Source organism: Phodopus roborovskii, unplaced genomic scaffold (assembly GCF_943737965.1).
Source record: "Phodopus roborovskii unplaced genomic scaffold, PHOROB, whole genome shotgun sequence".
Taxonomy (NCBI): domain Eukaryota; kingdom Metazoa; phylum Chordata; class Mammalia; order Rodentia; family Cricetidae; genus Phodopus; species Phodopus roborovskii.
This window is the reverse complement of record NW_026126433.1, coordinates 44045575-44189753: the sequence shown is the minus strand read 5'-3', so window position 1 is coordinate 44189753 and position 144179 is coordinate 44045575. Positions and strand designations below refer to the sequence as shown.

Here is a 144179-nt window from a genome sequence, read left to right as displayed (position 1 = left end):
CTATTACGTGGGCTTTGGTATACTTTAAAAATCTTAATTTTAATGACTTCTGTTGCCACACCCTGACACAGTGCACTTTCTATGAGTGGATTTGGAAGAGACAACTTCCTAAAACCTGAAAAGGACAGAAATCAAGGAACAAATGCCATTTAAGCCTCTTTCTGACTGTCTGTTTTTTCCTTGTTTGTTTGTTTGTTTATGGTTTGTTTTGTTTTGTTTTTTGGGTTTTTCGAGACAGGGTTTCTCTGTATTGCTTTGGAGTCTGCCCTAGAACTAGCTCTGTAGACTAGGCTAGCCTCAAACTCACAGAGATCCGCTGGCCTCTGCATCACCAACACCCAGCTTAAGCCTCCTTCTGAAGACAGAATAAAAAATGAAAGCATGCCATCTCTCTAGAAGGGAAGAAAAATTAACCAAAACAGTAAAATGCATCATTACTTTTTCAGAAATATTTAATTCTCTTTTTGAAAAAACATATAATAGGATATTTTCTGAGATCCTCTCACTAGACAGTTTTGAATGCTAGTCAGGTTGAAATGAACCTATTAGATATATTGTATAAGATCAGTGTTACCCCTGCTTCTCAGGCTTTTTTAAATATAGCACTCAGGTATTTTTATTTTCTAATGGACAGAAGAATTCAGGACACTACTGTTGGAAATTTTATGACCAATATAAAATATCATGATCCACAAGTATCATGAGCTGTTAATAAGCCAGTCAAATTGGAAAATCTATGGTAGGCACATTCATCGCTGATTGGAGGGTCACTTTCTGGGAAAGATGGACCCCTACACGTCTATAGCATGAAGAAGCCTGCATTTCTCTGTGATTCTCAGGATCACAGATGTTCTGTAGAGAAGAAGAAAGAGGAAGAAGAGAGAGAGAGAACATGAAGCTGAGTCAGTAGGAAAGTGGGGAGGATAGGGGAGGAGTTGAGGAAAAGGAGAACAAAGCCAAAGTATATTTATGAAAAAATTGAAATACAAACATTAAATATATATTAAAACACAAAGTTAAGAAGGAAAAGTGGTGATGGGAGATGGGGAGGAACTGGATAGGAGAGAACGTGAAATGGGTGTCTTTAAAATGCATTACATATATGTATGTATGAAATTATCAAACAATAAAATAAAATAGACCTGTAAGTGCCTTGGAAACAGGGAGCCAAGAGTGCACTGACTTCTCTCTTTACACTTTCCATGGTTCACAGAGTTAGTTTTTCACAAAGGGGATGCATGGACAATGTTTTCCGGTTGACTGTTTCAAATACAGGGTGTAGACAGTGGCTTTACAACTTGCTTAGACCTCTGCTCACCTAGTCACCTTTGTTTCCCATCTCATTCTCTTTCACATTAGGGGAAGCCTCTACTCCATCTTTTAAAACATGTTTTATCACAATGTTGCTCAAGAGCATTGAGCCCCATGTACCTTTGTTTTCTGTTTTAATAGTTTACTGGTCTCCATCTCAACATTTATCTAACGTTCCCTTCAAATCTTCCTGTCTGCATCTTTCTCCAAAACTCCAGTCTGAACTGCAACCTCCTAACCAGCCTAGGTTCTAGAAATTAACACATTTAAATTTCTTTCTGTTTGCATAAAACAAACAAACAAACACCTGAACATTATTTATTTATTTTGCTGTTTATTTCTTCAAATATGTGTTCTCATCCACTCCCATATTATTAGCTTCAGGGGCTATATTTCATCTCTAACATATTTTTTTTCAATTTGTTCTTATCCAAGACTACTTTAATTAACTATTTCACACATTATTGAAATGACTAGTTAATCATTAACACAAGTAACCAGCTCAATCTTGACATTTTCAAATGGATGAAACGCTAAACCTGTAGGACTCTGGAATCAAATCAGCAAAGCTTTGATCTTCTGTGTGACCCTCTTCACAGCCCCTTTCACTTCCTTATTGCGAAGGGTATAAATGATGGGGTTGAAGAAAGGAGTGAGAAAAGTGTACACCAAGGCAATAAGCTTGCCTCTTCCCTCAGCTCGAATCTCTGGCGGTCCTACATAGACAATGAAGGCAGAGCCAAAGAACAGTGTCACTACAGTTATATGGGAGGAACAGGTGGAAAAGGCTTTGGCACGGCTAGCAGCTGAAGGCAACTTCAGCACAGCTTTTACAATACCTCCATAGAGTCCCAAGATGAAGACAAGATTGCATGTATTGATCATACCAATCACTGCAATATAAACCTGAGCATGCCAGCTTGTGTTCACGCATGACAACTGCATCACCGGTGCAAGGTCACAAAAGTAATGGGTCACCTCTTTCAAGCAGTAGGGCAAAGTGGCTGTGAGACCGGCAGGTACTAGGGCAGCCGAAAAGCCAGCCACCCATGTACCCCCACCTAGCTGCAGTTGTAACTGTCTGCTCATGAGTACATGATAATGGAGTGGGCGACAGATGGCCAGGTAGCGGTCCAGAGCCATGACACCTAACAGGTAGCACTCAGTCATGCCCAAGGAATGGAAGACATATAACTGGACAAAGCATGCAGCTGACGGGATGGATGAAGGTCCATGTAGCAGGGTATGTAGCAAGGTAGGCACTGTGGTGCTGACATACCAGAGTTCCAGGAAGGAGAGGACGCTGATAAAGAAGTACATGGGAGTGGACAGCCCTGAATCTGCTTGAACAAGGACAATGATAAATAAGTTCCCCGCAAGTGTGAGGAGATAGATGCACAGGGTTCCAAAGATTGCAAGATGTCGGAGGACACCAGTGGGAGTGAAACCAGCAAGGATGAAAGTCTGGGTCCAGGTGTGGTTAGTGTGATCCATGATTCCTGGGAATGAGAGGTAAAGGCACCAAATGAGCAGCATTAGGCTTTTCCTCTTGAGCTCAAAGACTAGAAGACACAAGCTAAGAAATAATTTATAATCTATCCAATCCATTCCCTCTATTCTATAAAAGGGGAATCAAAACTAGAAGTCTAAAGTTATTTACATAATATCTGTCATGGACAGGAATGGCATAGAATTCTGGTTCCTTAATTTACAAACCAACGTTTGTGGACTATGGCAGCAGAGCTTCCTCCTTTTTGCTAAACAAACAAATGAAAAAAAATAATAAAAAACAAAACAAGAGATAGCAGAATTACCTTTCTCATTCTCTTATCATTCCAGGTGAAATGTTCCCATGATACTTTGAAATAATGGCCCTTCCTATATTTGGCTCTCCAATAACCAGGGTGCAGTAGGAAAAGGAGACGTACTGTTTTAAACAGCTAGTCTCACTGAGGGAGTCTCCTGGAACTCATCAAAATTCTCATCAAAGGTTGAAAGAGGAAAAGTGGATAAAAACCAAAGCTGTCTTGGGAGCATTTTTCAAAGCTGAGATCTTTGGGACAAGATGAATAAACAATGAGCTGGCAGGATTTTATTTATTTTTTCTGGAAGGATCCTAACAGGAGACAAACTTCAGGGTTCTGCAGGGGATAGGGAGAAGGGAAACAGTATAAAGCCAGGCCCTGGGAGGTGTGGCAAGAGATGCTGATGTAGCACACATAGCACCTTCTTTCCGGAATTGCATTTCTAAATTTGTTTTATCATCAATGTAAAGCAAACTTTGGTCCAGACCACTGCATCCTCTTTGTTTCAACTTCTTCAAGTGAAATCGGATGTTCATGAAGTTTCTTTTAAGTCATTAGTCTGTGCTTATCCAGTCGCTGATTGAGGTGTGTTGGGTTAGCATGGAGACAGAGAGTCTATATTAACATCCCTAGAGTCACTCCCATACTCCAAAGGAAATTATAAAGGAAAGGTCAAAGCTTGCTCCCTACTTCTCTTCTTCAGCCACTCTTACCTCTTCGGTGCCACCGCCAACCATTACCTCACTTCCTTGGTTACACTAGAACTAATCTCATCGCAAGACACTTCTTTACTTATAGTCCATTCTCCTGCAAGTGCAGATCTCCCACAAACTCCTTAATGAATGTTCCCTGGGGCTGCTATGACTACATTTCTGTATGGATCCCCATGGACCAACAAGTTAGGCTCCAGAAGTGAGTCATATGAGGCAAATTTCTCAAACAACTTAGCCCTGCAGCCTTCACACTGGAGTTCTGAAACCAATTCCCAAGGATATTGCCTGTTTTGCAATGACCATATAACATATCATTAAAGAAACAATCCAACTCTCATATCCTCATTTTTGCTTGGAGAATAACAACTTGGAGAACCAGGGAATTAATTTAAAACCCTATTGATCAGGAAATGTGTCTTATTTTCCACTGTTTGCCTTACAGCCTAACAACCAAATCCACAAAGGAACCATTCCTTTTATGCTGAAACACCTCCACCTTCATCCTTCCACCATCACCTGACACTACAGTGGCCATTTGTTCATTGTTCCAACCACTGCTTACCAACTATTTGAAATATTATTACATGTCTTATTTTGCTTTTAAAATTATTGGTTTATGTGAATTGTGAATGTGTGTACTTATGTTTATGTGCACAGGCATGCAGGTGTCTACAAAGGCCAGAAGAGGGCATCAGATCCTCTGGAGTTGGAGTTACAGGCAGTTGTGAGATGCCAGAGATGGTTGCAGTGATTTAAACTCAGGTCCTCTGTAAGAGCAGTAAGCACTCTTTGCTGCTGAGTGATTTCTCTAGCTCTCCTAAAATACTATTCTAAATCCCCATCAGCAGGATTGCTACCAGTATTCATCTAGTCCACCATTTTACCCTGGACACCTTAATGAGACAAACTTAGTTTTTCATAAAATATTTCTACTCTTATTTTCTTCAAAACTGCTTATATCAGTTTCTGAGCTTTGATCTCAGCTGAGTACTATCTCCAAGTATGCACTTGGTTAGATTCAGAGTCCAGATAAATAACAAGATAATTGTACTTACCCATTCAGTATGAAACATTTGACTTATTCATTGAGATAAAGATACTTTTTAAAAATTTTCAGAGTAAGAGACATGTGCAAAGTAGTTGTTAAATTCACCTTAAGAGAAGGGAATAATGTATTATATTAAGAAACAGATAGCTCATAAAGGGATTAGTTTTGTGGAACCACAAGAGTTTTAATGAGGGTATTCCCTGCCTCCCAAATAAGAACAGTCTAGACAGGAAGCCATTGAAGAGAACTCTTAAAATTGTGATGGGAATGTTCTCCATAGTTGATGGCTTCTGGTGAGGGTAGGGATAGAGAAGGACTCAGTTTTCTTAAAAGGCTGGTCAGCGGGAGCTTGACCATGCTCCATTGAGTATATGAGCAACACAAAATAGTGCTAGAATGTTTTTCTTTTTTCTTCTTTGTTCTTGGAGGATGTCTTAAGGGTGGAGGTATGACTCTGGAGAACTGGAGATTGAGTGTGATTAGGGTGTATTTTGTGAAACTCCCAAATAATTAATTTTAAAAAATACAGAAAAAGAAACAGATCATTAAGTGGGTGTAAAATACTAAATCTCTGAGACTGGAAAAGCTTCTTATGGAAAGCATAGCGTTGGAGATCAAAGCATAAATACACTTCACCTCTGAGTGCTAATAGAACTCAATGATGGGCATCTTCTTTATCCTACTTCCTCTGAAATAACCAACTATTCACTGGGATAGATACATGCAGCAGTCCTTCAATGCAATGCTGTATCTTCTACAATCCCACACAAGGGATCATGGTTTATCCGAACCCTGAAATTAATAATGGGGCTACTCAAAGTAGTGAAGTTGATACTCTGAATTTCTCCTTACCTTCACATAGTATTTGTCCTTTTGCATTCCTCTTTTATCAGCCAATATCTGAGGAGAATTGCCATAGTATTTCTACATTTGATGTGATATCTCCATTTGCATGTCTGAAAGCATGGTAATAACTGAATGGATTATGCACTCAAATCCTGTGTCTCTCAGAGTATCATTAACCAGAAACAAATGTCTAAGCATAGAAGTAGAAGCTGCTATATAGCATCACATAGTAGAAGAATGTATGCCATCAAGTTGTAATCTAGAGCAAAGGATGGCTTTTAAAATTATCTATATGAAAATTTTAAGTGTGGCAAGATATAATATGTACAAAAATTCAATAGATCATAAGTAAATGTTCAGAAAATAGCACATGCCTATGAGGAATTAGAAGTGAATTAATGAATGCTCTCTAAGGTTAGAGACATTGAAAGTGAGTGAGAAGAAGAATCATTAAAACAAGAGATGATGGATGAGTTCAAGCAAACTGTTTTCTGGACATAGTAGGGCAGATAAACATATGAACTTACATCACTTTTGACAACATGCTTAAGACTTATTTAAGATCGACCTGAACTGAATCCCAGAATGGAGAGGAGAGGTGAGCATGAAGTCCTACTCTTAGCTGAGGTTACTGGCAACTGTTATCTCTGGAGTGGGGGAGAGTAATTTTCTTTAAGAGTATCCCCCGACATAGGTCCATCAAGCATCACAGGAAGGCCACATACCCAAACATATATGGACAGCACAAATAGAACTTGATGGGTTTAATTTTCTTTGAAAGAATAAAGATGAAATAAAGTTGGGTAGAGAAGTGGAGTAGATCAGGGAGGATGTAGGAGGGGGTGTGAATGAAATCAAAATGCATTGTAGGAAACTTGCAAGCAGCTAATTAAGATGAGGAAAACAACACAAGTTTATAAATGATTGTAAGCTTCTATTCATCTAAAATTTTGTCCTGCTGTATTTATAAATAATATATTATTTTAAAAGTGTACTCGAAAGTTTAAAATAAAGGCATCAGGTACAACTAAAATGTACTGGAAAACAGGGAAATGATGTCTCAGGGTCATAATTCATTCCACAAAACAACTGAGCAGGTTTGCATTCAGTGTCCAGGGTTCTCAATAATTGCACCTTTCCTTGCTGTTACTGTACTAGAGTTAGGACAAAATACAAGTATCCTGCATAAGGAATGCTGGGTTTACTGCAAGTGTACTGTGAGTGATGTGTTCACTTTTTGTACTGACCTCTTTGTACTGTCTGTTCGACTAGAGTCGTCCAGATCCCTTTATGAGAGGAGTGGCTAAGAGTTAGCATGGATATTTAGTTCCATACATTGCATTAGGCACTTATAAAATGTGATGCTGTTTGTAGTTTAAAAAAAAATGAAATATACAGTCACTTCCTGCCAGAGCCAGCCCAGGAGACTCCAATTCCCCAAGGTACTATCTGGCCACTCAAAGGGTATGCAGAGGGAATGAAGGAATGACGATACAGTAACATTATACACAAAGCTTATACATGCTATTTGTATATTTTGAAAAACACAGTGTAAACATAGCCTTAGCTTCATGTTATAAAGGGAAAGACCTTAGACGGTTAAAAGAGATAAAACTATTGCACAATTAAAGTCAAAGGTAGTTTGGAGTTATGAATAGATTTGTAAGAGGCATTTTCTCTTGATGGAGTTTAAGGATAGTAATATAATGTCTGCCCACTTTTTTGATTTTTTAAAAAGTCTTTATTCACTTATTCATCCATCTTCAAATACAAATGAATAAAAATTCATGGTGCAGTATTCATTGCATTCCCAAGTTGTGATATGACTATTTCTAACTCCACAGCAGTTATGTAAGCATCCCTGTCCTACCATAGAGCATGAGCACTATAGGAATGGAAACCCACACAGTTAATAACTAAAGTGATGCAAGCTATTGCCAGGACAAACAACTCCCAGGAGTTCTTTAGTGCTGATGACACAGAAAGAAATTCCTTTGAAATCACAATCAGTAGTCTATGTGAAGTTAGAGGCATATGGAGAGGAAAAGTGGGGGTCTCAAACAAAAGGCAGATAATGGAGTATTGCAAAGTATGGTACCCAGCACTGAAAGGCCATAGGGTTAATGATCATATCAGAACCCTCTGCTTACATAAGGAGGACTGTGGACACAGCTCTGGAGATGCTTCATTGGAGTACCTCAATTATGCTACATAACACCCCCCACAAATTGAGATATGTGTACAGCTCAGCATTCTCAAATAAGTAAATCCTTCTTGTAGAAATGGATATGAGAAATGTTGGATAATAACATTTATGTTGTTTCTAAGATCCTTTTACTGCACCCATTTTACAGATTAAGAAAACTAAAGCTGATATTTTAAATGCATTTCCTAAGATCATAAAGCAACTTAATGTTAGAATTTACATTTAAACCCTTGCAGGAAACCTTCAATCTCTTTTTTTAACCACCACCATGAGGTAGCAAGGTAAATTTGTTTACTGTATATTCTTTATTCATTGGAGTTTTAGAATATTCTGTTACAGACATTTTAAGGTAATGAGGCTGATATATTTCCCCAATAAGTAGAAAAAAAGGGGGGACCGAATTTGAGCAATAAATTTCCTTTCTTCAGGATATTCAGAATGTGCTCTGCTGAGTCTGGACCTGATGATGCTTTTGAAAATGTTGCAATTCTAGAATCGAAACTTCCTCAGCTGGAAGGAATGTGAGCAACCTTCCCTGCCAGCCACTCAGAATTCACACAAGTTGAGCCTGAGGTGACCCTGCTAAGGTCAGCTAGACATCTGGATGACATCTGGTTGAATCCGGTTCTTGAAGGCAATTCCAGTCATCCTTCTAATTTTGTTGTGACAGTAGTGAAACAATAATCTTTAGTAGGATATAAAGACGTTTTTAAAGTTTTAGGATAGGCATGATTTTACAGCTGTTGTTAAGCCCCTAATAGACTGAAGTGCTTGCTGTACTGTGAGTTAAAGGCCTATCAGATATGTGCAGTGAATCTCAAGCCAAGCCGGGATACAGGTTCAATTCAACAATTCAACTCATGCACACACACAACCTATCCCCCACCACAGACAACACACACACACACACACACGCACAGACACACACACTACACACACACATACCTGTGTGTATACAGAAATATTAATCACCAATCCTAATGTGGGGAGTATGAAAAATATTCATTGCTTTGATTTTTGTCATGGGACATATGTAAGAATGAGAAAAATGACACACATTCACACCCTGCCTAGTCTCTGTCAAGGCTTTAGTTCTGTCATTCTAATTACCAGACCACCCCTAAGTAGGTATCTGGTGGCTCATAAACCTCTGAAAGTCTAAGGGAAAGAGTATTGTCAGACTTTTACAGAGGATGGGGCCTGACACAACAGATTTGTGTGATACTTCCCGTTCTATTGTGTACATGCACACCTACACCCGCAATGCTTTTCTGCTCCTCCTGAAAAGTATGGCTTCACATCCATTCTAAGAAAAAAATTATTCATGATACTGAAAGAGAGCTCATGCTCAACTCTACTGCCCTTGCCCGGTAAGAGACCTGGTGAGCAATTCTAGACTCCAGCCCTGAAAGTTACATTATCCTCAGCTGGCTCTGGTACTGTGAAACAAGATTACTGGACTGGACCAGCTGGGAGCTGTCTGTTCCACGTGAATCCCCACACGTTATCATTGTACTGTTTCTGTCACTCTTGTTTTCTACCTTTCAAACTCCCTGTTGGGATCATGTGTTGAAATAAAGAGGCTGCTGCTGGCTTTAGTTGACCTTACTTCACTGTTGTCAAGCCTGTTTACTTCATCCGCTATACTTTAGAGATTTGTGAATTCTGAGCCACCAGTTACCTAATCAAGGCTGGTCTGAAAATTAGAGTGACAGAACTAAACCCTTTACAGGGACTAAGCAGTGGGTGAGTGTGTTTCACTATTCTCACTCTTATATATGTCCCGGTTAAAAAAAAAATCAAAGTCATAAATTCAATTGAAATATTTTTTCTATGCAAGATTTTAATCTGCTGTGGTGTTTCTTCATTGGAAAGGATTGGGGGGAGAACTCTTTTCCCTCTACTGGCTCTACCTTTGACTGGTCTAGGATAGTGGGTCTGTACAGCATAGTGAGTGGTAATCTTATTGGCATTTATTTGGATTCTGCAAAATGGTTAACAAACCAGTTGATTTGCTGAGAATATAGGTAGCACCAAAAGAGATAATCAGGCTTCCCTCAATGAAGTGCGGATCTTAGCACTGACCCTTTTCACAGCCTCTTTCACTTCTTTGTTACGAAGAGAATAGAGGATGGGGTTGAGGAAAGGAGTGAGAAGGGCATACACTAAAGCAATAAGCTTATCAGTGCCCTCGGATCTGTTCCGAGGCGAGCCCACATACACAGTAAAAGCAGAAGCATAGAACAGTGCCACTACTGTCATATGGGAAGAACAAGTGGAAAAGGCTTTGGCACGGCTGGCAGCTGAAGGCAGCTTCAGGACAGCTGTCATAATACCCCCATAGAGTCCCAAGATGAGGACAAAATTGCATCCAGTAGCCACACCAATCACAGCCCCATGAACCTGAGCATGCCAGCTTGTGTCCATACATGCCAACCGCATTAGTGGTGCCAGGTCACAAAAGTAATGAGCTACCTCTTTTAAGCAGTAGGGTAAACTGGCAGTGAGACTGGCAGGCACCAGGGCAGCTGAAAAGCCAGCAACCCAAGTGGCACCTGCTAGCCACAGCTGTACCTGTCTACTCATGAGTGCATGGTAGTGAAGTGGGCGACAGATGGCCAGGTAGCGGTCCAGAGCCATGACACCTAACAGGTAGCACTCAGTCATGCCCAAGGAATGGAAGACATATAACTGGACAAAGCATGCAGCTGACGGGATGGATGAATGTCCATGTAGCAGGGTATGTAGCAAGGTAGGCACTGTGGTGCTGACATACCAGAGTTCCAGGAAGGAGAGGACGCTGATAAAGAAGTACATGGGAGTGGACAGCCCTGAATCTGCTTGAACAAGGACAATGATAAATAAGTTCCCTGCAAGTGTGAGGAGATAGATGCACAGGGTTCCAAAGATTGCAAGATGTCGGAGGACACCAGTGGGAGTGAAACCAGCAAGGATGAAAGTCTGGGTCCAGGTTTGGTTAGTGTGATCCATGATTCCAAACTGGAGGCAGGGGACAGGGTAGTTAAGGTACAAGATGAACTACTACAGGCTCCTCCATCTCTTCGTGAAATACTCCTAGAGCCAAGAATAGCAACTGTGAGCAAGTTACTGAGCTAGGATATTGTCTAATTAAATTCCCTATGTTCCCATAATGGAACTGCAGCCCTCCCCTCCCTTAAACCAAGGTGAAATGAATGGCTATATGCCATAACATCAATAGGTGCTGGACTGGAACTAGAAATGAAGACTCTCCACCCTGTTTAGTCTTTGTGTATGTTCTACTACTGAACTCTTGAGAGTCCAACAACTCAATTCGCCACTATCCTACTATCAATAACAGAGAAGAGGATGCTTTTCTACTGTAATCTCTTCTATGACCTCTATCTTTCCTGCAGACTCTGTGTATCCAGTTCACAATAATAAAATATCCAGAGGCATTGTGCTGTTGTAAAGGAAGACTTGCCATCTGAAGGTGGTTATTGTGACCTTTCTCAGGAAGTCTTCTCACACTTCAACGACTATTCTGGTAGGTAAGGATTAGGTGATCTAGGCATGGTAATGGTGCAGACACTCCAAGAATACTCCCTAAATATCACACCCATGGTATCTAATTGTTATTCATTCAACACTCCTACTGTACCTTCCAAAAGTGAGTCATCATGAAAGACAGGTAACATGAATTATCAAAGAAGAAAAGCATCTGTGAGAATCCCCGTGCAAGGAGGGAACTGCAGCAGCCAGAGACTGGCTGCATGCCCTTGCTCTGACACACCCCAGTTGTGCAATCTGAAATGGGGGATTTTTCACTTAACCAAATTCCCCTTCCCTAAAAGGAAGAATAGAAAGACATGGCAGTTGGTTTCCAAAACTCTTACAAGTTTTCATCTCCCAATGTTATTGGGAAATGATTATGAGTTTTGTGGGCATCAAGTCTAATTTTTCTATATTTCCTTGCCACACCCTATGAGGACTCATTTAGAAAGGTAAAAACTCTTGCATAATTCTCTTCTGATAATCACACACCCTCTTTAGAGCCTTCACCCATTACCTGACCTCCTGATGGTACTAGAACATGCAGCATCCTTCTCAGAGCAGTTTCCATCTCTGTCTACTTATATCCAATGCTCCTAGAAGTACCACTTTCCCAAAGGCTCCTTGTGGGATGTTCCCTGGAGCTGTGAGTGTGATGAGCTCTCAGTAAAAGTCCCTCTGGAGCAAGGGGTTGGACAGGGAGAAGTAAACCATACCAGTTCTGTTTCTCAGATAACTTCTTTTCATCCTGAACCTAGGACTGGCAGCTTCATCAATAAATTCATTCTCCAATAAGAGATAATAAGTACCAATGCTGTGGGAAATGGCTGCAAAGGAAGAGATGAATAGTTGTGTAAACTAATGTTACAGTGAATTTAAGTTTCAATCTAAATATCCTTTCTATCAGAATATTTGTTCATAATATTATTTCCTAAGGGGAAAAATGTGAATCGAAATTCAAAGTGGTATAATAGGCAGCTAAACCATTGTGACAAGAAGTACTCATTCATCAAATATTTATGGACTACTTTCTCTGTTCCATACACTTTGCTAGGATAAAGATGGTACAGTGAACAATATTTCTTTCCTCAAGAAGTTTAATTTGTAGTGTAAGACATATCTTTAAATAGAAAATTAGAAAAAACAAAAAACAAAGGATATGTAGACATGTGAGATCAACCCAACTCAAAATATGGTGTGTTCAATCTAGAGCTATAAAGTGATATTTCTCTCATTTTATTTTTACTTTGACAAAGACCTAGAAGTTTACAAACATATTTGATTTGGAAAGTGGCAATTGAACAGGTATTTTTCATGCATTTATGTATATGAGTATAAAATAGCATACTTCAAATGAAACATTAACAATACGTATGTAAATTCCATACTCATCTTCAGTAAATTTCTAGGAATTCATTGTGTGTGTATATACATATACACTCATATAGATGTATTTCCTCTTAGTCTTACTAAGTGTAAAAGACCTGAAGCATTCCCACAATAGGGGACTGATTAAATAATACAAACCAGGAGATACCAAGGAGCTTTTTGTCATAATCAGAATGCCCTTCCTGAAATGACATATAAAATTTTTTCAGGATGAGTAGAAATACTTAAATTAGTTTGCTTTTACTAAAGAAAACACTGGAGAGTTACAAAAAAAAAAAAAACACTATTAGATTTTTTTGTCTATGAGTATGGTGTATATCAAAACACAGAAAGGGAGAGACTAGGGTTAGGAGTGGGAGAAACACTCATTAATACTACCTTCTGTGGATTACTTTGACTATTAAAATAATGTAGGTATGTTACCTACTTTAAGATTGTTCTCACTTTAAAAGTTTACAGTAGCGTAATGACATTGCATACTGCTCTAGCAACCAATGATGAATGAATATTTCCCTTAGTTGTGGGGTGACTGTTAAACCTCCATACTAAGACGGAAAGTTCGTCATGCTCATCACAGAGTCTAGACCCAAGTGATGAATTTGAACCAAGAGATGGTCAGCACTTCTTTTGGTATCACCAAGGCATGTGCTTCTCCTGTGGTGTTTTGTTCTCTTCACAGCTACTTCACAACAACCAATAAAACAGGTTGAGATAACTGCGATTAGGAACACAACAAGTAAGGACAAAACAGTTCTGGTACCTATTTTACACAGATAAGAAGAATGACAAAGATGTCCAGGGTTTCACTGAACACCCTGGTCCTAAGGAAATGATGGACTTGAATTACTATTAGTTTGACAGCCCTTTATGTGAAAAAAAAGTGAAATATATGTGTACAAGTGGAATTTATATGTGAAAAATTTCAAGTAGTGTCTTTCTCATATGGATATATACTTTTCCATGTGCTTGCTTTACAGGTATAAAATGCTTTAGCACGAGAATTCTTTCAATTTATCTATTATCTGCATTTCATAAGAGAGAGAAAGGCAAGTGAAAAATTCAAAGAAATTAGGGGTAAAAACTACTAAAGATAATGATTGAACCATGGAAAATGATGTTAAAATTCCATCTCTAAATACTATCTGCCATGCATCTGGAGAGAAAAGGGATTTGTTACCACCTAACAACCCTCTTCGGTGCTCAGACTTCTGTCAGCCTCTTTGCATATTTCATTTCTTTTAATCTTTCAGGGAGTTTGAGTTCATTATTATGTTTTATGGGTAAAGAAACATATATCAGAAGGTTCATGCTTTTGCCCAGAATTTTATAACTAAAAGGAGGCAAAATCTGGATATGTGTGGACATATTTCCCTCCCTTTGGCTTATTCAGAATTTGCCCATCTGGTTGGGCCTGCGACAGATCCTTCTTTCTTCAAACCTGGTTAAGTTGGAAGTGATCTCAAAGGTAGAGTGCTTGCCTAGAACATTTATGGTCCTACATTCAGAACAGCGCTGGAACCACACAACCAAATTTTTTTAAAGTGGGAAGAATCTGAAAAGTCGTCTACATCCAGCACATATTTTGCAGAGATCGAATGAGGCCAAGAATGTTGCAATAGAGCAACAGATGTTGCCAGATTCATCCAAGGATGAATGTGTGTTTCTTTGTAGAAAGTTCACAACTCTTCCTTTCTTTCTTCCTATCTTTATTTATTTTTTATTTTACATGTTGATCCCAGTTCCCTTTCCTTCCCTCCCTCCTTTCCTCCCTCCCTCCCTCCCTCTTACCCTCTCTGCCCCCTCACATGCACCCTGATCACCCTCCCCTCCCATGCCCCCACCTCAATTCCACATGTAGGGCAATGCCATCCAGGTAGGGTCATATAAATCTGTCAAGTCATCTGAAGTAGGAACTAGGACTTTTCTCCTGTCTCTAGGTTAAGGCAGTATCCCTCCATGGGGGATGTCAGAACTTTTTCTTTATGTGCTTTAAATAACTGGCATGGTCTTTTAGAAAGGATGTGTAAAGGAAGGTAAAACTTGAGAATGGGCTAAAGAGGTGAGTCAGTGGGTACCAGCATCTCTACAACCCCTATGGTAGAAAGATAGAACCAACTTCTATAAGTTGTTCTTTGATTTCCACATGTGCTCAGAAATACATCCATAAGTAGTATGCACTTCCATAAATACACACACACACACATGCATGCATGTGCATACACACACCCCACAAATAAATAAGTAAATAAACAACAACAAAAAAAAAACAGTGGTCATCTACTGGCATGATACAGAAATTAAAAAAATATATAAAATGAATTTTATGAAAAGTATTCAAGACTCACAGAGTGGTCTGTCTCTGACAAGTTCTGCATGTCTGAGGAGCTGTGTATCTTTTAGAATTTTGTATCCCCTCCTTGGTCATCAGTTCTGTCATCAGAAAAGTGAGGCTGAAGCAAGTTATCTCAGAGGAGAAAATGGTCAAGAAACCAGGTGGGCATAAGAAAGGTCAGAGTTGTTAACCTCCAGCCCCTTCTTCCTATTTCTGTGTGTTTTCACCCTGTATTTATAATTGTATGTGTGTTTGTGCATACATGATTTGTTCATATGTCTATTTGAAAGAAGAGAAGTTAGTATTTTCTGGAGTACTTTGTTTCATCTTTATGTAAGACAGATGGGTCCATATCTTGCTAGGACTGTGCGGACTGGCAGAACCAATCTAAAGGAAAGTGAGGCACATGCCTGCCTGGGATATATAATGGCCCTGGATACATTTTTAACAGAATGCAATCCATTGTCACCATAGAAACAGTTAGCAGGACTAAGACCTCATGCATGTGGACTCTGACCTAGACAGTGCTGTTGACTGAAACCTCAGATAGTGGTGATGGCCAAAGGAGGAAGAAATTGATGGACTCTGGAATCCTCCAAATCCAGTATCTTTAAAGTACTATGCTTAACCCTTATATATGCTCTTCACTGTGGAATATTTCTCTCTAATCTTATAATAATGGGTTCTTCCCTGTATTCACCTGTATCCTGGTGAATATAGCCACTTTAGTGAATACTGTATAAATGATATTATTCCAGTCACTGCAGGCCTGATGTTTGTAAATACACAGATTCTGGTTAAATTCCTGATGACTAAAATGGACATTTATCAATAGCATTTCATCTAATCTTAGTTGAAAGTCCTTCTGGCACACTTGGTGTCTAGGTTAGGTAAGTAGCTGAAGCTCTGGGTGTCTATTTGGAAAATGGCAAATGAGCTTGTACATGTATCATGACCTGTCTTGCCATTAAAATAAATGTTTGGTGGACAACAAAAAGCTGCACCAATGTTCAGGGACTATAGAAATTCTAGACATGGAGAGAAGAGACCAGAGTGCACCAGCCTCTCTGCTCAAAGGGCAATACCATGCAATGATGCTGGAAATGTTAAGCAAGGTGTTTAAAGCAATGGTACAACATTCCCTCTATTCTCAGCAGATCTCAAGCAGTTGCCTTCACCATCCCTATCTTTAGCCTCACCAAGTGTTTTTCATCCATGTCCTGTTTTCAGTACAAGGAACTTTGACCCTAGTGCTGACTATGGATATGACACATCCATTGGAGCATATGTCTCACAGGGAAGCAGGAGAGGCAGACCTTAAACAGCTTCAGAAATTCTCCCACGAAACTTTTCTTCAGAGCAACTCAGGGGAACAGAGTGAAACACTAACAAGATTCCTAATGAGAAAACAAACGACTTGCTTAATTGAGCTGGAGAAGCCAGAAGCCAGAGCAAGGGGAATGGTTCCCAAGAGGAAGCCTATGCCCAATTAATAACCTAGGGCCTCAACTTCAGTAATTATCAGCATTTTCTCTTCAGAGATCACCAGTGCAGCAGTTACATAGTAGGCCCTTGTTGTTTCCTTTTGCTTCCTTCAATTAGTCCTAATTAGGATCATGGGAACACAGGCCAAGATGTCAAAGACACTATGTTTGGTTAAGTCTTTGTAGGAGTCCCTTCCCCTAGCCATGTCAGAGACTTTCTCTAAATCATACAATTATTTCTTATATCTATAGTAAATAATGCATTGGCTTAGACTGACATCCAGCCCTAGGTTTGAAACCAAAGATTGCCACCAACAAATTCTAGCATAATGTAAGCCACATACTTTTCCTGGCTTCAACTTTTTAATAGATGGATGTGATTTCACTCCATGCCTTTTAGAGTGTTTTGGACTATAATTCTAAACTACGATAAATGATATGGTGTACAACGTTAAGTATGATGAAAATAATCCCCTCCTAATATCAGGGTACTAGCAACAAAGAAATCAAATCAAGTTCAATAAGTTGACTCTTGGTTACACACACTGGGAAAGGGTGAAATGTGCCAGTGAATGCAAGTAAATCCAGCTATTTATGTGTTCTTTCTGCTCCTTTAGAGCACGTTATAAGCTGTCACTTCTATGAAAACAAAGCTTACTTCTTCCTATAACAAAAAAGGTCCCAATCATTGCCTATCTTTACAACCCTACTTGTCTGTACACATGCCTGTTTATTATGATTCTCAAGTGCTACTGAAAAGTAAAATTCATAAGTGAATAATAACGTAGAATATTCAGTCAAAACTCCTAGACATTATTTCCAACCCTATATTTCATCAATTTAAAATATTTTACACAGTTAATTTGTTTTGGCCTCATTTGCAAGCTGCAAGCAGCAGCTACATGGAAGACCAACAAGATTTTGTAAAAATAATTTGAGTGAACATACAAAAAGTTGCTGCAGGAATGAAGCCTAACTTTGCTGACATCTGTTATTTTTAGCACCATAAATGAATCTAATTCCAAATACAAGAGATGATTTCTAAATCTTAAAATATTATGTTAAGCCTACAATCCATGCTGTCAGAGAAGCTAGGAAGCAAGGAGGACCCTAAGAGAGACATACATGGTCCCCCTGAGAAGTGGAAAGGGACAAGATCTCCTGCGTAAATTGAGAGCAGGATGGGAGGGAGAGGGATTTAGGAGAAAGAGAAGAGGAGGAAAGGAGAACATGAGGGAGCAGGAACATTGAGTTGGAGGAAGAACAGAGGAGAGCAAAAAAAGAGACACCATAATACAGGGAGCTATTATAGGTTTAAAGAGAAATGTGGCACCTGGGAAATGTCCAGAGGTCTACAAGGATGCTCCTAACTAACAATCTAAGCAATAGTGGAGAGGCTACCTTAAATTCCCTTCCCTGATAATGAGATTGATGACTACCTTATATGCCATCCTAGAGCCTTCATTCAGTAGCTAGCATAAGCAGAAGCAGACACCACAGCCAAACTTCTGGAATCCAGTTGCAGAGAGGGAGGAGTGTTGAGCAAAGGGGTCAAGAACAGGCTGGGTAATTATTTGTAATAGCAAGAACCTGGAAGCAACATAGATGCCCCTCAGCTGAAGAATGGATAAAGAAGATGTGGCACATCTACACAATGGAATACTACTCTCCACAAAAAAAAAAAAAAAATGGAATCTTGAAATTCTCAGGCAAGTGGATGGAACTTGAAGAAACCATTCTAAATGAGGTAACCCAGGCACAAAAAAAGGAACATGGTATGTACTTGCTCATATATGGAGTTTAGACCTAGAGCAAAGAGCAAAGAATCACCAGCCTATAATTCACACTGCCAGAGGAACTAGGATACAAGGTGTATTCTAAGAGATTCATATAAGGTCTCTCACAGAAAAGGGAAGGGACAAATCCCCCTGAGCACATGGGAAGTGGGGGGGGGCAGTGAATGGAGAGAGAACTAGGAAAGGAAAGCATGTGCGACTAGGAAGATTGAGTCAGGATAGGAATAGAAGACAGGGGAGAGAGAGAGAGAGAGAGAGAGAGAGAGAGAGAGAGAGAGAGAGAGAGAGAGAGAGAGAGAACATAAAATAGGGACAGACCTACAAGAATGACACCAACTAACAATTTGAGCAACAGTGGAAAGGCTATCATAAATGCCCTTCCCTGATAATGAGAGCAACAACTAACTTATCCACCATCAAGGAGCCCTTAATCTAGTACCTGTTGGAAACAGAAGCAAACACCCATAACTAAACACTGAGTTGAACTAGAATCCAGATGCAGAGAGAGAGGACAAGACCAGGTTGCAGAAACACATAGAGACAGCTCACCTGAACAAGGAGGAGCTAATGAGCCCCCAGACTGATAGCTGGGAACCCAGCATGGGACTGACTCAGGCCCCCCTGAATATGGGTCTCAGCTAGAAGGACTGAGCAGTCTAAGGGACCTCAGACAGTGGAACTAGGATGTACTCTGGTTGCACAAAAGGATCTTGCGAACACATCCCCCATGGAGGGATACTCCCTTAACCTAGAGACAGGAGAGAAGTCCTAGTCCCTATTTCAAATGGCTTGACAGATTTATATGATCCCACCTGGATGGTATAGTACTACATGTGGAATGGGGGTGGGGGAATGGGAGGGGAGGGTGGTCAGGTGCATGTAAGGGGAAAGAGAGGGTAACAGAGGGAGGGAGGGAGGGAAAGGGAACTGGGATCTCCAGAAAAAAAAAAAAAAAAAAAAGAACAGGCTAGAGAAACCCAAAGAATCAGCTGACCTGAACAAGGGGGATCTCATGGACCCCAGGATGATATCTGGGAAACCAGCATAGAACTGACCTAGACCCCCTAAACGTGGGTCTCAGTTAGGAGGCCTGGGCAGTCTATGAGACTGTCAGGAACGGTCTTTGTGGGGCTGCAATTGGAGCCAGCCAATCAGCCCCAAGTCCATACTTGAGTATGGGAGTGTGGATATGGGAAAGACTAGCTACAGAGGATAAAGAAAGGACAGAGAGACAGAATAAAGGTCGGGACGGCAAATCAGTCAATACTGAAATCCTATGAGTTTACTTTTCAGCATTCTTATATACCTTATCCAAAAAGGGGAACATAGTATCATGTATATAGAACAAACAGACTTTTCTTCCTCACATATTCTAAGAGTTAAGTCACCACACCTTAGTTCCAACTTCTTGTTCCCTAGCCTTGAGGTCAGAAGAAGCCACACCTCAGGTTCAGGTATGATGTTATTTAGACTAAGACAACCAAACATCCTACTGTAGCCACACCTTTGACCTTTAGGTCTTATGACTTGCTGAGGACAGCTTTGAACTCTCTGCCCTTGTGCCAAGATGGAGTGCAGCATTCTTTATGGGTACCCACATGGGACCTCTGACAATGGAACCAGGATGTATCCCCAGTGCATGAACCGACTTTGGGAGGCCATTCCCCATGGAGGGATACTCTCTTAGCCTGGGGACATAAGGAAAGTCTAGGCCCTACCCCAAATGACTTAACAGGTTTTGATGATCTCTCATCCTCCCTAGGGAGTGGATGGGGGATGGGATGAGTGATTCTCTGGGTGACATGGGAAGATGGGAGGGAGAGGGAATTGGATCGATATGTGAAATAAGAAAAAAATATTAACTAAAAGAAGTATTGGGTTAGAGATGAGTTAATTAATGATGAAAAGCCTAGAGGTCTTCAGCTCTGTGTACTTGTAACAATCTTTAGAAGTCATTAAATTATGAAAGAGGCAAGATCTCTAATACATTAAAAAATACTCCTGACTTGTAACATTATCTAGACTCATATCAATTCAGAGATCCATTATCTCTGTAGTTTGGCCAGGGCCAACAGACTAGGATGTGCTGATGCCATGCCCTTCCTGGAAGGAAAACCATGCCAAAGTATGTGAATGTCATGTCATGCTGAGTTGTTAAGAAGGACCATGGCACAGGAAATGATTGTGTAAAGTTTGAGATGGAAAATGAACTCAATTACTGTTAAGGCCCTGTCTTCTTTACTGTGGCATTTCTCACACTACTAAAACACTTAATACATAGGCAATCACACAGGACTCGCCTCACACACAAAAAATAAAGCTCTTTTATATGTTTTACTGCAAAAGGAGTTACCTTTAAATTATATATATATATATATGTGTGTGTGTGTGTGTGTGTGTGTAAAATTTTTTCTTATTTTACATATCGATCCCAGTTCACTCTCCTTCCCTCCCATGCCCCTCAACCCCTCCTTCCACCCCACCCTCCCCCTACTCCACAGGGAGGGTGATACCTTCCAGGAGGGATCATCAAAATCTGTCAAGTCATTTGGAGTAGGGTCTAGGTCGTCCCTCCCGTCCCTAGGCTAAGGGAGTATCCCTCCATGGGGAATGTGCTTCCAAAATCCTTTCATGCACCAGAGATACATCCTGGTTCCACTGTCAGAGGTCCCATAGACTTCCCAGGCCTAACTGAGATCCACATTCAGGGGGTCTGAGTCAGTCCAATGCTGGTTTCCCAGCTATCAGTATGGGGTCCATGAGCTCCCCCTTGTTCAGGTCAGCTGCCTCTGTGGGTCTCTGTAGCCTGGTCTTGACCCCTTTTCTTATCACCCCTCCCTCTCTGCAACTGGATTCCAGGAGTTCGGATCAGTGTTTAGTTATGGGTTTCTGCTTCTGTTTCCTTTAAGTTCTATAATGTTATTTATCTTTATAGTTTGTAGGAATTTCAGGTTCATAGGAAATGGTGCCAGGGCCAGACAAATGATTCAGAGAATAAAAACATTTACTCACAGACCTGATCACCTGAGCTAAATATGCTGATTAATAAAGTAGTATGAGAGTTGTCCTCTGACTACCACATGAATACCAGAGCATGTGCACACACTCACATGAGAGAGAGATGATAGATAGATAATTTAAAATGAATGAATTGTGTTGAAATTAATGTTCCCATATATCCTTTACCCCTACATATGTACAATCTCCCTCACTGTCACCATTTCCCACCACAGTCAGACATTTGCTATACTCAATGAATGTGTGTTTAATAGTGATATGTCTTTGTCAGCTAAATACATAATTCACATTAGAGTTTTCTCTTCGTGCTGTACAATCTCTGGTTTGGGACAAATGTGTAATACACATGTCTACCATTGCTGTTTCATATGGAACACTTTTTAAATTTAAATTAGAAACAACCATATTTTATATATTAATCCCAGTTCCCTCTCCCTCCTGTTCTCCCATGCTCCCCACTAACCCCCATCCCATCCCTTTTCTGCTCCATAGAAAGGGTGAGACTTTCTATGGGAGAACATCAAAGTCTGTCCCATTATTTATCCCTAGTATACAAATGGACATTGGGAGCCCACTCCTCATAGAGGGAAACTCTCTCAGCCTAGACACATGGGAGACGGCCTAGGGCCTGCCCCAATGAGGTGACATATGGAACACTTTTATTGTCCTGAAAATGATCAATCCTTTATTTGTTCCTCTACTTCCTTCAAGTCCATGTAACCCTTGATGTTTTTGTATGCTACATGTTTACCTTTCTACAATTACAATTGGCCCTAGACCTGTAAAGGCAACCTCTCCTCATAGCCCAGCAAAAGGCTCAAGTCCACCAGCAAACACAATCCTTGATTTGCATAGAGAAACATCTGTGACTGGAGGAAGTACAGTTTCTTATTTGCATTAAAATACTGTGCTTTTATTGGTGCAAAGACAGTCATTCAGTTGCTTGACAATGTGTTCTGACCACTGCAAATTCCTTTCTCTCTGTATTAGCAGGAGGTCAGTTCCCTTTGGAATTGTGTGGGAAAGCCCATCCTGGTTTAATCCATGCTATTAAAGACTTCCCTTAAATGGCCTTTTCTTGTCCTTTGTTTTTCACTGGTAAAGTGAGCTGGGCTGGCAACACCAAGGAACTTAAGAATACAGTGATGAAGATAGAGTGGTGGAGGTGACAGCATTGACAGTGGTGGCTGTGGTGAAAGAGCAGCTGGAGAAATCCAGAGAGCCTCTGGACCTGAAGTACAGTCAGATAAAGACAACGAGGTCTCTGAAGAGCTGAAGAAGTGACATTGCTGACTCTGACAACTGGGTCATTCCAGACAGCTGTCATTCATTAAGTGCCAAGAATTTCAGCACCCTAGCCAAACAGCTGTGATGCTTGCCACTCTCAAGTCTTAGCATCATAAAGGCTTCTGTCTTTCACCTGCTGCTTCGAAAAGCTGTTGATTGCAAAACCTTCCAAGCACAAGACTGGCAGTTGGTGGTTAAAGCCCAGAACCAGAAGCCTCCAATCTGAAACCTCAGAACTACAAGTCTTTGACTTCTGGGAGTTTGGAGTTTGTAAGACCTTGAGCATATTACATTATGTCCTAAGCCTTGAGCACATTACTTCCATGAAAACCCCATCTCAACTGTGTATGATTCCTATCCAGTAGAGCAAAAGATTCTTGGTCAGCTAGTTTTAACTCCCTGGTATGGGTGCACCATGTATGTGAGTTTTGTGTCTAGTGGTTAGTGTACATCTGTTGCTACAAAGGTCATAGGGTTGGGACTTCTTTATCTAGTGAGATTCATAAGAAATGAATTAACTAAGCTTTTATTTTGTTTTTCTCATAGTAGCCATAGTGTTTAAGGGAAGTGAGGAGTGAGGTTTCACTAGCCTGGTGATTGAAAGCTATGAGCAACACTTGGAGGAGGCCTGGCTGTCTCAGCACTTCTCTCCCCAGGGAGACAGCACAGTGTGAGAGAGAGACACCCAGTGCTGCTTGATATGAAGTAACTTTCACAGTGTCAGCTCTGTTATCTTTACCTATATCCTGCTGTTCAAGGTCGCAGGATCTGGACATTACCGCAATAATTTCCAGCGAGGTGAATCCTGTCTACTTCCTAATATGTGATCAGATACCTGTATGAAATTCTAAAGAACAGAAAAATCAGTGTTGAAGGGTAGAGGGACAAGGTTTGGTGCCAGCTGTGTTGACAGCAATGAATCTTCTGTAGCTGGCTTGGGATACTTCACTCAGGAATATGACAGATGATAGACTAGATGGTATCTTTATTCCTCCACCACAGAGGAATGAGCTAAAACAAAAACATGAACTATTGCAGGTGAAATAAATTTTCTAAATATGACTTTTTGTGAGTTAGTATTTGAAGATGTACTTTAATTATTAACACTAGAGAATGTATGGGAATGTGGTGACTGTTGTGAATGACTGAGTAAGACATAACAACATGAGAAAAGGTAAGTGAAATGATGTTAAATGAAACTCACAATCCAAAAGAAAATTGTTCTTATAAAGCATGAGAACCCTAATATTCTCTTTTTGTGAATACAGTTATTTAAATACAGAGTATCTTAACATTTTTATATATTTATATCTCCTTTTAGCTCCCTTCTATGTCACATATTAGAGACAATTTTTGTCATGCTCCCTCTTGTTCATTCCATGTTAGAGGTGAACTATAAAGGGGCAAATGCTGAGGGAAGAGATGTTAAAATGAATCACATCTGTATTTAACACTTGGGATGCATCATCTCATCATAGAATCTGTAGAGAAATATTTCTTCTGTTAAGGGAAATGTAGATATTTTAATGTTGGCTTCAAAATTTCCTAAATGTTACATGAAGTCTTTAATTAAACTTATTTACTGTTACTCTTTTGTGGTGACATATTACTTCTTATTTGTTAAAGCTTGCCTGAGGATTCAGAAAGCAAAGTCATCCACAAGCTATAGAAGCCAGGTGGTGGTGGTGGTATACATCTTTAATCACACCACTTTGGAGGTAGAGGTAGATGGATAGCTGTTATTTCAAGGCCACACTGAGCTACAAGAAATATTTGCAGTCCTAAAAATAAACAGTTCAAACAAAGATGATCTCAGCACTTGGGATTAAATGCACTTAATCCCAGAACTCATAAGAGGTATCTAAGATAAGAATAGGGTCTCAGAGCTGACATTCATTCTCCAGCCACATTGAGGATAGGAAGACATCCAATCTCAGGATGCTCCAGCCACAATGAGGAGAACATAACAGTCTGGGATTGCAATCCAAGGAGTTAGGATCACATTTCAGTAGAGGAGAGAGCTAGTGGCCAGCTGCTTTGCTTTTCTGATCTTCAGCTTGAAGCTTGAATCCCAATATCAGCCTTTGGATCTTTTATTTATTGTATTATACTCTTTTATTCTAAAATTTTTAATGGTGTTTTAGCTTAATTTTCAGTAATTGAGACATGAATAAATTTCAAACTATAGTCATAAGTAGCCAATTTCATAGTTTTTTTTAAGAATTTATAATATTATTGTTTGCTATTATTGCTGTTGTTTGCCTACAACTTAGCTGAGGTCTGCCTCAAATTTATAGTCCTTTTGCCTCTGCTTCTGGAGGGCTGAATCTTAGGCATCCACCACCATGCTCATTTATATGTCTATGATTAACTTTGTGTTCATTACATATTACTGTTTAATGTCATAGGTGTAATGTTGGTATAAAACTAAATTTTGTTATAATTCAGCAATTATATAATTAGAATGGTTTCACTTTTCTTGAGTTGAATCTTTCTTTGTTAAGTAGTGAGCCTTCAGTTTATATGACAACTTCTCAGGTCTATAACTATAATAACAGAGAATGTTCATTTCTTTGAATTACTCCTTCAGCATACAATTTTTGAACAGTTTTTAAACCATTAAATGGTGTCTTATCGGGAATACAAAGGTATTTTTTTTTTCTAAGCGACATTAAAAACTCTCATTGTATGTTTTTGTTTTGGTTTGGTTTGTTTTTGTAGACAAGGTTTCACTATGTGGCATTGGTTGACCTACATAAACCAAGTTGACCTCAGACTCAGAGATTTCTATCTGCTCTTGCCTCCCAAGTGCTGGATCGTTTACATTTTTATTTTAAAATTATTAACTTTTCTACTTATGCACCTATATGGCCCATTATAAAATCAATACAGACATGTAACATGTAATAGTATAGCCTGGGACACAAGCACTTCTATGCTTTCAATAGTCAATTATTGTATGTATATGAACTATGTTATACACTGTTTTGTCCAATAGTCACTCTATTTTGCTAAATAAGAAACAGGGGTGAGATTTGCCCTCCATGTTTTGATGTCCCATATTAAATTTCTTACTGTTCTTTCTGTCCCGGCTTTTCCCCAACTCTAATGACCATTATTCCATTTCATTCTTCTATAAAGTTTATTTCTGTTAATAACTGAGACACATGATATTTGTCTTTCTGTAACTTCCGTGTTCCATTTAGCAAGTTTATCTCTATTTTATTCATGTTGCTTCAAATGACAGAAAGTTCATTGCTTTTAATAGCTAGAGGATATTTGGTATGTGTGTGAGGGGGGGGAAGTTGCATTCTAGTACAGGTACACAAATATCACAAAACACATGTGGAGATCACAACTTTGGGGAGTTGCTTCTTGCCTTTTAGCTTGTTTTAAGACAGTCTTTCTTATTATTCTGTTGCTGTTCTTTGTATTCCAGAATAGCTGGCCCACAAATTTCCAGGCAATTCTCCTATCTCCACCTTCTCTCTCACTCACCATATGGGGGCTGAGATTACAGAAGTACACTACTGCATCTGCTGTCTACCAGTTCCAGGGATATAAACTCAGGCTATAAAGCTTGTAGGCATGCACTTTTACCAACCAAGCTGACTCCCTGACCCATTAATATATATTTACCATGTGTTTTGTTTTCATTTTTGAGACAGTCTCATAATTGAGGATAGCCTTGAACTCCTTTTTTTTCCATTGTATAATTTTTTAATTTAATTTATTATTTTAAATGTCGATCCCAGTTTCCTCTCCCTCCCTTCCTCCCTCCCTCTGTCTCTGTCCCCTCACATGCACCCAGACCACCCTCCCCTCCCATCCCCCCACCATAATTCCGCATGTAGGGCAATGCCATCCAGGTGGAGTCATGTAGATCTGACAGGTCATTTGAAGTAGGGACTAGGACTTCTGTCCAGCCTTGAACTCTTGACCCTGTCTTCACCTATCCAGTGCTGGAGTTCTAGGTAAGTACTATGGTACCCAGCTATTCACTTTCTTAGTTAACTCATCCACCAACAAGCATTTACCTTTATTCTAGATTTAAGATGTTGTAAATGATAATGTAGTAAACATAAATGTGCAGTCATCTTTTGTGTACAGCTATTTCATATCCTTTGGTTATATATCCAATTACTGAAAGAAGTGGAATACACTGTCTGTGAATTTTGTGATTAAGGGATTTCTATATTATTTTTCAATGGTTATACTAAGTATTATAGTTCCCATTTCTCTGAAACCCAATCAAATTTTATTTCTTATTTGTTTAATGACAAATATTCTAATTGGAATGAAATGATATGTCACCATAGCTTCTATTTAACTACCTCTGATGATTAGAAAAACTGAACATGTATTTTAAGGGGTGTGTTTTTAGTTAATTTTTTCTTTATTTTTTATGTATTTCATGCAGGTGTACAATGAAATATCTTAGAAATCACTTCCTGATTTACTATAACGCTCCTATATCTCCAAACCTCTCATCTTTTTTTGTCTGTGTTTATGTGTATACAATAATCTACTAAATCCAATTCAATTACTACTGCCCATGTGTGAATGGGTGTGTGGGGTCATCCACTGGTGCTTGGGATTCCTACTTGTGGACATAACTTTTGGGAATAATAACTTTCCTTCCCTCAGCAATTACTATCTGCTAATAGTAAAGGGTAGGGCCTGAAGATATCTACCTCAATTTGTGCTGGAATTATGAACAACTTGATTTTGTATATGGGTATATGCAAAGCTATATGGAAATATATTGTTTTATAGTCCAACTAAGAAAAGAATTAGTCAGCTAATAAGATTACAAGTGAAGTTCTATGTTTACATAAGACCTAGTTTTCAAATTCAAAATCAACTATTTCCTACCTTAGAGGTAATGTTAGAAAAATTGTATATATATATATATATATATATATATATATATATATATATATATAAAACCCTTTCCTCTCCCCTTATTTAATGAAGCTACTTATGTACATATTTTATGAACATTTGCAATCATATTTTAGACCTGGCCAGAGGGTAGGTGTCACGACTTCAAGTTCCCAACATGTTCAGGCATAATAAATCTACTATCTGATAATGGAGACACATTCTACTCGCTTGATACTGAGACTTATTAACAGGGCAATGTATATACTTTCAGAAAAGAAAAAGTTTAAATAAAGAAAAGCCTGGGTATGGTGTATGAGATTTTCTGCATCCAGATTGGCATGTGAACATGTGTTGCCATTATGAATGATTATTTTGGCAGCCATATTATTACAATTTCATGACATGCAGTTTAGCCCTATGTAGAAGACACTATCTTGGAAAAACATTGTGGTCATCTGGCTCCCTTACACTATACTCCCTGAGCCTGGGTATAGGGTTTGTATTAGAGATGCATTAATTAGAGACTACTCCATACTGTTGTCCTCTTGGTTTTTTTTTTTATTAGTTATTGATTTAAATAATACTCTTCTCTGCTGTACAAAGTTGCTTCTTTGAAGAAGGATGAGAGCTATGATTATCTATAGGTATAAAGATGGGTATTAGAATGAAATTCAGTGAACAATTATACTGGTCTAGGAAAATGACAGTGGTTGTTCTTCATCCAGGGATCATGGTCCTATAATCCAGTAGCTGACTGGGATTTCAGTACTGTCCTACTGACAGGAACGTAATTCCAATTTGACAATTGTTGGTTATCTCCAAAATACAAGTGTCATCATTGCCATATCTTTCTGTGCTGGTTATTGTTATTCATAGCTGGGAAGGAGTCTTAATTACTCTTCTCCTGTGGCAGTTTGTATACCACCTTCAGATAAATTTAGTAGTAGTCCACAAACTCTTCAAATGTCTTATCTCTGGATAACTAGATTCCATCACAAAACCACAAATATGAACAACCAGGAGAATATGATTCTTTCTAAACACAGCAATCCTGTTGGAACAAATGAAGCATAAAGCAAAGACTTTAAAAAAAACAATTTTTAATATATTTGAGGATATGAAAAAAATCCTTCATAAATACTGAAAATACAAATACTTGAATGAAATAATGAAAACAATTCAAGACCTGAAAGTAGAATTTAACAAAGATGTAGAATTACTAAGAAAATCCTAATCAACTTCAATAAAACTGGAAATGAATCTGGAAGTCAAACAAAAACCTCAGATGTAAGTCTCATCAATGATTAAAAGATGTGGAAGAGAGTATTTCAGATCTTGAAGACAGATAAGAAAAAAATGAATATCTTATCTTAGTCAAATATATTTTTAAATACAAAATAAAACACAATTAAAAGATATACTTGGGCAAGTTATCTGAAGTCAGTGTATGATATGCCTAGAATCTATGTTTTGTCTCCAAATGGGCATGTGTCCTTTGAACCTATCCTAGTTACAGAGCAGGGAGGTGTGTCTGTGTGTCTGTGTGTGTGTGTGTGTGTGTGTGTGTGTGTGTGTGTGTGTGTGTATTTGTGTGTGTGTATTTGTGTGTGTGTGTGTGTGTGTGTGTACCAAGAAGCTAGAAAAGAGAACCTGAGCAGGGTGTGGAAATCCATGTGATAAGAAAGCAGAACTGGGAGCAAAACCTTGTAAAGAAGAGAGGAAACCGCAAAGAAGACTTCATGTTGGAGAATGATGAAACCAAAGTATGGACAACATATTTACAGATTGTGGTTAGTAATCTTTGTTAGGGTAGCTGGAAGATAGATGGTAAAGTTATTTGCAGATGTGCTGTCATTCCAGGGAAAATTAAAGAGCAAAGATCTTCTGTGAAAAGAACTAAAGAAGAAAGACTCCTGTATTCTTTGTGACTTTGAAAATAGTTATCCTGGTATAAAGGAGAATAATCTTTTTTCCTTTGCAAAATCTGTTCCGACAAGAAGATACACACTACCCCAGATGATGTCCCATCTTAACATGACTTCACCTACCAGCCCGGATTTTACGGAGGGTCAACATCAGACTACTCAGAGGTAAACTTCAGGTCTTGCTGAGAGTCATCCTTAGACTACTCCTGAGGCCACTGTGAGTCAATCTCAGGTGCTTTCCTTGAATACACAAAATACAAGATGGCTTCTCAGAGTTGTTTTGATTTGCATTTCCATGATGGCTAAAGATGTTGAGAAATTTGTTAAGTGTGTTTTAGCCATTTTAGATTCCTCTATTAAGAATTCTCTAGTTCTGTATCCCACTTTTTAATTGGATTATTTGACATTTTGATGACTAGCTTCTTTGTATATTTTGGAAATCAGCCCTCAGTTAGATACGGGATTGGTGAAGATCTTTTCCCATTCTGTGGACTCTTGTTTGTCTTGTTGACTGTGTCCTTTGCCTTACAGAAGCTTTTCAATTTCAAGAAGTTCTATTTATTAATAATTGATCTCAGTGTCTGTGCTATTGGTGTTATGTTTAGGAAACAGTCTCCTTTATCAATTTATTCAAGGGTACCTCCCAGTGTGGCTGGATTTATGTCGAGGTTTTTGATCCATTTCAACTTAAGTTTTGTGTACGGTAATAGATATAGATCTATCTGCAGTCTTCTACAAATCAGCATCCAGTTATGCCAGCACCATTTGTTGAAGATGCTTTCTTTTTTCCATTGTATAATTTTAGCTTCTATGTCAAAAATCAGGTGTTCATAAGTGTATGGGTTGATATCAGGGTTTTCATGTCCTTCATGCCTCTTTTCAAGGTCCATTATTCTTCTCCATGCCTGTTATTTTGCAAGTGAAGTGTTTCTAATCCAAATCATTCAGATTGCCAAAGCTCTTGGGGTAAATCCAGTGACTGCCAAAGTAAGACTTATTTTTTTTTTTTTTTTTTTTTTTTTTTTAAGACAGAACTGATATTGTGGAAATGGTTTTGTAATTCCAGTCTTTACAATGGCTTGACTGACTGGGCTCATGAAGTAGTAATTCACAAGAGCACCTGATTATAGACTATGTGGCCTTGGGTTCATCTGTCCACCCTCCCCCCGCCAATATTAATACAACCCCTTATCTATTTTGTAAGATTAGTATCAGCTGGAATTGCACCTAAATCTCTATTTCTTCTTTTACCTAAATGGTAGCATATTTGACATTGTTTAGATTTTCTTGATTCTAGCCAATGAAAGTTTTCCTTACATGTCTCAACAATGACTGGTTTTCCTGCGTATATTCTCTGAAAAAGAAACAGATTTAAAAGCTACCTAATGAACCTTCTGAGGAAGATGGTTTCCATGAAGGTCCCAAACAAGTTATGGTGTTGGAAGCTAGAGAACCATTTGTGTATGATATTACAGGAAATAAAAAGATGTTCCATGCCACAGTGGTCACTGAGACTGAATTCTTCAGAGTGAAGGTGTTTGAAGACAACTTACAGGAAATGTTCACCCCAAAGACATTCATTGCTTTCTCAGATTTTTTTGGTAGCTATGGTTCTCTAGTGATATACAAAGCCTCCATCATGTCTGAGGTAACAAATAACGAATATATGGAAATCTTACAGTCACTGAATAAAGAAGCCATCCCAAATTCTAAAATTTGTGAGCTTGGCTCAATAACTAGAGAAATGCCTATGAATGGAGAATTTAAAATATATGAAGTAAGCTATTAGACTATTTTGTACTTTTTCATCTGGAAACTCATGCTAAATCTTAACTTGGCAACAGTAACATTGTCAAGTTCCTGAACATAAGAAATATAGACTTTCTGTATAAGAGAACAGTGAGTACAGTGTCCAAATCTGGTGTGTGATATCACGTCTTTTTTTTTTTTTTTTTTTTTTTTTTCTTCAGGGTAACACCATGAAAATTCTTTAGAAAGAGATTTATCAATAACATTTGGCATTTTCCTGGCCATGAAGAACCAACCACCTAAGGCATCCCACTCCCAGACTGTTCAGTTTATACCTCACTTTCTTTTTAAATTTTATTTCTTTGATAGCTTCCTTTCCTGTCCTACAGATAATTCAACTGTGAATGAAGAATAAAAATCCTAGCCTAGATGCAGGTTAAGACAATGAAAATAAGAAACAGAATAGACAATTCTACTCTATCTATGTCCAATATGCTGAGATTCTGACCCCCATATCTTTAAATTGTTCTCACTTCTAGTCTTTACATTAAAATCTTATTGAGGAAGTGGCTTCTGCTTTAAGTAACAAAACAAAGAGAAGTTTACCTGACTGGAGAAATATAGTTTAATTTTTTAATATGTAAGTGAAGACAACAAAAGAAAAAGCTTTGAAGAATTCTAGACTCCTGGAATATCTCCAAGTGTCAAAACCCCACAAAATAGCATACCTAGTTGACTTGACCACATGTTTATAATATTATTTCATATTATTTTACGCATGTGTTTAGCAGTGGATTTTTAATCAATTTTATCAGTACTACAAGATCCCTAAGTACATTCAGGAGACCTGAGAAGAAAAGCTCTAGCTCATTGTGAGCCTAAGAATGAATATTGTTGTTCTCATTTAAATGGGCCACATTAAGTCAATGTGTACATTCATTCATTCTGCTCTATAGCTCTCAAAAATTAAAGCTTCATCATCTAACTCCTCGGCTCTTTTGGTTTGCATTCAAATATTTTATTACTTATATAGACACATTGCATTCATAGTCATTTAAAGAGACTGTAGATAAGCAGTACTGAGAGAGGGGGAGGAGATGAAAATACGTGCAACTAGGAAGATTGAGTCCAGGTAGAAATAGAAGACAGAAGAGAGATAAAGAGAGAGAGAGAGAGAGAGAGAGAGAGAGAGAGAGAGAGAATGTAAAAGATGGAGTCAATATTGGTTTGAAGATAAAATTGAACCCAAAGAAAGGTCTAGAGACCGACAAGACTGCCGCCAACTAACAATTTGAGCAACAGTGGAAAGGCTACCATAAATGCCCTTCCCAGATAGTGAGATCAACAACTAACTTATCCACCATCATGGAGCCCTCATCTAATACCTGTTGGAAACAGAAGCAAACACCCATACATAAACACTGAGTCAAACTAGAACCCAGATGCAGATGGAGAGGACAAGACCAGGCTGCACAAACACATAGAGACAGTTGATCTGAACAAGGAGGAGCTAATGGGCCACCAGACTGATAGCTGGGAAGCCAGCATGGGACTGACTCAGGCCCCCCTGAATATGGGTCTCAGCCAGAAGGACTGAGCAGTCTAAGGGACCTCAGACAGTGGAGCCAGGATGTATCCCTGGTGCACAAAAGGACCTTGAGAATACATCCATACCCCCCATGGAGGGATAACTGCCTTAACCTAGAGACAGGAGAGAAGCCCTAGTCCCTACTTCAGAGCTACATGACCCCACCTGGATGGCATTGCCCTACATATGGAATTGGGGTGGGGGGATGGGAGGGGAGGTTGGTCAGGGTGCATATGAGAGGGCATATGTTATGTAATTAAGGACCACACAGGTGAAATGAAAGTGGTGGTATCTGGACACCTGACCAGTGTCAACTGTAAGATTGGTGACACAGTTAGAATTATCTGCTTTGAACTGACCTCAAATGTGGATAAATGGTTTCTGAGAGCTGTGAGCTGCCGTTACATGGAGCTAAGTATGCTAGAGTAACAATATTCTTCCTAATAATAATTTCAGTTATTACTCTACCAAAACTTGGCTGCTGGTATTATGTAAAAAATATTCAAGAGGTGGCAAGAAAATTTAATTTTGACCCATTATTGAGGGTATTTTTTCTCATAATTTATAAATAAGTGTATTTTTGTTATTCATAGTAAAGAGAAGTAATTTGGATTATAAATGTATTTTTTATTCATAATAAAGAGAAGTAATTTGAAGAAACTTCCAAACTGCAATCTCCCAATATAAATAGTAAAATAGTTATATTTACTTGTAAAAGATGTTATTCAGTAGAAACTTGGATTAATTTATTTCAAATTCTGGCTCATTGGTTTTACAAATTGACCATAGACTCAAAGAGATTCAGTATCCTTACCTGCAACATGGAAATGATGTCTATTACAGAGGACCATGGGCAGAACTCACAGCACACCTAAGTTGTCAAGGGCACTGAGGACAAACTCAGGCCACAGAGGCACTAGAATTCACTCTTTGTCAAACTGACATACACATGCACATAGGCTATTTAGTACCATAAATATAAAATTGAAAGCATCCAAGGGCTCACTTCTCCAGTTACACAGAAATGTTATCAGACCTCTATTGTTCTAAGGATCCTCACAGTTCCCTGACTTTGTCCCACAGCAGGTACACTAGCCATGCCATGTGCTTGCTTCCCATTTTCCCCAGTGAGACTTTTCACACATCTTTATGTGCTGTAGCTTCTTTCTCCCATTACATCATGGTACCTACTACTCTTCTAGTAGATTGGTAAGAGTGAATATGTCATGGTCTCATGCAAGATAGGAGAGCTGAATCACAGGGAAGAAAATCCATTATAGAAGGCAGGCAAGACTGAGAAAAGGGTGTTGGCTCTAGAAACAAAATAGTGTGAGGAAGGGAGAAGCATGTGACCAGCTGCTCAACAACTGATCTGCCTTTATCACTTTCTATTCAAGGTCATCACTCTAAAAAGGAAGAGGAATGATGCAACCCTAATTCAATCATGGAAATTTCGAGAGAGTCCTCCTTTTAAAAACATGGATGCCACTGAAAATGTGGATAAGAACCAAGCACAAGAAAATATATATATATACATGTTAAAGTACAATACATATAGAAATCAGCTCTTAATTACAGGAAATAATACTTTTTTTTAAGAGATTCTTTATAGATTGCTACATCATCTACCTTCCATAGTTTGGATGCTTAAGTTTCATAATATGAAAAATAAACTGCTTATAAAGCAGTACTTCCAGTAATTTATTTCTTAGATACGCATGTTATTTTAAAACAAATATTTGGTGGTCTGCTGCAAACCAGAGTGGAGGAAGATTCATGTCAAACAATATTCAAATTTATGTTTTAAGTGTGATATTTACTGGAGGAACTGGCTGTGTCAGAAGAGAAATCAAAAGTTAGGTGTGACCCATTCTACATACAGGGATACTCTCTCAGCCTAGACACATGGGGTTGAGAGTCTCACACATTATGTGACAGACTTTAAAGACTCCCCATTGAAGGCCTCACCCTGCCTGGGGAGCAGAAAGGGGATGGGCTGGGGTTTGGTTGGGGATGACAGGAGAATAGGAGAGTGAGGGAACTGGGGTTGACATGTAAATCAACCTTGTTTCAAATTTAAATAAAAAAGGAAAAAAAAAAGTTAGGTATGAACTGAAATGTGGCCTAGAATGTACCTGAAGGGTACAGTTCCGTTTATTAATTTCTCTTTGTACATGCCAGTACATTACACAGTTTAGTCATTTGAAATAACTACTGTATAAAATGTAGATTTTTACCACTGTAATCTTCTATTTGCAGCTATAAGGAATGCCATCTCTAATGTTGGGTAAAATAAAATCAAAAGAAGTCTTTAGAGTACAAAGAGGAAGTCTTAAAATTAAGAAAAGCAATAACAACAACAACAATAAACTACTACTCAGAATCCACAGTGAAGGTTTTCTTAATATATTGCTTTTCCCATTGCTGTGAAAAAATTCCTGGAAAGCAATTAAAATTAAGTAACTGTGTTTTGCTTCACAATCCAAGTGTGAGATTCCTGGTCCTATTTTGTCCTGACCAGGAGGCAGAGAATGATGAAGGCCTCAACTAACACAAGACCCGAAGTCCCATTCAACTGGTCTGCAATCTAACAAGTTAAGACAACGAACATGCTCATTTATTCTGCATACTACTCTGACAATATTTATTCAATACATCGTACATGTTTCTACTTAGTCTTTAAAACAAAAACAAAACAAAAACAAAAAGAAGTTTTCCTCTCCCTGGAAATCTTATAACTTAAACAAAATATTCTTTCCTCTATGTGTCTGTGTTAAGTTCTACTAATCAGGTGGGACTCCATTTTTATTGTGTATGTCATTTGTATACATTTTTATTTTGTCTACACTGCAAACTTCAAAGGAATTGATCTATCTAATTCATCATCTGCTTTTGTGAGTTGAGTGGTGGCTCAAGCCCCTAATATAAAAGGAGATGGTCTTCCATTAAAAAAAAAAAATTAATGCAGTCTGGAACACAAGATTTCTTTACAGCAAATATAAGCCTTTAGCACACGATGACGGTCATGTATAATACGGTGTATAGGGAATCTTGAACATTAACATTATAGTCCTATAATTCCCAAGTGGACTGGATGCAAAGATAGGCAAAAGAAGAGTTGAGAAACAAGAAGAGATGTTTTAATAGTGTGATGTATCTGAAGAATTTGTAACAAACAAATGCTTCTTAGTGATTTTCAGTCCATGGTACAAAAGGAAACATGACTAACTTAGAAAATTGTCCTCCACTTGAGTTTTATTTTTATGGTGTCATGAAGGCTGAGATATGCAAGCATCTTTCTCCTCTTTTTGATGACACTGTGCTACATAAATATAATGCAACTTCTGGAAAATGAAAATGGTCTTTATCATCACAGACACAAAACCTGTACCTTGAATCATTAGGTCAGATAAATCGATTCACTTAGTTTTGAGCATAATCAAACTAAAATGTAATACAGGATATATAGCAATAGATATTTAAAATATTTTTATCATTTTTGAGAAATCAATGTATTGTATTTTGATTATATTCTCTCTCTTCACCCTCCCCAATTTCTTTTATCTAGTCCATTCTATACCCACCCTACTTTGTGTCTTCATAAATTTTTTTATTTAATTATTTTTTATTTTACATGTTGATCCCAGTTCCCTCTCCCTCCTTCCTTCCCTTCCTCTCTCTTACCCTCGCTGCCCCCTAACATACACCCTGACCAGCCTCCCCTCCCATCCAGGTGGGGTCATGTAAATCTGTCAAATCATTTGAAGTAGGGACTAGGACTTCTCTCCTGTCTCTAGGTTAAGGCAGTATCCCTCCATGGGGGATGTGTTCACAAGATCCTTTTGTGCACCAGGAATATATCCTGGTTCCACTGTCTGAGGTCCCGTGGACTGTCAATCCCATGCTGGATTCCAAGCTATCAGTCTGGGGGCCCATTAGCTCCTCCTTGTTCAGGTCAGCTGTCTCCATGGTCTTTCTGCAACCTGGTCTTGTCCTTTCCCTCTGCATCTGGACTCTAGTTCGATTCAGTGTTTAGTTATGGGTGTTTGCTTCTATTTCCAACAGGTACTAGATGAGGGCTCCATGATGGTGGATAAGTTAGTTGTTGAGCTCACTATCTGGGAAGGGCATTTAAGGTAGCCTTTCCACTGTTGCTCAAATTGTTAGTTGGCAGCAGACTTGTAGGTCTCTAGAACTTTCTTTAGGTTCAGTTTTCTCTTCAAACCAATAATGACTCCCTCTTTTACTCAATCTTCCTAGTCGTACGTGCTTTCCTATCCTCCTCTTCCCTTCCTCCTACTTCTCTCCATTCACCACCTCCCCCTACTTCCCATGTGCTCTGGGGGACTTGTCCCTTCCTCCTTCTGAAAGGGACTTTATGTGAATCCCTTAGAATACACCTTGTATCCTCGTTACTCTCGTGATGGGAATTATAGGCTGGCGATCCTTTGCTCTATGTCTAAACTCCATATATGAGCGAGTACATACCATGTTCCTCTTTTTGTGACTGGGTTACCTCATTCAGGATGGTTTCTTCAGGGCCATCCACTTGCCTGCGAATTTCAAGATACCATTATTTTTTTCTGCAGAGTAGTATTCCATTGTGTAGATGTGCCACATCTTCATTAACCACTCTTCAATTGAGGGGCATCTAGGTTGCTTCCAGGTTCTTGCTGTTAAAAATAATGCTGCTATGAACATAGTTGAGCACATGTCTTTGTTGCATGGATGTGGATCATTTGGGTATATGCCTAAGAGGGGGAATGCTGGGTCCTGTGGTAAACTAATTCCCATTTTCCTGAGGAACCATCACACTGATCTCCAAAATGGCTGTATGAGTTTGCACTCCCACCAGCAGTGGAGGAGTGTTCCCCTTTCTCCACATACTCTCTATAATTTTTTTAAAAAATCAATTCAATTAGTGTATCTATAGACTCTTCAGTGTTTGCCCATTGAGTGGGTCATGGACAACCTACTGGGGATTGCACCCTTAAAGAAAATAAACTCTTCCTATTATAACAGCCATCAACTAGCAATAATACCTCAACTAGAGATGGAATGGTTTGAGTGCCTCTCATTTATGTGATGGTATTTTGTCTGACTTAAATTTGCACAGGTCTATGCAAACTTTCACAGCCACTGTGCCCTGTTGTATCAGGGAAACTCTGTGTCACTATAATTATTCTCTGGCTCTTCCAAGCTTTCTACTAACTCTGGCAAAGATCTCTGAGTTTTGGGAGGAGGGCTTGAGATACAGATGTCCCATTAAGAGCTGATACTCCACAGCCTCTTACTCTCTTCACCTTGGCTACTCCTGTTTCTTTATTCTAATCATCACCTCCAGAAAAGAAAAAAAAGCTTCTTTGATGAAGTTTGAGAAATATACTAAACAATGTGTGAAACAAGAAATCATTAGGATTGAGTTTAATACTATATACCTTTGGAAGAGTGATATAAATAAAACCTCCACTTAGGTCTATGTACTCTCTATTCCTAGGTTTGTGGTCCTGATAATGATGTCAGGTGGGCCTTAAATCAAATAAAAAAGTATTTTATTACTTCCATGATGTCCATGACACTGTTTCATGAATGTCTCTTGTTGAGCAGGTCATTACTGTTGCTTGCAGAGTTCTCAGATATATAAGATTAATGATTAGCTTTCTCCCTCACTAGCATGCTTTCCCTCTTCTGGCTCTTTGAGTCCTTTGAAGTTGAGTTTTGTGCAAAGTGAGGGATAAGAGCATAGTTTCATTTTTTTATGTATAGTGATCTACACAGCACCATTTGTTGAAGATCCTATCTTTCCCTCAATGTATATTGTTGGCCTCTTTATCACAAATTAAGTATAATTGGTGTCTAAGCTTTTCTGTAGATTCTCAATTCTATTATTTTTCAATGTGTTGGTGTTTTGTGTGTACTGTGACATTTTATTCTCTGTAGATAAATACTACCTGGGAATCCACCAGTCATGCCAGCCAGAGAAGTAGATAGGCAGTATTCAGACATTCACTCTCCTTCCCCTCCTCTAACTCTAATCATCCAGTCTCAGACTGGCTCTGTAACAGACTACCTGGTGGAACCTCTCCTTCCTCTCTGTCCCACTTTCAGAACAGATTTTTCTCCTACAGTCTTCCTAACTCAACTCATCTGTCCTGGCTACTTTTATATCAACTTCACACTAGGTAGAGTCATTAGAAAGGAGTGAACTTCAATTGGGAAAATGTCTGCATAAGATCTAGCTGCAAGGCGTTTTCTCAATTAGTGGTCAAATAAAAAGCTGAATGGTCAACAGCTAGGCAGAAGAGGCATATGTGGGGCTGGAAGGCAAAGAAAATAGGTAGGAGGAGAAATCTAGGAATGATAAAGGAAAAAAGAAGAGAATAAGGAGAAAGAAGGACATGCCTTGAACTAGAAGCCAGGTAGCTGTCAGCCAGCTAGATGGAATAGGAAATAAAAGAAAAAGGAAAAAAAAAAAAAAAACCCCCCTGCAAAGGATATATTAAGAAAAACAGGCTAATTTAAGTTAAAAGAGCAAGCTAGAAATGAACCTAAGGTAGGCCACGCATACAAAACTAATAATAAATCTCAGTGATATGGTTTTCTGAAAGAAAACACCTGGTACAAAACCCCAAACTGAGGAAAAACTGGAAATGAAAAGCTTAGGAAATGGAACTGTAACCTCAGAAGCAAGCATCACCAATAGTATATAAAAAGTGGAAGAGAAAAATCTCTGGTCATTTAAGACACAGTAGAAAAAAAATAGATACCTTGGACATTAAAATGTTAAATTTAAAAGAGTCCTGATACAAAACATCCAGGAAATTATGGACACTATGAAAAGACCAAGTCTATGAATAATAGGAATAGAAAAAGTAGAAAAATACCCAGGTCAAAGGCACAGAGAATTTTTTTTAAGTAATAGAAGAAACTTTCCCCAACCTGAAGAATGAGGTATCTATCCTGGTACATGAAGCATACAGGACACCAAATATGCTGGAACAGAAAAGAAATTCCCTTTGACACATAGTTAAAATACTAAACCTACAGAATAAGCAAAACATATTAAAAATTGCAAGGTAAAAAGACTAATGGATAAAGACAGATCTATTAGACTAACAGTTGAGTTCTCAGTGGACACCCTAAAAGCCAGAAGAGCCTTGACAGATGTCCTACAGACTCTAACAGATAACAGATAACACCCCTAACTACTATTATATCCAGCAAACTTTAAATCATGATAGAAGGAGAAAACATGGCATTCCATGGTAAGATCAAGTTTAAACAATATCTATCTACAAACTGAGCCCTCCAGAAGAGGCTAACCATACCCAAGAAAATACAAAGAACTATTAATATAGACAATCAAGTAAAAAAGAGAGAGAGAAAGAGAAAACAAACAAAAAAACAAAACAGACAAAAACCCACACCATAGCACTCAAATAACAATATCAACAAGCATGACATTGATGACTCTTACCATAATTTGACTCAATTCCTCAATAGAAAAGACACAGAATGACAGAATAGATGATAAAATAGGATACACCCTTTTGCAGCACTCAAGAAACACAACTTAACATCAAACATAGACATTACCTCAGTGTAAAAGATGTTCCAAGCAAATGAAACTAAGAAGAAAGCTACTGTAGCCATTTTAATATCTAACAAAATAGACTTCAAATCAAAAGAGATAGAAAAGGAGACTACATACTCATCAAAGGAAAAATTCATCACTAAGAGGAAATTGCAATTCTTAACATCCAAACAAAAGAGCACCAAGTTTAAAAAATACATACTATTATAGTTTAAATCACATACTGACCCTCACAAGCTGATAGTGGGTGACTTACATACCCTACTGTCACCGATAGACAGTCAATCGAGACAAAATCTAAACAGAGAAATGCTGAAGCTCACGAATGTATGAACAAAATTGGCCTAATAGCTATTTACAGAATATTTCATCCAAACACAAGATAATATACCTTTTTGTCTGCATCCCATGGTAATTTTTTCTAAAACTGACCACATACTCAGGTAAAAGAAGATTGAAATAAACTCCCACATCCAATCAGACCATGACAAATTAAAGCTGGATATCAACATCAGAAGCAACAGACTTACAAACTCATGGAAACTGAGCAACTCTCTACTGAATAAAAATTGGTCAAGACAGAAATAAAAAAGAAATTAAACTTTCTAGATTTGAATGAAAATGTAAATACAAAATCCCACACTTATGGGAGTCAATGATGGTGGTTCTAAGAGTCAAGATCATAGTACTAAATGTATACATCAAAACAATAGGAAAGATCTCATACTCACAACTTCAGAGCATACTTGAATTCTCTAGAACAAATAGAATAAATAATGCCACAAAGTTGATAAATCCTTTAGCCCAATTCTCTACAACACTATAAGCAATGAAACAAATTAATAAAATTAGAGACAAAAGGAAGGATTTAAGGACACTGAGAAAACCCGAAAGTTCAAAAGGACATACTTTCAAAACCTGTACTCCACTAAATTTGAAAAAACATCTAAAAGAAAGGGATTATATATATATATATATACATACATATATATATATATGTATGTATATATATATATGTGTGTGTGTGTGTGTGTGTGTTATATGTGTGTGTGTGTGTGTGTTAAATAAAGATCAAAAAAGCAATTTAAATAGATCTATATCTTATGAAATAGAGGAAGTAATTGACATTCTCTCAACAGGTGGGGCAGAATTCTACTAGGCTTTCATAGAAAAGTTAATTCCAATACTCCTCAAATTATTCCACAAAATAGAAACAGAAGAAACATTGCCTAATATATTTTAAGAAGCCATGGTTGCTTTCATATCTAAATGACTTAAAGACCTAACAAAGAAATAGAATCACAGACTAGTTTCCCTAATGATTATAGCTATAAAAGTTCTCAATAAAATACTTGCAAACTGAATCCAAGCACACATAAAAATATCAACCATGACTAACTTATCTACTATCATAGAGACCTCGTCTAGTACCTGATGGAAACAGAAGCAGACACCCACAGCTAAACACTGAGCCGAACTGGACTCTAGATGCAGAGAGGGAGGACAAGACCAGGCTACAGAAACCCACAGAGACAGCTGACTTGAACAAGGGGAAACTAATGAACCCCCAGACTGATAGCTTGGAAACCAGTATCGGACCGACTGAGACCCCCTGAACATGGGTCTCAGCTAGAAGGCCTGGGCAGTCTAAGAGACCTCTGACAGTAGAGCCAGGATATATCCCTGGTACATGAAAGGACTTTGGGAGCACATCCCCCATGGAGGGATACTCCCCTAATCTAGGGGCAGGAGGGAGGGCCTTGTCCCTGCTCCAAATGACTTGATAGATTTTGTAGACCCCTTCCTGGATGGCATCACCCTCCCTGTGGAATGGGGGTGAGGGGGAATGGAATGGGAGGGTGGGGGGGGCATGGGAGGGAGGAAGGGAGAGGGGGAGGAGGGAGAGAGGGAACAAGGGAGAGAGGGTAACTGGGATCGACATGTAAAATAAGAAAAAAATAATAATAAAAATAAAAAAGAATAAGGCAGAAAAAATATCAACCATGATATGTGGAATGAAGTTTCTCTCTCACTCAATCCTGCAGTCTTTAAGTCCCAAACAAACACATAGAGGCTTATATTAATTATAAACTATTTTTCCTATGGCTCAGACTTCTTATTAGCTATCTCTCTTATAATTATTAACCCATTTGTATTAATCTGTATATCTCCACATGATCTTGGCTTGACTGTGATGTCTGAGTCTCTTGTTTTCTTGGCAGCTACATGGCATCCCCCGACTCCACCAACTACCTTTCTCTGTCCCTGTTTGAATTTCCCACATGGCTACATCCTGCCTGTCTATTGGCCAAAATCAATAAGAGAAACAAATTCACAGCACACAGAAGTACATCTCCCATCATTGATCAAGAAAGCTGCATGCCAGAGTTTCAGGGATGATTTAGCATACATAAATTTATAAATGTAATTCAGCATTCAAACATACTGAAAGAAAAAATACACATGATCATCTCGTCAGATTCAAAAAAGACCTTTGACAAAATCCAATACCCCTTCATTATAAAGGTCCTGGAGAGACTAAGAATACAAGGGATATAACTCATCATAATTAAGGTGATTTACAACAAGCCCATCATCAGTATCAACTTAAATGGAGTGAAATACAAAGCAATTCCCACTAAAATCAGGAAGAGGACATGCATGTCCACTCTCTCCATACAAGTTCCATACAGTACTTGAAGGCTTAGCTAGAGTAACAGACAACAGGGGGTACAAATTGGAAAGGAAGTAGTTAAAATATCTTTATTTGAAGATGATATGATAGTACACATAAGTGACCCTGAAAATTCCATGCTGGGTCTCCTCCAGCTGATAACTACATTCAGTAAAGTATCAGGATATAAAATCAACTTACAAAAATCAGTAGCCTTCCCATAGACAAATGGACTAAAAAAGAAATCAGGGAAACTAACTTTCACAGGTCTCAAATAATATAAAATGTATTGGGGTAACTCTAACCGAGCAAGTGAAAGACTTATATGACAAAAATATAAACATTGAAGAAAGAAAATGAAGGTAGCAGAAGATGGAATGATTTGTGACAGGTTGAATGTAATTGGCCCCCATAATCTCCTAAGAAGTGGCCCTATTTCAGGGTGTAGCTGTTTTGCAGTGGTCATGCCCTTGATGGAGGAAATGTGCTCAGGAACTGCCCAGTGTCTAAGTTGACTTCCTATTGACTGCAAGATGTAATATTCTCAGCTCCAGTACCACATCTGCCTGCATGCTACCACGCTGTTCACAGACTAACCCTCTGAACTGTCCATTGTATTTGTGATAGATTGAAAAGTTTCATTTCCATACTAAAAGAACTTCAATTCAAAATCATTATTTTTTTTAACAGGGATGGAACATAAAGTGCCAGTGTTACAAAAGCTACTAACTAACTGTTAAGAATAATTTGAAAAACTACAAATTAAAGGTTAGTCAACTTATAAATGATCAAATTCTTTAATGTGTCAGAACTATATTTGCAGTCATGCTAAGTATTAATAGAATCTATTCCTTACTTAGCCCTCTGGCATTTAAAATGTTTAAGCTTCTCACAATTGACAAAACTGCCTCATGCCTTGCTTGCTGCCAGGGCTCTGTTCTAACTATGTACACTTTTGGTTCAATCACCCTGCTTTGTCTGGTCAAGGCAAGATCGGTTTCCCCAAGGTACTCCTTTACAGAAAAATCTCAGACCTGGATCTGACAGTCAAAGGCCCATGCAGCCACTGCTTCAACAAAACTATGAAGACCACTGAAGCTTTAGGTAACATGTCTGGATAATGAATGTCATTCATTTTAATTGATACATAAATCATTTAGATTATATTTCCAGTCATAGTTTCTCCTTTTCAGATCTCTAAGGATATTGACTGACTGTAGCTTTAAGCATAACAAACATCTTCCAAAGGCTTCAGCTACTTTCTCCATTTTCTTCATAAGAAAAATCCAGATAAAGCCAAGTCTAAAAACAAATTGACTTGCTATGGAATAGGAAATAATATCACTGAACAGGTTTCAAAGTAACTTTTTACTGCTCCTTTGTTTAAAAAAAAATTGGTCAGTAATCAACCACCTATGTCTACTGATAAATAACTAGATTTTTTAAAAAGGTGTAAAGTTTAAAGTTTAAGCAATAAGGATTCAAAAAATACTTTTAACTATAAAAAGGTGTTTAAGATATATAAGCAGAAGTATATATAAGGTCTGAGGACACAAAAGGTTAATTTATGATTAAAGTGATTTAATATAGTGAAAAAATGTTTCAAATCTCTTATGCTATTGTTATATTGAGACTCCAAAAGTTCAGAGTTTTGACATTAATCAATAAAGATCTGATAAGCTATTAATCTAGCTCTGGTAAACACTGAATATTATTATCATAGTAATAAGTTGTTTTCTAAGTAAAGACTTTAAAAAAAATGTTTTTATTGTGCTAAAATCTACTGCCTAATCTGTATACACCCAATCTTCTGGATAAAGCAAAAAATATTAATGCTTTCAAACAAAATGATTTTTAGGTTTCCAAACTTTTACTATAACTCAAAGACATGAGTGCCTTTTCTACAACAAGGATTTCAATGCAGACTACAAACAATAGTAATGCTAACATATCCAACTTGCCTCTTAAAAAAGGTTCTTATAAGCTTTAGGAAATCAACTTGTATCCTCCACGTGTCACAGGTCAAAACTGACTCCAGAGAAGTACCACCAATCAACAGTCTATTTACCTACTTTTCTATTCCTCAGGATGGGCCCCTTCCCCTTTCCCTGGTTTGGGACACACCTCTCCCATGGACTGTGAATCTGGGGATTTCAAATGTACACTCAAGAGAAAAATTTTCACCCTTAAAATTCTTGGAGGTCCAGCCTCCAAAAACACAGGGCTCTAAAGAAACCAATGGAGTCAGCATACTAGGGGAATGAAGGAAAAACCACTCACACTCTTTTGGTGGTTTCCTTTGGACGTCTTCTTTCTTCTCCTTTTTGATTCTGATTCTATATTCTCTATTCTCTTCTCTTATCTCAAGCCCTGTGCTGCTGGAAACTCCCCTTAAGCCCCTGGAAGAAAATTTGGGATATGAAAGCTCAACATTGAAATTTGTGCCTACTTATATTTGAAAGATACAAAGAACCAAGCAAAGAGAAGCTCTGTTTTTATGTTGGTTTCCACTCCCACCACCCCTGGAAACTACATTAATAACAAAATTAAACTGTTCTGTTTCACAGCCGGGGAAATGGAAAGCTATGAGCACTGCTGGGTGGAGTCCTATTTCATCACAACTCTCCCCAGAGAGACAGCACGGGGTAATACATCTAGCACTGTTCAAACTAGGAACTTACTTTAACCAGTTTCCTTGTCTTCCCTGTTATTTTGTAAATACTGCATTTTCTCAGCATTTCATGAGATTCCAACACCCTGGTGTATACTTTTTGAGAGATTTATCTTCCTACAAAAAAATAGACAAGCCCTATTTCCAGCCCTGTTGAGGATCTACCATCTGGATATTTGAGAAATTTCCAGGGAGGTAAGTCCTGCACCTCTTATATAAGGAGTAGCTAGCTCTTTGAAACCCACAAGAACACAGAGAATCACTAGTAGTTCTTCCAGTGGAGGGTGCAGGGAGCAGGGATGGTTCCAGCTGCATTAGGGGCAGTGAAACCCTACAGCTGGTTTCTAATCCTTCATTCAAGAATATAGCAGACATCTACGTTCCTCCACCTCTGGGACTTGAGGCAAGAAATGATGCATTTTGAGTATTGCAGGTTGTAAAATAAACTTTCTAAGTGTTGGTATGAATAAATAAATAAGGAAGTTTTAGTTATCTTGGCTGGAAAGTTAGAAGAAACCTGGTGGCTGTGGTGTGTGACTGAGTAAAGGACAAGGCAGAGATAGGAAAAATTACCATGAAATAATATTGAGTGAAAACGCATCAGCACATGGAGCTGTATTATCTAGTAACATTCTAGTGATACACAGCATGAAAGCCAGCAGACATGTGCAGTCAAAACTTTCTAAGGTTCTCAAACACGTTTGTACAAATGCATCCTGTTTTAATGAGCATATTGAACATCTCCTTTTCTTCCCTTTGCACAGGGTATTAAAATAGTAATTAGTCACTGGGAGAAACTTTCTGTCATCATGAAAGCTATTATTTTTGCTTGGTTATATTTTACTTGTTTTTGGTTTGGGGATCATAAGATGTGGGGGGGGGATAAAGGATAGTTAAATAGAAACATACTTCTATTGTCAAATTTTAGAATATTTTAAAAAAAAATTGTGTCCTCTCATGTAGTACTACTCCATGTGTACTTGAACTTCATAATTTAAATGTCAGTTTGAGAGTTGTACCTGTATTAGACACAATATTTCTAAGTGTATCAGTTATGTTGCTCACACTTTCTAGATTTTTACAAATGTTTCCACCTTACTCATTCAATAACTGATACACTGATGTACTGATCACAAAATGGTGGGTTCTTCTTTTGATTTTTTTTCAAATTCACAGATATATGTGTTCTCACAGACATTGAATATATGTAATGAAAGTGTGCAATGTGTGTACTTGTTTGAAAATATATTCCACAAGTTTACAGAGCTTTGAAGAAACAAAACAATAACTGGTAGCATGCAAAATTGTTAGTAGATAAATCCATAATTAAAACTATTATATCCTTTTAAGATGGGAAGATATATCATATTTTGGCCTTTGATAAAAACTATTAAAGCTCCACTAATGTATATAAGCAGAATTGTCTTTAGTTTCCAATTAATTTTAGATTTTTTCCACTGTTAAGGAATGTTTTATTAACAACCCAGGGGTACATTTCTTAAATATCATTTCAGAGAAGTTGTCGTTGGACGGGTTATGTCCTTTGTGATGGGCTGGTAAGCAGCAGGTTTTTGTTCTGCTTCTGCTACCATCATTTCACAGTAGGATGTCTCTGTCTTACACCAACAATCTGTATGTCCTCTTTTGTCTATTTCTCAACCATGTTATGTACTTCCTCTTCCATGTTTTATTTAACGAAGTCTTTATTTTAAAGTAGAGGTGGTCCTAATCAAGTTTGCAGTCTGTTAGGGGCTTGAGACCTGCTCCAGCTCCTACCAGGGTCCTGAAAGTGAAATGCTTTTCAGAAGTAAAGCAGGGGGTAAAAGATTTCTATAGTAACTGAGGTCCGTGCTATTTATGTCATGTGTTCGTTAGTGTTCTGTTTTTACTCTAATAATCCTGTCCTACTTCCAACTTCCCTGTGCTGCTGCTTCTGGCTTTTTCTCTGAAAACTCTTCTCTTTCAGGAGCCTGGAAGTGACAAAGAAATTTCTTTCAATGGTCACAAGCACATTCCTGGAGGAAGTGATAAGGAGCTGAGTGGTTTACCATGGCAGCACAAGGGTCCAAGGCCATAGGAGCAAAACCATTCCCAGACAGGGAAGGGCACAGTACCCAATGACACCTTTAAGACACAGATCTATTGTTAGTAGACAAGCAAATGAAGAATTAACATGCTTTTTTTAGTAATCTTGGTAGACATCTGTGACTCTGACCTTGGGCAAGCTGTAAAGTTTTCTTTGTACAAAATCCCTTTAGTGTAGTTTGAACTTGCTCTGAGGTGAAAGTGAACTAATTGTGTGCAATAGTATGAGGAAGAGAACAAGGCAGGCTGTTAAGGGTTCACAGTCCTAGTGGGACAAATAGGTCCAGTTATGAAGCATGTTCCAGTATATATTTTATATATCAAAATTACATAGCTAAATGAAAAGTCATCTTGCAGACCAGCTGCAGAATATGTGCCCAGTAAACAATTAACATACCGGAGTGCTGTGGGAAGAATCCCCAAGCTGTAATGTGAGGGAAAGAGCTCTTCACACAAGACACCTGCACTGAAGACAGCTTAACACCTTCAGAAGGCAGTACACTTTGCTAAATAAGCTATCTTTATCAATGTGCATCTCTGGTGACACATTGCCCATAGCCTTGCTAAATGAGGTCTATATCTCCATGAGATATGCATCTCTGATGGGATGAACCCAGAAGTATGCACTGAACTCTCCCTTCATAATTCCGAGGTCTGTAGCAGCAATTTTCACTAAGGAAAACTGTATTTTTTTTTCTCATTTTTTAGTTCTTTGAGAGATTAACACAGTGTATTTTTCTCGTATTCAATCCCTTCCACAATTCCTTTCAGATACATACTCCTTCCCTACCCACCCAACTTTGTATCTCACTTTATTTTTTAAAAATATCAAGTACAGTTTGTGATCAACAAACCATCATGACCCATGCCTTTGGTAACTATCAAGTGTCAAAAACTCTTTAGATGATTATGGGACTTTGTGTCCACCAACTCTCACTTCATGCTGGGAATTCATCTGGCTTACACTTATGATGCTGCCACAACTCTCTGAGTTCACATATTCATATATAACTAGTTGGATTTGACAAACACTGTATCCCTGAAGTCATTCACCACCTCTGTTTTTTAAATTTTTTCTTCCCTGTATTCAAGGATTGCCACAAAGAACTGTAAGGTTGGGGGTTACTTTTATCTGCTGGTAGTATGCATAGCACCTTCCAGCAGTATAGAGATAGCCAGTGAGAATGTAATTTTAAGGTCAGTACCTTCAATGTCTCCATGTTCTATGACTCAAGTATGTGGTATCTCTATCAAGTTCTGGCAGGAAACCAAGAGCACTGGCAATAGATTATAGTTGGACATGAAGATTTAAGGTTAGAACATCCACCCAGGAAGATTTGTAAGAAAAACAACTGAGCCCAGCTGACCTTTGTTTTTCATGGTAGAGAATTATATATGAGATGGTAACCCTTCTATCTCACTAGCTAGGAAAACCAAAACCTAAGAACAATGAGAGACAGCCTTGCGTTTGCAGTCTTCCTCTCCTCCAGAGAGAGCATGTGTAGTAAGACTCGCAGTGCTGCATAACTTAGAAGTAAAGGAAAATGACTCTGATTCGTGTTTTGCTTCCTGTCTTTTAAACTACTTTTTGTTCTTGACAGTTCAGGGATTGTAACATCTCTGTCCTGACTCTGAGAGATTTATTCTTTTATCCTCTTACTCTAATGAAACTAGCCCCACTTCTTGCATTACTTTGGGAAGGAATTTCCAAGGTGATTCCTACCTCTGCTATGTAGACTTGAGAGCTCTGTGAAACCTACAACAGCACAGGGGAAATCAGTACGGGTTTCTCCCACGGAGAGTAGAGGGAGGATGGCTGGTGCCAGCTTCTCTCAAGGCAGTTAACCCACAACTGCCAGGTTCTGATGCTTCACTAGGGAAGATGGCAGCCATTTTTATTCCAACCCTACTATGATCTGAGGCAACAAAATTGCATTTTGGTTTGGGTAGACAATAAAATAACTCTTAAGTGTTAAGTATGAGTAAATGGGAAAAAATGAGCAGACTTTAGTTATCTTGGCTGGAGAGTGAGAAGGAACTTGCTAGGTGTCATGATTGACTGGGTAAAAGGATAGAAATGTGAAAGAATTACTGTGATATAGTATTTAGTTAAAATATGTTTGAACCTGTAACTGCACTCTCTAGTACTCTGGTATTACATGGCATGTGAAACAATTAAGATATATAGTATATAGGTATTCAGATTCACACAATTATTCAAGTACAGTTTTTTTTTAAATTAGCCACATCCACATGTTTAACAATTTATATCAGTGGTATTTTACTCACAGTGAGTTGATTTCTGGCATCTTGAAAGTTAGTTGTTTTGTTTTAGTTTATTTGGATTTGTTTTTATTTTCTGGTAGAAAAATGTAGGGGGCTGATGAAAGACTTAATCAGAAATATATCTCTATTGCCTTGTAGCATAACAAATAAAAGACCCAAAGGCAGATATTGGGGTCAAGCATCAAGCTGAAGCTCAAAAAATCTATTTTTAGTACTGGGCTTTTGTTTAACCTTTGGTGTTTCATAGAAGCATTGTTACTCCATTATATAATAATTTCATGTAAATTCTTGTTAGAATATATATATATTCTACTATACACACACACACACACATATATATATATATATATATATATATATATATATATATGGTAGATGATAGGTAGGTAGAGAGAAATAGACAGATATGATGGATAAAAAATATGTATAATATATATTTTAGAAAGCTTATTCAGCAGTAGGTTTCTATTTTAGTTTTTTTTTTTGAAATGTAATTAGTGTTAGTTACTTTTCTTTCTATTCTTTCCACTATCCTACCCTCCTACTCCAAACCCTATTTAACTCTGAGTCTTTCAAAATTTATGAAAGAAGATAGAGAAAGAAATATAAAAATGACTTTTCAAACAATGATGAAGAAATCGGCCACTTCAAAAAACTTGACAATAGGGATATATTTTGAAGCATATAATCTTAGGAATAAAGATAAACATAAATGGAAAAGTGCAGATCACTTGAGGACTTCTGATATATTTTATGATGAAGGGGTATTTTTAACAAGTGAAGAAACAATTAAATGATTTAGGGAGGATTTGAGCATGACTTGTAGGTAGAATATTTTGTATATGAATAAAAATCACTAAGTCAAGCCTGAAAGGCAAAATCAAGAAATTTTGACATAACTCTATCCAATAAATTGTCTGATGCTACTATGAAAATTATGTAGATTTTTGGGGAATTAACAGTAATATCAGCACAAAGGTCCCAAAGACCACAATCTAAGCCCAGGGAAGACAGGCTGGTAGTAGAGTCGTCTGAGGGAAAGCCTAGCAGACACAGCCAGAGACTCAGAATAGACCATGTTACATCAGTCATTGTTTATTCAGGTGCATTATAAGGGGATACAGTCTATTTGTGTATAGGCCACTTTAGAATAGGAAAAGTCAGAAACCCAAAGGCAGATATCCAGGAATGGGCTACAGTACCACAAAAAGAATGGGAAATGGACCCAGGATTTTAGCGCTCACAGCTCATACTCTAAACTCTACAGCAGTTACTGATTCCAAAATATTTCTTCTACCACAACTGCCACTGGCCTAAGTCACCTAACATAACTAATGGGGAAGAATCTCAGACTTGTTTATTAATACAGAAGTTCTATATCCACAAGTGGCACATTTCATCCCTCACAGGCTATTATGGATATTATCAAGTGGGGTCAATCATTCGCACAGGAATACCCTGTTAGGAGAATTGTCTGTGTATGTATGTATGTAATGCTGTGTTCATTTTCATCTTTTAGGATTGTCCATAATTTGAGGGATAATGAATAAATACAAGAAAATTGTTCTTATAAAAGGATTTGAGGGCATGGATGACTACTATTTTAGGACAATCAAGTCCTTACTAAGAAAAGAACTAAATCTGTCTAAAAAGATGCAAGATGATTATGACAGAATTCAGATTTCTGACCTGCTGGAGGACAGATTCCCAAAAGATGCTGGACTGGACAAGCTGATAGAAGTGTGTCAAAGCATTAAAGAACTTGAAGACCTTGCAAAAAAGCTTAAAACAGAGAAGGCAAAAGGTAAGAAGGGAGCACACTGGACACCCATCTCTGCTCTACCCTCCCCAAATTTCCTAGGTCCATACAATTATCAGAGTTGATACATCCCTTTCCCATTAGAAACTATAGGGGTTGAAGTATTTCAGGTGTTAAAAAGTTTATTTCAAGAAATCCTTTTTGACAAAGAAACTTAATGTATTTCATTGTAAACATCTTTTGCATCAGAAGTAAATAAAATAAAAAGCAGTTGTCGAGATAGATTAGGACATCCAACATGGTAGAAAAACTAAAAATGATAAATTAAAAGTTGAAAAAAAATTTAAAGAATGTAAATAGAGTAAATATTTTACTTAATGAACAGTCTTACCCATTCCTTAATATCTTAATATCTTTTCTGGCAACAAATGTAAACTAATATTTAAGTAGAAGTCTGTGTCCTAGAGACAAGATAAAGAAGAAATTTCTCTTTATAAGGTCAGTAGATTTAAAAAAAAATAGATATACCAATACAGAACTCTGACCCCAGCATTTAACATAAGGAATCTCTGACACTCCAGCATCTCATTCACAAGTTTGGAGCAGATTTCCTGTCATTGTTTTCCAAGACTTGAGTGTATTAGACACAAAAATTGACCAGTTAATGTAACAAATATTTTGGGGTTTTTAAGGGAATGCTAGGAGAATGGGTACAAGAAAAGTTTGGCTGACATACATGGGGTTCAAGACAAGAAGGGTTTTCTTATTTTATAGAGAAACAAGTAAAGAAAATATCAAGTAATGGGAAATGGCAACTAAGGTTGTGCCTTTAGTGGTGTGTCCCTACAGTAAATTAATGGAACAAACATGAATGGATGGCATGGGAAGGAAATGGCAGGAAAACTAGATGGTTCCTAGATCCTCTATTTTGGTTTATGTGTGCTCTTTGGTTTATGCATTTGTTGTAATAAAAATTATACCTATCCTAGTAAAACCAAAAAATCCACCAGAAAAAAAGAGTCAGGAAGCAAGCTCTGAGACACCTACATCAACTACAAGCAACACTTTAGCATCTGATGGAGGAGAGACATCCACAGCTCAGGTGAGCTTGAGGGGCAGCAGCAAGCTGTCCTCAGAGACAGCAGAAGTGCCTTCTCCCTACTCTATCCACCAAGTGCTCACTGCTCTTTAAGTTTATCTTCAAGCTTTATCAAAACACATGATAAGTGATCATGTGACATTAATATGTGTTCACTCATATGCAAGATGTTGTGTACTTGAAAATGAGGTAGAACAATGGTTGTTCCATGTTTATACAAGACCTAGTTTTCAAATTCAAATTCAGTTATGTTGTACCATAGAGGTAATGACAGAAGATTGTCTATATGACTTTTTTCCTCTCTATTTAATTAAACCTGTGTGTATATATTTTATGACCATATTATTTAAACCTGACCACAAAGTTGGTGTCATTTCTTCAAGTTCCCAATATAGTCAGGCATAATAAATCTACTACCTAATAATGAAGACACACTCTACTCACTTGATACTGAGGCTCATTAACAGGCCAATGGATATGCTTTCAGAAAAGAAAAAGTGTGGTTAAAGAAAAGACTGGAATGAAGAAGACCAAGAAGTCTGAGGGCCCAGATCACCCTCCCTGCCCTGGAGAAGGCATAGCCAAATGCCAACCCCCATCTTTCACTCCATCCAACACTTCTTTGACTAAGGTACAAGGTTTATGCCTCCCTTTTCTTTCTTCAATCCAAATATTAGAATCAGACCTTGAAGTTCTGACCATGTCCCTCACTAACATTTCATTAATCAGACACACACAGAGGTTGGATGTGATAGAGATAGGTTATCATCCAAAGACAGAATCAGACATAGAAATATAGGTGATATCATAACCTTTTGTTGCCCTGGGGACACTTAATGAACTTGGCACTTCTTCTGACAATGAAATTTTTCTGGCTTGTGTTGAGTGTTGATCCCAGGCAGGAAGAGAGAGAGAGAGAGGTAAAGAGCCCAGCATTTACATGTGTCAGTAGCAATGGGTTCTATTTTTCTTTTCTTGCACTATCCTATATGTCTTCCTTTGATATGACTAACATGTTGATACCTTTTCTTTAACACAAATCAGGGGTACTTCTTTCTTCAGAATTTTTGACATATTTTGTATTCATTCTAACATGAATGTCCAAACACATTCATGCTCTGATTGTTAATGTGGGTGTCTTGCTCGATCCTTAACATATCCTCCCAGAAGCCCTACCAACACTTGGTTAACAATGGACAGTGCTTACCTGAATAAAATATTCTCGTTTTATTGCCAGTTATAACACATAACCAATGGCTTTTCCCAGTATACTGTGTATTGTAAGATTATGGTTGCCCTACTTTTTCTATAGATACTTACAGACCCTAGATTTCCAGAAATGTAGAACTGACAGTCACTACAGCTAAGTAGTATAGAAGAGATCAGTGTAGTTAAGGCACTGATCAGTGTATTGTGAGCCTTAGGGGTCATAAAACAAAGTGATAATATATGTGAAATTTGAGTAATTGACCATTGTTTTATTGGATTTAAAGCCCACTCCATGAGATGGAACCAATACCAGATATGCTAAAGCAGCCGAGAACCTGAGACTAGCAAAAGGAAACATCAATTTTTCCAATAGAGATTATCAGCCATAGTCTAGAGCAGACTCCATGGCCAGGCATGGTTTTTTTGTTTTATTTGGGAATTGTTTTCCTGTTTCGATTGGTTTCATTTTCTATCTTTTCATTTTATTTTATTTTTTGAGAGCGAGAGAAAGAACACAAAAGAATGGGAAGGGTGGGGTATCTGAGAGGAGCTAGGGGAGGGGAACCATGATCAATATATTGTATTAAAAAGGTTCTAAATAAAAAATAATAGAAAATACCAATTCTGGGAGAAAAATACATAGTGAGTAAATTAAAGAATTTTTGGAATTTCAGGAAAAGTGTCCATTCACCAGAAACTCAGAATAATAGGAAGTAAGCTGCAATTTATTATTTCATATTTATTCTTTCCAGGTCAGACTACCTTCACTTTGGACTTTCAAACATTCATAACATAGAAAAATAGGATGATTTATGCCTCTTATTTTTTCTCAGTACTTCTCTAGGGAAACAAATGGTTTGTCACAGAAGGAAAACCACAGCATTATCAGTATTCATTTCTGGACTCCCACTTTCCTTTCTCTATCCCTTCTTCTCTACCCTCTCCTTTTGTTATCACTTGAGGAAATATATCCATCCAGTTAAGCAAAAACAGAAGCAATTTTTACTTACCCAAACATTACCATTCAGACAATTTAAAACTTTTTAAATTTTAAAATTTTGAAATTAGTATTTTTTATATTTTTGTAATTATGTGGAAAAATTTCTAGTCTTACATCTTATAGTTGTTATTACTTTATTACTTTTTTTTTAGTTTAACATACCTGGACTATATTTCCAAGTTTCTCAGTTAAAAGGCATATAATATTCAATGGCTACATCAGTATTTGTTCTTCTTTTTTAAATGGCTCATTATAGACTTTTTTTATCTATTACCACAAACTCAGTTTCACTTTTAATTTTTATACTTGAAATATGTGCATTAATGGTCATTTTGTGACCTTTATAATGGCCTACTAATTTATTTTATGCATATCCTATAACTTTCTTGTTCATCCAAATCTAGTCACTGCTATTTACTTACTTATATACCCATCACTACCACTAGCAATATTGCTTTCATATTTTAGGTTATACTAATTGGTTATACTGATGAAAACATTAAATTCAAGTGAACTCTAATCACTAATAGATGATGACTGTGTATGATATGATGCTTTGATTATTTCCACTCTGTTGTATCTGTGGTGACAACACTTTTTATCTGCAAATCTATGAAGTTCATTGCTTTGTGTAGTCTGTCTTACAGGTAGGCAATCTTTTCTTCATTGAAATGCTCAGTGAGTATTACCCAGTGAGCTCAGAACACTGTGCAGAGATTAGAAGTCTATCAATATATTTTTGCTTTTACAAGTCCCTGATGTTGAGAACAAATCTCTAAACATGTTTAGAGACATGATTCTACCAGTGCTTATTTAAAAGAGGTGGCTGTGGACCAGTTCATGTTGGCTTTGATTATTTAATTATATCAGATTTGTATCTCCTGAAGAGATATACTGTGATTTGTACCCTCATAATCACCCCACATAGTTCAGTAGTATGCTTTATATTTACTATCCTGTTTCAACAATATTTAATTTCCCCATTTGATATTCTTTTACAATAAGAGTAAAAGATAGGTCTGAATGAATGATAATTTCACTTAAGTAATTCATAAATTCTTCATAAATTTGCTCTCAGTAGCTTGTGCTGTGTTCATGCTGAACATCTTCCTCCATGTTAGGAGGAATATTCTGCTTTTTAGTAAGAGTGTTCAAGCTCCTGTGGCTCAAGCCCACAGCTTTAATTCATTAGAATTTTGGCCAGTGAAAGAATTCCCCTTCAGCATATCTATAGTTCTACTAATATATTAAAATGTAGCACAAATAATATAAACCCAGAGAAACTTGCTGGGGTTCAAATTGAAAACCAGGAAAGCAAAACAGCCAGCTTCTAGCTCTCACATATACCTAGGCTAGAGTAATCCTAGCTCTATGAATCCTCAGTGTGACTGGATACTGAATGCCCAAGACTGAATGCCTTGAGACTATCTTATATACCTCTCTAGTGCTAGGATTATAGGTGTGAGCTCTGTTTCTCTTTTAGACTGATTCACTATCACATGAACTCACAGACACCAATCTGCCTCTGTCTTCTGAGTCCTGGGGTTAAAGGTGTGTGCCACCACTGACCAGCTTCTATGGCTGTGGCTAGCTTTGTATTCTGATCTTCAGTGGCTTTATTAGGTCATAAATAATATATCACCACAATCCCCCTTTTTGTCTAATACATAAGAAAATTTATGTGCAATAAGTATATACAATATATGCAGGCAATTGATACATCATTAAAATTGTTAGGACCAATGTGGAGATTTATGTCATGTCTAGGTTAATTTGTACTTGCTGCTGAACTTGCATGTTTTTATCCCTTAATTTGTTCAACTCAGAACCAAAAGGCACAGATCCAAAAACAGAGCATTAGCAGAGGTGCTGTTCTCCAAACAGATCCCATGACAGTGATGGTGCTGAATGCAACAGACCCATTTGAGTATGAGTCATCAGAACATGAAATGAAGAACATGTTTCATGCTACAGTGGCTACTGTGGACCAGTATTTTCATGTGAAAGTTTTCAACGTCAACTTGAAAGGGAAGTTCACAAAAGAGAATGTCATCAGAATCTCCAATTACTTCAAGTTCAAGGGAATCCTGGATATAAATGAAGCTTCCTCTGTGGTGGAAGCTGGTCCTGACCAAAAGATTGAAGTCCCCAATAAGGTTATCCGAAAGGCAAATCAAACTCCCAAGATTTCTGATATTCACAAGGATGTAGCTGGAACATTGGTTTATGGGTTATTCGTGCTACATAAGGTAATGACTAAAAAGTTGTTTCTGTGTTTTTTCCACCAACACCTAGAATCAAATATGTTAACTTTCCAGTCAAAGCTTAATGACAATATGTTAACACAGGACCCTCCCTTGGCTAGGAATAGAAAGTGAAATCATCCCACATATTACAGATTAAGAGTGGGTGACCTTTTCCTACTTCTTAAGATATTGTTGAAAGAGTTCTCTGAAAATAACTTACCAAGAAACTTTATTTTGCTAGTTACAAATCAATGAGAAGAAATGGTGCAGAACACAGGGTCATGCCAAAAGTCTCAATTTCTTAAGCTATACTAAAACTATACGGCATTCATTGTTTTCTTTCTATACATTCTGTTTCTATAGATTGCCTGAACAATAGTTAATATTTATTGTGACATGGGTGGATGAAGACCTTACAAATTCAAAACCATTCAATAGAATTAACGTGTTCTTTCTGCAGTTGAACCAGTCACTGTTAACTCTTGTATCTTATTCTTGTATCTTATTTCTGAAGACCTTTGCAACTAAGAACTATTGCATGGAATGACCTTAGGAAGAGAAGTAAATATAGTTTTCATATTGACAAATGAAAATATATATAGATATCTCATTGATGTATTGATCCACAAATTTGGGGTATTAGTATTCAGTTTTTTTTTAAAAAAAAATGACAACCTTGGAAAATTCAACAAATGTTTCATAAACTTGGCAGCTTTAAGACTTCTTAGTCATCTTCTTCTAAAATCCCTTTTACTTTTAAATCCATATTTGTGAATAACTTATTGAATGAATGAACACCAGGAGAAACTGTCCATTCATCCCTTTAATAAGCATAAGATACAAGGATGGTTGCCTGAAGTTCTAATTCCTGAGAGCAATCAGGGTGATTTATGGAGAATCCAGACTGTTGAGGAACAGGAAGTGTGGTGGAAAACAGGAAGAACATTTATTGTCCTAACACTTCCAGGCATAAATCCTCTAGATAAAGAAAGTAAATCATTGCAGTAATAAAAGAAAATTCTTTGGAAGACTTCACCAAAAATACCTGTATGATTGTATCTGTAACAGGTTTCATATTTTCCTGTGATATTTTTGTCATGAAAACATATTTTTTGAATTTATAGCAACAATTGTGAATGTGGTAAGAAATGTTAACTTTACTTTTGCAGAAAAAGGTGAACCCAAAGAATACAATCTATGAAATAAAAGATGATACAGGAAATATAGAAGTTATAGGGAATGGAAAATGGTACAACATCAACTGTGAGGAAGGAGATAAGCTTCGACTCTTCTGCTTTCAACTGAAAACAATTGACAAGCAGCCAAAATTGGTGTGTGGTGATCACAGTTTCATTAAGGTAGGAAGCAGACAGGGAACAGATTTACCAAAGAGGAAATTGACTTTTTTCTTTATGATTCTAAACATGAACTTTTCACTATGTTACATAGATAGTTCTGTCTCTGGAGGGGAGAACTGAGATGATGTCCTTATACTCATTAATTTCTTTCTTTCTTTTCTTTTCTTCGTCTTTTTGTTTTTGTTTGTTTGTTTGTTGGTTTTGTTTTTTGTTTATCGATACAGGGTTTCTCTGTATTGCTTTGAAGCCTGTCCTGGAACTTGCTTTGTAGACCAGCCTGGCTTCAAACTCACAGAGATCTGCCTGCCTCTGCCTCCCTAGTGCTGGGATTAAAGGCATGAGACACCAACACCTGGCTCCTTATATTTATTTCTTTGGGGGAGATTTTTAAAAAATAGATATTGAAGAAATAATCCAAAGAATAGTGTATATATGCTAAATAACAAGATATACGAAGAAGTTAAAATGACATGGAAATACATTTGATCAGTAATCAAGAACAAGGGTTTTGAATAAGTCAAATGTGATTTGAATGCCAGCTTCAACAATTAGGAATTGGCTGATATTGGGGAAAGTTTAACTCCTAATCTGGACTTAAGGGAAGAAATACCTATATACTTATGAGTTATCACAGTGTTTAGCACATCATGAGAAATGAGTAAGTACTCCTTTCCTAATTGGGTAAAGACACTAGAAGAAGAGGTCTAGGAAATAGAAATGACATGAAAGTATACCAAAGTGTTGATTAACACTATTAATTCTACTACATATGGAAATATCCAACCTACTCAAATAAAGTCATGTTGTGTGTAAAGAGCCTTCTCTTCAAGAATCATATAGTTGGAAAGAGGTGGCTCAAAATAAGGCAGTACAATGAAGAAAATGAATCAGAGAAGATTAACAGCTTTTGAAAAGGTTCAAGTCATAAAAGGCCCTTGAGGACAATAGACAAGAATGGATGACTAAATAAATATAAACAGTGCTTTAGCTCAATTGCTGGAATTTTACAGTATCTCTTACTTTCTCTTTCAAGGTGACCAAGGCTGGGAACAAAAAGAAAATATCCACTGCCAGTTTGAACCAAAAAGATGAAGAAGGAAGTGGCTTCCCACAAGTACAATTGAGTGCTTTTAACAGTGGAGCTTTTAAAACAGAGACACCAAGCAATTGGAAATAATAGCTTTAGTAGTACATTCAAGAATTTAATACTTTTCACATCTGATTTGTGATTATGTATTTTCATTTAAAATTTCTTATTCTGTTTTTCTATGGAAGTAACACATGAATTTAATTTTTCTTGTGTAGACATGATAAAAATTTCCTTCAGACTAAGCAGCTGTCCACAGTGTGGGGAAATATTTTTACCAACTACATTTTTAATAGGAGCCTGATACCCAAAATATATAAAGAACTCAAAAGACTAGATAATCAAGAAAACAAATACCCTAATTAAAAAATTAAATAAAGATCTAAGCAGAGAATTCTCAAAAGCAGAAACTTAGATGGCTGAGAAACACTTAAAAGAAATGTTCAACATCCTGAGACATCAGGGAAATGCAAATCAAAACTATTTTAAGATTTCATCTTAAACCTGTCTGAACAGCTAAGATCAGTAAAGCAAGTAACAACTCACTGCCAGTGGAATTCCACCTTACACAGCCTATTTCAATCCTCCTTAAACACTTTCAATGAAACTCACAATTTTTGCTGTTTTTGTCTGAGAAGTCTTTTCCAGACTCAAAAACATAATATCACATCCTTGGCTCCCTTTAGAAAGTTTGTAGGTTAGTTCTTTTCCTTTTAGTCTATTATCTGGTTTTTACTCATTTTTTTAAGATGTGAAATGGAATATGAATATAGAATTTGTCCCTATTAAAATGATTTTTCTTGGGAAAATATGCTTGAATAAACTCCTCTCTCTACTTCCTTGCTTCTTATTTTTGTTCAAAAGCCACTTTCTAGATTCTTTAATGTATCTGACCAACAATTCCTCTGTATTTTAAATGCAAAACTACACTGAAAAAAAATGTCTTTACAAAGTGCAAAAATATTATAGTTTTCAATATTTCTACATATAAAAATCAGTATATAAAAAATCTGACACTCCCCTATCTTACACACAAATAGATAACAATCATTAAAAATCATTTTCCAGCATTATCAAGTACAATAAACTACAATATATCTAGCAATACCATCTTAAATTTTGGTCACTTTCACCTCTTCCTACTTCCTCAGTTCTCTCAGAACCACACCCATCTCATACCCAGTTTACATTACTTAAGGAGTAATTTCTGTCTAATTAGTTTGTCTTAGCTATTTTCATACACTAGAGCATATTCAGTCTACCAGAAGCCACACTCTAATCAAAATAGCTTTCTTTCTCTGTTAGGGATAATATTTTTTGTTATTCTCTTTTCTCCTTTCTGGGTTTTATCTGTCATGCATTCATATCAGCTTCTAGCACTATGAATTCTAACAAGTACTAGCTTACCATGTGAATCAGCTGCCTCTAATCAACATGGAGTGACTCAACCCTTGTTATTTCTCACACTATCTTTTATTTAGCCTTTTGCAATATCCTACACTTCAGTCTCTGGAGAGACTTAATAATCAGTTTTTCCACTCTTAACAAAACAAACTCTGATGCTTACACTTCTGAAGATTCCAATGCTGTTCCAGGAAGAAAAGAACTCTGAGGGTTTCTGTGGAGTACAGCTCCAGTGTCCACTGAGTAATCATGAGGACTGAGAAATACACTCAACTAACATGCTATCTTTTACTATAGTTCTGCATCATATTCTGTATTATAATTAACAGCTCAAAATAGCATCTCATTTCATCTACCTAAAACAACAAAATGTTATCTATTCAAATGCTTATATGGAGAATTACCTGGACTTTAATATTCTACTTCTCCAAAGGATGGTTGATCAGCTTGAGGTTACTTTTGCCTCATCATTGTAGCTGGATTTTCTTTCCTACCAGCCTGCTTTCATTTTGTTTTTTAAAGTTCAGTAGTCTTTTATGCTTATTCATTCTGTACTTCTCTCATTAAATTTCTTTAACACATCATGCTTGCTTCTATTTAGGCTTTTCACACACTGCACTTTTTTTTCTTCTTGGAAATATTATAACTTAAGCAAACTATTCTTTGCTCTGAGCATCCTGTAAATAAAGTTCTATTCACCAGAAGTACTCCATTTTTATTGTTTATGTCATTTGTATAATTTTTCATTACATCCATACTGTGAGTTTCAAAAGAAGTAACTGACCCAACTATTTTTTACCAACTTTAGTGATCTGAGTCCGTTCAATTCCCTAGTACAGAAGGAGATGATCTCTTTAAAAAGGGATGCAGTCTGGGATGATGGAATCCTGGCATAAGAGTGCAGTAGACAGTCTGTGATGGTCTTGGTACCCAACATTTCTTTATATTACACATAAACCTTTAGGAAACTGTGAGTATCTTGTACAATACTGAATAAATGGAATCTTGGATGTTAACATTGTAGCCCTATATTGAGAGTCTCCAGAGTGGACTGGATGCAAAGATAAGCAAAGAAAGAAACGAGAAACAATGATAGCCCTGATGCACTAACATTGTGATGTAGCTGAAGAATTTGTAACAAATTCTTAGAAATTTTCAGCCAGTGGAGCAAAGTGAGAAAACTCCCATTTGAATTTCATTTTTATGATGTCATGAAAGCTGATGCATGTATGCATCTTTCTCCTCTTCTTGATGACACTATGTTCCATTAAACATATATTTTAAAAATCCATGTATTATATTTCAATTCTATTCACCCCCTTCACCTTCCCAAATATCTTCTATACACTCCATTCCATACCTATTCCACTTTGTGTCCTCATACATTTCTAAAAACATCCAATCAGTATATCCATAGAGTTTTCAATGTTTGGCCATCAAATAGGGCATGGACAACCTCCTAGGCACTACACCATTAAAGAAAATTGATCTTCACTATTCTAGTTGCTATCAGTTACTAATAACTGCACAGCTTGGGCTGGAGTTGTGTGAGTACCTCCCATCTCCAGGATGGTATTTTGTTTGACCTGAACTTCCATAGTTGGTATTAATGGATCATGTGTTAGCTTTTTTGAGGAACCTACAAACTGATTCTATACATTTCATTGGCTTGTAATGTTGCCAGCAATGAGTATTGCCCCCTCCACATAAATACTAGCATTTACCAACTTTTTTTTTTTTTAATTTAGACCTCTGACTAAATCTCAAAGAAGTTTTAATCAGCATTTTCACAATGGCTGGGGATGTTGAACATTTTTAAAAATTTTAAAAACATTTAAAAAAATTTCTTAATTATTTGGATTTCATCATCCATTCTAACTGAGCTATTTGTTTTTGCTGATGTTACATTTTTCTGTGTTCTTTGTAGATTCTATACTCTTAAGGGTAGTGCCCATGCTTAGCAGTAGATGGGCAACACAAAACAAAGTCAATACTTTGTCTCATATTTTTAAGTCAGTATTTTTTTTTGCTTGTTTGTTTGTTTTGTTTCATAGGTCTTTTGTATGCATTATGGATTTTGGTTTTATATATATATATATATATATATATATATATATATAATTTTTTTCTTACATACTGATCCCAATTCCCTCCCCCTTCCTCCCATGCCCCCACTCCCCTCCCATCCCACCACCCCCACTCCACATGGAGGGTGATGCCTTCAGGAGGGATCATTAATCTGTCAGGTCATTTGGAGTAGGGTCTAGGCCCTCCCTCCTGTCTCTAGGCTAAGGGAGAACGTGCTTCCAAAGTCCTTTTGTGCACCAGGATACATCCTGGTTCCATTGTAAGAGGTTCCTTAGACTTTCTAGGCCTTCTAACTGAGACTCATGTTCAGGTGGTCTGAGTTGGTATAATGCTGGTTTCCCAGATATCAGTCCTCCTTGTTCAAGTCAGCTTGCTCTGTGGGTTTCTGTAGCCTGGTCTTAACCTCTTTTCTTATCACTCCTCCCTCTCTGCAACTGGATTCCAGGAATTTGGCTCAGTGTTTAGCTGTGGGTGTCTGCTTGTCAGCTATTAGATAAGGGCTGTATGATGGCATATAAGTTAGTTATCAATCTCATTATCAGGGAAGGGCTATTCCATGGTTTTTTGTTTTGTTTTGTTTTAATCTGTTGAGGTTTGTTATGTTGCCTGGTATGTGGTCAATTTTAGAGAAGGTTCCATGTGGAGCTGAGAAGAAAGTATATTCTTTTGTGTTTGAATAGACTGTTCTATACATGTCTGTTAAACCCAATTGGGACATAACTTCTGTTAGTTCTTTTGTTTCTTTGTTAAGTTTTTTTTTTTTTTTCTGGTGGTCCTGTCTAGTGGTGAGAGTAGGGTGTTAAAAACCTCCCACTATGAGTGTGTGAGGTTTTATGTGAGCTTTGAGTTTTAGTAGCATTTATTTTATGAATGTGGGTGTCTTTATATTTGGGGAATAGATGCTCAGAACTGAGACTTTGTACTGATGGATTTCTCCTGTGATGAATATGAAATGACCTTCTTCATCTCTTTTGACTGCTTTTGGTTTAAAGTCTAACTTGTTAGATATTAGGTTAGCTATGCCAGCTTATTTCTTGGGTCCATATGATTGGAAGATCTTTTGCCAACCCTTTACCCTTTTCCATTTTTTTAAAGTATAAAAATGAAGTATGATAGTAAAAAAAAATGGAAATTAACACATTGAAGTTGGACAAGGCAAGCCAATAGAAGGAAACAAGCCCATAGGAAAGCACAAGTATAGATTCACTCATTTGTGTATTCAGGAATTCTGTAGTAACACTAGACCAGAAGACATAATATATATCATAATATATATGCAGACCTGGCCAGGACCTGTATGGGTGCTGTAGAAAGAAAATCTAAACAGTAGAAAATTTCTAAAATATATTCATATATGAAAGTGATATAAATAAAATCTCTAAATAATGATGGAGGCAGAGTCCCAACCTGCTATCTCTTGTCACCAAACATGATTTCTGCTTGGTGAGAAGCAACAAACAAAACTTGAGATTGGTTTACATCTAATTGATTTGTTGGCTGAAGAGGATCTCATGAGAATCTCCAAACAAGGCAGTCTATTGTTAAGATAATACAATTTCTCTCCATAAACTGACAAGGCTCCATTGCTAAAGGCAACACCTACACACCTTACTGAACTGGAGAAATCACTCTGACACCTACATAGAGCCTTCACCCTACAATTGAGCATCTTTGGTAGAGGAAGATGGTGTGAGATAATGCTCTTATAAAGCCAAATGCAGAGGAAGGAAGATGAGAATGCCTTACTTAGAAAAGGTACCAAGCCGCATGGCTAAACATACATAAGAATTATGGGTTAATTGAAGTTGTAGGAGCTAGTTAGAAATAAGACTGGGCAATAGGTAAAACAGTTTATACTTAATATAAGCCTTTGTGTATTTATTTGGGACTGAACAGCTACAGGACTGGGCAGGATAGAAACTTCCATCTACAGAAGGTGCTCTGCACACTACCAAAAGGGAAATATAAATACCAAAACATACACAAAACCTATGGTCTACAGTGGTGTCCTGCCTGCAAGATAAGCTAATGCAATGATAGTGAAAAGCTTGAGGGAATAAGCAACCAATATCTGATTTGAATTAAGGCCCTCTCTACAAATTGGAACCCATAGCTGACACTGCTTAGGTGACCAAGAAACAGAATTTAGATAGTCCAGGGACCTAGAGTACAACCAAATAAAACTGGTAGTAAAATAAATTAAAATTATTAGGGGGAAAACTTCAATAAAAGGAAAAAGAAAATTCAAGGTATCATTATTTTCAGATGATATGATAGTCTATTTAAAAGACTCTGAAGAAATCTTCTACAGCTGATAAACACATTCAGAAAATAGAAGAATAAAAAAGTAACACATAAAAATCAGTAGATATCTTCATTATGGTGGTTTCTCAGAAAACTGGGAATCAATCTACCTCAAGACCCAGGAACTCCTCTCTTGGGCATATATAACCAAAGGATGCTCAATCATACCACAAGGACAATAGCTCAACTATGTTCGTAGTGGCATTATTCATAATAACTAAAGCTGGAAACAACTTAAATGTCCCTTAACTGAAAATGTATAAAGAAAATGTGGCACATCTACTCAAGTGTATTACTCAGAAAAAAAAAAATGGCATCATGAATATGAAATTTGCAGGCAAATGAATAGAATAGAAAAAAAAAATCATCCTGAGTAAGCTAAGTAACAAGGAGGACTTTCAGAGGCATATATGGATCTCCCAGGAAGAGGAAATAGATGAGACACCCTGGGTAAACTGCAGGTGGGAAGGAAAAGGGTAGGGGATGGGGGGGGAGTTGGATGGGAATACAAAGGATTAGATTGACAGAGTTGGGGACAGAACAGATGGGGAGAATAATGAAAGAGATATCTTGATAGAAGGGAGCCATTATAGGAGCAGCAAGAAACCTGGTGCTAGGGAAATACCCAGGGATCTAAAAGGATGACCCTAGCTAAGATTTCTAGTAATAGTAGCCTTCCTCTGTAATCAGACTGATTACCATAATTGTCATCACAGAGCCTTCATCCAGTACCCAAGGGAAGCAAATGCAGAGATCCATAGCCTGTGCTGAGCTCCAGGAGTCCAGTTGAAGAGAGGAAGGAGGGGATTATATGAGCAACAAGGAATCAAGATCATGATGGGGAGGCCCACAGAGACAGATGACCTAAGTTTGTGGGAACTCACAGACTCTGGACCAACAGGCAGGGAGTCAGCATAACACTGAACTAGGCCATCTGCATGTGAGTGACAGTTGTGTAGCTTGGTCTTTTGTGGGGCCCCTAGTAGTGGGGTACCTGTCCCTGATGTATGAGCTGGCTCTTTGGAAGCCATTTCCTATGGTGGTAATCCTTATTCAGTCTTGGTACCATAGGAGGGGTGAGGGGTACCATAGGAAGTGGGGTAGGGGGAAAGGGGACTTGATCCTGCCTCAACTTGAAAAGCCATGCTTTGTTGACTCCCATGGGGGGCTTTACACATTCTGAAGGGAGACAGAGGAGGAGAGGATGGGGTAGGGTAGAAGGAAGATGGGGAGAGGGAACAGGAGGAGAGGAAGGAGGGAAAATTGTGGTTGGTATGTAAAATAAATAAATACATCAGCAGATTTCCTATATAAAAATGGAAAACATATTAAGAATATCAATCATATGAAGGAAATAATCCTATTTAAAACAGTCTAAAAATTACAGTGAATAAAATAACCAAGGAAGGGAACTATTTTGCACAATGGAAGCTTTAAAACAATGAAATAACTTGAAGAAGATGTCAGGAAATGAAAGCCTTACAAACCTCATGGACTGTGAAATACAGAGAGATACAGGAGCTGCCAAACTCCAGCACTTGGAAAATGTACATTCATCTTTTCTACCCAGGCAAATCAATGGGACTCTGCCAGACGATGGCATTATCATTGATTATTAATTACCATTTCTATTAACACAATTCACGGCATTACCCTATTTTGAGAACTTTAAAGCTCTCAAACTAGCCTCCACTGGTTGGTGACATTTGTTCCATGGCTTTGTGTAACAATAGTACAGACACCATCCACTATCCTTAACATGAAAAATCAGCCAGATAAATATTGTTTTAGGCTCTGAAGCCTCATAGCTTTTTCGTAAGTTTTCAAGGCTTCAGTATCATCAATGTTATGTAGCTAGTTCATTTCAGTGTTATAGAGAAAGTGTGTTTTCCCATAATGGAAATCTAAGGGGTCATTATCTTAAGCTGAAAGAGGACAGCTTACCTATAACACAGGCAATGGTTAATGGCAAATTACTTTCTAATTAGCTGAATTTGGAGTTATGTGTTTCTTGTAAAATTATGCTCTGGAAAGCTAGGCCCTGGGAATCGTTAACAAATTAAGGATTGCTATGGAAAGTACTTAACCCAAAAGTGATTCATCATTCCTACTCAGGAAATGCAGAAACAAGTACAAGGAACAAAGGAGTCTGACAAGTTTACCTCGACTGCTTCCATCCTAAACAGGAAAGGGGAGTGAGATGGCTGAATGACACACTTTTTTTAATATATAAATTTTATTTAAATTAGAAACAATCTTATTTTACATATCAATCCCAGTTCCATCTCCCTCTCATCTTCCCATGCCCTTGAACAACCCCCCATCCCATCTGCCATCCATTCCCCAGGGAGGGTGAAGCCTTCCATGAGGGATCATCAAAATCTGTCAAGTCATTTGAGGTAGTTCCTAGGCCCTCTGCTGTGTATCTAAGCTAAGGAAGTATCCCATGGGAAATGGGCTCCCAAAATCCATGACGCAGTGTTATCTCTTAGTGATTTCACCTTCATTCAAATGAGTATAAGAATCCCAGTGAGACACATGTAAATCTATAGAATATGAAGGCTCAGAGTTGGTTATATTTTTAAGAAAAATAACTGAGTAAAGAAAAGCTCTGCTTTTGTTTTTGTGAGGGATCTTTTTTGTTCCTGGAAACTGCATTAATGACAGGAAATACACTGTTAGTGGAGAAGCTGGGGAAATCGAAAGCTATGAACATTGCTGGGTGGAGTCCTATTTCATCACAACTCTCCCCAGGGAGACAGCACAGGGTAAGACATTAAGCACTGTTTAAGTTAGGAAATTATTTTAACCAGTTTCCTTGCCTTCTCTGTTATTTTGTAAATACTACATTTTCTCAGAATTTAATGAGATTTCAACACCCTGGTGTGTACTTTTTGAAAGGTGTATTTACCTACAAAAAATAGACAAGCCCTATTTCCTGCCTTGCCGAGGATCTACAATCTGGACACTGCTAAAAAAAAATTTCAGGGGAGGTAAGTCCTGGCCTTATTATATAAGGAGTAGATAGCTCTGTGAAAGCCACAAGAACAGAGAGGATCAGTAGTGGTTCTTTCAGTGGAAGGTGGGGGAGCAGGGATGGTTTCAGCTGTATTAAGGGCAGTGAAACCCTGTAGCTGGTTTCTAATGATTCATGCATGAAGATGGAAGACATCATTATTCTTCTGTCTCTGGGGTTTGAGGCAAGAAAAGATGCATTTTGATCATTGCAGACTGTAAAATAAACTTTCTAAGTACGAATAAGTAGAGAAGGATAAGAAGGTTGTAGTTATCCTGGCTGGAGAGGTAGCCGAAACCTGGTGTCTGTGGCCTGTGACTGAGTAAAGGACAAGGCAGAGATAGGAAAAATTACCATGAAATAATACTGAATAAAATATACATCTGCACACGGAGCTGTATTATCTAGTAACATCCTAATAATATACAACATGAAAGGCAGCAGACATGTGTAGTAAAAATTTTCTAAGATTCACAAACACGGTTGTTCAAATGCATCCTGTTTTTTGGTTTTTGTTTTTCTGCATCCTGTTTTAATAAGCCTATTTAATACCTTCTTTTTCTCCCCTTCACACAGGATAGTAAAAATAAAATATTATTTAGTCTCTGGGAGAAATTTTCTGTCATCATGATAGATTTTTTTTCTTTTTCTTTTTTTTTTTTTTTTTTGCATTGGTTACATTTTACTAGTTTCTGGGCTTTTGTTATAAGCTGCATGGGATATAAAAGATAATTAAATAGAAATATATTTCTATTGTCTGTTTTGACAATGTTTTAAAGACTTTCTGTGTCCTACTCGCATTTGGACTACATAACTTAATAATCAAATTGAGAATTGTGCCTATTAGATCCATCTTGCTAAGTTTATCAGTTATGTTGCTTCAAACTTTCTAGATTTTTTTACAGATTTTTCACCTAATTCATTCAATAACTGACACACTGTTTTCCTCACAAAACTGTTGTTTCTCCTTTTGATTTTTTTTTTCAAATTCATGGATATATGTGCTCTCACAGACATTGAATGTATACGATGTATGCATGTGTGTAGATATTTTCACTTGTGTCAAAATATATTCCATGATTTTACAGAGATATGAAGGAACAAAATAATAACGAATAGCATATATAATTATTAGTAGATAAATCCATAGTTAAAACTATTCCCTCCTTCAATACTACTGAAGCTCCACTAATGCAGATAAACAGGAATGTCTTTAGTTTCTACTTAATTTTGGATTTTCTCCACTGTTAAAGAATGTGTGATTAACAACCTAGAGGTACATTTCTTGAATAATGTTTCACAGAATTTGGTTCATTTGGCTCTTTGGTCCTTCGTCGTGGGCTGGTAAGCAGCAGAGTTTTGTTCTACTTCTGCTACTGTCATTTCACTGAAGAATGTCTATCTTACACCAGCAATCTGTGTGTCCTCTTTCTCTGTTCTTCAACCATGTTGTGAACTTCCTCTTTCACATTTTTTTTTTAAAATCAGGTCTGTATGTTTTCTATAAAGTCCTTATGTGTGCCTAATAAAGTTTGCAGTTTTCATTAAGGGAGAACTGTATTTGCTTTCTTTCCCAGTTTTGATTTTTTAGTTCTTTGAGAGATTAGCACAGTGTAGTGTGCTCCTATTCACCTCCTCCCACAACTCCTTCCGGGTACACACACCCTTTCTTACCCATCCAACTTTGTTTTTAAAACTCATCAAGTACAATTTGTCCTCAACCAAACATGGCGCCTGACCCATCATTTAATAAGAATTATTCTCCCCCTCCCAGCAACTATCAAGTGCCAAAAATTCCTTAGCTGGTTATGGGACTTTGTGTTCATCCCCTCCCACTTCATGCTGGGATTTTGGCTGGCTTAAATTTATAATGCTGCCACAAGTGCTCTGAGTTCATGTTTGACAAACACTGTGTCCCTGTAGTTATTCACCACCTCTGGCTCTTAAATTATTTCTTCCTTACATTATTCAAGGATTGCCACAAAGAAAGGGTAAGATTGGAGATTACTTTTCTCTGCTGGTAACATGCATAGCACCTTCCAGCACTAAAGAGCTAGCCAGGGGGAATGTAGCTTCAAGGTCAGTACAAGCTGATGTCTCCATGATCTATGACTCATGTACATAGTGTCTCTTATCAAGTTCTGGCAGGAAACCAAAAACATTGGCAATAGCTTTTAGTGTGTGTGTGTGTGTGTGTGTGTGTGTGTGTGTGTTTTCAGGGGGTGTTAAGGGACCTCACCAATCTCCAAAGTAACCTATTCCTAACACTAGGAATTTTGTTTGTTAGCAACTGGTTTCTAGTAGGAACATCGTTACTCATTAAATGGAGTATAACTTCATTTAAACACTTTTTATATGAATATGCATTTATTTTATAAAGTATATGCAGTAGTAGTTTCCATATGACATTTTGAAAGATCTTTAGAATTAACTATTCTAATTACATATCCTCACCACTATTCTGCCCCCACACTCTCCAGCTGCACTCAACCATATTGTTCTACTCTCAATTTAAAGCATCATTTTTTTTCAAGAGGGCTAACTCATTTATATGCCACTTGTTACAGCAAGCTAGTCCATCTTTGTTATGAAAAATAGATATGAACATTACAAATGTGTTCGTGGTTTCTCCTGTTTACTCCTACTTTTGGAGATTCTAGTCTTTTAAATTCTATTTTCTTGTAGAATTAGAGGAATTGACAATTAGAGATAAATCATATGTTTTAATAGAATCCTAATGAAACACAAAGATACAAAGAATAAAATATCCCCATGATCTATGGAATCATTCCTATATTTAAGCATAATCCTGGCTCTATAATCAAAACTCAACAGGGCTCAACATTCAGGTTGAGAATTAGCACACTGACATCAGGATATGAGGACTCGTTCCCCCACCTCTCACACATACACCTGTAAAACGTATAAACATTTTCTTTTAAAATTTGGCAGTTAAAGCATCATTTTTAAATCATAGTTTTCCTTTATTGTTCCCCAAGGTCTCATGCCAATACAGTAAAAAATGCAGTTCAATGTTTTAAAGTCCCATGTTCTTCAAATACTTCAATACTTTAAAGAATTCCAAAGTCTCTTTAAAATCCTAAATATCCTAAATGTATGTGAGTGTGTGTGTGTGTGTGTGTGTGTGTGTGTATAATTTTTCTTATTTTACATATAGATCCCAGTTCCCTCTCCCTCCCTCCCATGCCCCCCGACCCCCCTTCCCATCCCCCCCATACACTCCACAGGGAGGGTGATGCCTTCCAGGAGGGATCATCAAAATCTGTCAAGTCATTTGGAGTAGGACTCCAGTAAAATAAAAAGTGAGGTACATACTTTCGTAATTCCAAACAGGAAAGACCTGGACATAGGAACAATAAGATCTAGGAAAAACCAAAATCCAGCAGTATAAGTCCAAATTTTGTAGTTCAATGAGTTAGGAGGCTCCCATACCACAAAAATCTCAAAATTACAATGTAACAAAGATTACCCACTTTTTTTTTTAACACAATACACAACAGCACACAGTAGGACAAGGTTATGTCAGAACTTTGGTCTGACTACAGTTCAGAACTTCCCATTTTTGAGGTTTCCATGTTGTCATTAAATAGGCCCACTAAGTATTATGTTTATCCATAAATAATGCAGAGACACCATGGATTCTTTAACTTGGCCACATAAGAAAGAAGAGCTTCACTATAGACTAGAGAGAAACAGCTAATGCCAAATTCCTTTCTATTAATTGAAGGCTAAAGGTGCAACATTTTGTTTGAACAATCTTCTGGCTTTGGAACTATTTAAAAATAAGTAAATGCTTTAACAAGTGCTTAAACCTGCATCAGAGATATTCCTCAACCCAGGAAACACATTGAGTTCTTTGCTGTAATAGACACTTACTGAATTCTCCTCCTGCCAAGGTCCACACTGAGTAGAAAAGGAGAAGTGTCTGGGTGGCTCACATTTTTTTTTTTTTTTTAAGGAATGTGATTCTTACCATTGGCAAATCTGTTGAACAGGAAGGCTTAAAGTTGGAACATCCTCATATGAAGACATGTTCCATTGTAGGGAAGTGTATACAAGATGGAAACCTTTCAATTTCACTATCTAGGAACAACACCAAAAGCTAAGAATAGTGGGAGGAGGCCTCAGATTTGCAGCCATCCTCTCCCCAGGGAGAGCACAGTGCAAGGCACTCAAAACTGCACAACTTGAAGTAAAGTGAAATGACCCTCACCAGTGTGGTGATCCTCCCCATCTTTTAAACTGCTTCCAGTTCTTGAAAGTTCAGGGATTGCAACATTACTGTCCAGACTCTGAGAGATTTATTCATTTATCATCTTATTCAAATGAAACTATCTCTGCTTCTTGCCTTGCAGATAAACTAGGATCTGGACACTGCTGAAGAATTTCCAAGAAAGTGAGTCTTGCCCCTGTTATGTAGAGTGAAGAGCTCTCTGAAACCCACAAGGGCACAGGGGAAGCCAGAACTGCTTATTTTGAAGAGAGTGGAGGGTTCAGGGCTGGTGTCAACTGCTCTCAGAGCAGTGAACCCACAGTAGCTAGGTTATGATGCTTCACTAGAGAATATGTCAGACATCTTTATTCCACCCTTACTGGGTGGGGCCTAGCTAACAAAAACACATTTTGGTTATGAAAAATAATAAAGTAACTTTCTAAGTGTAAGTATGATGAAATGGAAAAGAAGGCTTTAGTTCTCTTGATTGGAGAGTAAGAAGGAATTGTTGGCTGAGGTGATTGACTGGGTAAAGGTTAGGATAGTGACATTGAAGAATTACTGTGAAATAGTATTTAGTGAAAGCTTATCTGGAGGTGGAGCTGCACTCTAATATTCCAATATTGAGTAGCATGAGAAACAATGGACATGTATAGTTCAAAGTTCCACAGATTCCTACAGTTATTCCAGTCCATTTTTTGATTATCCATAAACATACTCATCATTATCTTTTCTATTGGCAGTATCTCAACCATAGTGAGTTATTTACTGTCATATTGAACATTATTTGTTTTCCTTAGTTTTAGTTTGTGTGGAATTGTTTTATTTTCTGGTGGAAATTTTTGGGGCTGATAGAGAGATAATTAGAAATATATCTCTATTGCCTACTTTTAGAATACATTAAAGGCTTCCCATGTACACTTTAGAGTATTTAATGTGTACTTGAACAGAATATTTTAGAAGTTGATTGCAGATGTGTATTTATATAAGGTTCTCTCTCTTGGTGTAACATTTATGTTTCTCAAACATTCTAAATTTTTTGCAGATGTTTATACCTTGTTAATTTACTATTTGAAAAACATACTGCTTTGTTTATCAAAATATTGTGTGTTTTCTCAAATTCATAGATGAGTATCCTTTCTCACACTTGAAGAGGATATGTGTACATATGTTCACATTTGGAACAAAACATATTCTATGTTGCTACTTATGTTTCTATGAAGAGACAAAAATACTAAGAAATATCATACAAAATATTATCTCTTTCTAAGTGTGTGTTCTAGTTGTTTATTATCATCTTGATCTAACATAAAAAAAAATATCTGGAAAGAAGTACCTGAGTTGAGAAGATGCTTCTTTCAAAAATGCCTGTAGAAAGGAGGGAATATTCTTGATTAATGATTGATGTGAGTGTGTAGCCCATTGGAGACTGTGCCACTCCTGAACAGGTATTCACAAATGCTGAACAAGCTGTGAGAATCAAGCAAGTAATCACTATTCCTCATGGCCCCTACTTCAATTCCAGCCTTGAGTTCCTGCTCTGGCTCCCTGCAATAAAGGGCTATGAAGTGACAAATCCTTTTCTTCCTAATTTGGTTCTAGTCATGGTGTTTCTTCACAGCAGTAGAACCTATAACTAAGACAGAAATAGGAACTGGGTTTGTGGGATGTTATTGTGACATACCTGACTATGTATTAGGAAGAATTATGAAAGAAAGTTGTAACTTTGGGATATAAAAGCTATTGAGTGTTTAGAGATCAGTAAAATATTGTGGAAACTTACAAGGTAATTTGGAAGGCAATGCTGATGATGAAGGCCTGGCTTGGAAATTTCAGAGGGAAAGTTGAGAGTCTGCCAAAGAATCTACTGAGGCCATTCAATATTTTGAGTTACAAATATGTGATTGTGGTCAGCTGGGACTCGAGATTGGTTGAGATCAAGAAGGGACCAGCATTATTGAGGTATAAACTGAGAAATGTCTTCTCACTGTCAGTACACAGAATTTGAAGTTGTGGTCCAGAAGGGGACAATGTTGTACCTTGGGTTGACAACCAAACTTTGTAATGTAAAAAACTTACCCAGTTGGTACTGGTTTTGGATGCATGAAGGGGTGTCACTGTGAAACTGGGTTTCGATGGGGATCCCAGTATTTTTTGAGATGTCCATTGGTGGACCACCAAGAATGGCAGCTGGTGTGGAGAGAGGTAGCCAAGAATAAGAGAACCATTATGTGTGCTTGGATAGAAGCAAGAGAGAAATGGAGCCTCAAAGGCCCCTTGGAGCACAGAATCTTTCTACACTGTTGAATTTTGACTTTGCTTTGATTGTAATGTAATTATGATGACCTGGTTGTTCCCCTATTGGATTTAACTTTTTTTTTTTTTTGGTAAGAGCTCACAGTTGAGATACTTTGAATTCTGAAGACTTTGAAGAGACTTTGGATATTTTAGAGAGGAGACTTTGAAATTTGGAAGATAATTTAGGTGTTTTTAAAGAGACTTAACATTTAATGTATTTAACTTTTTAGCAGTGAGGCTGAACACATATTGCTTCCCAGAATCTAGTGGGCATAGATTGATATTGATGCATGTATACTAAATTGTACAAATTGGAAATTCTACTGAAGTTGGGATGATTAGTTCAAATTAACAGCAATAACATTTCAATAGTAAAAAGAATATTCTCATATAAATGGAACCCATAAAAATTACACATAGTGTCTGTCATCCATATCTGGTTGTGCTTGAAATGTTTGTGTTTTCACAAGTACCAAACCAAATAAATTTTAAACCAAACAATTTTAATTTTCCCTGGACCTGGAATGCTACTCTGAAGAAGGGAGTTTTAGTGTTGAGAATCAGTTTTCATCTCCTTCTTGAATGTATACATGATCTATTAATCTATTTATTCATATCTTATGGCTCTCAGAGCATGTTTGTTTCTTAATACTCTTCATCTTTCTTTGTCATGTGTCCTTGTCTGGCTATTATATTCCTTCTTGGGTTTCTTTAGGCATGGACGATGTTCAATTTTTCTTAGAAAAGCAATTAGTAGCTCTAGACATTTAATATCCAATTAAACCGAGGCCCATTAAGTCATGATTTCCAAACTAAAATAACATATGTTGAATTAGAATATTGGACTCATTTCATTCTCTGAAGATCATCAAGGAAGTATATAAAGAATAAATGAGTTACCAAGCAGGACACACAGTCCACTGGGGAATTTTAGGAATTTCCAGAAAGCCAATTTTTGATTCTAATTTTCTAATTTTTGTTATTAGTTCTTTACAGATTTCTCTGAAGAGGGTTGAAAGACTATGCACACAATAATAAGTTTAATTCTACTCAAGTCTATCAGAGTAAAATCAGTAGGTTCTCAACTAGGGACTGAGTAGTCTGGTCACGGGTTCTCAGTCTTAACAGTGGTACCAGGTGTAGGTTTCAACTCATACAGACCTTATCAAATCACCAAATAGATGGTTAAACCCACAACATTTATGCCACTATTGCACCAGTGAACATGGATTGACAGACTGATTGTTGTTGTACCTCCAAGGTTCCACAACTGGAAAGGATAATGATTATTTTGTTCCTCCATTACTGTGCACAGTATCTTCCAGAACTAGAAAATCTAGCCAGTAGGGATAAGGTTTCCAGGTGAATATCAATTTGAATTCTCCATGTTCCATGACTCAAGAATGTGGTGTCTTCTGCAGTAGAGTCTTACTATAAATTTCTGGAATGTAATGAATAGCATTGTTAATAGATTATGTGTTGGGAGTCTATGAGAACTGAATGGCAAATTATATTAAGAGAGAAAATTCATTTCCAGCACTGGAAATGTCTAGTAGAAATATTGTTGCCCCACAAAAGAGTGACTTTGAGTAAATTCTTGATAGATATTGTGATTGAATGATAGAGGATAGATAGAGTGTGTGTATTGTGAGTGGGAGGGGTGTGGGTGTGTGGGAGTGTATGTGTGATCTTCTACAGCAATAGGTTTCCATCTTAGATTTTGTAAATTTAACTTGTGTTAGTTACTCCTCTTTCTGTTTGTATCACTACCCTACCTTCCCATTCCACACTCCATTTGACTCTTAAGTTTTCAAAATTTATGAAAAGCAGACAAAGAAAGAAATCTGAGAAATAGCTTTCCAAGCAATGAAAAAGAAATGAGCCATATCATAAACTTTGACAATAGGTGTTTACTTTGGAGCATATGATCTCAGGAATAAAAATAAACAAGAATAAACATGAGTGGAAGAGTGCAGATTATTCAAGGACTTCTTATACATTTTAGGAGGAAGGGATAATTTTAATAAATAGGAAACTATTTTTAAAAAAAAAGCTGTGGTGGATTTAAGCATGACTTGTTGTGGTGATATCTTGTTTATGATCTTACAAATAAAGTGTGCCTGAATATCAGAGTGTAGAGCTAGTCACACAGGATAGCCATAGAAGTCAGACAGTGGTAGCACACACTTTTAATGTCAGCACACAGGAGGCAGAGGAAAATTGATCTCTGTTAGTTCAAGGGCACCATGAACTACATGAAATTGATCCAGTCTAAAAGAGAAACAGAGCACACACAAATGTGTTCTTAGGACTTGGGATTACATGCCATTAATCTCAGCACCAAGGAGGTGGAGTCAAGAGTAATATGGCTTGGCTAAAAGAGGAATATAAGGCAGGAAGAAACAGGAGTTCAGTACAGTCAGTCTGAAGCAGTCTGAGGAAGCAACCTGAGGATCACCCTTTTGGTCTGAGTATTGATAGAGGTAAAAACTCTGCAGTGGCTGGCTGCTTAGTTTCTCTGATCCTACAGTTTTCACCCCCTAATAGCTGACTCAGAGGTTTTATTATTAAGAACAAGTAGAATTCATGCTACAACTTGTAGGTATAAAATTGTGCCTATGAACAAATAAAATCACTAAGTCAAGCCTAAAATGATAAAATCAAGAAACTACTGACATAATTCCATCCAATAAATTCTGAAATGTACATAGATGTTTGTGAAATGGACAGTGATATGAGCACAAAGGACCCAATGATCACAATCCAAGCCTAGGAGAAACCAGATGGTAATGAGCGGGGGAGTTTGAGTGGAAGACTAGTGAACAAGGGTCAATGGCTCAGCAGGGGTCATGTTACTTCAGTCATTGTTCATCCAGGTACACTGTAATAGGATTCACTCCATTTGCATATAGATCATTTTAGAATAGAACAATTGGAAACCCTCAGGTAGATAAGGGTTGGAAATAAGGATGGAAAAAGACTCAGAATTTTAACATTCACAGGCTAGACTTAAACACTGCAACAATGATTGATTTCAACACTTTTCTTCCACCACAACTGCTACCTAGCATGATCAATGAGGAAATATTTCCTAAAATTTTTTATTAAAACAGAAGTTCTGCATCCATTTTGTACTATGACACAGCTTGTATTTGACTCTGTTTTTCTCCCACATGTGATTATGGACAATATGGTCAAGTTGGGTCATTCATTCACACAAGAATATCCTTGTTTTGGAATTGTCTGTAAATGCATGTAATCCTATGTCCATGTTCATCTTTTAGGATTGTCCACAATTTGAGAGAAAATGAGTGAATACAAGAAAATTGTTCTCCTAAAAGGATTAGAGGTCATGGATGAATACCAGTTTAGGACAATCAAGTCCTTACTAAGAAAAGAACTAAATCTAACTAAAAAATTGCAAGAAGAATTTGACAGAATTCAGGTGGCTGACATGATGGAGGACAAATTCCCACAAGATGCTGGACTGAACAAACTGGCAAAAATGTGTGAAAGCATTAAAGAACTTGAAGGCCTTGCTAAAGAGCTTAAAACAGAGAAGGCAAAAGGTAACAAGGGAGCACTCTGCACACTCATTCCTTCTCCATGCCCCCCTGCCCAAATTTTCACTCTCCATGCAGTGAAGAGAGCTGATAGTTCTCTAACCCATTGTATGACTTAAAAGTTGAAGCATTTCAGATGTCAACAAGTTGGTTTTGAGAAATCCCTTCTTATAAAGCAACTTGATGTATTTCTGGGTAAACAACTTTTGCTTTGGAGGTAAATAAAATATCAGTTGTCAAAAAATAAAAATAAAAAACAGATTTGAATACCCAACATGGTAGAAAAAAAACTAAAAAATGATAAAGTAAAAAATTTAAAAAATCATTTAATTCATTTAAGTAGAGAGAACTAACAATTAACAATGTTACCCTTTTATTAATTCCTTTTCTGGTAAAAAATGTGATCTAATTTTTAAGTAGAAGTCTCCACTTTAGAGATGTGAAGAAGTTTGTCTTTACAAAGACCTTGGGTTTAAAATATATTGGACATAACATCATTACACAACTCTGACCTGAGAGTTTAGCACAAGGAGGCTCATTCAAGGAGACCCACAGATTAAGAATACTCTGAGTTACATAGAAATACATATCCCCAATATGGAAGTAAAAATCCAATGTTACTATTTTGTTACATCAAATATCAAGTCAAATCCTCTTTTTTTTTTTTTTTTTTTCTATGACTTAGAATTATCCTCTTTAGGGTCACCCTATTGTTATTATCACAAAAGCATAGCTTTTTAAAAAATCAGTCTGTGGGATAAGAGGGTTGGGACAGGGCTTTACTGACAAAAACAGAAGTTCCCAAGATGGAGAAGCTGAGTCCCCTACAAATGAGATTTGCAAAGGATCCCCTGAGGCAGTGCCTGTATCTGACTTGGTACTACTGGAGGACCTCTGGGCAGGTAGAGTTTCTGCAGCAGAAGGAAGGAAACACACAGACATGAGTACAGATGAAACAGTTCTTGAAAATGTGGCAAGGTATTTGGTCACATTATGTACTCAGAGACTACATTATTTAGCTGGAAAACAATTATTTCTAGGTTTTTTTGTGGTTTATCCTGAGCACACACATTTAAGCCAATAGATTTCTGCTTAAATATTGTAAGCAGTATTAAGTAAAGTCAACCCTAGGTCAAGAGGCAGAGCAAGTAACCAGTTGGCAAGAAGTGAACATGGTATTATTAAGGGAAATAAAAAAAATAGAGAGTAGTTGAAGTCAGGAGCATGGTGAGAGAGAAGCAGAGGAGGTAGAGGTGAGAGACACTGAGTTTGAGAGGTTTTGGTTTGAGGCAGTATAGGAAAAGTGGGTTTATGGGACACCTGGGCAATAGGAAGGTCAGCTCGGACCTTACTATGGCTCTGTGAACTAGCATGTTTTCACCCCAACATCTGGCTCCTGAGTCTTTATTGGTAAAGTTGAAAGATTAAGGTTTTATTAAAATCAACATGAAATCATTGACTTTCTGTATAAACACTAATGAAAATAAAATAAATTATTACTTTAATTTTTTAATAAAGAAAGAAAATGAATAATTCTGAATGAGCTTTAGCTATCTTAACCATTTCCCTGGATTTATTGTGTTTTCTTCATCTCTGTAGTTAAAAGTAAAAATAAAGGAAAAAATAAAACTTCAGTGAATAAAGAAAAGCAAGAAGAACCCGGGGATTCCCAATCTCTTTCTACTGATCATGAATCAAACATGACTAAACCCTCTTCACAGGTAAGATGGCTAATCTCCCACCAAAAAGTTTCTACTCAAGTTCTTCCCTTTTGTAATTCTTTAGGAAGATGTTGTACTGTATCTATCTGGTCCAAGGTCCTAGGGAGAAAAGGGTTCTAAGTCATCAAATTCACAGTGACCTGTCACTCACTTTTTCAGATTTCCCATGTGTTCTAATATGTGCAGTATAACTACACAATGCTGTAAATATACAATCCCTATGTGACTTTTTCAAAACAATTTACTGAAATAACAGTTGCTTTGAAATGTGGCTTTTGCAAAGAGAAAACCTAATATGATCTTTCTAATTCTACACCTGATACTTTTGGCCACTACAGGAATAAATAGGGTGAGATAGATGAAATTTTTCTACTCCTCTATGAGATAATCCTATATGTCCGAGTTAGGGTTTATATTGCTTTTGAAGAGATACCACGATTACACCATCTCTTATAAAAAAGACACATTTAATTGGAGCTTGCTTGCAGTTGGAGGTTTAGTTAATTATTATCATGGAGAAGTATGGCAGCATGCAGGCAGACATTGTGCTTGAGAGGTAGGTAACAGTTCTACATCCTGATCTCCAAGCAACAGGAAAAGAGGGACACACTGGGCCTGGTTTAAGCATCTGAAACCTCAGTGACATACTTCCTCCAAAAAAGTATACCTACTCCAACAAGGCCCCACCTACTAATGCTGACAATTCCTGGTCATCAAGCATCCTTAGTCAATTCTGTGCATCTATGGAGGCCATTACTATTCAAACATTCACACTATATAATCCAGCTTTTAAGAATGAGGTGTGCACAAATATAATTGGAGTCCGTAATAAAACATATTTTTCTTTAGTTTTTTGAGACAGGGTTTCTCTGTATTGCTTTGGAGCCTGTCCTGGAACTCTGTAGACCAGGCTGGCCTTGAAGTCACAGAGATCCACCTGCCTCTGCCTCCCAAGTGCTGGGATTAAAGGTGTTCACCACCAACACCTAGTTAAAACAAATATTCTTCTGGCCTTGAAAATATTGTGCTCTGCTTTGTACTACAGACATTACTAGGACTGGGGATAAAACTGTATAGAAAAACACAAGTTTGCATATACAGAGCTTGCAATTCAATTTCCCACACAGAAAAAAAATCAATAAAGAAAACAAACACGTTTTTTTTTTTTTTTTTTTTTTTTCAGAAAAAGAGAAAAACACCCACAAAAACTGCAGATGGCAAGAAAAAGAAGCTCTCCCAGGAGACAACTCAGCTTCCAGAACCTTCAGGAAGCAACATACAAAAAGATGAAGGGTGTCTCCAGACTCCTCAAAAGCCTCCACCAACACCATCCTCAAACAAGGTACCACTTTTCTATTCCCAATGCTTACCCCTTCCCAAAGTATATCTCTGGGCTCACCACAACCTTGGAAAAATATCGCAATGACTCCCTACTACAAAGATTTTCCTCATATTAGTAAATAGCTCATCAAATTATCTAATCAAGTATCACGACCTCTGTGGGATTAAAACATAAATATTTATGAAATGATTTCTAATGTTGACAACCAACTTTCTGTTTAGGGTTCAGAAGGAAGTACAGGGTAAAATGACAATGATAAACAGGAGAAGGTATCTATCCCCATTGCCTAGTTCCTTCTCAGCCCTTTTCTCTTTGCTGGTGACCCAATTTCAGAGGTTATTTTCACCATTTTGTGTTCTATTCAGCAGGGGATTTGACACATGCTATTTCCCTACTTGGAAATTTTTATCCCTGTCAACTCACTAACCAAATATTGTATAACTCTAATGGTCATTTTTTGCTGAGAATCACCTTCAGACCCCTCCAGGCATAGACTAAACACTTCCAACCATTCCTCATCAAAGGAAACAACATCCTGCTCCAATTTTGATGTCTTCTTAATATAATTACAATGACCATTACCTTAAAAGAACTCATCTACTCTCATTTTAATAACATACTCAATTATACATATATACCATGAATTAATCAGACGTGTATTTTGAGATCTATTGCGGTAAATAAGGATCAGGATAAACAAATAGGCCGAATAGATGTTTATTCAGGGAGAAATAACTTACAACCTAGACAGATGAACACCAGGAAATTCAACCCGATCCTCTCCTGTCCGAGTCACGCCAGAAAGAGAGAGCGCCTTCCTGGCCCCCTCCAACCTCCTTCCTCAGGTCACCTCCGCCCATCGCTCCACCCCCCAATGGGCGTGGTCAGTGCTACAGAAGGACTACCTCACTACAATTCCCCTTTTAGTCTAAAGAAAAGATTTAGGCTTAATACAAAACTATATACAAAACAGTGAATAACAAGTGTGCTCTAAGAAAAGGAAAATCGAGAACAAAATGACGTACATATCTAGTCCTAGGGTGAGGGCATAATGGAGTTTACAATAGAGTTGTCCTAAGCTGGAAAACGTAAGTCTAGTACCTAATATATCTAACTAGGAAGAGAGAATAATAGTTGTGATAGTTTAATCTTCAACCTCATCAAGACCTGAGAAGGAAAATAACAATACTAGAGTAGACAGGAAATGCAGATGGACAACTTCCAAAAGGTGCAGCAAGGACAGAAACAGCAAGCCACCTGAACAGTCATAGGACTGCATGTCCAAATCAGTGGTCAAGGTGGGGGCAATTCTATGCCCAACAGGCCATTAGCTGAGGCAAGATTGAACTCCAGCAGGAGCAACAACAGTGTCCAACAGAAGGACTACCTCACTACAGAGATCCTGACTGCAATTTACACAGATCTTATTTTACTACATGATACAACTGTGTTGAACACTCGATATGACCAACATTTAATCTTTTTAAATGGTAGATTCCTATTATTTAGCATGGGAACTCCTTAGGCACATCTAGTTAAATGTGTTTATAAATGATGACAGCAATATAATTCAAAATGTACACAAGCCTGGAAAATAGTCTACAGTTTTTAATAATTGTAACTTGAATGCCATCAGCTTCATAGTGAGTTTTTCATTTTAGAAGACTTTTACCTTGGATGATCAAAAGCATTCAAGAAAAAAATTGGCCAATTCAATTATACAAATGTATTTGCAAACTAACTTACCTTCACTTTTAAAGCAAAATTTAAAACTTTAAAATTTTATACTTCTAAGATTAAAAAAGTGTGATAAAGACCATAAAGAGATCTGTTGCCTGAAGTACAAAGATTTCTCACATATGTAAAAGTTTTGTTGAACTGGAGTTATGGTAACTTTAAAGAGCAAAACAAAGGTTTAATTGAGTTCAGATGGGCTTCAGGCATGCTAGATCAGACCTTTGCCAACTGATCTATGTCCCGTTCCAGGAAAATCCATCTATGTGGTCCATTTTTTATGGTACCTGTCACATAATTTCAGTCATATCACCTGAGAGTGTGGGGGTGGTGGATTCTGTGTGCACAATAATGGTTGAATATTTGATGGATTAGAAAGTCTACACCAAGAAAAAGTACAGAAATTGCCAATTTTACTATAAACTTTATTTCCTACAAAATAACACTAAGAGTTGAACCAAACCAAGTAATATTTGACCAGTTTTGTAAGATATTTTGAGCTAGTATTCCATCTCAGACCAATGAAAATTCAATACCTGGCTTTTAAGAGAAGTTGTAATATCAGTTAGGAAGGGTAGAAGGTAGAAGTTAGAAATACCTAAGTATGTTCTAAATGCTTCCTTAAGTCCAGGAGAAAGCTGGCAGGGTAAAGTAACTCTTTTCAGAAGATACAGTGAAAAGATATACTTGGCCTTATATTAAAAAAACATTAAGCAGTATTAAAAATATCTCAATCCTAATTTCCTTTAGCAACAGAAAAAAACAGACACCAAAAAACATAATACTATAAAGACAGAAGTTTCCATGAAAAAACAACAGCTTCAAGAATTGCCAGCAAATAATATCTCCTCAGCTGCCAATGAACTACAGACCTTTCAGGTAATTTCAGCAACAGTTTCTAAAAGCCTCAAAACTCCTCATGCACCTCCAGAAACAGGCTTCACTTCAAAGATGCTTCAGGGCTCTCCAGCACAACCTTGCCAGGATTTTCCAACATCTCCAACAAACTCTAGCATGCACCTTGACTCTCATGTGCCTCTAACACTGTTCAGTGATGTCCAGGCTTCTCATGTACCTACAGCAACACCATCCAGGAGTGCGTGGGTCTTTCACATGCCTTCAGAAACAGTGTCCAGCTCTCTCAGTGCTCCTCAGACGTCTCCAGTATCAGTGGCCAGCAGTGCCCAGAATCTTTGCCCACCTACAGCAGCAGCATTCAATAGCGTGAAGCCTCCTCACAGTACTCAAATAGTAGCACCCAGCAGTGTCCAAACCCCTAGAGTGCCTTCTGAAACATTGAAATGCAAAGCACAGCTCATAAAGACTTCTCCAGCAACAGCCTACAGCAATGTGCAGGTTCCCCATGCTCTTCCAGAACCAGTGTCCAGAAATGCCTGCACCACTCAGGTGCCTCAAAGAGCAACATCCAGCAGCATTCCGACTCTTAACTCCACTACAGTAAGAGCACCCAGGAATACCAAGGCCCCAGGTCCCTCGGGAATTGTATCTGTTTGTTCTCTGTCTTCTTTGGCATCTCCAGCAACAGCATCTAGTAGTCTCCAGGCTTCTCAGGTACTTCCACCAACAACATCGAAGAGTCTTGCAGCTACTCGGGTGCCTAAACCAATAGAGACAAGCAGTATCCAGACCACTCAAATGCATCCAGGCGCAGCAGCCAACTTCATCCAGCCTCTTCATCCTCTTCTACTCACAGAGTCTAGGAGTTTGTACACGACTCAAGTGCCTCCAGGAGTAGCAGCATCCAGTATTAAGCAGGCCCTTCCTTATCCCGAAGTAAAAGCATCTAGGAATGTCCAGGATCCTCAGAAGCCTTCAGCAACAACATCTGGAAGTTTGCTGGCTCCATGTGCATCTTTACCAGGAGCATCCAGCAGTCTTCTGGATCCACGGGTGTGTTCAGCAACAGCTTCCCTTGTGCCTCAAGCAACAAAAAGCAGCAGTCTATTTAGGGTAATGGCTTTCTGTTCTCATAGTATAATGACAGATTAGCCCTAAAATGGGAGGCTTCTTAGTTATTCTATATGCACACATAATCTTTTATGTAAATAATTACTCATTTTTATTGTGTAGGGTCGCTGATCCTTCCCTAAATTCAACTTTAAAATACTTTGTATGCTCCACTCCATTAAGACAATGTCTGACTCAGTGATCACCTGATTATGCCTATTCTGTAAGGAGTATTGTGAGACATTTTCTTATTTAACTTTACACCTTGCACTTTTTGTCAAGGAGTTGTTTTCATATTGTGAACTGCTGGTCCAGTTATATTGGAAATGTGCCTCCTGATCAAGAATCTGAGTTAACCCCATACTGAGTTAACCAACATACTGAAGTCTGTATGTTTCAAAGTCAGATTTCTGAGACTGGTACCAGTTATATATGCCTCCCTGAGCTGGCACCCAGGTTGGCCATGGCTGCCATCATGCTTTCTCTTTCAGTTCTACAACTGTTCTTTCATTTCAAAGTGCTCTCCTGATGCTCAGAAATGGAATAGGATGCTGAGGAGGCAGGTGATAAAATTAAAATGACTTCATGAACTTTATCTATTCTCAGATTCTCCTCCATGCCTGATATTATGCAAAAAGAATAGCTGCTAGCCTGAACCCTTTCTGATTAACAATATTTGAGGGGATCTTCCTGGGGATGCCTACCTAACCCTTTACCAAAAAGCTCTGATTTTTAGTCAAGGCTTTGTAATTGAAACATTCAAAATGATTCTAGATACAAGACTTGAATAAAGCAATGGAGGCTTTGGGTTCATTCCCCACAACTATGAGTATATATAATCCCTTTATCTGCTAGGTAAAATTAGTATTAAATGGAATCACTAGGCAATGATTTAGGTAAATATCCATTTCTTCCTTTAAATAATTCATATTATGACAATCATTGTTCAGATGTTCTGAAACTCTACACAGTGTATTTGTGCATTTTGATCTTCCTGAATTATGCATGTTTATCCTGTGTGTGTTTTATGCAGTCACCAAGGAAAGGGAACATACCAAAGGAGCCTTCTAAGGAAGAAGGGTATCAGTGTGGTCCCAAAGAAGTGACAGTGCTGAAAGTAACAGAACCATTTACTTATGATTTGATTAAGGACAAATGGATGTTCCATGCCACAGTGGCTACCGAGACTGAATTCTTCAGACTGAAAGTTTATGACAAAGCCCTAAAGAACATGTTCATTCCAAAAAAGATCATTGCAATATCAGATTATTTTGGACACAATGGATTTCTGGAGATATATAACACTTCCTCTGTGTCTGATGTGAATGTTAACCAAACAATGGTTATCTCAAATACACTGAAGCAAAGAGCCAATGCAACTCCTAAAATCAAGGATCTTTTCTCACAAACAAAAGGGACATATGTGAATGGAGAGTTTATGGTATTTAAGGTGAGCCATTGCATTATTTGTAAAATTTCTTTTGCAATCTAAGATTTTTAAGTTTTAACTTCTCACTGGAATTTGCTCAACTTACTTAACACAGGGGAAAAAATGCCCTTCTTTTTAGAAAGAGTTACCCAAGGTTTCCTCACTTTGGGGACTGGTATATTTTTTTATTCTTCTCTTCAAGATGCCATGAAAATTATTTATTTCTTATTGTATATATCAATCCCAGTTCCATCCCCCTCCGTCCCTCCCATTGCCTCCGACCCCTCCTCCCACCCAACCCCACCCCCACTGCACAAGGAGGAGGATGCCTTCCAGAAGGAGTAGGTATGAGGCCCTCCCTCCTGCTTCTAGGCTAAGGGAGTATCCCTCCATGGGGAATGTGCTCCCAAAGTCCTTTCATGCACCAGGGATATGTCCTGGTTTCACTGTCAGAGGTCCCTTAGACTGCTCAGGCCTTCTAACTGAGACCCATCCATGTTCAGGGGTTCTGAGTTGGTTCAATGCTGGATTCTCAGCCATCAATCTGGGGGGGGGGGTCCATTATCTCCTCCTTGTTTGGGTCAGCTGTCTCTGGATTTTTGTAGCCTGGTCTTGACCCCATTTTCTTACCACTCCTCCCTCTCTGCAACTGGATTCCAGGAGTTTGGCTCAGTGTTTAGGTGTGGGTGTCTGCTTCTATGATGGCATATAAGTTAGTTATCAATCTCATTATCAGGGAAAGGCATTTGAGGTAGCCTTTCCACTGTTGCTCAGACTGTTAGTTGGGGTCATCCTGGACATTTCTCTAGAATCAGTTTTCTCTTCAAACCTATAATGGCTCCCTCTATTATGGTATCTCTCTCTCTCTCTCTCTCTCTCTCTCTCTCTCTCTCTCTCTATTCATCAACAGACTTTAGCATTTTTACAGCTATGAAAATTTATCTATAGCCATCCAATTCCCAGACACTATTTATAGCACACTTTCCTTTCAGGGATTATTTCTTTGATACCTTCCTTACCTATATTCTTGGCAACTCAGCTGTGAATGAAGAGTCAACCATACCGTAGATATAGTTTAAGATTATGACAAAAACAACAACAAAACAAATAGACTATTTTGTCCTAGAATTAATCCATGCCCAACAAGCCAGTATTATTTCTTTACTGTGTTTTCATCATATTCTTTACTTTTTATCAAGATCTTTTGAAGAAGTGACTACCATTTTAAATAATGAGAGAAAGTGGTGATTAACAGATTGGTTTAATATCACACTTTATAATGAGGGACAATAAAATTGAGGATATTAAGGGAAATCTGGGTCTTTCTAGTATTTCTTTATGTACCAATGCACCAATACATTAGTATGCTTTTACAATGTATGATTTCATAATTCATTGTGTTTCTCATGCTATTTCTTTTTTATGTTTGATAGTTTGCTCATTTTTTGTCTTCTCTATTCACATGTCAGGATTTTTAATGATAATATTTTTTATTTAATTTAAAATTGAAATAAGCTTGTTTTAACTGTCAATCCCAGTTCCCTCACCCTCTCCTCATCCCCTGTCTCCCCCAACCCCAATCCCATCCCCTTTCTGCTCCCCAGGGAGGGTGAGGCCCTCCATGGGGGTTCTTCAAAGTCTGTCATATCATTTGGAGCAGGGCCTAAGCCTTTCCCGTGTGTCTAGGCTGAGAGAGTATCCCTCTATGTGGAATGGACTCCCAAAGTCCATTTCTATACTAGGGATAAATACTGATCCACTACCAGAGGCCCCATAGACTGCCCAGTTCTACTAACACCCACATTCAGGGAGTCTGGTTCAGTCCCAAGCTAGTTTCCCATCTATCAGACTGGGGTCCATGAGCTCTACCTTGTTCAGGTCAGCTGTCTCTGTGGGTTTCTCTAGCCTGGTCTTGATGCCTTTGCTTATCACTCCTCCCTCTCTGCAACTGGATTCTGGGAGTTTTACTCAGTGTTTAGCTGTTGGTGTCTGCTTCTGTTTTCACCAACTACTGGATGAAGGCTCTAATCATCAATCTCATTATCCTGGAAGGGCATTTAAGGTAACCTCTCCATTATTGCTTAGATTGTTAGTTGGGGTCATCCTTAGAGATCTCTGGACATTTCCCAGGTGCCAGATTTTTTTTTAAAACCTATAATGGCTCCCTCTATTATGGTATCTCTTTTCTTGATCTCCTCTATTCTTCCTCTGACTCAATCTTCCTGCTTCCTCATGTCCTCCTCTCCCCTCCTCTTTTCCCCTTCTCTTTCTCCTAACTCCCTCTCCCCTCTCCCCATGCTCTCAATTTGCTCTGGAGATCTTGTTGTTTTCCCCTTCTCAGGATGACCATGTATATCTCTCTTAGGATCCTTCTTGTTTCCTAGCTTTTCTGGTGGTGTGGATTGCAGGCTAGTGATCTTTAATCTATGTTTAAATCTGTATATGAGTGAGTACATACTATGTTTATTTTTTTGTGACTGGGTTACCTCATTCAGGATGGTTTCTTCTAGTTCCATCTATTTGCCTGTGAATTTCAAGAATCCATTGTTCTTTCCCCTGAGTAGCACTGCATTGTGTAGATATACCACATTTTCGACATCCACTCTTCAGTAAAGGGGCATTCAGGTGGCTTCCAGGATCTGGCTAATACAAATAATGCTGCTATGCACATAAGTTGAACAAGTGTCCTTATTGTATGAATGTGCATCTTTTGTGTATTTGCCTAGAGTAAAATTGCTGGATTTTGTGGTAGAATGACTCACATTTTCCTGAAGAACTGCCATACAGATTTCCAAAGTGGCTGTACAAGTATGTACTCCAACCAGCAAAGAAGTGTTTTCCTTTTTTTTTTTTTTTCAAACACATTCAAGCATTTATTCTTCAACACATGTTTCTGTTTGGCAGACAACTACATATCCATCTACCCTCAAAGAATGCTCAGGTTTTGTGGTAAACTAACATACAAACAATCTTTTAAGTGAAGAGGGTGGTAGGAGACATCTGCACATGAGCAAGGCCTGGGAGAAGCAGACATGAAGGCATTAGCATCATTCTTCAAATGCCAAGACTGATGTCTGGAGAAGAATTTGCTGATTTTTCTCTCTAGAATATGGTTCCAGTATTGTTATGGTGAAAGTCTATAATGAAAAGAGGTGAGATCAGAGGCAGGGAATCCTCTAAGGCCAGAGGCAATAGAGTCATAAGCTATGATGGGATTAGAGAACAGAGGCTAGACATGCATTTGCATTCGAAGAGTGAAAGAAAATGGAGTTGAGACATTTTAGACCAAGGTAACTTGTTTTGTTTTGTTTTTTTTTGTTTGTTTGTTTGTTTTTCCTCCTCCTTCTTTTTCCTCTTCCTCTTCCCTTTCTCCTTCCCTTTCCCCTTCTTTCCCTTCCCCTTCCCCTCCTTTCCCTTCCTCTTTCCCTTCTTTCCCTTCCCCTTCCTCTTCCACTTCTTCTTCTCTATAATGGACTAATTAGTATGTATTTGAGACACAATGAGTCACATATAGTTTCTCTTTATCCTTTTTAAATCCTTTAAACATGGAAAAGCTGTTCATTGAGGAATTGATAATGACTGTAATTTGTCAATCTATGTTCTCGACTAAGGTCTATCAATTGGTTGGTGTGTGTGTGTATGTGTGTGTGTGTGTGTGTGTGTGTGTGTGTGTGTGTGTGTGAGTGAGTGAGTGAGTGCGCACGCGTGCATGTGCGCGCGTGTTTATAAATTTTGCATTAATACTATGAGGTAATCAAGTTGGGTTGTTTATGTGGTAAACAAATGTTGGTTTGGCTCACAGTTCTGGAGGCTCAGGGACATTGTATGTGTAGAAGAACTTACATTGTCAAACAGGAAGTCAGAAGGGGAAAGGAGGAGGGGGAGGGGGAGAAGAAAAGGGAGGGAAGGAGTAGGAAGGGACCAGTAGGAAAAGGAAGGGAAAGAAAGGGAAAGGGAAAGAAGGGAACAATCCTAACACCCCACAAAAATGTCTGAGACAATACTTTGATGACCCAGTTTCTCGTATTAGGCCCCTTGCCTTCATGTTCCTGCTGATTGCAATGTAGCTACCTTATGGACAAAGCCCTCAATCACAGTGGACTCTTGGGGAACACTAAATCGATAGCTAAATTATAGCAGGAAATGAAAGGTCAGACCACAAAAGAAACTGGAAATACTGGCCATTGTCATTATGTTATTTTTTTTTTAATCACATATAGAAACACTTCTTTTCAGTAAGAATAAAATTTTGACATCTTAATCAAATATTGTATAGTCTGGGTTTCATTATCCCAGGAACATTTGATTAATGGGTAATGCAGTGTTTTCGATACTTAAATACTTAGAATTAAGGATCTATTCCATAATACAAGGCCATGTGAAGAGTGTTTTCCTTTCTTCATATTCTTTCCAATACAAACTGTCTTTGCTGTTTTTTTTTTTTTTTTTGTTTTTTTTTTTTTTTTTTTTTGGCCATTGTGATATGAGTAAGATGATAACTCAGAGATATTTTGATTTGCAATTCCCTGATAGCTAAGGATGTTGAACACATTCTTAAGTGTCTTTCAGCCATTTTAGATTCCTCTATTGAGAATTCTCTATTTAGTTCCATACCCCAATTTTTAATTGGATTATTTGGTGTTTTGGTAACTAGCTTCTTGAGTTCTTTGTATATTTTAGAAATCAGCCCTTTGTTAGATGTGGAGTTGGTGAAGACCTTTCCCCCTTCTATGGACTGCCATTTGGTCTTGTTGACTATGTCCTTTGCCTTACAGAAGCTTCTCAGTTTCAGGAGGTCTGGTTTATTAATTGTTGATCTCAGTGTGTCTGTACTACTGGGAATTGTTCAGAAATCAGTCTCCTGCACCAATTCATTCAAGGTTACCTCCCACTTTCTCTTCTAAGAGGTTCAGTGGCTGGATTCATGTTGAGATCTTTCACCCATTTGGACTTAAGTTTTGTGCACGGCCATAGACATGGGCCTATCTGCAGTCTTCTATACATCAGCATCCAGTTATGCCAGCACCATTTGTTGCTTTCTTTTTCCATTGTATAATTTTAGCTGCTTTGTTAAAAATCATGTATTTGTAGGTGTGTGTGTTAATATCAAGGTTTTCAATTCGATTCCATTGGTTTTCCTGTCTACTTTTGTGCCAATACCAAGCTGTTTTCAGGACTATAGCTTCTATAATAGAGCATGAAGTCAGGGATGGTGATGCCTCCAGAACTTCCTTTATTGTACAGGGTTGTTTTGGCTATCCTGGGTCTTTTGTTTTTCCATATAAAGCTGAGTGTTGCTCTTTCAAGGTTTGTGAAGAATTGTTCTGGGATTTTGACGGGGATTGCATTGAACCTGTAGATTGCTTTTGGCAAGATCACCATTTTCACTGTGTTGACTCTACCTATCCAAGACCATGGGAGATCTTTCAATTTTTTGGTATCTTCTTTTTTTTTTATTTAATTTTTTATTTAATTTATTATTTATTTCTTTCTTTAAACACTCAAAGTTCTTATTATATAGGTCTTTTTCTTGTTTTTCTAGAGTTACCCCAAATATTTTATGTTGCTTGTGGCTATTGTAAAGGCTGATGTTTCTTTGATTTCATTCTCAGCCCCTTTGTCATCTGTGTATAGTAGAGCTACTGAATGTTTTTTTGTTTTTGTTTTGTTTTGTTTTTTGTTTTGTTTTGTTTTTTTTTAAGTTAATCTTGTATCCTTCCACTTTGCTGAAGGTATTTATCAGCTATGAAAGTTCCCCGGTAGAGTTTTTCTGGTCACTTGTATAAACTATCATATCATCTGATAATAGTGAAAATTTGACTTCTTTTCTAATTTGTAGCCCTTTAATCTCCTTTTGTGTCTTATTGCTCTATCTAGAACTTCAAGTACAATATTGAGATATGAAGAGAGTGGGCAGCCTTTTCTTGATTCTGATTTTAGAGGAATCACATTGAGCTTCTCTCCATTTAGTTTGATGTTGGCTGTTGGTTTGCTGTATATTGCTTTTATTATGTTTAGGTATGTTCCTGTTATCCCTGATCTCTCCAAGACTTTTATCATGAAGGGGTGTTGGATTTTGTCAGAGGCTTTTTCAATATCTAGTGAGGTGATCATATGATTTTCCTTTTTCAGTTTGTTTATATGGTGGATTACATTGATAGATTTTCTTATGTTGATCTCCCTGCATCCCTGGGATGAAGTCTACTTGGTGAAGGTGGATAATTTCTCTGATGTGTTCTTGGATTCGATTTGCCAATATTTTATTATGTTTGCATCTACGTTCATGATGGATATTAGTCTGTAGTTTTCTTTCTTAGGTATGTCTTTGTGTGACTTTGTGTAGCCTCAAAAAAAAAAAAAAAAAAAAAAAAAAGAGTTTGGCAATGACCCTTCTGCTTCTATTGTGTGTAAAAATTTGAGGAGTATTGGTATTAGCTGTTCTTTGACTTTCTGGTAGAATTCTGCACTGAAGCCATCTGGCCCTGGGCTTTTTTTGGTTGGGAGACTTTTGATGACTACTTCTGTTTCACTAGGGGTTATAGGTCTATCTGAATTGCTTATCCCTTCTTGATTTAATTTTGGTAAGTGATATCTATCCAGGAAAAAATGTCCATTTCCACTACATTTTCGATTTTGTGGAATACAGGTTTTCAAAATATGACCTGAAGATTCTCTTGATTTCCCCAGTGTCTGATGTTAAGTCCCCTTTTCATTTCTGATTTTGTTAATTTGCAGGTTCTCCCTCTGCCTTTTTGTTAGTTTGGATAAAGGTTTGTCTATCTTGCTGATTTTCATGAAGAACTAACTCTTTATTACATTGTTTCTTTTATTGTTTTCCTAGTTTCTACTATATTGATTTCAGCCCTCAAATTGATTATTTCCTCCCTTCTACTCCTCTGGGGTGAGTTTGCTCCTTTATTTTCACATTTAATTTTTTTCTTTTAATTGAAATAAGATTGTTTTACATGCCAATACCAATTTTTTCACCCTAACATCTTCCCCTATTACCCCCCACCAAACCCTACCCAATTCCATTTCTGTTCCCAGGGAGGGTGAAGCCTTCCATGGGGATTCTTCAGAATCTGTCATATCATTTGGGGCAGGGCCTTGCCCCCCTCCCCCATGTGTCTAGGCTGAGAAAGTATCCTTCTATGGGGGTTGAACTCCCGAAGTCCATAATTATACTAGTGATAAATACTGAACCACTTACCAGAGGCCCCATAGACCATCCAATCCTCCTAACTAACACCACATTAAAGGGCTCTGGGTCAGCCTTATGCTGAGTTCTAAACTATCAGACAGAGGTGCATGAGCTCCCCCTTGTTCAGATCAGCTGATTCTGTGGGTTTCTTTAGCCTGGTCTTGACCCCTTTGCTCATCACTCCTCGCTCTCTGTAACTGTAACTCTCTCTGTAGCTGTGGATGTCTGCTTCTGCTTCCATCAGCTACTAGATGAAGGCTCTAGAATGTCATATAAGGTAATAATCAATATCATTATTGTGGAAGGGCATTAATGGTAACTTCTCCACAATTGCTTAGATTGTTAGTTGGGTTCATCCTTGTAGATCTCTGGGCATTTCCTAAGTGCCAGATTTCTCTATAAATCTACAATGGCTCCCTTTATTATGGTATCTCTTTTCTTCTTCTCTATTTTTCCTTGTTTCAATTTTCCTGTTCCCTCATACCCACCTCTCCCTTCCTCTTCTCCCCTTTTCTTTCTCCTAACTCCCTCTCCCCTCCCTCCATGCTCCCAATTTGCTCAGGAGATCGTGTACCTTTCCCCTTCTCCAGGGGAAAACATACAGATGTTCTTGTTGTATGACTGTGCATCTTTTGGGCATATGCCGAAGAGTAGAATTAGTGGGTTTTAAGATGGAGTAATTCCCATTTAACTGAGGAACTGCCATACTGATTTCCAAAGTGACTGTATGAGTTTGCACTCCCACCAGCAGTGGAGGGGTGTGCCCCTTTCTCCATATCCTCTCCAGCATAAACTGTCTTTGGTATTTTTTATTATAGCTATTTTCACAGGAGTAATATGGTATCTCAGAGTCGTTTTGATTTGCATTTCCCTGATGGCTAAGGATGTTGAACACTTCCTATTTGTCTTTCTGCCATTTTAGATTCCTCCATTGAGAATTCTATATTTAGTTCTGTAAACCACTTTTTTCACATTTTATTATTTTTTTTTATTATTTTACATATGGATCCCAGTTCCCTCTCCCTCCCATCCTCCCATGTCTCCTAACACCCCTTTCCCATCCTATTCCCCACCCACTCCACAGGGAGGGTGAAGACTTTCAGGACGGATCATCAAAACCTGTCAAGTCATTTGGAGTAGGGGCTAGGCCCTCCATCCTGTCTCTAGGTTAAGGGAGTATCCCTTCATGGGGAATGTGCTCCCAAAGTCCTTTCCTACACCCAGGACACATCCTGTTCCACTATCACAGGTCCCATAGACTGCCCAGGCCTTCTAATTGAGACCCATATTCAGTAGTCTGGGTCCATTCAACGCTGGTTTCCCATCTATCAGTCTGGGGTCCATGAGTTCTCCCTTGTTCAGGTCAACTGTCTCTGTGGGTTTCTCTAGCCTGGTCTTGACCCCTTTGTTTATCACTCCTCCATCTCTGCAACTAGATTCCAGGAGTTCAGCTCAATGTTTAGCTTTGGGTGACTGTTTCTGTTTCCATCAGCTACTAGATGAAGGCTCTAGGATGGCATATAAGTTAGTTATCAATCTCTTTATGAGGGAAGGACATTTAAGGTAGCCTCTCCACTGTTGCTCAGATTGTTAGTTGGGGTCATTCTTGTAGGTCCCTGGACATTTCTCTAGAGTCATTTTTCTCCTCAGAGTTATAATGGCTCCCTCTATTATGGTATCTCTTTTCTTGTTCTCATCTATTCATTCCCCGACTCAATCTTCCTGGTCCCACATGTTCTCTCCTTCCCTTCTCTTTCTCCTAACTCCTCTCCATTCACTGACCCCTCCCCACTCCCAATATCCTCAGGAGATCTTGTCCCTTTCTCCTTTTGTGGGGGACCTTGTATGAATCTCTTAGGTTTCTCCTTGTATCCTAGCTTCTATGGCAGTGTGAATTGTAGGCTGGTGATCTTTTGCTCTATCTAAAGTCCATATATGAGTGGGTACATACCATGTTCCTCTGTGCTGACTGGGTTACTTCACTCAGGATGGTTTCTTCAAGTTCTATCCATTTGCCTATGAATTTCAAGATTCACCTATTCTATATCTATTATTCTTAGATTTGGCCTTTCCACAATGTCCCATATTTCCTAGGTATTTTGTGGATTTAAGATTTTCTTTGGTGGATGAATATATTTCTCCTTGTGTGTGGTTAATGCCTGAGATTCTCTCTTCCATCTCTTGTATTCTGTTGCTTATGCTTGCATCTGTAGTTCCTGATACTTACCCAGCCTTTGCATCCCCTCAGACTGTGTTTGTTTGTTTGTTTATTTATTTATTTATGTTTTGTCTCTATTTCAGCTTTCAAACTTTGCATTGTTTGAATTGTTTTTTCCAATTTTTGGTTTGTTATTTCTTTAGGAGATTTTTCTCATTATCTTTTGAGGGTCTATATCAACTTCATTTAGTAGTTTTTAGGGTCATTCTCTTCTGCTTCATCTGTGTTGGCAAATTCAGTTCTTGATGGTGTGGAGTCCCTAGACTCTGGTGGTGTCATATTGATATTTCTGTTGTTGACTGACTGTGTTTTTATACTGTCCTCTACCCATCTCTTCTTCCAGCTCATACTGGTGGGGTCTCTCCCACTCCCGGTAGGTATGGGGCCAAGGTTCTCTTCTGGTGGGTGAAAGCAGGTGTAATACTTTGATGACTGTCATTTTCCAGTGGGTAGTGGTGGGACTAGGGTTCTGGAAGACTCTGGATGGGCTGTTCCACCTGAACATGTTACCCTGTGAGCAGTCCCCAGGCCTCAGGGGACTCCAAGCAGGGCCCTAGAAGGCAGATTGGAAACAGGACCAAGCTTATCTCCTCCCGTAGTTGAAGGTGGGACTAGGAATCTGGCAGACTCCAGATGAGCTGGTCTTCTGGGAGGGGCTCTCCCAAATGCAGTCCCCAGTCCTCAGGAGGCTCTGAGAAGGGCACCAGAAGCCAGAAATTAACTTCAATTGAGCATTCTTCAATCCTCTTTTCCTGTAATCCCCACACTTAAGAAGTGCTGGCAAGCAGGCAGATCCAAAGAGAGAGCAAAAGAAGGTATGGAGTTAGAGGGCGGGGGGGGGGGTTTGATATGATTGTCTAGGAGTAGGAAGGGGAGGGTAAACTATATTCAAAACATGTTCTTTGAAAATAACATTATTTTCAATAAAAATTAAAATAAATAAAAAGGACATAATAATATTTCTCAGACTCACAGTGAGGCCTTTCTTCTTAGGCCTAAGAAAACTGCAATTGTAATTAAATGGGTTTTGTTACTTATTTTTGTTTTTGTTTTGTTTTTATCTTTGATCTCTGAATTGGGAACCTAGGAAATCTATGCAATTCTGATATGTTACCACTAGTAATTAGTAAGATACTCATTTTCCTAAAGACACCCAGCAGATGACAATCTCAGGTAAGTTAAACATAACAGTGGCTTCCAAGGACAGCACTGATGGCTCAGTCATTAAAGGCTAGGCTCACAAAACCTCCAGGGCAATTTCCAAGAAAAGGTTTGCTCACCAGAACACCTTATACTCGTTTGTCCCTTTAATTCTGTTTTCCCCAGTTACTTCTTTATTTTGTCTGTGAGGGTTGGGAGGGAACACAAAGTATTGTGGAGTCAGAAGAGAAGCTCCACAGGTGAGTTCTGTCCTTCTACCATGAGTCCTGGTAATGGAGCCCAGGTAACTAGGCTTGCCAACAAATGCCCTTACCCATGGAGCCATCTCACTGGCCCTTGTGCCTATGATTCTAAATCTAAGAGCCACACTTACCTTGTCAGGGACAGGTTTATGCTGACACTCTATTTCTCATAGATGTGACAAGCTTTGACACATCTCCTAAAAGATGAAAGTTAACTTGTTTTTCAGAAAAATGAGAAGAATAACTTAATTTACTATGGCATTGAAGATGATACTGGGACAATGGAAGTGGTGGTCTATGGACGACTGACCAGTATCAAGTGTGAGCCAGGAAATAAACTGCAACTTGTCTGCTTTGAATTGTCCTCGAGTGAAGACACATGGCAGCTAAAGTCTGTTTTGCACAGTTACCTGAAGGTATGTGCTCTTGGAAATACCATTCTTCTTAAGAATCATACATACATATTTAATACTCTAGTAAAACGTGAATGTTGGCATTGCATAGAAATCCATCAAGTGCAGGTAAATTAAGCTTTGTGCATTTAATAAACTTAGTTCCATTATATTTTAAGTAAGGATTTTTAAATCATGATAAAGAAAATAAATTCAGAAATACTCAGAATGTTGTTACCTGTTTAGCAAAATTATAAAAGCCATCTCATTTATCAAAATAAAAAGATAATTTGGTAGAATCAGGTTAATTAAGATATTTATTTAAAATTCTGACTCTCTGGTTTTTGAAATTTATCAAAGGCTGGAACTCAACAAACTTGGGGTCTTTATCTGTAACATTCAAATACTCTCTGTTGCAGAAGATCATGACCAGAAATTGCAAGTTCCCAAGGATGACCTGAGCAAATCAGACCACAATATGCTAAAATCCAAAATCCCTGTAATAAATAACACCTGTGCGGTATTCATTCATTTTATAGTTTTTTTTAAAGGTCACTATTACAGTGTGAATAGAAGAAATACAAGGGATTACCTGGATATTCACGTAGAAATGCTCTTACAGTAAATCCTTCTCAAACCATCAGCCAAAGTTCCAAACCTTACCCATGGCAGCTGCACCAGCAAAGCCTTTCTCCCTCCTCTCAACCTGCAGTTCAATGACACTCTGCAATCCAATCTTTACCTCAGGTACCTCAGCCCTTTCCACTCCACTGTAGCTCTGAGCTCAAGCCTGTAGGAGTGACTAGTTAGTTTCATAGTCCCAGACAAGTGAAGAAAGCTGACTGCAAGGAGATAGGTCAGAGTGAGAAAGGGGGTTTGACTCATGCTGACTAGTCAGGAGGAATGTAGAGAGAAGTGTGTAACCACCTGTGTTTCAACTGATCTAACCTCAACGTTTTCTTCTTTAAGGTCATCAATGTCAGAAAGAAAGTCAATCAGCCGTGATTCAGCTATGAAAACCTCTCTAGAACCATACACCTGCAAATCTGCATGCCAAGGATACTGTTATGGACATATGATCCAAGCCTAGAACATAAATATACATCTGTTGAAATATTGTACCTATGAAAGCAAGCTAATTTTTTTTTCAGTTTTTTTAGATAGGCTTTCTCTGTTTAGTCCTTGTTGTCCTGAAACTCACTTTGTAGACCAGGCTGGCATAAAACTCAAAGATCCACTTGCCTCTGCCTGCCTCATGCTGGAATAAAATACCTGTGCTACCCCAGCTCAGCCTTTTCTTAATTTCTAAGAAATGATGTTTTCTATTACTCTTTACACATTTCTTTGTTAATCTAAACTTTGTGTTTTTATCTATAACGTTTATAATTGGTAATCTATAAGTTTTATATATAAACTTTAAATAAAACACATTTTCTGTAAAGCAGTGATTCCTTATAAATATCTTTCAACCATTTGATAGTTTCTGTAAATTAAAAGTTAGTGGCCTCCAGATAAATATGTGAAATACAGGATTTAAGTGTGATGTTTAAGGACAAATCACGTTTAAGAACAAATAGATTGTATCCTGCCCAGAAAAGACACAGCATTAATAGGACACAGGAAAAGACTGAACTCAGCTCTGACTGCAGTTTCCAAAACAGCTGTGCTGAGGACAGGACCAGACTTCAGACTCATTTTGCTAATTAATGTGAGTATGTTACACGGTTTAACTATTTGAGCAAAGAATCCCCAAAAGTTGGGTGGTAACAGTGGGGAATAAAATTTGCAACACTAAGGAATCTCAACTCCAATTCTAGTATGAAATATGTCACAGGAAAACTTAAGAGCAAATGAGAAAGCCCTACGACAAAGGAATTAAGAAATTAGTCAGAATTCTCAGAGATCTCAGAGAGATATTTCTAGAGTATTGTTAACTCTCTCACTGCTGTGAAAACACACCTGACCAAAGCAAGTGAAAGAAAAATGGGTTTAATTTTGCTCATGGTTTAATGGTAGAGCAGAGTGAGATGGAGAGTCACATTGTGATTACAGCAGGACACAGAAAGAGGTGAGTTCTAGAGCTGAGTGCTCTGTGTGTGTGTCTCTTTCTTTCTTTTGGTCTCTGTCTCTGTCTTTCCCTGAGTCTCTCTATGTCTCTTTGTCTTTGTTTCTCTTTTTCTCTCTCTTTTTATTCAGTTCAGGACCTGACATATTCAACAATACTACCCACATTTGAGAGCAGTGTTTCCAAATTCTAACCCCATCTAGAAAGCCCCTCAAGCACATGCTCAAGATATCCCCATGAGTTAGTCTAGATTTTGTCTGGTTCACAATCATTATTAACATCACATCAGGCAAAAACCTGGCATGGAGTTAAGGGCAAAGGAAAGATGGGACTAGAGGAAATAATGGCAGGAAGACACAAGAGATAAGGATGAGTGAAACTCCCGTCTCAGAAATCCATGTCTTCTTACCCATTCCAATGATCCTGAAAATTTGGGCTTCACTGGGTGTGTTTCCATCTTGGTCACATCCCATCATTAGAAGGGAATTCTGTGTTTTTGTTTTTCTTTTATTATTTGTTGTGTTTTAGCTTTGCTTTTTCAGCACATGAAGATGAAGCAGTATAGCCTGGGGAACAGCTTGGACACGAGACACCACCTTTCTTGTCCAATATCCACAAATGTGCTTTCCAGCCAGAGAGCATTATCTGTATCTCTTGTGCACATTCAACATTCTTCTAACAATATAACTGAAAACTATTAGCCACATATACACCCACATATGTCATGTTGCAAATATAAATATAGCAAACAATGAAAAGTATTAGCCCTTAGAACTTCCTTCATTCAACACTTATTTATATTAAATATGTCACAGAACCTTTTTAATACCAAGAAAGATGGTCAGATCTAGTCTAGACTAGTTCTAGTTTGTCTGCATATACAACAAGATGAACTGTGTCCTCAAAGGGAACGTTTATGATGAATGTACTATTTACCACTTCTTCCTTTGTATAATTGTATGTATATAATCAAAATAAAATACTGTGTAGAAAAGGATGTGTACAGGAAGGAAATGCCTACCTAATATAAACCTATCATTTGAAATGATGATTCACCTATGTCCTATCCCATCAGCACCCCAATTTCTCTTTTTCTTGAACTCCATGAAAGGGGCTCCAAACAACTGGGGCCCCTGAGCTCCTTTCCTCATGTGGCTCACTGTTGCTCTTTACACAATTTCCTGTCTGATCTGTACTGTCACTTTGCCATGGATAATGTTTCACTGCTTATTTTCATCTGTGTGAGCCTTTACCCCAAATTTTTGAATGGAAAGGCAAGATTTTGGAAACACCAGGCTTAAACTCTGACTACCACCATATCCTGTAAGAGAGATACAGGAAGAAACCTCATCAAATGCTCAAGATTAGGTCTTGGATTCCCAAGCTTATAGATCTGCCAGTATTGCATTTATTTTACTTATATAACATTTTATCTGGAATGTCCTGACACAACACAGAACAGACTCAGACAGACAGAAATTATGTGTTTTCAGTAATAGTCCAATACAGAGAATTATATCTTACATAGACATAACTTTTCAATTTTTATAATCCACAATTTTATAATGCTGTGCAACAAAGATGAGAGTAACATTGTCAAATATACCTACATAAAATAGACTGGAACTATCCTCTATCTATAACGTATGTCAATATTTCTGGAGAGGTATAAACAAACATCTACTAACCCGAAGCCAAAGATTGCATACAAATAAAGCCCAATTTGGTGAAATAATGGGACTTATCTTCATTCTGGTGCTTATAGTAATATTTATGAGGTGTTACAGGATTAGAAATGACTCAAAAACGGCTATATGACCAGTTCATCCAAAAGGAGTAACAGCTCACAATAGCTAGAAACCTAGAGGATCCTTGACATCCTGTAGACAGTATAATGCTTAGAAGAGTGTCCTTTTCACATAGTTAGTTAGTCTGAGTCTCTTCCAGGTATCTTAGCTGGTGTATATTTTTTCCCAGGCATATTAGCTTGTCTGAGAGTACCTCGCAACACTCCTTATAGTCTATATATTCCTGGGGATGGAGGACTCTATTATATCTGGTTTCAGGGACTTCCTAAAGGCTCTAAGTCTTTTACTTCTAGACCTTAATGATCTTCCTTACAGGATAAGAACTTCTATACCCATACTTAAATATCCTGCTACTCTGCATGTTTTTGTTAACACCCTGTGTCTTAACAAGCTTTCCTCTGAGAAAAGTGAAAGATTTAGATCTTGGAACAAACTGCAGTCTCCCTGTTTACATAAGGACTCAACTCCTCTCCTGCCTAAACTTGTGCCACTCACAGTATAGAGAAAACCAGAAGCATTGTTGTCGGTTTCTTTTTGACAAAAGAAATGTAGGATACCTGACACAGTGATGGACCTACTGCTAGAGTGGTGACCAACTGCTTTATGATTGGATTTGAGGCCTGCCACACAAGAGAAAATTCATACCTAGCATTACACACCTGGACAAAACCTTTCATCTAGAGAAAGTGGGCCACAGTGACAAACCTCTGTTGTGAGATATTTAATTGCACTATGTAAAGATATGTCACTCAGATTCATATAGTAAATAACTGAACAGCCAATAGCTAGGCAGGATTTTCAGGACACAGAGGATACTGGGAAGAGGAAAGGCAGAATTGCTTGGAGATGTGGAGAGAGAATGACATGTAAGAGATGAGGTAACAAGCTCTGAGCCACATGGCAGCAAAAAAATCAATAGAAATGGGTTCACTTAAATTATGAGTTAGCTAAAAAAGAAGCCTATGTTATTGGCAGAGTTTTAATATTTAATAACAAGTCTCTGTGTAGGGACTTTGGAGCTCGATGGCAAGATAGAGAAAGACTCACTGCAAACTGCAGAACTTATTGTCTGTTTTACCTTAAATAATCGAGTATCTACAATTTAGTGCTACTCACAGCCTTGGTCAGAGAATCTCCTTTTTGTTTTATATAATTTTACTCTGTTAAAGTCAAAACCTTCTTTTTAAATTGGACAAAAACCGGCCTTGGGGCACCACATAAATTAATTAAAATGGGTTAATTTAAATTGTAGGAGCTAGTTAGTAATAATCCTAAACTATGGGCTAAACATTTATAATTAATATTAAGTCTCAGAGTGATTATTTGGGAATGAGAAAGCTGCTACAGGAGTTGCTATTAATTCCAGAACCAAGGGGCTAAACTAACATCAACACCAGCCACTGCACCAATCAGGGAACTGTTTGGAATTTGAATCCAGAACTCTAACTAGAACTTGAGATATGGGACTAGTTGAAATCTGAACATTAACACCCAAAGTGTTCCCAAGGCTGAAATCTAAGCATTATTTTCTGGCCAAATCTGTCAAATTGGAACAACTATGATCAAAAAACTGAACATCTCTACCTAGCAGAAGAGGGTCAGATATCCACTGGAGATGTTTAGTTCCCAATGCAAAACCAGAAACATAAACAATAAAGACAATATATATCCTTCATAAGTAAGCCATCAACCCTGAAGGGGATTCCCAAACAGTGGTGTCTCCCTTCCAGATCCTACATTAGGCAGACACCACACCCAAATGACTGTTTTCATAGATTATTTATTAAGCTGGGTAGAAAAGTTAAAGGGGCTGCTTTCTGACTCAGGCAGGAAAAACAGCAGCAAATGACATTTCAGGTGTCATTTTAAGAGTGGAAAATGAGAAGTCTGTGTTAGAATGAGCTAGGAGGCAGTGGTAAAGGAGATGGGGGACTGGGAGGAGAAGGGGACAAGGGTAGGAGTAAGAGGTAAGAGATAAGGGGTATGTGTCTTTGAGGGACAAAGAACTGTCTCTGGATAGAGGGGACATATCGGCCCCATCATGTCTTAAGGTGTGGTCACCACTCCAAGTCCACTATTGGAACAAGACGCCACTGCAGAAATGTACAAACTCATAGAAGCTAAACAACTCTCTATTGAATGTAAACTTGGTTGAAAAGAAATCAAGAAGGAAATTAAATACCTTTTAGAATAGAATTAAAGTAAAAAAAAAAGCAACATAATCAAATCCATGAGAAACAGTGAATGCAGTTCATAGCACTAAGTATTTACATGAAAAAAAAGTAAGTAAAAAATAAAAACCTATAAAGGTATTATATTAGTAATTTGAATGCTCTAGGGGAAAAAAAGAAGAATAAGTAGTACTCAAAGGGAGTAGACAGAAAGAAGAAATCAAACTCATGGCTGACCTTTAGGAAATGGAAGCAATGGAAACATTACAGAGAATCAATTAAACAAACAGTTCTCCTTTGAGAAAAACCAACAAGATTGACAAACCTTTAGCAAAATTAACCTATGAAGACATGTAAGAAAAACAACTGAGCACAACAGACTTGTTTTTCATGGCAAGTACAGTGTATGCAATTAGTTGCTAGCTGGGGAAATCGAAAGCTAAGAACAATGGATGGAGACCTCACTTGAGCAACCTTCCTCTCCCACAAATAGCAGAGTGTAAGACATTCAGGTTTTCTCAGCTTGAAGTGAAGTGAAATCACTCTGACCACTGCCATTCTTCCCACCATTAAAAATATCCTTCACGTTCTTGACAGTCGAGGGATTGCAACATCCCTGTCGAATCTCTGAGTTTTATCTTCTTACTCAAAAGAAACTAGCCCTGCTTCTTGCCTTGCAGACGAACTAGGATCTGGATACTGCTGAAGAAATTTCCAAGATGTTTCCTGCCCCTGCTCAGTGGAACCCATTAGGAAACGGGAAATAAGAACTGCTTCCTTCAGTAGATTGGAGGGAGCAGGTCGGGTGCCATTTGCTTTCCTGGCAGTGAACCCATAGCAGCTAGGTTCCAGCACTTCCCTAGAGAAGATGACAGACATGGTTACTGAAATTTTACTGGACCCTGAGCCACAAAAACTGCATTTTGATCATGGCTGTTAATAAAATAACTTTCTAAGTGTAAGTATGAGGAAATGGAAAATGAGAGGAAGGCTTTAGTTCTCTTGGTTGGAGAGTAAGAAGGAACCTGTTGGCTGTGCTACTTGGCTGGGTAGAGGTTAGGATAGTGACATTGAAGAATTACTGTGAAATAATATTTAGTGAAAATTTATCAGGACATGGAGCTGCACTCTTGTATTCTGATACTGAGATGCATGATAAACAATGCACATGTAGAGTTGAAAATTCCATAGATTATTCAAGTTATTATTACACAGTTATTCAAGTACATCTTCTTTTGATCATCCACAAACATACTCATAATTATCTTTTTATCAGCAGAATCTCAATTACAGTGAGTTAATTTCTGTCACCTTGAAAGTTATTTTTTCTTTGGTTTTTGGTGTGTTTGAAATTGTTGTTTTAACTTTCAGGTGGAAAATGTTGGGGACTGATGAAGAGTTAATTAGAAATATATCTCTATTGCCTAACTTTTAGAATATTTAAAGGCTTTTCATTTACCCTCTAGAGTTCTTTTTTTAAATTTTTTTTCTTATTTTACATATCCATCCCAGTTCCTACTTCCTTCCTCCCTCACTCCTTCTCTCCCTCCCTCCCATGCCCCCCACTACCCTCCCATCCCACCCACCCCCACTCCATAAGGAAGAACTCTAGAGTTCTTAATGTGTATTTGAACAGAATATTTTAGAAATTGATACCAGATATGTATATATATAAGGTGTATCTCTCTTGGTGTGTCATTTACAGGTCTCAAATATTCCAAATTGTTTTCAGATATTTATGCCTTGTTAATTTGGTATTTGAGAAGTATATTGTGGTATCTATCAAACTATTATTTGTCTTCTCAAGTTCATACATGAGTTTGCACTTTCAGATTATACATGAAGACAATTTGTATGTGTCTGCACATTTGAAATAAAACACATTTTATGTTGTTACTTATTATGACCCTATCAAGATACATAAAATACTAAGAAACACCATACATAATTATTGATATATAAATTCAACAGTTAAAGTATTGTTTCTAGGTTATGTTCTGGATGTTTTTCATCAATTTGACACAAGATAAAATTATCTGGGAAGAGATGTCTGAGTTGAGAAGATGCTTCCTTCAAAATTGCCTGTAGGAAATTGTGTAGGGTATATTCTTTTTTTAAATTAAATTTTATTCAAGTTAAAAACAATCTTATTTTACACAACAGTCCCAGTTCCCTCTCCCTCCTGTCCTCTCATTCCCCCACTATATCCTCATCACATAGACCTTCTACTCCTTAGAGAGGGTGAGGCCTCCTATAGGGGGATCATCAATGTCTGTCACATCATTTGGGGCAGGACCTATGCCCTCCCCCATGTGTCTAGGCTAAGAGAGCATCCCTCCATAGGGAATGGGCTCCCAATGTCCATTCATGCACTAGGGATAAATATTGGTTCCTTTACTACAGGCCCCATACTCTGCCCAAGCCTCCTAACTGACACCCACGTTCAGAGGGCCTAGTTGGGTCTTATGCAGATTCCCCAGCTGTCAGTATGGAGTCCATGAGTTCATCTGTTTCTGTGGGTGTCCCCATCATCGTGGTCTTGATTAATGATTGGCGTGAGTGTGTAGCCCATTGGGGGCTGTGCCATTCCTGTGCAGGTGTTCCAGAATGCTGGGCAAGTCATGAAGATCAAGCGAGTAACCAGTGTTCCTTATGGCTTCTGTTTCAGTTCCTGCCTCCATATTCCTTGAGTTCCTGCCTCCTTGAGTTCCTGCTCTCACTTCTTTCAATAAGGGATGGTGATGCACAAGATGTTTTTAGTCATGGTGTTTTTATCATGACAATAGAACCTGTACCTAATACAGAAATTGGAACTGGCCTTGTGGGGTATTATTGTGACAAACCTGACTGTGTTTTAGGAAGGATTGTGAAAGAATTGTGTAACTTTGGGATATAAAAGCTATTGTATGTTTACAGGTTGGTGAACTACTGTGGGAATTTACAAGATAATGCAGAGGGTAGTGCAGATTGTACAGGTCTGGCTTAGAAATTTCAGAGGGAAGGTTGAGAGTCCCCCCAAAGAATCTATTGAGATGATTCAATATTTTGAATTACAAATCTGTGAATCTTGTCAGTGAGGACGGAAGAACTAGATGTGATTAAGAAGAGACCAGCATCATGGAGGTATAAACTGGAAAATCCCTTCTCACTGTCAACACACAGAAGGTGAGGCTGTGTTTCCAGAAAGGAACAAGCCTGTACCTTGTGCTGACAACCAAACTTTGTAATGGAAAAACTCACCCAGCTGTTACTGTTTTGGAGGCATGAAGGGAACATAGGGAATTGCTGAGTCTTGCCACTGTGAAAGGCCATGGAAGGCCATTGGTGAAGTATCAACCCAATTGCAATGGGAACCCCAGTATTTCTGAGATGTCAGTACAATGGGATGACCACCAAGGATATCAGCAGGTGTGAAGGGAGGTAGCCAAGCTTAGGAGAATCACTGTTGTGCTTAGATTGAGGAGCAGGAGAAATTGGGCTGCCATGGAAGGCCCTGTGAGCCCAGAGAATATTTTTACACTGCTGAATTTTGATTTTGCTATGATTTAAACATAATTATGGCCTGGTTTTCTCCTCTTGGAATAAGAAGGTAAGTAGATTAATTTTTATTTTGTAAGAGTTCACAGTTGAGATTGATGACTAACTTATCTACCATCATAGAGCCCTCATCTAGTAGCTGATGGAAACAGAAGCAGATACCCACAGCTAAACACTGAGACAAACTGGAATCCAGATTCAGAGAGGGAGAAGTGATAAGAAAATGGGGACAAGACCAGAGACAGCTGACCTGAACAAGGGGGAGTTACTGGACCCCCAGACTTAGATAGGTGGGAAACCAGCATTGGACCGACTCAGAGCCCCTGAGCATGGGTCTCAGTTAGAAGGCCTATGTAGTCTAAGGGACCTCTGACAGTGAAACTAGGATGTATCCTGGTGAACAAAAAGACTTTCGGAGCACATTCCCCATGGAGGGATACTCCCTTAACCTAGAGACAGGAGGGAGGGCCTAGTCCCTACTCCAAATGACTTGACAGATTTTGATGATTCCTCCTGGAAGGCATGACCCTCCCTGTGCAGGGGTATGGGATGGGAGGGGGTTGAGGGCATGAGAGGGAGAGAGGAAGGGAGTGAGGGTAGAAGAGGGAACTGGAATCAATATGTTAAAAAAAAAAGTTCACAGTTGACACACCTTGAATTTTTAAAGACTGCATTTTAGAGAGACTTGTGTGCTTTATAGAGACATTGGATATTTCAAGATGCATTGGGTATTTTAGAGAGTCTTTGAAATTTGGAAAAGACTTCAGGTGTTATGAAGACACTGAACATTTAAAGTGTTTAGCCTTTTAGAAGTGAAGTTGGACACACATTGATATCCAGAATCTTGTGGGCATGGATTGGCTTTAGTGCATGCATGCTATATTGTGTAATACTTGGAATTCTATTGAGATTGGGATGATTAGTCAAAACTCAAAAGCAATAACACGTCAATAACAAAATGAAATTTCTCACATAAAGGGACCCCAAAAAATTACACACAACATGTGTCATCACATATTGTGTTGTACTTGAAATAGTTGTGTTTGTACAAGTATCAGCCTAAATAAAAACTTTATACTTTTATTTCTTTGGGATCTGGGTATCAGTATTGCATAAAAACTGGAATGCTGCTCTAAGGAAGGGAGTTTTACTGTTGAGAATCAGTTTTCATCTCCTCCTTGAATATGTAAATGTTCTAATTTTTAATGTTTTATGGCTTACAGAATATGTATTTTTATTAATGCTCATTATCTCCCCATCATGTGTTCTTGTGTGGACATTCCATTCATCCTTGGGTTTCTTTGAGCCTTGACAGTATTCAATTATTCTCAATAAACAAGGAAGCAATTGACAGTCCTAAAAATTAATATCCAATTAAACTGAGGTTCATACAGGCATGATTCGAGAACTGAAACACTGGACTCTTCCCATCTTCTGAAGATCAAGGAAGTAAATAAAATGTGAATGAGCTACAAAGCAGGACACTCAGTCCTTTGGGGGATTTATGGAATTTCCAGAAAGCCTATTTTTTTTAATTTCTAATTTTATAATTCTTGTCATTATTTCTTTGCAAATTTCTCTGATAAGGTTGAAAGATCTATGGACATAATTATAAGTTTAATTCTATTCCTTTAGCAGCGTGCAATTTGTAGGTTCTCAAAGTGGGTCCATGAGTAGTGTAGTCATAGGGTTGCAGTCTCAGTAATGATGCCAGCTATGGATTTCAGTTCACACAGGCCTCAGATCAAATAAGAAATTGGATGGTTAACCCCCAAATCTTCATGGCACTATTGCACCAGTGAGCAAGTCTTGCCAGACTGGTTGTTACTGTACCCCAAGGATCCACAACACAGTAAGGTTAATGATTATTTTATTCCTTCACTATTGTGCATAGTACCTTCCAGAATTAGAAAATCTGGCCAGTAGGGATGAGGCTTCCAGGTAAACATGAATTTGTTTTCTCCATGTTCTATGACTTAAGATGGATGTCTTCTGCAGTAGAGTCATACCATAAAATTCTGGAGTATAACCAAGAATATTAACTGTAGATTATATGGTGGAAGTCTATGAGAACTGACTGGCCAATAATCTTAAGAGAGCAAATTATTTTATCAGGGAGGAATATTTTTAATAAATTAGGACAGTATTAAAAGATCTGGAGAGGATTTACACAAGGCTTGTAGGTATAAAATTGTGCCTATGAACAAATAAGAACTACTAAGTCAAGCCTAGAAGGATAAAATCAAGAAACTACTAATACAATTTCATCCAATAAATTCTAGCATGCTGCTCTGAAAAGTATGCAGATGTTTGAGAAATTGATAATGATATGATTACAAAGGACCCAAAGATCACAATCCAAGCCCAGGAGAGATAGGATATTAAAATGAGGGATGTTTGAGGTTAAGCTAGTGGACAAGGGTCAGTGGCTCAACATGGGCCATATTACTTCAATTGCTATCCTTTGAGGTACACTGTAATAGGATGCAGTTCATTTGCATATAGATCACTTTATAATGGGAACAATCAGAAACCCACAGGAAGATATCCAGGGCTCTAGCACCAAATGAGGATGGAAAAGGGACCCAGGATTTTAATATTCATAACCCAGACTCTATACACTGCAACAATTACTGATTTCAATATTTTTCTTCCACCACAACTGCCACTGGCCTAGGTCACCTAACAAAGATAATAGAGAAGAATTTCCTAGACTTGTTTATTAAGACAGAAGTTCTACATCCATTTTGCACAATGAAACAGCTTGTATTGAACTCTTTTTTTCTCACACATGCAATTATTAACCTTATCAATTGTTGTCAATCACTCACACAGAAATAACCCTGCTTTGATTTGAGGTGATATATATATCCACCATTCATCTTTTAGGATTGTCCATAATTTTAGAGATAATGAGTGAATACAAGAAAATTGTTCTTCTAAATGTAATAAAGGGCATGGATGACTACCAGTTTAGGACAATCAAGTCCTTACTAAGAAAAAAACTACATCTAACTGAAAAGATGCAAAAGAATTATGACAGAATTCAAATAGCTGACCTGATGGAGGACAAATTCCCACAAGATGTTAGACTGGACATACTGATTGAAGTGTTTCAAAGCATTGACGAACTTAAAGACCTTGTGAAGAAACTGAAAACAGAGAAGGCAAAAAGTAACGTGGAACACCCTGCACACTCATTGCTTCTCAACTCTCCCCAAACTTTCTAGCTCCCTGCAGTGACCAGAACTAGTAGGTCTCTTTCCCATTATTTGCCATAGAAACTATAGGGGTTGAAGCATTTCACATGTCAACAAGTTGACAATTTTGAGAAATCCTATCTTAGAGAAAAAAAACTGATATATTTCTGGATAGACATTTTTTTGCTTTGGAGGTAAATAAAATAAAATAAAAAGCAGTTGTTGAGGGAAATTAGAATACCCAACATGATGGAAAAATTGAAAATGATAAAGTAAAAAATGAAAAATCATTTAAAGCATTTGAATAGGCAAATTTAATGCTAGATTAAGATTCTTACACATTCATTAATAATTTCTGCTAAGATATGTGATCTAAAACTTAAGTAGAAATCAGCATTTTAGAGATGTGAGACATTTTTCTTTATAAAGTTATGAGGTTTAAAAATATTGGATATACTGGTACACAACTCCGACCTGAGAATTTAACATAAGAAGGCTCAGTCAAGGAGACATGCCAGTTGAGAATACACTGAGTTACATAGAAAAACATATCCCCCAAATAAAAGTCAAAATCGAATCTATGTTGTTGCATCAAACATCAAAATATAATTCTTTCTCCTTTTCTATGACTTGGAATTATTCTCCTTAGAAGGTGGCCTATTGGTATTATCATAAAAATTTCATGTTCCCAAAGTCAGTCTGTGGGATAAGAGGGCTGGAACAGGGTTGTAATGATAAAAACAGAAGTTTCCAAGATGGAGAAGTTGGGTTCACTGCATCTGGGATTTGCAAAAGATCCCCCAAAGCTGTGCATGTATCTGACTTAGTACCACTGAAGGACTTCTGGGCAGGTGGAGCCTTGGCAGCAGATGAAAGAAAACACAGACATAACTACAGACAAAATATTCTTGAAATTCATCACACTGTGCACCATGAGATTGTACTATTTATCCGAAAAAAAAATCTTTTGGTTTGGTATGACTCAGCCCTAGCACACACATTTGAACCAATAGATTTCTGCTTGACAGGATTAAATAAAATCAACCCTAGATCAACTGGCAGAGCAAGCAACCAGCTAACAGGAAGTGAAGATAAGATTGTTCAGAAAAAAAATCACAGACAATAAGAAACAGTCAGGAGAATGGTGAGAGAGAAGCACAGGAGGTAGAGGTGAGGAACATTGGGTTTGAGAGATTTTGTGTCGAGGCAGTATAGGAAAAGTGCTTTATGGGACACCAGTGGAATTGGAAGGTCAGCTAGGAGCTAACTATGGCTCTGTAAGCTAGCTAGCTTTCATCGCAATATCTGACTCCTAGGTCAACTTTATTTGTAAACTTGAACTATTGAAGTTTGTTAAAGTCAACACAAAATCGTTGTCTTTCTGTAAAATCATTAATTAAAATGGAATAAATTACATTTTTTTAAAAAGAAAGAAAATGAATAATTCTGAATGAGCTTCAGTCATCTTAATCACTTCCCTGGATTTGTTGTGTTTTCTTTCCATATAGTTGATAAGCAAAAGAAAGGGAAAAAATCAAACTGTAGTGAAAAAAAGCAAAGCAAGATGAACCCACTAGTTCCCAATCTCTTTACTTCAATAATGAATAAAGTAAGAATAAACCCTCTTCAAAGGTAAGGTAGACAATCTCCCACCAAAAAGCTTCTACTTGGGTTCTTTACCTTCTTTCCTTTTTAATTCCTTAGGAAAAAAATTTGTACTCTACCTATCTAGTCCAAGATTCTAGTGAGAACAAGGTTCTAAGTAAGAAAATTCCTAATGCCTTGTCACTCACTTTGTGTCAGATTTACCATGCTCTCTAACATGTGCAGTATAACCACCCAATGATGCAAACATGCAGACACCATGTGGCTTTTTAAAGATCATTTACTTAAACAGTTGTTGCTTTAGGATGTGTCCTTAAAAAGACTGAATGTAAATATGGACTTTGTAATTCTATAACTAATACTCTTCTGCCACCACAGAATAAAGAGGGTGAGATAATGTAACTTTTATACTTCTCTATGAGACTATTCTTATGTCTTAGTTAGGTTTTCCATTGCTTTGGAGAGATGTTATGACAACAAAAATTCTTACAAGCCCCCCTACACACACACATTGGAGCTTGCTTACATTCAGATGTCAATTATTATCATTGAAGGAAGCATAGAACACGCACACAGAATTTTGCTGCGGTGATAGCAGAGATTTGTACATCTCTACAGGCAGCAGTAGGAAATGGTGACACTGAGCCTGGCTTGCGTATCGCAATCCTCAAGGAACACCTCTTAGTGACACAATTCCTCCAATGAAGCACACCTACTCCAACAATGCCACTTCTCCTATTAGTGCCACTACCTGATGACCAAGCATTCAAATCTATGAGTCTATAGGGGCCATTCTTATTCAAATCACCACACTGTGGAATTTATCTGTTAACAATGAGGTATACACAATGTCACAAATATAATTAGAGTCCAGTAATAAAGCAAATATTCTTATGACCTTGAAAATATTATGCTTTACCTAATACTTAAGGCATTACTAAAAACTGGGGATAAAAAAGTATAGAAAAGCACAACTCACCATGTATAAAACCCTAGGGTTCAATTTCCAAAAATCAATGAAGAAAGGCAAACATTGTTCTTTCAGAAAAAGAGAAAAGCACCCACAAAAACTGAAGGTGGCAAGAAAAGGAATCTCACCCAGGAGCCGATCCAGCTCCCAGAATCATCAGGAAGCAACACACAAAAATGAAAGGTGTCTCCAGACTCCTCAAAAGCCTCTACCAACTCCATTCATCTGTCCTTCAAACAAGGCACCATTTTTCTATCTCACTGCTTCTTTTTTCTCAAAGCATTATCACTGGACTCACCAAAACCTTTGAAAAATGTCTCAATGGTCCCCTACTACAAATATTTTCCTTGTATTAGTAAATAACTCAGTAAATCATCAAATCATGTATTATCACCTCCCTGGTATTGAAATGATTTTTAATGTTGACAACCAGTTTTCTGCTTAGGGTTGAGAAGAAAGTATAGAGGAGTCAGACAGGAATAAACACAGGAATGTATCTATCTCCATTGCCTAGTTCCTTCTCAACCCTTTTCCCTTTGCTGATGTTGAGCAGTAGGGAGATTGGGGGGAGTTAGTCAAGGGAAGAGACAATGGAATATTTTACTGTATCAAATTTTATCTGTAAAAGCCAATAAAGACCAAAAAGGAAAAAGAAAATGGAAGCAGAGGAAGTGGCAGCATGACATGACAGAAAGGCACACTCAGCAGAGCAGCAGTGACATGCAGGCAGCAGGAGACATGGACATGACACTGCAGGCTTTCTGAAAGTCAGCTAAACATCATTAGGACAGTGGTCTCAACAGGTCTCAGCAGGATGGCAACAGTAGAGAAGAGGGTTAAGTACATACATACATTCATACATACAGAATTAGAAGTGAAAAACTGTAGGTAATCGTCATAGGAAGACTTCCTGAGGCTGTTGAGCTTTTGGAGCCAAGGTTCTCAGGTACCCTAGACCTAGAATCATTAACACTGGCGGCTAGCAAAGGCTGAAATCTTCCAAAACCTAAGCTCTCCATGAAGCTATAATTTGAGGCCAAGTGAATGCTGAGTTCCTAAGCCTTCCAGAGTTGTAAAAGTTGGAAAGCAAAGGATATGAATGGCTTGGGTCTGTCTACACAAGAGCTGTAGAGCCCTGATACCCAAGACTTGTAAGCAAACTACAGCACTAGAAGGCAGGATTTGTATCCGATCCTGCCTGCCTGCTGCATCTCTCTGTCAAAATCAGAGGGCTGCCAAAAACCTTGTTTTGGAAACCTTCTTGCATGCCTATGTGCCCATCTAGGTAAAGCATGCAGCCCTAACCTGCTGAATGATTCTGCTTGCACATTAGCTGAAGTATTTTAACCACCATCCACTGCCCGGCATCATTTGTACTGTGTCTCAAATTACATGAGACACCAGAGAGTCCACAATCTCCTTGACAGGAAAACACTAAGAAAAAAAAGTCATTTCAGATCCCTGATGTTACCTAACATCTCAGAGCTTTGCCACAGTTGTCAAGGCTTCAATTGTGTTATTGCACAGGCCCACTATACCTGCTAGATGCATCCATAAATACTATAAGTTACACATAAATGCTAATAACTCATTAACTCAACAACTAAAGGAAATCAGTTTAGCCATTGTCCAGATAGCAGCTAATTCCTTCCCATTTATCCGTCATTACATTTGCAAGTGTGTGATGAAATCTTTCTTGAGTTATTTTCAGGCTGTGAGAACGATTAATGAATGAGAGAATAATTTAGTAAGTACTTAACCAAAACTAGTTGTACTCCGTATCTTCTGCCCAGGAAATTTATTTAGTTCTCAGTGGCAATAGACACTGGCTGAATTCTCTTCTTGCCACCACCATCCTGAGTGGAGAGGAGGGAGAAACACTTTCCCTTTCAGATGTGTTTCTTAGTGACCCATGCATAAGCCTGTTGGACACGAAGGCTTAAGGTTGGAACATGTAAGAAAGCAAGACAAGGAAGCTTACCCAGGAGCTAACTCAGCTTCCAGAACCTTTAGAAAGCAACACACAAAAAGATGAAGGGTGTCTCCAGACTCCTCATAAGTCTCCACCAACGCCATCCATCTGTTCCTCAAACAAGTTACCACTTTCCTATTCCCAGTGCTTGCCCCTTCCCAATCACTGGGCTCACTACAACCTTGGAAAAATGTCTCACTGGTCTCCTAAATAGCTAATTAAGTTATCAAATCATGTATCACAGCATCCATGGTATTGAAAAGGTAAGTATTTATAAAATGATTTCTAATGTTGACAACCAACTTTCTGCTTAGGGTTGAGAAGATAGTATAGAGGAGTCAGACAGGAATAAACACGAGAATGTATCTATCCCCATTGCCTAGTTCCTTCTCAGCCCTTTTCCCTTTGCTTATGACCCAACTTCAGAGGTTATTTTCATCTTTCTGTGCTCTTCTCAGCAGGTGTTTTGACACATGTTGTTTCCCTCTTGGAAGTCTTTATCCCTTGAGCAAATACTATATAACAGTAATGGTTGCTTTTGCTGAGAGACTCCTTCAGACCTCTCCCAGGAACAGAGTAAACCCTCACAGCCATTCCTCATTGATGGAACAATTTCCTGTTTTCACTTTGATGCTTTCTTAATATAATTATAGCTATCATAACCTTGAAAAAAAAGTCTCATCTAATCTCCTAATCAATGTCCTTATCCAAACTGCTGAGCCAGTTATATTGGAAATATAGCTCCTGATGTTAGAAGACATCCATTAGGAATTGAAGTTAAACCCTGCCACCCACAGGGTAAAGTCAGATTTCTGAGGTTGATACCAGTTATAGCTGCCTCCCTGAGCTGGTACCCAGGTTAGCTATGCCTGCCACCATGCTTTCTGTTTCAGTTCTACAGTGTTGCTTCCATTTCAAAGCATTTTAATGCTTGAAAATGGAAAAGGATGCTGAGGAGGCAAGTGATCAAATTAAAATAACTTCACAACCTTTTTATGGTGCCAGGGTTCTTCTGCTATTATGCAAATAGAAGAGCTGCTAGACTGAACCCTGATTAACAATATTTGAGGGGATCTTCCTGAGGCTGCCTACCTAACCCTTTACCTGAAAGCTCTGACTTTTTATTCAAGGTTTTATAATCAAAGTCTTCAAAGTGTTCCTAGGTAGATGACTTTACTAGAGCATTGGAGGTTTTGGGTTTATTCCCTACAACTGTAAGTATAATCCCTCTTCCTACCAAGTAAAATTAAATGGAATCACTAGGTAGTGATTTAAGTAAATACCCATTTGTTTCCTTTATCTGCATTATATTATGGCAATCATTGTTTAGATGTTCTCCACTCTACTCAGTATAATTATGCCTTACGACCTAACTGAATTATGTATGTGTGTTGTATGCAGACACTAGGGAGAGAAAACATACCAAAGGAGCCTTCTAAGGAAGAAGGGCATCAGCAAGGCACCAAAGAAGTGATGGTGTTGAAAGTAACAGAACCATTTACTTATGATTTTATTGATGAAAATATGATGTTCCATGTCACAGTGGCTAATGAAACTGAATTCTTCAGAGTGAAGGTTTTTGACCCAGCCCTGAAGAACAATTTATTCCAGAAAAGATCATTGCTCTATCAGATTATTTTGGCGTTAGTGGATTTCTGGAGGTACACAGCACTTCCTCTGTGTCTGATGTGAATGCTAACCAAACGATGGTTATCTCAAACACACTGAAGCAATCAGCCAATGCAACTCCTAAAATCAAGGATCTTTTCTCACAACCAAAAGGGACATATGTGAATGGAGAGTTTGTGGTAATTATGGTAAGCCATTGCATTATTTGTAAAAATTTCTTCTGCAATCTGAGGTTTTAAGTTTTAATTTGTCACTGGAATTTGCTTACTTAACACAACTCATATTTGAAATACATGAGTAAAATCACTTTGGGGTTTGGGATAATCTCTTATGATTCCCCTCTTCAAAATACTGCCATGAAAATTTTTTTCAGATTCATCAATAATCTTTGGAATTTTCTTCACTATGTAAATCCATCTATAGCCATCCTGTTCTCAAATACTGTTCAGTTTATATCACATTTATCTTTCAGAGTTTATTTGACAACTTCCTTACCCATATTATTGGCAAGTCAGTGTGAAGGAAAACTAAACTCATAAACTAGTTTGAGACAATGAGAATAAAAAGCCAAAAAGACTAATCAACCCTAGAATAAAGCTATGCCCAACCATCCAAGATTATTTCTTTAATATGTTGTCATTATCATAGTCTAATTTTCAACAAGATCTTTTAACAGAGGACTAATGTTTTAAACAATGAGAGAAAGGAGAGTTTAGCAGTCTAATTTAATTTTACAATATACAATGAGGCACAATGGAATCTAGGATATTAAAGGAATTCTGTGACTTTCTGGTGTTTCTTTAAGTGCCCATGCACCATTCATCACTATGCTTGTTTAATGTATGATTTCATAATTCATTATATATGAATCAGTCACAGCTTTTTACTTTCATCTATGCTGTTTTTGACTGTGCTGGTTACACAATTAATAAGTGGGACACAAACTAAAATATCAGAATTAAATACTGGAGATATAGCCCTTGAGGAATTTCAAGGGAATGAGAAAATCATGGGTAACAGAGCAAGTGTGATCCATTTGAAAAGGAGGTGTGTGTGTGTGTGTGTGTGTGTGTGTGTGTGTGTGTGTGTCTGTCTGTCTGTCTGTCTATCTGTCTGTCTCTATATGTCTATGTATTTGTTTCTCACACTATTCCTTTTATGTCTGTTAGTTTGTGCATTTTGTTTTATTCTTGGTAGTTTGTCTTATTTATTCACCTGATTGTTTTCTTAAGAGAAAAGAAGGTATGGAGTTGGAAAGGTTGGGAGGAGGAGAGGATTATCTAGGAGGAGGTAGGAGAAGAAAAACTATGATCAAAACATAGTTTTATGAAAATTGACTTTATTTTCAATAAGAATAAAATAAATGAAAATATCTTATATTAAAGTTGCTAAGACTCACAATGAGCTACAAGTAGCCTTTCTTCTCAGGCCTCTTGGAGGTACCTAAGAAACCCACAATGGTAACTAAATGGGTTTTGCTATTTACTTTTTTGTTTTTTCATTTTTGATCCCTTACTTCAGATCACTAAGAAACCTCAGCTATTCAGATATGTTACCACTAGTACTTAGTAAGATACTCATTTTCCTAAAGACCTCCAGCAGATAAAGTCCTCAGTTAGGTAAAACTTAACAGTGGCATCCAAGGGCAGCACTGATGGCTCAGTCAATAAAGGCTAGGCTCACAAAACCTCCAGAGTGATTTCCAAGAGAAGGTGCACTTGCCCAGACATCTTAAACTCCTTGGTTCCTATAATTCTATTTTTTCCAGTAATGTCTTTATTTTGTCTGTGAGGGTTGGGAGGGAACACAAAGGCCATGAGAGTATTGTCGAGTCAGAAGAGAAGCTCCACAAGTGAGTTCTGTCCTTTTACAATGAGTCCTTGGTAACCAGGTAACCAGGCTTGTCAACAAACACCTACAGAGCCATCTCACTGGTCCTTGTGCCTGGGATTCTAAACTAAGTGACACTTGCCTTGTCAGGGACAGGTTTGTGCTGACACACTGTATTTCTCATAGATGTGACAAGCATTGACACATTTCTAAAAGATGAAAGTTAACTTGTTTTTCAGAAAAATGAGAGGATTAATGGGACTTACTATTGGATTGGAGATAACACCGGGTCAATAGAAGTGGTGGTCAATGGATGGCTAACCAGTATCAGGTGTGAGCCAGGCAATAAACTTCAGCTTGTCTGCTTAGATTGACCTCAAGTGGAGATATGTGGCAGCTGAGGTCTGTCAGGCACAGTTACATGCAGGTGTATGCTCTGTGAAATACCATTCTTTCTATGAAGTATACATACATATTTAACACTCTAGTAAATCTTCACTATTGGCATTACATAGAAAATTCAACAAGTGGAAGAAAATTAAGCTTTGTGCATTTAATAAAATTCCTTCCATTATTTTTAAAGTAAGGGTTTTTCAATAATAAAGAAAATAAATTCAGAAAGCTAAATAATGAAAGCTTTTTTTTATCAAAGCAGAGAGGTATTTCAGAAGGACTCAGGTTAATCAAGATGTTAGTTTCAAGTTTTGATTCTCATATTTTTCAAATTGACGGAATATTGCGGTAAATAAGGGTCAGGATAAACAAATAGGCCGAATAGATGTTTATTTAGGGAGAAATAACTTACAACCTAGACAGATGAACACCAGGAAATTCAACCCGATCCTCTCCTGTCCGAATCACGCCAGAAAGAGAGCGCCTTCCTGGCCCCCTCCGACCTCCTTCCTCAGGTCACCTCCGCCCATAGCTCCACCCCCCAATGGGCGTGGTCAGTGCTACAGAAGGACTACCTCACTACAATTCCCCTTTTAGTCTAAAGAAAAGATTTAGGCTTAATACAAAACTATATACAAAACAGTGAATAACAAGTGTGCTCTAAGAAAAGGAAAATCGAGAACAAAATGACCTACATATCTAGTCCTAGGGTGAGGGCATAATGGAGTTTACAATAGAGTTGTCCTAAGCTGGAAAACGTAAGTCTAGTACCTAATATATCTAACTAGGAAGAGAGAATAATAGTTGTGATAGTTTAATCTTCAACCTCATCAAGACCTGAGAAGGAAAATAACAATACTAGAGTAGACAGGAAATGCGGATGGACAACTTCCAAAACGGTGCAGCAAGGACAGAAACAGCAAGCCACCTGAACAGTCACCCTAGGTCACACAGCGACGTTGGTACACCCAGATTTGGCTAAGGCCAAGAGAACTTGACAGACCACAACAACAGCAGGGAAATAGAATGGCTGTCTTACCCTGACTTGGCAAGGTCAAGCAGTCTTCTATATTTGTCTCCTGCAAGCACATAGGACTGCATGTCCAAATCAGTGGTCAAGGTGGGGGCAATTCTATGCCCAACAGGCCATTAGCTGAGGCGAGATTGAACTCCAGCAGGAGCAACAACAGTGTCCAACATATTTTCGGGAAAATGTACGGTGCTGTCAGGAGCAACAGTGTCTCATGTCAAAGGAGTATTAATATTAAAACATTTAAATGCCATGTTCTGCATGTCTATGAAGGATTGAAGATTAAGCATCTATATCTGACTAATCTCATAGGTACAGGAAATGTGAGTGAAGATAATCTGTAATACTCGGGAACTTAGCTAAAAAGACTGATTAAAACTTTCCTGAGTAAAGCAGGAACAAATACTTATATTGTTTAACTATTTACATATACCTACATGTAAATCCCTAAAATAGAGGTAGAGTATAAGTGTCAAGACAAGAGGTAGAACTATAAAGGGCAGCAAGATAAATATCCCAAATTGTATCAATATACAAAATGTCTTGAACACAAGAAAAGTATACATACATAGAATATGGTAAAAATAATGTGCATAAATATTATAAGTGGAAACATTTAACACAATATAACAAAATATAAACTTAATTTTACATAGCTTACCACATAGGAATACATAACAATGTAAGCTGTAAAATACTATCTCATTCATACTCAAATTCTCAAGGAAATAGGCTAATCTACTTATATCCCATCTAAACCATACCTTTACCCACCATTCCCTATTCCTGTCTAAAAGATAAACCCGAGTGTAAGCATCACCCAATCCCAAATAACTAAAACCAACCCAAAGACGATGACTATTATCCCAAATTTCCAAGGGTAGGGAAAGGGGGCGTAGTCATATTAAGATTACTTCCTGCTGAAATGGGACGATGATTGCTCCAATGGATCCTGTAGGAAGAAAATTTTTAGCAACCAAATTTTTCAACAGAACTGGCTGTGACATATGTAGTTAGTCACTGTGTGGCAGAAAATTCTTGACTGTAGTTCTATTTGAAACTGGCCAGGGTGTAATAAAAAGGTGCACCATTACAGCTAGCTAGTCATGAGTTGTCTCGAGCAAAACAGTCTCAAACCGGTTTTAGGGTGATGTTTGTAGTTCCGATGCATCAGGTTGAGTCAAGTGGAAATGATGATGTGGGGCCCCATCTTCTTTCCGGAAAGTTCAAAGACTGCTGTTAGGAATCGTTATTATTCCTTGTGGAAAAGTTACACATCAATATTAAAGTAAAATTTTCAAGTTTTAAGGTATGCATTAGGGAAAGACAACAATAAGCATTAAAAGTATGTGAGAAAATTAGGATTTCAGAGAGAAAATTGCATAAGATATGAGTCCCCAGATTTTGTTTCTTCTGCCTTACACCAATTGGCTTTTTGATTTAAGGCAGAAACCATGAATTTAATCTTAACAACATGCTTGAATTTAGAGAAGGAAAGCCAAATCCAACTCCAAAGCCAGCATTGGTTTACAAAATTTGGGACTTCAGGAATACTAGATAATAGAGAGAAATAGATTTCTATATAGAAATAGTTTACTACAATTAAATTTTTTTTTTTTTTTTTTTTTTTTTTTTTTTTTTTTACCATATATCAGATTCTGCTTCCTTAAGTGATTGTTTCTGAAGAGCTGTCTTCTCTTCTGTAGGCACCTACATGTTCAGTGTCTTTTGGCTGTTTGATGATAGGTTTTCTCTGTTTTCCTGTAAAAACAAGAACAGAACATTTCCCCTACCTTTGAAAGGCCTCCGCACACCTCATAGGACCTAGTTTGTTGGATGACTTGTCATTTTTCTTCATTAAGATGTTTTTCTTGTTTAACTCGGATCTTGATTAACTTAGATGGTATCCATAGTTTTTCTTCTCCTGTAGATACAAATGCAAAACCCCTACCCCAACGTAACACATATCCTGCTTTCCATTCTGAGGTCAGTACATCCTTGAAATACACTGGCTGATTTAGTTCAGAAGTTTTTTCTATTGTCCAGTGTCTTTCTGCAGCTGTTTTTCCTTTTTCATCAGCATTAAGAAAGTTTAATGTTAATAAAGCATTATGTAATCTGTGTTTGGGTGTTTTGGTTCCTCCTGCCTGTTTATGGAGCATTTTTTTTAAAGTACGATTGGATCTCTCAACCATTGCTTGTCCTGTAGGATTGTGTGGTATACCAGTTATGTGCTTTATCTTGTAATACTCAAAAAACTGTTTCAATTTGCTGGAGACATATGCTGGAGCATTGTCAGTTTTTATTTGTGCAGGTATGCCCATAATGGCCATTACCTCTAAAAGGTGCGTTATAACAGAATCAGCCTTTTCAGAGCTCAGAGCAGTAGCCCACTGAAACCCTGAAAATGTATCTATAGTGTGATGTACATATTTTAATTTTTTAAATTCTGTAAAATGAAACACATCCATTTGCCATATTTCATTCCTATTTATACCTTTAGGGTTACTGCCTGGTGGTAAAGGAGTTTGGTTATAGAATGAGCAAGTAGGACATTTCCTTACTATTTACTTGGCTTGTTCCCAAGTGATAGAAAAATCCTTTTTTAAACCTTTGTTGTTCATGTGGTGTTTCTTATGAAACTCTGAGGCTTCTAGCACATTTCCTATCAATAAACGATCAATTTCATTATTGCCTTGTGCTAGAGGACCTGGCAGACCCGTATGGGATCTGATGTGTGTTATATATATAGGATGAGTCCTCTTTCTGATAGTATCTTGTAACTGTATAAACAATGAAGTTAATTCTGTATTGTCAGGAATAAATTCTGTAGTCTCAATGTGTAAAACGACTCTCTCTGCATATTGAGAGTCAGTAACTATATTGAGGGGTTCTTTAAAATCCATAAGTACCATGAGAATGGCATACAATTCTGCCTTTTGTACAGAATTGTAAGGGCTTTGAACCATTTTACTAATATTTTCTGATTTATATCCTGCCTTACCTGATTTATTTGCATCAGTGTAGAATGTATGAACTCCAGAAATAGGTGTTTTTCTTACAATGTGTGGAAGAATCCAAATTGTTTTCTTTATGAATTTGATTCTCTCAGTTTTGGGATAGTTGTTGCTAATTGTTCCCAAAAAGTTACTGCAAGCTCTCTGCCAATATTCGTTATCTTTCCATAAGGAAGAAATTTTCTCATTAGTCAAAGGTACTATAATTTCTGCTGGGTCCCTTCCTATTAGCTGACGAAGTCTTAATTTACCTTTTATAATCAAGTCAGAGATCTTTTCTATATATGTTTTCAGTTTTTTATTCTGTTTATGTGGTAGGAATATCCATTCTAATATGATATCTTTTCTCTGCATCAAAATCCTTGAAGGATATTCTCTAGATGGTAATATAACCAGAATACAGTCTAGGTTTGGATCCACACGGTCCACATGTGCTTCTAGTATCCTCTTTTTTACCCATTTTAATTCCTTCTCAGCTTTAGCTGATAGTATTTGTGGACTATTCAAGTCCTTATCTCCTTTTAGGGCCATTTTCAAGTTTTTCAAATCATGTCCTTCTACTCCAATTATGGTTTGCAGTTGAGAAATCTCTCCTAGTAATTTTTGAAGATCATTAAGAGTCTGGTAGTGATCTCTTCTGATCTGTACTTTTTGTGGTCTAATTTTCTGTAGACCTATTTTATATCCTAAGTAGTTGATAGACTCTCCTTTTTGTATTTTTTCAGGTGCAATTTGTAATCCCCAGCGAGGTAAAACTTCCTTTACTTTCTCAAACATTTTTTCTAATATTTCTCCTTTAGAGTCAGCTAACAATATATCATCCATGTAATGATAGATTATGGATTGTGGAAACTGTTTACGAATTATTTCTAACGGCTTTTGTACGAAATATTGGCACAGGGTGGGGCTATTTAGCATTCCCTGTGGCAAAACCTTCCATTGATATCTCTTCACCGGTTGAGAATTGTTATAATTAGGTACCGTGAAGGCAAATTTTTCTTTGTCTTGTTCTTGTAAAGGTATAGTGAAGAAGCAATCCTTTAAATCAATAACTATAATAGGCCATTCTTTGGGTATCAAAGAAGGCAAGGGCATTCCAGGCTGTAGAGAGCCCATTGGCTGGATAACTTTATTGATGGCTCTCAGGTCTGTAAGCATTCTCCATTTACCAGATTTCTTTTTGATCACAAATACAGGAGAATTCCAAGGGCTGGTTGATTCCTCAATATGTCCAGCATTTAGCTGTTCCTGAACCAGGCTTTCTAAAGCTTCTAACTTCTCAGAGGTCATAGGCCATTGTCCTACCCAGACAGGTTCCTCTGTTAGCCATTTTAAAGGTAGGGCTTTTGGTTCTTCTGTTTGTTCAGCATTTGTATTTTGTTTTTGTACTGCCTGGATATTTGGTCTCTGTCTTGTATAGTACTTAACAGTATTCTTTCCACAATCATGAGGTCGTCTATGGTTCCTATCTAATACAGGAGGAATGTTAATCTGTGTATTCCATTGCTGTAATAGATCACGACCCCATAAATTTATCACTACATCAGCCACATATGGTCTCAACCTCCCTCTCTGTCCTTCTGGTCCTATACAGTCAATCCATCTCATGCTTTGTTTTACCTGAGCCAGGTAAAGGGTTTTCTTGCTTGTCTCTGGTCGATCTACATTCATTTGTCCAGTGTCTGCCTTTGCCACACCTTCTACATAACCCAGGAGGCTGAGGCCTTCTGTTTGATTCATTCCTGGGGGTGTTACTTCTAGGGAAGCTTTGCCTACAATTTCTTTTTAGATGTCCTATCTTACCACAGTTATAACATCTGACATTATGATATCTTTTTAAACCTTTGGGGATGGCTTCTCCTACCCAAGCTTCTAAGTCACCATAGTAAGGAACTCTGTTATCTTGATATTTTTTCTGACCTTTAGATATGGCTTTTTCTATCCATGTTTTAGTCTTATTGTCATTATACTCAATGTTGCCTGTATATAGGACCCATTTATCTAAGGGTGTTGATCGTATTTTTAAAGGCCAAAGCACCTGTTTGTATTGAGGATTTGCATTCGTATAAGCTAAAGATTTTATGAGTATTTGCCTAGTATCTATGTTTGTTATCTCTAATTGTACTGTCCTAGATAATCTTTCTAAAAAGATATTAAAACGTTCTCTAGGTCTTTGTTTTATCTTGGTATAGGGTTCTATCCTCTCTTCTAATTTATGAACCTTATCCCAAGCATTTAAAGCTGCTGTATTGTATAGAGACAAGATGTGTTCATCATAGGCAGCTTGGGTTTTTGGGTCAGCATAGAGACCCTCACCAAGAATTTTATCTTGGGGAGCTTTATACCCTTTTTTTAAGCCCTGAAGTTTAAGAGCTTTTGTTTTTTCTCTCCATAAAGCCCTTTATTCTATTTGAGAGGCGTTTTTAAGGACAGCTGATATTAATTGATCCCAATTTTTAGGGGTTACCTTGTTATTTCATGCCCATGATTCTATTAATTGCTTCACATAAGGTAAATGCATGTCATAAGAGACTACTGCTTCCTTTATACCTTTTAAATCTTTTATATGTATTGGTTCCCATTGATATGTAACGACATCTTTTGGATGTTTCTTTGTTGTTGGCTTTTTATGAATAGATATAGGGAAAGCTCCCCTGACCCTAAATGGTGTGGAAAATTTTAAATCTTTTTTATGTCCTATTACCTGTAGTTCTTTTTCTGATGTATTAGACTGAAGGTCTTCTAAAGCCTGAAATCTATTTACCATTGTTTTTTTGAGTGTCTGAACTTCTTGAATCAAATAACTTTTTAGAGACTTTATTGTATCAGTCAGTTTTTTATTTTCTCCAACTACAAATGATTTTATGTTTTTAATCTTATCATCCTTAGATATTATCTGAATGGCGTGTAAACTGCCTTCCAGAAACAATGTTCTATTTGTTAGCTTGCCATTATCCTCAGACATGGAAGAGATTTTGTCATCTAGTCTTTCTATCTGATGTTCCAGTTTTTTAAACTTATTAGTAGCTTCCTCCGACCAGGAGTGGGCTGTTTTTGTTAGTTTGTTAATGCATTGCATTGTTTTTGTTCTGGTTATTGAAGTATCTGACATTAAACAAATTATACCTTTTAGTTTGCCAACGCCATTTTCAATATTTTGAATCTTTTTTTTTATATTTTTTATGTTTTGAATTTTATCATTTTTAATGTTTTGAATCTTTGTCTTTATGTTTTGGATTCCATCATTTTTAATGTTTTGAATCCTTGTCTCTATGTTTTGAATTTTATTATTTTTAATGTTTTGAATCTTTGTCTCTATGCTTTGAATTTCATCATTTTTAATGTTTTGAATCCTTGTCTTTATGCTTTGAATTTTATCATTTTTAATGTTTTGAATTTTTGTCTCTATGTTTTGAATTTCATCATTTTTAATGTTTTGAATCTTTGTCTCTATGCTTTGAATTCTATCATTTTTAATGTTTCGAATCTTTGTTACTAAGTCTCCCATGGTTTGTACAAGTTTCTTATTGTTTGCTGTAATCTCAAACCATTTCTTTAAGAATATCATGTTAATGATGAAACCCATTGCTATTACAAAATAAAAGTATATATTGGTCCAGTCATAAGTTTCTTCTGCTAAAATCCCTTCTACATATGAAGTAAAATAATTTCTAAAGTTCTGTATAGTAAAATTATCTGTCATAGTTATAGAACAATTTATCTCAGATTTTATATCAGCTTAAATTGCAAAGGATGTTACAATTACCTTAGGTGTAATTCTGCTGTCCTGGAACTTTGATGCTTTTAGTTGTATATCTCCGCTTGTGGTAGCTACGCCTGGAGGTGTGTCATCAAATAGCGCCTAGCCGCCCAGGCTCGTCTGATCCCGGTTTCTGTAAAAAGTTCTTAACAAACTATGGCAAGCAGAATTTTGTTAAAAGGGGACTTTTGGAGTTACTTGTAACACAAGACGAAATGCGTGCAAGCCGGGCGGGTGCCGCCGGGCGGGTGCCGCCAGGCGGGTGCCGCCCAGAGGCTCTGTGCGAATGCAAAGTCCCGTGCGGAAATGGGCAAAAAATGTTAAGCGGTAAGTGCCTTCTCAGGTCTGCTTTAGCGGCAAAGATCTCTTTTGCAGTAAGGAAGAGGCAAATGCCCCAAAGTTGTGGTGAGTCCACCTGGTTAAACCCTGTCCGTTGGGGAAGGTGGGGGAGGGGGGGCGGCTTTTGCCGCCTGGGGGCAAAACCCAGGTAAATCCCACTTCTGACACCAGATATTGCGGTAAATAAGGGTCAGGATAAACAAATAGGCCGAATAGATGTTTATTTAGGGAGAAATAACTTACAACCTAGACAGATAAACACCAGGAAATTCAACCCGATCCTCTCCTGTCCGAATCACGCCAGAAAGAGAGCGCCTTCCTGGCCCCCTCCGACCTCCTTCCTCAGGTCACCTCCGCCCATAGCTCCACCCCCCAATGGGCGTGGTCAATGCTACAGAAGGACTACCTCACTACAACGGAAGGCTAAAATTCAAAGAACTTTGGGTCTTCATCTGTTGCATAAGATCATGAACAGAAATGCCAAGTCCCCCAAGGCTACCCTGAGCAAATCAGACCACAATATGCTAAAATCTACAATCCTTGTACATTTCACACTATTACAATAAAGACCACTATTTCCATGTAAATAGAAGAAATATAAGGGATCACCTGTTCATTCACATAGAAACACTCTTACAGTACAATCCTTCACAGAACATCAGCCAAAGTTCCAAACCTTACCCACAGCAGCTGTACCAGCAAAGCCTTTCTCCCTCCTCCCAACCTGCAGTTCAATGACACTGCAATCCAATCTTTACCTCAGGTACCTTAGCTCTTCCCTGTCCACTGTAGCTCTGAGATCAAGCCTGTAGGAGTGACTAATTAGTTTCATAGTCCCAGACAAGTGAAGAAAGCTGACTGCAAGGACAGAAAGGCATTTAAGGAGATAGGCCAGAATGACTCATGCTGACTAGTCAGTAGGAATGTAGAGAGAAGTGTGTAACCATCCGTGTTTCAACTGATCTAACCTCAACATTTTCTTCTTTAAGGTCATCAATGTCTAAAGAAAAGACAATCAACTCTGATTCAGTTATGGAAACCTTCCTAGAATGCTTCCTTCTCATGAACTTTATGAAAGTGGCTCCAAACAATAACTGGGACCCCTGAGCTCCTTTCCTCATGTGGCCGACTGTTGCTGCTCTTCACACATATTTCTATCTGATCTGTACTGTCACTTTGCCATGAATAAAGTTTCACTGCTTCTTTACATCTGACTGAGCCCAAATCTTTGAATGAAAATGTAAGATTTTAAAACACCAGGCTTAGGTTTCAACTACCACCATATCCTGTAACAAAGATACAGGAAGAAACCTCACCACATGCTCAAGATTACGACATGGATTCCTAAGCTTTCAACACTCAGTGTTACATTTATTTTACTTATATAACATTTTAACACAACACAAAACAGACTCAGACAGAAGGAAATTATGTATTTTCCATAATAGTAAGAAACAGCAAATGTATCTTATATAGAACTAAAGTTTCAATTTATATAATCTACAAATGCTGTTCAACAAAGATAATAACAGTGGCAAGTCTACCTATATACAGTAGGCTAGAACTATGCTATAGCTACTAACCCCAAGATGAAGTTCAGATATGACCAAAGTCTGATTTGGCAAACCAATGAGATTTATATTTATTGTTGTTCTTATAGTAATATTGAAAAGATGTTACTTACAGGAGAAGAAATGACTCAAAGATACCTTTGTCACCAAAAGGAGTAACAGCTCATAAAAGCTGGAAACCTAGCACACCACACCCTTGACATTCTAAAGACATTAAAATGCATTAGAGAGTGTTCTTTTCAGGTAGTTCAGTTGCTCTGAACCTCTTCCAGGTAGCTTGGCTGGTCTCCAGCTTGTCCAGGCATATTAACTTGTGTGAGAGTGCCTAGCAACACTCCTTACAGTCTATACATTCTTGGGGATTGAGGACCCCATTATTATATCTGGTGTCAGGGACTTTCTGAAGCCTCTAAGTTGTTTGCTTCTCAACCTTAATGATTTTCCTTGCAGAATGGGAGTTTTCACCTTTTTTTTTTTTTTTTTTTTTTTTTTTTGTTATAAAACTATTGGCCAATGGCTAGAACCTCTTATTGGCTAGCTCTGTCTTAGTTATTAGCTCATTTCTATCAAAGTATTTTCACATGGTTTTATCTTACAGGAGAGAGGGTCTGGACCTCTTCTCTCACGTCCTACATTTTGACTCATCTCTACTACATCTCCCAGAATCCTCCTTCTCTCCTAGTCCTGCCTATCTTGCTTTCCTATTAGCCAACAGGGCTTTATTCATTAACCAATAAGAGAAACATATTTACAGAATGACATCTCCCATCATCTCCTCTTTTCTGTCTAAAATAAAAAGAAAGGCTTTAACTTTAACATAGTAAAATTACATATGGCAAAACAGTTATCAAATAAGAACTATAGTTAACAATATTAAGTCTATTAACATTTCAGGAATTAAAGAAAATGTTCTATTATCTATCCTATCTTTGTGAGTCTAAAGTTTTATATGTAAGTTATCTTTTTCACTAAGGAAAACTATAACCATAACTATCTGTCTTCAACTTCATCAAAGACCACAGGAGGATAGTATATAAACTCTAGAAATGACAGAGACATCTCAATACCTGGACAGTCATCCAAAGTTCTTCTGTAAATTGGCAAATCCATCTTCATCCTATAGGCCATAGTGTGTCTGGCAGACTCCTTGGCAAAGCAGGAAACCTTAAACTGTCCACCTGTGTCGGTAGTTTGTCAGTCACTTATCTCTGTGTCTTGCCGAGTGTCTGGAAGACTCTACCATGCAACAGAAACCCTATAGTACTGCCCATCTTGTTTCAGCAGTCACTATCCTGTGGGTCCTGCATGTCTACTATATAAAGCATATAGTTAAATAGTTTAGAAAAGAGCAGTATCTTGCCCAAATGGCTAGTCTTGACATGTTGGAAGCAAACTCCATAACAAGTTTCTTTGATGTCCATCTTCCCTTCTGACACAGTTGGTGTTGCCAGGAACAGTTGTGCCTCACTGTTAAGAAAAACCCTAAACCATTTTAAAAGCCATATTCTATAGGTCTTTGAAAGGTTTGAAGAATGCCTATCCAATTGAATATATCTCTATATATCTAGAAAACCTAACCAACCTAACTATAAGCTTTGATCATTTTAGGTAACTATCTACAATCTATACTTAAATATGCATTACATTTTTAAATGAGCTATATAAACACAATACTTAAACAAGAGGAGAAATATACAAATCACAAAATTGACCTTAAATTTGTACCAATAAATGAAAATCCATTCCAAAGCAAAGTATTCATTTCTATACTATAATCCCCTTTTTACCTTTAAAAAGAGATTGGTTGTGATCATTAACCACTTATAACCTACCCCATTTAAATGAAAACAAACATTTATAGACAATATTTGGCAATTTGGGTGTTGTTCTTTCCAAACTGCTTCCTGCTGGTTGGGGACTCTGTAATACCATGGGAATCCTAAGAAGACACAGAAATCCTGGCTGTAGTCTGCAAGGCTGCCTTGTCCCAGCTGTTTTGAATGTTAGATCTCCAGGAACACTGCTTCAGGGGGGTCTTGCTTGATCAAACAATGTTAGTCTGGAAGAAATTCATAGCTTTTCATTTCTGTGGGAACAAAAATAGAAATTCGTTTCCCCAGGAATCTGTCCACAGACTTAAATTTTGAAGTCAAAGCATTTTTAAAATATTCAAATTGTATAAATTCAGTAGCATTGATAATCAAATGTATTTTAACAGTTTTCGTTCATTCCTTGCAACTGAGCAAATCAAAGAAAACACAATAGCATACAGTATCCAGACTCTCTGTGAACTTTCCATCTTCATATGGCTTTTTTATTACTCTATTTCTTTTCCTTCTATTTTTCATTTTTTGAGACAGGGTTTCTCTGTGTAACTTTTGCCTGTCTTATAATTTGCTCTGTATACCAGGATGGCCTTGAAATCACAGTTATCTGTTTGCCTCTGCCTCCTGAGTGCTGGGATTAAAGGCAAGGCGTGTCCCACCACACCTCTCTTTCCTTTTCTTTTTCTTTTTCTTTCTTTCTTTTTTTTCTTTTTTTTTCTTATTTTATATATCGAATCCAGTTCCCTCTTCCTCCCTTCCTCCCATGCCTCCCGACCATCCTCTCATTCCACCGCCCCTCCAGAGGGAGGGTGAGGCCTTCCAGGAGGGATCAAAAAACTCTGTCAAGTCATTTGAAATAGGGACCAGGCCCTCCCTCCTGCCTAGTAGCCCTCCATGGGGAATGTGCTCTCTCGCTCTCTCTCTTCTGTCTTCTATTCCTACCGGGACTCAATCTTCCTACTCTCTAGTATTCTAATATTACACAGCATGAGAGATGATGGGTATGTGCAGTAGAAAATGTCTCAGATCAGCGAATACAGCTACCCAAACCAAAAGTGTTTTATTGATTTTATAATCACATTTAACAACCTGCTCTTCTCCCCTGTATTCCAACTGTAAAAGCAGTCTTCAATCACTACAAGAGAGAATTTATATCAACTGGAGTGTTCACTGTTTTGGCTAGTGTTTTTAATTTCTTACAGTAAGACATGGAGAAAAGTTAGAGTTAATTTGAAATAGATTTCTATTACCTACTTGTGGAATATTTTACAGGCTCTGTGTGCTCTGGTATAGCCCTTCATGTATACTTGAAAAGAACATTTTAAATGCTGATTTTGGGGGTGGTTACCATATTGGATAAATCCTCCCAAGTTTATCAGTTAAACTTTTAAACTTTCTAAATCTTTGCAGGTGTGTTCATTTTGTCTTTTAGTAACTGAGAGTCAACAATGCCAAATCAACCATGAGTCAGTGTGATGGGAGATGCCATTATGTATATATGTTTCTCATACTGGTTAATAATAAAGCACTGTTGGCCAATAGGAAAGGAAGATAGGAGGGACTAGGAGACAAGGAGGAAATAGGAAGTAGTAAGGAGGAGTCAAGATGGAGAGTCTGAAGAAAGCAGTATGCCGCCGGCTCCCTGGTAAGAGAAATACATAGATCAGCAGAAATGGGTTAATAATTAAAGGCAGAGCTAGCCGATAAGTAACAAGTAACCGGGCCAACAGTATTGTATCAAATACAGAGTCTCTGTGTGTTATTTGGGGCTGGTGGCTTGGTAGCAGGACAAGACCGGGCAGCAGGCGGAAAAACCGTACTCGTTACAAATGGCGCCCAATGTGGTTAATAAGAACTTCCACTTAAAATTTAACAAAAGCTTAAAAACACGGTGTTAGAAACAAAAGAACACAGACAAGCAAGGTTTCTTGGTAGCAGCATTTTTCTCGGTTGGAATCTGCTTTGCAAGAGACAAGCAGATATTTGCGCGGCTCCTTTAAGCGAGGATTCCTGACTCAGTAATAGCCGGAAAAAAGCATAGGGCTTTAAAGAAACTCTGCTAACAATTTATTGGTGTGTATGAGAGATGGCAATGGCAGTGACCACATCTCCAAGCCGGCAGCATGCTTTCTGGGTGGCAGCGCAGACCAAGGCGGTGAGCACAGCTTTCCGTGCTGGCGCTAAAAGTACCCGCCACCATCTTTGGTAAACCGCGGCTGACACAGCTATGACTTTCATTTTAGCAATGTTGTTGTTTACCAGATAAACGACTTGTGGCCAGACGAAGATAAAGATTTACAGTAAAGACAGATTCATATTAAGAAAAACCTCTAAAGGTTTACAGTGTGTTTTAAAATATACGTAGACATGAAAAAAAATGGTTTTAAAGAGACAAAGAGGAACTGGGTGTTGTAGCACACGCCTTTAATCCCAGCACCCGGGAGACAGAGGCAAGCAGATCTCTGTGATTTCAAAGTAAACCTGGTATGCAGAGTGAATTCCAGGACAGATAAGAGTTACACAGAGAAACCCTGTCTCAAAAAATAAAAGTAAAATAAACAGAGTAATAATAAAGCCACGTAAAGATGAAAAGCTTAGAGAGAATCTGGTTATTGTATGCTATTGTGTTGTCTCTGCATTGTTTGACTGCTGAGAAAATAACAACTGATAAAGGAAATGCTGCTGGATTAATTCAATTTATATATTTTAAAAATGCTTTGACTCCAACATTTAAGTTCAAGGACAAGTTACTGGGGAAAAGGATTTCTATTTTTGTTTCCACAGAAAATGAAAAGCTGTGGATTCCTTGCAGACTAATGTGGTTTGAACAAGCCAGGCCCCCTGAAACAGAGTTCCTGATGATCCAACATTCAAAACTGCTTGAACAAGGCAGCCATGCAGACTACTGCCATCTTCTCAGGATCCCCCCATGACAGCGCCCCCTGTCAGCAGGAAGTAGTTTGGAAAGAACGACGCCCAAATTCCCAAACATTGTTTATAAATGTTTGTTTTCATGTAAATGGACTTGGTTATAAATGGGTAATGATCACAGCCAATTATTTTTAAAGGTAAAAAGGGAATTATGGTATTGATATGATTACTTTGTTTTGGAATCGATTTTCATTTATTGATACAATTTAATGTCAATTTTGTGAGATGTGTATTTTCCTCTTGTTTAGGTATTGTGTTTATATAGAAATATAATGTAGTACAGATTATAGATAATTACCTATGATAGTCAAAGCTTAGAGTTAAGTTAGTTAGGTTTTTCAAGATACACAGAGATGTATTTGAGATGGATAGGAATTCTTCAAACCTTTCAAAGACCTACAGAATATGGCATTTAAAGTGGTTTAGGGTTTTTGTGACAGAGAGACATAATTGCTCTTGGCAATACCACCTGCACCAGAAAGGAAGATGGACATCGAAGAAATGCATTATGACGTTTGCTTCCAATATGGCAAGACTAGCCATTTGGACAAGATACTGCTCTTGTCTGGACTGTTTGACTTTGTGATGTATAAACTGGACATGCAGGACCCACAGGAAAGTGACTCCTGATTCAAGATGGACATTGCTACAGAGATCCTGCTTCATGGAAGAGTCTTCGAGACAGTATGCAGGACACGGAGAAAAGTGACTGACAAACTGCCAATAAAGAAGACAGTTTAAAGTTTTCTGCTTTACTGGAGAGTCTGTCAGACATACTATGGCCTATGGGCTGAAGATGGAAGATTACAGAAGAACTTCGGGTGACTGAAAAGGCAAGATGTCTCTGTCATTTCTAGAGCTTATATATTATCCTTCTGTGGTCTTTGAAGGAGTTGAAGACAGGTAGTTATGGTTATAGTTTTCATTAGTTAGGATTAAAGATTTGTTACTTAGACTTTAGACACACAAAGATAGAATAGAAGATGAAATATTTTCTTCAAATCTTGCTAAATGTTAATGGACTAAATATTGTTAACTGTGAGTCTTACTTGATAACTGTTGTATAATATATTTTGCTATGTTAAGGTTAAAACCCTTCTTTTTATTTAGACAGAAAAGAGGAGATGATGGGAGATGCCATTATGTATATATGTTTCTCATACTGGTTAATAATAAAGCACTGTTGGCCAATAGGAAAGGAAGATAGGAGGGACTAGGAGACAAGGAGGAAATAGGAAGTAGTAAGGAGGAGTCAAGATGGAGAGTCTGAAGAAAGCAGTATGCCGCCGGCTCCCTGGTAAGAGAAATACATAGATCAGCAGAAATGGGTTAATAATTAAAGGCAGAGCTAGCCGATAAGTAACAAGTAACCGGGCCAACAGTATTGTATCAAATACAGAGTCTCTGTGTGTTATTTGGGCTGGCGGCGTGGCGGCGGGTCAAGACCAGCGGCGGCAGGCAGAAAAACCGAACTCCTTACATCAGTGTTTGCATTTTCTTGTGTTTCTTTGAATTTACAGTTTGTGTGTGCTCCCTTACACACAAATGGAATGTCCACTATGCATTTATGTGTGTGCTCTCTTACACACAAATGGAATGTCCACTATGCATTTATGTGAGTGGGTATGTGTTCATATGTGCACATAAGAGATGAAATATATTCTAGAACACTATTTTTGAGAGGTGAATGAACATGAGCAATAAGAAATGCAATGCACTTTTTATCAAAGAAATCCATAACCCAAAATAGTGTCATTTTAATATAAAGTGCAAGTCTATAATTTTGTGATAACTATTAAAAACTTTCCCTGCATTCTCTTTAAAAGTACATTAGTATAAATAATCTGGCTTTTCTTTTGTTATTGTATAAAACAATTTTTAAATTATTCCATTAAGGAATGTTTTACAAATATATGGGTGCATGCCATTAAAAGGTAATAAAAATTAAATTTAAAATTTTAGTCACTGGCTAGTCTTTTCATGCATAGACTGATAACACTGTGTTTTTGTTTTGTTTTGTTTTTATTATCTCCCCTTTGTCTTATGGCATTTCTTCCTTACATTTTAAGATAAATAAATTAGCAAATTCAATGTTGTCTTTTCTCTGTCAACCAAATTGATATTCTTCCTGTTTCTCCTGTCTTTGAACAGACTTCACGTTTGAAGCAGAAGCACACCTAACCACCTAACCAGGCTTGTTTTTCCACTCTGCTCAGCCTTTGGTTTGAAGTATTTCTCAGCTTTACTCCTGTTTTCTTCCTATACTTCCAGTTGTTTTTTCTATGTGGATCTTACCATTATAAACTACTGGGATCTGAGTGTAGAAGAATAATATTTTTGAGGATTTCCTATGCTAAATAAACTAGTTTGAATTATGCTTAGTTCAGACATTTCTTTATACTATTAGAACTGAATATATCATAATATCAAGAATTTGGCAGCTTCATTCTTATATATTCTGAATGCAATCATTATGCCCAAACCTAAAGTAATTATATTTCTACAACAAAACATGGATGCTCACATGTAGGTCAAGTTCATAAAAAGTATATAAAGACTCTAGGATCTCACATCCAATTATATTTTGGATATATTTCTATTACCACAAGTCATAAAATGGGTCAAATCTTCCAAATTTTGTATTTTACAATTGAAGTAGGACTTTAGCAGGGTTTAAGTATGACTTGTACATAGAAATTTGTCTCTATGAACAAATGAAGTTATCTAAGGAAATCAAACCTAAAAGAAGGAAAAACAAATAACTATTGACATAATTCCACCTAGTAAATATCTTGACCTGACACTAGAAAATACACAGATGTTCAGCAAATTGACAGTCATAGGGTCACAGAAGACACAGACAGCAGGGTGCAAACTCCAGGGTATACAAAATCGTAATGAGAACTGTTTAAGAAATAGGAAGTGACAAAGGGCCTTAGGGTTGCAATCAACAATCATTCCTACATATAATGAGAGGATACAGTCCATTTGTACACGATCCACTTCAGCCAGTGTACAGGAAATCAGTCATGCATGCAGGGACAAGTTCCAGCACTAATAAGGAATAACAGAAGGACCCAGGATTTTAGCACTCACAAATCTTGAGGCTACAGTGACTTCTGGTTTCCACACTTTCTTCCACCACAAACCTTGACAGACTTAAGTCAGACATTAACAGGGAAGAATTTCTAGACTTGTTTATTAACAGATCAATTCAACACTTACTTTCCACAGTGCCACATCTTGTAGTTAACTCTCTTTTACACACATACACACACACACACACACACACACACACACACTTTTGGATAACACTATGAAATGGGCCATTCACTTACATGAAAATACTGTATTTTTGGAAATGTCTGTTTATATGTGTAATACCGTATTCACTTTTTTCTTTTGAACTCATCCATACTTTTAGAAATAATGAATAAATACAAGAAAATTATTTTTCTAAAAAAATTTAGAGGAGCTGGATGACAACTAGTTTAGGATAACCAAGGGCTTATTAAGAAAAGAGTTAAGACTAAAACAATGCAAAATAATTATGACATAATTCAGATTTCTGACCTGATGGAGGAGAGATTCCCACAAGATGCTGGACTGAATAAACTGATAGAAGTTTGTCAAAACATCTAAATACTTGAAAACCTTGTGAAAAAGCTTACAACAGAAAAGGCAAAAGGTAACAAGGACCACACTGAGAGCCCACCCTTTGTCAACCCTCCCAGCTAGTTCATCGTCAAGAACTTCTTTCTTACAATAATTTTAATGTATTTGACATTGGTGTCTGTCCTCAGGAGGGTTGAATGTTTTTTAAATCAGAATCGATTGAATGAGAGCATACATTACAATATTAAAAAATGATAAAGGAAAGTTAAAAACTTAATTGAACCAGAATTACACACACATGTGAAGTTATCAATTAAGAAAATAACACTATGGGCTGAAGAATTGGTTTAGTTGTTAAGAACATTTGTTGGTCTTTCAAAGGACCCAGGTTTGATTCCTAGCCCCCACATGTAGTTTTGCCACCTCCTTAGGCACCAGGCATGAATGTGGTTCACAGACATGCATGCATACATAAAATACTAAAAATAAAATCTAAAAATAAAATTTGAAGGTTAACAATGATAGGAAAAGCAAAATAAAATAAATTAATGTTATATGAAATATTTTAAAATAAAAATTAATTTAGAGGCAAGTTCACTGATAATTATTTAAATATTTTAATATCCATACTTAATTAATAAATTTAATAAGTTATTAGTATTCATCCTAGCTCTGCCACTTTGCCACATCACAATTTAAATCATAATTTCTTTCTCTATTGCTATAATTTGGAATGACCTTCTGCAGAAGATGACATACAACGATCATCATATAAACTTCAGAATCAGAAATTCAAAATGTACAATAAGAGGGTCGTTGCAAAGTTAGATGGAGTCCACAGAAATCCCCAGGACCGGGGAGCTGTCCATGGTTCCTGGGAAAGGTTAAGAAACCTGAGGCAGTGTTCATCCTTGGCTTGATACCTTTGGTCACCTTTTGTCTATGCTGGGCTTCTGAGCAGTGTAGGCAAGCATACTGAGATACATGCAGGAGCTGAGAGGAAGCAGTAGGATCAACTTCCGCTCTTCTAACAGCAGCTTCTTGGTTCTTTCTTTGCTGTATCAAAATCAAAGGACAAAGAAAGGAAAACTAAAAACGGCATTGGCCAAACAAAAGCCAGCTGAAGTCAGTATTTCCCAACCTATGCCCACTATGAATGAAAGGCTGGGACCAGGATCAATCACAGAGACCCAGTCACCACAGGTAAAGTGGCTGAGCTCTCAATCGAAAGCTTCTACCCTGGTTCTTCTTTCCTTTTTTTGTTCTTTTAGAGAATAATTTGTGCTTTACCTAGTCCAAACCAAAAAAAGAAAAAGAAAAAGAAAAGAAAATCAATAAAAATGTGGTTAATCAGATAAATAACATGGCTTTCCAAAACTGGTTAAAAGATTTAAATCTAAACTGGACCTGGTCTGCATAGCAAGTTCCAGGCCAACCAAGGCTATCCAGTGAGACCCTGTCTTTAAATAAAAAAAAAAAAAAAACTTCTAAACTAGGAGTTTCTAAATGTAGGCCTATTTCTCTTCTGTCACCACAAAGATGAATAGAGTTACATAAATAAAATTTCTACTCCTGTATAAGGTGGCCCTGTGCTCACCTCTGGCTATCTTTTAAGAGGGTTGAGTTCCAAGGACATAAGTATAATTAGAACACATTAAGAAAAAGTGATCTCTTTTGGTATTAAAATATACTGTGTTATCTAATGTTTAAAAACAATACTAATGATTGAGGATGAAGCACGAAAGCACAGGGCCCTGAGTTTTTCCCCAACAAACAAAAAATGAAAATCAGCATTACCAAGGGAAAATGACAAATATTAATCTTATCAGAAAAAGAGAAATAAGCCTAGAAAAAGAGGGAAAAAACACCCAGAGGCTCCAAGAAAATGAAGCTTACCCAGGAGAAGCAGCTGCCTGTGAGACCTTCAGCTGTCAACACACAGGAAGAGGAGGACTGTTCCCAAACCCCTTGTGAGATCCTACCACTACCCAGCAGATTCTCTAAGAAGGTACCACCATCCTCATCCCAATGCTAGTGCTGCCTCAAAGCATATCACCAGAATAACAACAACCTTGGAGAAGCTCCCCGCTAATCCCTCATTCCACCCATGTCATCATACAAGTCAATCAATCATTAAGTTATCAAGTACACGTATCAGAATCTCAGTGTAGTACAGAGCTCTTAGGACAGTATATGTTTAGGAGGGTAGTTTCTGACTTCACCAGTATGCTTTCTTGTTTTGGTACAAAGTAGGGTATAGCTGGGGTAGACAAGGAGAGATGGACACAAGAGCATGTCCGTTCCTGCTATCCAGTTTCTCCTAAGCCAGTTTTCTATTGCTTGGGACGAAGTTTATGAGTTTTGTTGCATTGTTCTATACTCTGCTCAGCAGCTGTTTGGACACATGTTCTTCCCCTGTTTTCAAGTTCATCACCCCATCTCTTCAATAACCAATCTACACTCAACACTGAGGTGTCAGGCTGGCTGATCTCAGGCTGTTCCTCACTGAAACACCCTTCTGGGGAAGAGCAGACAACATTCTGTTCTTTTCATGGTAATATTTACCTTATTGTAATCAATTAAGAGTTAGCTTTCTTCCTGCTGGACAGTAAGATCAAACGAAAAGCAAGCTGCCCCAGATGAGAAGACAAAGACAAGCCAAGTTACACCTACAGCCATCAACTTTTATCATAACACTCCCTTTTTATATCTTTTCATTTCACCTTGTTTTCTGTATCCTGATATAATGTCTGTGGTTACCTGTAACCTAGAGCTTTGAAGCCATTAACTGGGGTGGTGAGCATGAGAAAGTTTGTACAACTCTACAGAAGGGAACATAAGAGTAGGAATTAAATCACTGTTATCTAATGTGAATTTGAATTCTAACTCAAGGCCTGAGCTTCACTCTTACTCAGATTGTCCTCACCGCCAGTAGAACAACAATGGATGACTCTGAAGACAGAGTTTCTACAGAAAAGGACTGCCTGATTTTAGTTTAATTATCTTATGGATGTTATTGATGATATTAGTTCTAAGATTCTATGTTTCTTTTAACAGTCTTTCATAAAAGGTCAAAGAAATAATTCTGTCATGGCTTTGGATTTATAAGGCTGAAGAACATGTATCTAGAAACAATTTTTATATTATCTTGATTAGAAAGAGGCAGTTCTAGTAAACTATAATCATAATAGCCTAGAAATGTTCTTTATGAAAAAGAAATAAGCTAGAAGTTATTCACGATAGAACTATCTGAGGTTAGTGTACAACACACATAGAGCCCATTCTTTATCCCTATACATGAAAGTGTCCTCTGGTCTTTAATTGGTGACTAAGCAGTGTGTCTGTGTGTGTGTGTGTGTGTGTGTGTGTGTGTGTGTGTGTGTGTGTGTGTAGTTCATTAAATTAGAAAGGGGATCATGAGAGTGGAGGAAGAGCTCTTAAGGAAGGGGAGAACTAGAGATATAATACATGTGTTAAGAAAGCAGAAGTGAAAATCAGTTTGAATAAAGAAGAGAATAAGCCAGAGAAATACAGGAACAAGGAGAAGGCAGTGCAAAAAGGACCAGGTGAGAGAATAGTATAATGACACAAGTATATGAAAATGTCAAATTATTGCCATGGTTGTGAAGTTAATATGAAACATAATTCCAAAAATATATGAAGACTAAGGTTTGTATTCCTGTATAGGATACCTGGAGGGAAGATGGTATGAGCATCTGAGGATATGCTGTTCTGTAGAGAAAACTAGAGAATAAAGATTCTCTACAAAAAGATATCGCTCTGTGTGGAAGAAAATTGTTATCCAAAAATAAGTTATTTAAATCTTTTATCATTCAGAAAAGGAAGAACTCAAGCAAAAATTATAGTAATACTGCAAGAAACATACAATTTCAAGTAATGAGTGAGTTTTTAACCATATCAGACACCAGCACAAACTCTGGGGCTCCAGCAAACCATCCCAGCTATTTCCTCCTCAAAAGTAACATCTTGTTCCCACTCAGATGCCTTCTTAATGTAATTGCGATAATCATAATCTTGAACAAAATGTCTTCTCATCCAACTCCAATTTGTTAATTTAATTAATATTATGATTTATCAAGTATATATGTTGAGATCCCAGCCACAATTTTCAAAATCTGATTATTTTATTGAATGATAACAATGTATCCGGATTCTCTAGATGACCAATGTGTAATTCTTTTTATTAATTACAATGGCATTATTTGGATTATGCAGCTCTTAGGCATATCTAACTACTTGTGTTCCTAAGTGGTGCTCCTAATATAATTATAAAAATGCATAATCTTTGATAAAAGGTCATTATTTATAATAATTTTGGTTTGAATGAGAGCAGCCTGGTAAAGCTATTTTCTAATCTTTGTATTTTATCAAACTTGAACCACTTGGGATCACCAATACACAAAGAAACCAGGAATGACAGACATCATGGTTATTTGCTAGTGTTTTTGAGTAACTTACCTGTTACTTTTGAAGCAGAATTTAGAATCTCAAATTTTAACCTCTTGGAAGTTTAAAAAAGTGTATTTAAAAACCCTAAATAGATTTGTCACCATATATGCAAATGTTTCTCAATTATGTGGTGGTTTTATTCAGTCAGAATTACAAAATGGCAATTTAAAAGACTTGAACCTAGCAGATGCATAAATGAGTCTTGACTAGGTTTTGGAATGCTACTCAAGCACTCTACCAATTGATCTAGACCCTACTCCATGACACTCTGACTGCACAGTCCATCCTTTCAGGGTACCTTTAACTTACCCTCCTGCCATTCCCAGCCTCCTCCAGTGCCTCTAGCATCTTTCCATTGTCTCCATGATCCTCAAGTGCTTCCAGCAACATCATACAGGGTGCTGATTTATTGCATGATATATATTCTTTTAATTAACTAAATCATTAATTTTGATTAAATGTATACTTTGAAATCTTGCCCTAAGTTCATTTTAATACTCATGTACTAAAATTTATGATTCATTCAGTATCTAACCAACTCTGCTTTTTCAAAACTACAATTAGTCATTTGCTTATTCTTATTTTATTTTGACTATCATTTCTGATTTTCCCTCCATGGATGAAGAAAGTATTATCTTGGGCAAAATTGTTGTAAAAACACATGACCAATCAGAATCAATCACCATTTATTATGAATTGAACGATAACACCTCATCTTTTAAATTGTAGGAAAGTACCCACATTAAAAAAGAAAACAGAATAAACTAAAAACAATCTTTAACTATATGAAATCTTCCACAAATGTTGCACTGCAATATCTATTACTTTTAATTTTGTCTTCTGTTTTACATATGAAGAGTAGCATTATCCTACAATGTTGGATTACATATCTTTCTATTCCAGATGCTTTAAAAGTTACATAATGTATCTTGAACTGCCATTCAATGAACCAATATGCATTGAAGTTATTTTAATATCTATGAAATTTCATGATTAGTTCATTCATTATGAAGATAATCTTATGTGATCTAGCTTGCTCTTTTGAGTCTGTAGTATACCAGTGGTGAGTAGCAAGAACATCCAATCTTAACATCTTCCCTAATTTTCAGAACCATAATTCAAACATTCCCCACACAGGCATACTTTCTGTACCCTCCTCCCACCCTTCAGCCCAATGAGAACCTCCCACTCAATACTTGCCTTGGGTACTGCAGCCCTTTCCTCTGCCCTGTGGCTCAGTGACATACTGTGCTCTGGCAGCTGTACTCAAACTGTGTAAGAGTGAATAGTTACTTTCATAGTACAAAGCAAGGGGGGAAATCTGGTCCCATCACTAAAAGTCAAGAAGAAATGAGAATGAGAAAAGAGATGTAAGTGACTAATGGTGACAGTATGAGTAAACACAGATGTTTATGGACAACTACTTCACAACTTACCTAATTTATCACTTTTTCTTCAGGGTCATCAGGGCTAGTACATACACCTCAATACTACTTCAGTTAAGGAAACATCACAAGTGTTCTCCTTCTGAAAACCTGGACACCACTGAAAGAATTCTCATAAAGATCTAAGAGCAGAAAGAAAGCCATATACATACTTAGAAATATAAGGCACATAAGTCAGATCTTAAATTTGGAAATGGCACCTTTTCCTTATTCATTTTTAGTATTTCATTGTATTGCAAATTCTACATGACCATGGTATATAATATCACTTCTGCCTAACACTTTCCTGCCTCCAGCCCTTCTGGTATGACAACCCCTCCCCCAACTCCTCACTAACTTCATGATATCTTTTCTTTATTATTATTTATACCTCTTTAAAGTTACTTAAAATTGCTTTTAATTGGAAATACTTAAAATGATTTTTAAGTAATCCCCAAACAAAAATTGGGACAAATACAGCCTGTTCCTCCTGACAACACATTGCTTTCCCATTTGTGCTATTGCTTGGCTTTGACTAAGGTTTTCCTGCTATTTGCAATCTATGTGAGCTTTTTGTTTCAAGTAACTAAGATGTGGACAATTTGAGAAACACCCTACCCAACCTCCAACCATTGTTAACATGTAAACAGCAACAAAGCACCATCAAAGAATAAATTCCTGTTTCTCGTAAAATATTCTGTCTGTAAATTTATGTTAT

The 144179-nt window shown here is 37.6% G+C and overlaps 3 protein-coding genes and 1 pseudogene across 5 annotated transcripts; 2 read left to right on the top strand and 2 right to left on the bottom strand.

Moving 5' to 3' along the window:
- Nucleotides 1-1866: 1866 nt before the first annotated feature.
- Nucleotides 1867-2805, bottom strand: LOC127223647 (olfactory receptor 6N2). Its single transcript, XM_051186358.1, has one exon. It carries the CDS (start codon nt 2803-2805, stop codon nt 1867-1869), a length of 939 nt encoding a protein of 312 aa, XP_051042315.1.
- Nucleotides 2806-9975: 7170 nt separating this feature from the next.
- Nucleotides 9976-10920, bottom strand: LOC127223293 (olfactory receptor 6N2). Its single transcript, XM_051185771.1, has one exon. The coding sequence runs from the start codon at nt 10918-10920 to the stop codon at nt 9976-9978; it is 945 nt and encodes a 314-aa protein (XP_051041728.1).
- A 34857-nt stretch (nt 10921-45777) lies between these two features.
- LOC127223635 (inteferon-activable protein 208) lies at nt 45778-99739 on the top strand. 3 transcript variants are annotated; one of them, XM_051186343.1, is made up of 8 exons: nt 45778-45828; nt 51745-52029; nt 80490-80611; nt 81795-81953; nt 84438-85658; nt 86689-87105; nt 98134-98322; nt 99268-99739. In XM_051186343.1, exons 2-8 carry the CDS (start codon nt 51768-51770, stop codon nt 99301-99303), a joined length of 2406 nt encoding a protein of 801 aa, XP_051042300.1. In that variant the 5' UTR covers nt 45778-45828; nt 51745-51767; the 3' UTR covers nt 99304-99739. The 3 variants fall into 3 exon arrangements, with proteins under 3 accessions (XP_051042300.1, XP_051042298.1, XP_051042299.1); XM_051186341.1 differs by lacking the exon at nt 45778-45828 and adding an exon at nt 45837-46049; XM_051186342.1 differs by lacking the exons at nt 45778-45828; nt 51745-52029 and adding exons at nt 68521-68772; nt 78612-78896.
- On the top strand, nt 68478-119527 carry LOC127223292 (interferon-activable protein 203-like; annotated as a pseudogene).
- Nucleotides 119528-144179: the final 24652 nt, after the last annotated feature.

Coding starts and splice junctions, on each gene's coding strand:
- LOC127223635 (XM_051186343.1), top strand. CDS start 51,768: ATGAATAAATACAAGAAAATTGTTCTTATAAAAGGATTTGAGGGCATG. Junction 87,106..98,133: donor GAGAGTTTATGGTATTTAAG/GTGAGCCATTGC, acceptor CTTGTTTTTCAG/AAAAATGAGAAGAATAACTT. Junction 98,323..99,267: donor TTTTGCACAGTTACCTGAAG/GTATGTGCTCTT, acceptor TTCTTCTTTAAG/GTCATCAATGTCAGAAAGAA.
- LOC127223293 (XM_051185771.1), bottom strand. CDS start 10,920: ATGGATCACACTAACCAAACCTGGACCCAGACTTTCATCCTTGCTGGT.
- LOC127223647 (XM_051186358.1), bottom strand. CDS start 2,805: ATGGATCACACTAACCACACCTGGACCCAGACTTTCATCCTTGCTGGT.